Below are 119,139 nucleotides of genomic sequence, written 5' to 3' on the forward strand. Positions count from 1 at the left end.
AGACCCACCATGGTGCAACTTCTTCTCCATATTTGTACAGTTAAAATTGTCTGGTGTAATTGTCATTGTACATGAAGGACAGACCCCTGGGGTCATTTCCATCTAGAAGTTTGAGTTATGGGTTGGCCTCATTCAGAGTCAGAAAACATTATCATAATATTTATGCCACAAGCCTTTCCTTTCTTCACTGCCATTTTCTATTTAAGAAAAGTGGTGCCATTTGCTAGACTGTTCCCCTTGTCCTTGCCATGTGCACCACCAAGGTAAATTATTGAACTTCAATTCATGGATGAATGGCATCTTTTTATGTACTTATCTTTAAGGAATCTTGACTCACTTCAATATACAACAATGATGTGCAGCTGATTTTTATTCATCAGCTTCACCTATTTAATTCCAATAATACATATTTTTTTATTATTCTTAATTACTGATATTGAAATCATTTAATACATGTAATTAACATGGGAACTTGGAAATTCTATGAATACTTTTATTAGTGTTTTGTATCAAAATGTGTTTCTTATGTTATTATCGATGAAAGAAAATGAAGACACATTTGGCTTGATTGTATGAAATGATATGTCAAAAAAGAAATGTATTATTGATTATAGATAGCCTAATAGCACCAATACAATTGGTAATCTGTCTTAATCACAAGTTATTATGAAATAAAAAACCTTCAATATACAATTGAATTATTTGGGCTGATGTTTTTAGTAAATTTTCTCTTTATCTAATCCAAATTTTAATAATTGATGATATTTTAGTCAATAATGAACTCCAATATTTACCCTATCAAGAAATTCAAGAGATTTTAAATTGACTTATGATAAAAGTAAATGAAAGAAAGAAATAGATAGTAAATTTAACATTTTGCTAAAAAAACCTAACTTGTATATTAACCGCGAAGATTAATATGTCTATAAAAATAATATTTATTGATAAAAAAATTTAAAACACAATTTTTTTTACATTGTACCAATAGAAATATTTATAGGTAAGATCTCTTTGCAGTAAACTTCATGACTATGAGTGTATATTAATAATAACCTATGTATCGAGTTCATGTTCATTCCACATGTGGATCTTATATAAGAGTTATGAATGTCTTTTGGAAAACACAAACAATAGGTAGGTAGTGTCATGATCTTTTTGGATGTACTATTTGATTTACTTGCTATTTTCAGTACATTAGGCACCACTTAGCACTAGTATAAAATAATTGTTTTATTATTATCATATAGTGTGAAAAATGAGAGTAATCATAGGATACAATAGCCTTTTCTCTTTGGGGAGATGAATTGAGTGTAAAAATGTCAAAAGGTTTCCCAACAAAAGTAACTTGTCATGATATATTAATTTTACCTTATACCTTTTAAAGATAAAACCGCTAGAACAATCATGATGGAGTTCTTACAATACCTCGAATGTGGTGATTGATCCTGATGATAATTGATCATAGTGATGTCATCTCAATATACTTGATATTAGAATATTTTAGAGTTAGAAGCTTCGTCACAATTTTGTTCTTAAAAGATGTCTTAAAGAGTTAAGAAATAAAGATGTATTTAAATTGTCTTTGACATCGATTCCTAAGCGACGTGAGACTACTAAACATACCGAAACAAACCCCTCAGTCAATGTCTATGGGTATGAGGGTTTGTTTTCAAAATCACTTTGTTTACAATACCTCGAATGTGGTGATTGATCCTACTGATGTCATCTCAATATACTTGAGATCAGAATATTTTAGAGTTAGAAGTTTCTTCACAGTTTTGTTCTTAAAAGAGGTCTCAAAGAGTTAAGGAAAAAATATGCATTTAAATTGTTTTTAACATCGACACCTAAGCAACTTGAGACTATTAAACGTAGCAGAACAAACCCCTCAGTCAATGTCTAAGGGGATAAGGGTTTGTTTTCAAAATCACTTTTTTTACAATACCTAAAATGTGGTGATTGATCCTAGTGATGTCATCTCAATATACTTGAGATCATAATATTTTAGAGTTAGAAGCTTCGTCATAGTTTTATTCTTAAAAGATATCTCAAAGAGTTTAAGAAAGAATATGTATTTAAATTGTCATTGACATCGACTCCTAAGCAGTGTGAGACTATTAAACAACGTACCAGAACAAACCCCCCATCGTGTCTAAGGGGATGATGGTTTGTTTTCAAAATCACTTTTTTATTTTCTTGAGAAAAGGATGTGATGATATTGAACACACCGAAATATATTTAATTCCATTTTTTAATAATATAAATGACTTATGAAGTTAAAATATAGTAAAGGGTGACTAAGAGAAGCACCAGAAGGATAAATAAGTATAAATATTGTATAACAAGTTTCAAGATATTTTATTATTGTTACATCAAATATAAAAAGCAATGAAATATTAAAAATCACTAGGGTATAAATATATCAATTATCTTACAAATAGCATGTGGGTCCATACTAGATTTTTTAAGGAAATAGTAAGTCAATTTTTATTAAGTCATGCAAAAAAGTTTTTTAAACCTAAACACTAGCTTATTCAAATAAACATAAATAAATATTGTTTTTATTATTATAATTAAGCACGTTAATATACAAAAAAAGAAGTCAAGCTTAAACATATAAATTTATCTGTAAATGAAAGCCCCAATCTTAGCTTTACCTTGACAATGGGCCAAGCTCATTTTTGCTGTTTTTTTGCAGTTTTCAAATTTGTTTACTGAAATAGGTTTCCATTAACAAGAATAGAGAATCATTTTGTTTCTGTGAATCTGTTAAAAACGTGTTATCAAAATAATTTTTAAAGAATAAAATGTAGTTTCAACACATAACACTCACATAACTCATGGTTTATTACATTGGCAGGCAATAGTTTTAAGTTTCTTTTTTCATTATTATGTTATATGTATATCAATTAATTTTCCCATAACTAATTTTTATATAAAAAAGAAGATGATTAAACGATATTAGAATAGTATTACTTTACATTAATATGAAATTTAAATTTTATATAAATACGCAATGAACAAAGATAAATATTTAAATGGACCATGTTTAAATCTGTAAACTCAATCTATAATCTATGTATTGGGAAATTTCTTCTTCCACCTCCATATTTTCTTCCTACACCTCCATAAATTTTTTTATTCCAAAATTACTCTCGGAGAAAAGGTGCAAGATTTGTTTTTTTTTTTCATTTCCAAGTTATATAATCTGTAAATCTTTCAAACTCTAAAATTCATAATAAAAAAAACGCATTCCAAATTCTAAAATTTTGAATACAATTGCAGAGTTCAGAATATATTTCAAACCCAAAATATACCTTCCAAATTCTAGAATTCAGAAAAAAAAAATGTATTTCAAATTCTAGAGTTCAGAATGTATTTTTGAACTCTAGAATTTAGAATTTTAGAATCCGAAAAATAAGGAAAGAGAGGTGTTAATGAAAAAAAATGAAGAAAACAACAAAGTTATCATTTCACATCTTTTTATGGATGTGCAGGAAGAAATTTCTCAGTTTTTGCATTAAAGAAGAGGCCCAAAAGAGAAGAATAAACAATAATTTGTCCACACTACCAGAAAGTTCTTTTTTTTTTCTTTTTTCTCCTAATATTTTCTATTACTTCATTAACTACAATGATAACATATAACATTGGGAAGTACTTATAATATTTTTTTTGTAGCATTTTCTTCAACCTATTTCTCAATACTTTAGAGACAACCTTATACACACAACCTAAGATATAACTCATTTCAACCAAACCTATTGGATTTTTTTTCTTAGGTACTAAGGTTATAAATTATGCATTGGGATCTCTAACAATATTTACAAATTGTTGAAAATAGTTAATTGTTTGTATTACATCTCACTTTATTGTCTCTCAATTATTCTTGATAAAGTTAAAGTTAAAACCATGCTGGACCTTTTTGTGCTTTCACACTATCTTACTGCCTCCTTTATTTCTCCCTCTTAATATGACTAGTTTTCTTTATTATAAACTAATTTAAGTTCGCTAAGTAACTTCCTACGTTGTAATCTCATATACTCATCTAAGTTATTATCATCATTCGTATTATCTAACTCCTTAACCTTCCTAATTATTTGTAGTTTATTTGTGTTCGTAAGACATCTTTGTTCCATAATTTTAGGCTGTGTTTCAACTTTTTCATCTTTTCTTTTATTATTACCATGTAGTTTCAAGTTTCTAAATATGTGTTTCACATTCTTTTAACGATGTCATTAAAAGTAAGATTGTATGCCAAATATCCACGACATAAATGGTTATGAACCTCAATCTGTCAATGACGTCTTCAATACTAAAGTATTGGGTATATTATTTACAACATACCCATTGTTCCATCCATTCTTAGAATACTAGGATTTTGTCTATCGTACTCTTAGCTATGTCATTAAGTCTCTACCACGTACTTTTTACCAACTAGTGGCACATCATACAATTAGTTTTTTTTATGAATTCATTAAATCCTCTCATCTCTCTTGTAGTGTTGCCAACATAATTTATCCCCTCTCATTATGTCTCTTAACAACGTTAAAATCTTCTAATATACATCATGTTTTACAAGCTTTTACCAATTTAATTTTTGCTATGTCATCCCACATTAAATACATTCTTGACTATAATTGCCACTTTATCGTGATTATTTCTTCTAGTATACTTACCTACCATAGCAACATACCCTTTACCAATGATCTACCTTTCATGAGTAAATATACCTTTGTGCCACATACTCAAAATTCCCTCGGCATCATTCTTTTACCTCCATATGAATCCAATCTATATTGTTATCCTCTCATAGGTAATAAAACTTTACATTATGCAACACATCAAGTTTCGTTTCCTATATACATAAACATAGTAGCATCATCCTTAAAGATAAGTTTTGTAAGATATATCTATTTTATCCCTCCCCTTAAACCCCTAATATTTATGCTAATGATTTTGATTGAATACTAGTCACCCCCTTTTCTCTCTCTTTCTTCATGTTTCTGTTTCTTTCCTCCATCTCCTCTAGTTTTCTCAAAACATCTTTCTCCTCCCATGAAAACATAACACCTATTTATATGGATAATTTCAAAAGATTAAGAGTTTTTATACTACCATTTTTTAGCCAAAACAATCTATTGCAGAGTTATTTATTTCATCATCAAATAAGGAGTTAATAGTATGAATAACTAACCTCATATTTCTTCTTTTTCTAGATTCTTCTTACTGAATTCGTCCATCCAAAACTTCCTTCGTTCATTTTTTTATCAGTCATAAAGAATCTAATAAATGATATAGATACTCCAATTCGTATACAAAAGATCCAAAATATAGAGTCATGACCTTAAAACTCTCAAAAAAAAAACCCCATAGTTATGCCTAGACTTTCCAACTACAAATCTTCACTAAAATATACACCCCATTCCACGAACAGGGGCTATTTTCTCAACATAAATACATTGACAAAGTAAATAATCTTAAAGCACCTCTTCCACAACATTAACACAATTTACATATAAGAAAATTTCCAGAAAGTATTTTAGCAGTTATCCTCTGCGCGTAGTTGATACATTGGGAATTACAACAACTTGCATAAAACATAGGAACTAAAACATGCATAATTACAACAAAAAATAGTGTTAGTACCGATTCCCTACATATATTCATGTCCAACCTCAATAGGTAACCATGTTACAACACCAAAAATATGCAGGTAAGAGTAGAATGTACATAACCTTTCTAATGACCGATCTTAGACCCCAAGAAACCATAAAATGTACCCTAATAATTTGCACCAAGAATTTACTTAATTGATTTCAGACTTTCAAGAGAATTAAGACATCATTCGGAATATGAGAGTGTTGTATTTGGGTATTTATGATTTATTTACACCCAGACCTTTATTTGTGTCACTTAAAATATTTTTTTTGTGTATCATTAAAGCTCTGAATATCATATTGTTTCTATGATTCCATATCCCTCATATTGTTAAAAAATTTAGATTAAATTCACTTTGTCAATTAGATTAAATCTATTTTGATATGGACACGGGCTAACCTAACTCGACCTGGGCCTAAGCCGACTAGACCTGGACCTGGACCGACTCGGCTAGACTAAGACCCGAGCTGAATCGGGTCAACTTGGGCCTGGGTCGACTCGACTCGACTTGACATGGTCCCAGACCGACTCAACTTTACATGGGCCTGGGCCAACTTGGCTAAACACCAAGTCGGGCCGACTCGGCTCATCATAGGTCCAACCGATCAACTCGACATCGGCCCAGGCCAACTCGACTCAACATCGCCCAACACCGACTCAGCTCAACATAGGTTCGCACCGACTCAGCTCCACATAGGCTCAGGCTGACTCGGCTTGACTTCGACCCGGATTGACTCGGCTCGACAATGGCTCGACATGGACCCGGACTGACCCAACTATACATGGACCTGAGCCGTCTCGGCTCGACATCAGTCCGGGCCAACTCGGCTCGACATCGACCCAGACTGACTTGGCTCGACTTGGGCTCGAGTCTGACTCGGCTCAAAACGGGTCCGAGTTGACTGAACTCGACATGGGTTGGGGTCGACTCGGCTCGACATTGGCCCGGACCTACTTGGATCGACATAGGTCCGAATCGAATCGGCTCGACTTTGGCCCACGCCGAATCAGCTTGACTTTGGCCCAAACCCAATTGGCTCGACTTTGTCTTGGGCCGACTCGGCTCAACATGAAATCGGACTGACTTTGCTCAACCTGGTCCTGGATTGACTATGCCCAACCTAGGCCTGGACCAAGTCAAAATCCAATCAAAAATTCATTTTGATAATACAAAAATGTATCCAATATATATTTAATCTATATCCAATTAAATGAATTGAATAAAAAAATATAAATTTGAATTTAAAATAAATTCATTTAAATGAATTAAAAATAATATAAATTTAAATTATTATAAATTGAATTTAACGATTTAAATTTTTTGCGCACCTTATTTAGTATGAGCTCTTATTTAGCATGAGCTCCAAGGAGCTCTCTCTAATAATGTAACCCCAACAAGTCTCCTCATGAAATAAGGGAGTTTTTTCCACACTAGGCTCTTTTTTTTCTTTTTTACTAAAATAGGGTTAGTTTCAAAAAAATTACAAAAATGGAGCAAGTCGTGTCAACTTGGCACGACTTTGACACGTCAATCTGAATCTGCCACGTCAACCTAAAATCGTGCCAATTTGGCATGACTTTGTCCACATCATTTTTTTTATATCGAGTAGTGAGTTATGTAATATTTAAAATTAATTCGATACATAATTTTTTAATGGTGTTAGTTTTAAGTAATCAAAAAATTAGATAATGGTGTATGGATAATAATTGACGGTAACGTAATATATTTATTTGAGAAGTGTTATTGTATTTGGAAAATAAATAAAGAATTATTTTTGTGGATGATTCAATTCCAAATAAGCTAAAAAGTTGTTCACATTATAGAACTGAATGTCACAATAGAAGCAATTGTCCGCACAGACAGGTTTAATAATAAAATTCAATTCCAAGTTTGATTATTAATTTCCTAATTTTCTTTATCTATGTATTTATTCCTTCATAAAAAAATTATTTATCAATTTAATTTCAAATATTACATAACTTATAATTTTAATTTTAATTAAATAATTATAATATATATTTATTTAAATATATATATATATATGACGTGGACAAAGTCGTGCCAAATTGAAACGATTTCAGGTTGACGTGTCAAAGTCGTACACAATTTTTGCATATGAAATCGTATCAAGTTAACACGACTTGTTCATTTTTGTAATTTTTTTTAAACAGAACATTTTGTTAAAAAAAAAATAGCCCCAATGATAGCCACCAATGATAAAAGAACCGAAATAAGGTTTATAGATTTTCATCACTCGTAGCATGTATTCTGCCCCTTGCTGGTGGACACCGCGAGTGAATGCCACAGCACCCGCGTCACAGTCCCTCATAAAAGGATTCAGAACACTAACCCAGAGGGGCATTCTTTGTACTGCATCACTTCTCAAAAAGAGGAATTATTTAACACCACTGCACCTTTTACGGATACCATCTTCTTATTCTTCTTTGGTTGTGGATTATCAGACACAATTTTTTTTTTTTTTTTAAATTAATTTTAGTTAATCATTTTTTTTATAATGTTAGTTTTATTTTTATGGAAAAATTGTGTGGAAGAGAAAGATCGGATTAGCCACTGCATGGAGACAAAAGTAGGGTAGTTATTACAGTGTGAATTGATGCATAAAAAAATAACATTCAGAATTGATCGATCTACAATATTTTACACGTCTCTTTGTTTCAATATAAACAAGGTTTGTGGTAGATTTAATTAAATTTTTTCTGGTAAAAAGAAATAAGAAGAAAAATAAAAAGTGAATGAGTTCAATTAGTATTTTTATTTTATTAATTTTTTAGTTTTTAATTAAACATTCTTAATTTTTTATTTATTTCAATCCCTTATTTTCTCTTCTCTCCGCAAAACGTGTTCTAACTCAAAAAGTTTTTTCTTATATATTTTGCTCGTACTGAAAGAAGCACATATATATAAAATAAATAAATAAAATTTGACTTTGACTAAGTCTACTAGAGAAGATGCACATTGGTCACGTTCATACCTATAGCTCATCACTACAGTCAAAAGTTCTTTGACAGAAGAAAATTTTGTTAACTAAATTTTACCACTTTTTCACATCTCACTATGCTCCAACTATTTCATAGCAGTGTTTTCTATTACATATGAAATATAAAATATATACAAATGAAGAAACATTACTTGAAACAAAGTTTATTTAATAATAAAATATATTTTTTTGTAGAAATCTAACTAATATTCAACATAATTTAAAAAATAATATTTATTATATTTTAATTTGAAAATATTAAAAAAAAATTAATACTTTTTCCAATATGTCATTTAATTATGATTCAGTTTCCTAATGTAAAATAAAATGGGCAATAATACCTCTTTTGTTTCTTTGTAACTTTTAATGCTATTAAGACCTATCTTTCAATCTCTATTATTACTTATTATATACTAAGATGTTTGCCTAAACTGAATGACAATTGTTCAAAATTAGGTAGCAATGATGTGGATAACCACATAAAAAAAATTCTTAATGAACTTTTTATATAAAATAAATTATCCCAAGTTAAAATAATCAGCCTAACACTTTCTCTTAATCCCTCAACTAAAAATTTCATATTAAAAAGAAATTAAAAAGGTTAAACAACATATAATTTTTTTTTCAAACACCTAATTTAGAGTTTGAGTTAGAGATAATGTTATGATGTCTTACATAATTAACTTATGAATTATTGTATTGAATATTTTCAATATATCTCCTAAAATTATCCCAACACTTTTCTTCGTCTTTTCTACCATATCTCAGGCTTATTTGGTTGTGCCTGTAGCATTCTTCAGAAAATTAGCTGCATCTAATTGCAACACTCAATATATATATATATATATATATATATATATATATATATATATATATATATATATATACACACATTTACATAAAAAAAAGATAATAGAGAGAGGGAGAAGAGAAAAACCATGCCAGAAAACCACGTTTTTTTTTCTGTTATGCATAAGCAGTTGTATATGAAAACAATAAATTCTTTCTAAATATAGGTTGTCCTTTATCTGCCAAACTAATTAATAAGCATTTATGACAAGTAACTAACAAACCACAGCAATGTTCAAGGGCATGGTAAAGGTTAGTATAACAAAGAAAAAAATCACTTTTAAACTACACTTTGTTGAGGTGAATTTATCTAATCAATTACCAGTCGCTTAAAAAGTATTTTTAAATGAAAATAATTACTTTGACAATCAATTTTTTTTAAAAAAAAAAACCTTCGACAACTTCCTTTAAAAGTAAAATATTATATTTATATATAATTATTAAACTGTTGCATAAAATTTGAAAAATGTTAACCTATCATGAACTTTTTTAAATAGAACAAATTGGTATCAAGTGTAGGGAGGGATCTGACACATACAAAATTTCGTTGATTTTTTCATTTACTATAACTCCACACTTTTCTTTTCTCCCTTATGACGTTGCTAATCACATTTATAAACTTTTCTGTCTTCACATGGATAGGTCTTTTTGATGATATACATGGATGGTTGTTCCTTTGCTATACGATCAAGCTTCTTATGCAGATTTTTAGTTGAATTATGCAGATTGATGTATACAATGCAACTTAGCTGTTGGTTTTGATGTAGAAGTGAAGTGGGAAACTACATTCAATGTAAATGAAGCTTGTTATTGTAGGGTGCTTTAATGCTGCATAATTATGCAGTAAATTAGTCTTCATAAGCTCGGTTTTGTTAATTATGTTTCTGGTTTTAGTAGCAAGATGGTTAGGATTGTACAAGATGTTTCAACACCATTAAGTGTTTCCTTTAATTATTATTTTTTTTTTTCTGATAAAAATAAAAAGGTCTTTTTGATGAATTGGAAAAACTGGTTGGGAGAAATTAGCAGTACACCAGTACCAGCAGTAATTGACCAAAGATTCTAGTAACTACTAGAATTAGTATCATTCAATGATCTTTCTTCAAACATACATACAGATCTTTCTTCAAACACAACGAATCAGGTACCTCCATCTGCTTACACTAACAGCACCACCAGTTAAAATGTCCTACCACACTCTCGGTGAAAAGCTAGCACCCCTATATTGAACTAGTTATTCCAGAGAGTAAGGTCTATTTCAGAACCTATATGATCCCAGTCCAGAGCTGTTTTGGTAGAGGGTGGAGTAATTAGTAAACCCTCTGCCATACTATCCAACAGACCTGGCATATTATACAGTGCCTCCTCATCAAAGAACACTGTTTCAGACTCATCATTCTGCATGCTGATGCTCAAACAACTGTCTTCACCATTCCCATTTTCTTCAAAATTAGAATTGCCATGAGAGGAAGAAGAAAAGGCAGTGTTTGGTATTGGTATGAAAGCCTGATCAAGAGTAGCAGCTTTTGCTGCTTCCCTTATATCTGGAGCAGAACAAGACTTTGCAAGGGGGAGAAGGGAAACAGAATCCGGGAAATTGAAGTTAGCAGAGATGCCATTAAGGGCTAAGACAGCCACGTCATGTGCCCTAGCAGCCATTTCAGGAGTGGGGTATGTGCCTACCCAAATCCTTGATTTTTTTATTGGTTCCCTAATTTCACACACCCATTTGTTGCCGTTTCTTTGGCGTACACCCCTATACACAGGGTGCCGCGTCTCCCTAAACTTCTTTCTACCTGCTTTCCTCTTGTGAGATGGATTAGCATTGCTGGGTTGTGGATTAGGGTTTGGTGGAGACAGTGAAGTAGAACAAGGAGATTCGTTGTTCTCAATGTCCATATTAATTATATATATCTATGTGAGTTTTGGAAAAGATGAAGCATAAGAGTGGATAAGGGTTAATGGGGTTTGTATTGTTCGGAAGTGAGAGGGGCAATGAGTGTGTTCTCTTTGTGGAAGTGTGGGGAGTGAGGTTGGTATAAAAGTGTGGTTAGTTGACTAATATATATAAATGGAAAACGCGAATTGGACAGAAAATGAACGCGGAAATGGAACGTAAGTACACGGGCCACACATGTAGACGATGAGTTTGAGTGCTTTGGTTGGTTTTAAGAAACCACGTGGGACGTGAAGGACATATTAAGAATGTCTAGATCCCTGGATTGTGGAAAAAGTTTGATGACGTCAATGGATGTCTTCTCTCCAGCATCACTGAGATCGAAAGTGGTATTCAAATTCAAAGAAGATAAACTGTTAAACCAGGCTACACAGACTGTTGGGGAAAGAAAGTCACAGATAAATATAGAGAGAAAAAGACAAAATGTGGCCTCAAACTAAAAGTAAGAAAGACGATGAAAAGAGAGTGGAACTGGACGATATTATATAATTGTCTACAAACAATATGATGAACTTGAGTTTCTTACCAGATTTAGAACTATAAAGGTATTATTAGAGGTAACAATAGTGTATTTCTAGCGATAAAAAAAAGTATTAAATAAAACTAAATTTAAAGATAAAAAAAATTAATTATTATATTAATTAAATTAAATTTAAAATATAAAATAGTTAGTAGGTAACTAATTATTATTACTATTTTAAAAATAATTTTATAAATTTTTATTAATAATAAAAAGTACTTTAAATATCAATAATTTTTAATTTATAAAGAAAAATTTCAATTTAATCAATATTAACTAATTATTTTGATATTTAAAATTAATTTTAATTTAATCTTTGTACTTTTGTTTTTCAATTCTTTCAATAAATTCTTCTATATATGATTGCATTCCAAACGAAAAAGAAAGTAAAAAAAACGTGAAATTAATTTCTTCTAGATATGGTTAAATTTCACATGAAAAAGAAAAAAGTGTAAATTTAAAGCGCTATTGAAAGCAAATATTTGTTATCCACGGTATTTGTTATCTAAGAGATTCAATAACTATGGAGAAATTCTCAAACAAAACTTAGGGATTATTTGAGGTCATAAGCTTTTCTTAACATATACACAACATATACACCCTAAGATCAGAAACAAAGAGAAATTGTTTATTTACATACCGATTATTACATATGAAATCAGAATTCGTATGTAAAGTGAGTATTACATACGGATATTTACATACGAATTTAATTCAATATGTAAATAGACATTACATACAAATTTGTCCGTATGTAAGAATAAAAGTGATGCATATGAATTTTTTCGTATATAAAAATAAAAGTAACTACATATGAATTTTTCTGTGTGTAAACTAAAAGTGATTAAATATGAATATTTACATACAGATTTAATTTTAGTATGTAAATAAACGATACATACAAATTTTTTCGTATGTAAGTCAAAAGTGATTACATACGGATTTAATCAGTATGTAATTTTAGCGTCATGAAACGGGAATAATTACATATAGAATGTATCCGTATATAAAATATTACATACAAAATATTTTTAATAATTATAATAATAATAATATTGATATTGATATTAATATTTTTATTAATATTAATAATAACAATATTAATACTAATATTAATGAGAAAAAATTTATTAGAATTGTATTCACCACAAAATCATAGTAAATTTGACAAGTTTACAAATATGGTCACGAATTGGATTGGGAAAAAAATTACCCAATAATATTGCATTGCGCTGTAGCAGCTTCCAATAAATAACCAATGTCTAAATACCATGATAACAATGAAACAAAGGATGGATACACATGAAAATAAATATGATTTTTGGTATTAATTCTAAGAAGGAGTGTGAAGATATAAGGCACACCAAATATTTATAAATATGATAATAGTATATATATATATATATATATATATATATATATATATATATATATATTTAGACAAAAGATGGTGAGAAGTTCAAGAAAGTTTATGTCAAAGTTGTTACAAAATAGCTGCATGAATTATTCTAATAGTACGGTGAAAATGAATTTTTTTATTGTTGATTTACATACAGATTATTACCTAGGATTTGGATTAGTATATAAAATAAGTGTTACATACGGATATTACATACGGATTTAATTTTTGTATGTGATTGGGATATTAAATATAAATTTTTCAATAAATTACGTTGTTTGATTGAGATGTGATTGAGAATTTCTGCATCTTAGTATATAATAATTCAATATTATGCATGATTAGATTTTTTACATGTATTTATCATGTATATTTTATTGTCTTGTGTTTCAATTTAAATTAACTCACTCTTTCTTTCATGTATATTTATAAATTACTATAATCATACGTAATAAAGAGTTCCAGGTATAGATCTAGTGTAGCTAGAGAGATATTTTTATTTTCACTCGTGGTTGAGTTTATTTATGTATTACTTAGCTATAGTTTTGATAATTTTATGTTCTAAATATTATGTAAACATATCATATACTAATGTATCTTTATATATTATTATGTAAGGATTAAAATAGGAGTAGTTAAAATAGAATAAAAGAATGCAATTTCTAAATTGGTATGTAATTAGCAACCATGTTTTAACTACCAAGAAACCAATTTTTTGTTTAGTTTATAAAATATTTTCTAATTTAGTTACTATTGCAACTAATTATTTTGGTTTCTAAAAATTGGTTTCTATTTCATGATTATCTTGTAGTGATATTTCTGGTTTTTTTCAATAAACAAAAAAAATGTTATTTGGTGCATTATCTAAATCTGATTTCTAAAAAATATAACTTCGACTTCTAATTTTTTATAAATGCTTATTACTTATTTAATTTTTACTATTACTTATTTTGATATTTTTTTAAATAAAAATATAATACCAACATAATTTTGGTACCAATATTATAATTTATTATAATTTTTTCAGCCAATTTAAATTTTATTATAAAACTATATTTACAAATTTATTAGAATTTATTATCCACAATTCAAATTTATTATAAAAGTGCAAAAATAAAACAATTTTTCATTTATTTTTCTCATAGTACATACAAAATATTTTATTTCATTTTCTTTATATTATTATTATCCTCTATAAATTTAACCACCTGGTTTGCATTTATTTATTTAATCATTATTGTTGATGAAAAAAAAATTCTCTATGAATTTAATATTTTTTAATTTTTTAATTTTCAAATTTTATATTTCCTTCTATTTCAATTTTATAAATATTTAAATTCACTATAAATTTTTTTTAATAACTTAGCCTTACATAATTTAATAATTTTCTCCTCTCATTTAAAATTTATTCTCCCCACTTTTAATTAAAATTTTCAAAATATTTCTTACTTACAAAAAAAGTTTCTAAATCGTTTTATTTTACTTTATTTTTTCTTAAATTTGTTTTATATTATATTTCCTTTCTTCTTTCCATTCACTCTGACAAAGCAAAAAAAAATCCAAAACACCATCCCAAAATTCAGGTTACTGTATAATTAATTCCAATTAAACATTTATACATTAAAATCGAAAACTGAAAATCAAAATTATATTTCTACCCACTGCTAAGAAACAAATGTGAGACCGTGAATAAAAATAGTGTTATCGAATAAATTAAATTTTAAAAAAATGGTGTTATTAAAGAATTAATTTTAAAAAAGGTTCCATTTTAAGAAAAAAAATCCATTTAATCTTAGAATTAATTGAAAAATTAAAAAAGACTCCATTAAAAGTATAAAGATGTTAGTCAAAATAATTAAAAGCTTAATTAGTATTAAAAAAATAATATTATAAAATAGCTGTGTGAACTGGAATTTCCATACCTGTGAATGAATGGGTTTTGAAATTCAATCAAATAACGTTAAGCCCCACTTTTACTTAGTAAAATTGCAATTCATTTTTTTCTTCAGATGCAAACATCACGAGTATGGATAAAGTCCACCATTCATACTCAACCAAACACACCTCTATCTTTTTCGATGATGATAATAATTCATGGTCCCCAATGTTTTCCCATTTTACAAATCACATGTTTTAAGATTTTTTTTTTGCTTAATCGTGATTAAAGCTTAGGTTAATACCTTTTTTTAATAATTTGTGAGTATTATCAATCTAATTACAAATTACCATGCATACTAAATTTATGATTTTATAATAAATGTCAAGAAATGTATAACATCTTACACATTTTACTTAATCAACTAAGCTAGATTGTGTACATTTTTAAATATGCCTATTTATTATTAATTATAATTATAATATAAAATATTTTAAAAGCTTTATATTTATTTATTCAAGATTTCCATTTAATATTGTTATTTATTTTCTACACTTTTATTAAATTATAGTATCTATGTTCTCTTGTTAAATTTTAGAAAAATAATGTATTAAATGACTCTAACATCCTCTTTAATTCTGAAATACATATTTAATATTTATTCTTCTTAAGTTTCAATAAAATGACAATTACAAAAGTCTAATTTTTAACTGACACCAACTTCCTTAATCTTTTTAATTAAATAAAAAAAAAGCTTTCAGTTTTTAAAGATATCAACTTCTCTTATCTTTTTAATAAAATATACTAATCTCCCTTGTTTTTTATTAAAGTAATAATTACGTTCCTTGTTTTTTTATTAAAGTAATATTTACATTTCTTATTTTATTAAATATAATATACTAATCAAACTTAAATAAAAAATATAAACAAATTTAATGTTTTAAAACTTTAATTTTTATAATTATTAATTAAATTTTAGTTAATATGTTATTTTTAAATAAGATAAGGGATATGGGTGATATTTTATTAAAATATAAGAAATATAAATGTTATTTTACTAAAGAAGATAGACGTTTTTAAAAAATAAGAAATATATAACTATCATTGTGCTCTATTTTTTAATAAATTTAATAATTTCAAATTTTTAAGTGATTTAAAAGACATCTGGTCAAAATATGAAGGTTTCTAAGCTCTAGAAATTTTACTTTTAATATTTAATAAATCAGATAATTAAATAGTTTTTTTTAGACATTTATCTCTCTTTTCTTAAATTGATTTTATTATTTATAAATCCTTAGTTTTTATTCTTGAAGAAAATTTAACTATTTGAATGCAGTTTTATTATTAAAAGGGCCTATTTTTTTCCTGAATCAATATACAAGTAATTTTGATTACTTTCACCTTTTCAGAATTTGAAAGCTCGTACAGTTCGGTTATTTTGATTTGTTTTAAAATGAATGACAAATATAAAAAAATAAAATTGAATGATAAAGAAACCTGTTGTGTAACATAAAAACTAAATATTCTTATAACTTGTAACCTTTTGTTTTTCGATATAAAAAATAGCATAATTCTTTTGAATATTAAAACGTGTTAATCTTTATTTTATTAAACCACAAGTTTTTCTAAAATTTTATCACAATCGCACCAAATTTATTAAAATGATCATATTAGAAAGAAAAAAAAATACTTAAATAAATAAGTGGTGTTAAGGTAACATGACTTTATTCTCAAGAAGTCGTTATTTTTAAAGGTGACTTCAATTTAGTGCAATTTTTGTTACAAAAGTCAGTAGAACACATGACTTTGGTTCAATGAAGAAGATTGAAGTTAATTAATGTTATTGAGTTTTTTTTTTAAGAGATGAAATCATTGGAGTATGACAACTTTAGTGGAAAAATAATATACAGAAGTCGTGCATGGAGATAATGACTTTTTTGTATATTATTTTTATACTAAAGTTGTCAAACTTATTACAACTTCAGTTCAAATTTGAATAAAGTTCAACCTCACCAAACGAAGGATGTAATGAACTATCTAGCCTATGAAGTTGAGACACAGATAAAAGATCCAATTTGTGGTTGTGTTGGTGTTGAACCTGAGGTTCAAAGTTCATCTAGTTGACCGTACAGACTAGCTTGAGACTTAGATGCAAGTTTTGTCTAAAAGACCATCTAGACACAAGCTTTATGACATTTGCATAAGTTCTAATTGGTCCTCCTACTAAAGTGTCTTCAGTAGAATACACTTTTCTAAAAAAAATCACTACATTAAAATATATGCTTTGTCATTAGATAGCAAAATAAATTTAAGCCACTTGTATCAACAATTAATTCTTCTTCTGAGAAACATTCTTTGAGTGAGTGGACCTTAGTGTTTGTGTTTACCTATTCACACCCTGATAATATTACATCTCACATTCTAGCGGAAGCTTTGATTCTTATTTGGTCCAAAATGTAGTTGGATATTGCTCTTAATTTCTAGAGTCTAGTGCACTTCATGTTACATGTCCTTGACATTAAGTGTCATACACTATTTTTTTTATTCCTTTTTGCAAAATATATCTAAAACAAGAAAACGTAACACACAGAGAATTTAACCTATATGCTTACTATTAGTGATATAACAATCGTAAAATCAACTTATTTTGTTTCCTCATAACATAATTTCCAACATCTTACCACCCCCACAGTAGTGATAGAATTACTATCCTGAAACTTGTCATGTAATATACTAAAATTAAACTAGTTCCATTACCAAGTAGAGAATTACCAATGTGCAGAACTTCATACTAGATTGAGTTGAAGACTCAAAGTAGATGGTATATTGGAAAATGATATCTCTTATATGAGAAGTGACCCAAAGGTGACATGTTTATGTAAAATCAAGAACGTGCAATAATAAACAATAATTCACATCATCATCTTAAGGATCTTACAAACTATTATTTTCACACATCATATTCAATTATAATAGAGATAGACGCTTACCTTGATCCATGAGAATCCCTATATGAGCAGGACAATTATGTTCTTGTCACACCCTTTATTGATTGTTAACAGTGAGACAACCATCTTTGTAGAAACTGTATTTCTATTCTTTCTCAATCTCCATCGATCAGATTTTCATTAGGTATAATATATATATATATATATATATATATATATAACTTCTCACATTAACCAAATTCAAACCCAAAACCCAAAATCTATTTCATATGAGTCACATTATAAAATTAATTTACATAATTTTTTAACTATTTAAACCAAAATTTGAAATTTTGAACTAAATGTTGCTTTTAATCTCTTCCAAAAAGCCTAAGCTCTAGAGTATGAAAAGGTTTCTCTACAACATATATGACCAAAATTGTGTGATGAACTAATAAAAAAAATGAGATTGAACATTGAAACTGAGTAACCAGACCATTTGAATATGATTGAGGCATGTATACCAACTTTGGCCAAGACAAAAATGCTATATATGATGCAATAGAACATTGTTTTGCTTTTACTATATGTTTATGGTAATGTTGCTCGAGATTCTAGAAATAAAGTCAAATTAAATTTAGATAATAAAAATAAAGTTAAATTAGAGTATATAATAGAGGACAAATCACATTTTACAAGTATCTCAACTATAAGATGTCAATAAGATAAATGCATTAAAAAAAATATATTAAATAAAAGTAAAACTAAATTATAATATATAATTGTTAAGCAAGTCATGACTTGAAATAAGGAGTACGGGCTCACCCACAAATTACACAAGTACTCAATTAACTCAAAACCTATATTTGTAAAATATAATTTTTAAGTTGTTGCAATCGAGGATAATAAAAAGAATTTTAAAACTATAAAATTAAATTTTATATTTAGGAATATTTTTCCTACAAGAAAGATATTTATTTTAGGAGGATTATCTTTATTTAAATAAATAACTTTAAATATTATTTACTTAAATCATAAAAAATATATAAGATTAACTAGAATATTATCTTTATTATTAACTTAATATATTTTTTTTTATTTTGATAAAAACCAAATATTATCGTTATTATTAAAAAAAGAATAAGATAATATCAAACAATCACTTTTTCTTTCCTTATCAATTTTCACTGTTTTTTATTTTTCTTTGGTTGCAAAAGGTCATTGACATCATTTTTTTTCAATTTCTTATTATTAAACACTTGTTTATCATGCCTTATCATTTTGGCAAGACCACACGTTAGGTACATTTAATGTCAAAATCATGTTGGCCCTAATGTGAGATAATCTTTTGTTAGCTAATTTTGAAAATATTTTAATTACTTTTAGGTTCAAATTGGTTAATAAGAAATTAGGATAAGAAGAATTATTATTACTGACCATCGACATTAATACGGAAACCAACAAAAATTAACAAGTTATTATATATAAATTATTAAGAGAAAAACAATTGGTTGGAAATGAACCTTTAAAATATATTTTTGTTCATGAGTATCTCTCATCAATGTTAATACGATAGATGAACGTTTATGTAAAAATTACATAGAAATAGAAAGAATAACAAAAGAAAACTGATTTATTTTAGTTCATTCCAACTTTTGGACTACCTTCATTTATCTTTTAAGAAAATCTTAAATGGTTTAATTATAAGAAGGAGTAGTTTCTTTAATTAATTAGTTTTCCTCTTAAGAAAAAAAACTTATATTTTAGTAGTTGATTCTGCATTAAATAAGATTACTTTTAAAAAAATACTTTATAAAATAAAGTAAACTGTCGTTCTGGATTTAAATGTAAAAAAACACTAGTATGAATAATATTATTCTAAGAAAAAATCATTAATCATGATTCTATTTTTTCATAATATAAAAAAATACATTTTAGAAAAACTATTTTGAGTTGAATTTTAGATCTAACACATTCGTTTAAGGTATCATTAAAAAACCATTTAATTAGTTAAAATGTAAAATATATATAGAAGAAGATTGGACAAAAATATGAATTTTGTAAAAGAAAAAGAAGTACAGAAATACGAAATCTGTTCCTGCATAGTGAGTAAGTCAATATGTTGTGAAGTGTGAGTTATGTTCCGGTTCAAATTTTGCTTCATCATTCTCTTCAACATCACTGTGTCACCTTTTCTTTCTCTTTATGAACCTTAAATTAAATTATTTTCTCGTTTAAAACGCACTTTGCTTGGGGTTTCGTAGCAATGATTGGGGTTGGGCTATATATACTATTCCTTATACACTCTCTCATTATATAGATAACAATTGATTTTGATCTCTCTTCGTTTTATTTTTATTACTATTTTTTTCTGTTCAGTTGTTGCTTTCTCTTCGGTCATCAACTAGAGATTAGAATCTTTCATTTCTATATAAGTGAATGCAAATCTCAACCTCATGAGCCGATTTTATGGAGTTGAGTTAGACTTAAAAGTTCACTTCGTAATATATTTTGTGTTTATTGTTTATATTGTTTAGTAGTGGGTTATCTCGTTTATGGACCATATTTGACACATATTTAATAAAAAAGTGTTAACTTATTTGTCTCATAGTTTTCGAATTGTGGGGGTGTGACTCAGATTTTAGAAGTGTTACCCTGATTTGTAAAATGTTACCATATTTGTCACACATATTCTTTTTGTTCTTTAATGTAGTCAGTCACTCAGTCAATCGGTCACCAATATCAAATAACGTGACTCATTCGATTCGAACCGGTTTAATATATATAAATAAATAATAGCACTCACTAAAGAAGTTGTATGATTCTTTTTCCACAAAAACATGTTTATGTTGGTTGTTTTGATAATGACTTGTGATACATATGTGGTAGTATTTGTGATACATTTACATCTATTTGTGATACATCTATTGAAATAGTTATTTTAAATAGATTATTTGAGTTTGAAATGTTTGTTTCATTCATTAACTTTATATATTTTTTAAATATTGAGAAGTTTAATCAATTAAGAATTAAAAAAAATTATTTTTGTTAAAATATCTTTTTCAATCAATTCTCCCATCATCTTAATCTTAGTATTGTTCAGACTCTTTATTCTTACGATATATGGAGTGTTTATAAAATAATTTTGAAGTAAAGTAGCTAATTTAGGTTTGAATTTACTATTTTTAGGTATCACTTAAATAGATGTGATTAATCGCATATAAATATAATTAATTTTATTTGCCAAGAGGTTATGAAAAAAACGAAAGTTAATATATAATTATTTATATGTCGATTAATTGTGTCGTAATATTATTAAAGTATATAATAAAGATTAATTTTGTTTTACAAATTATTATTAGTGTTATGAAGTGAATCCTCTACCATAAAGAAAATACTCGAAATGGTAATGTGTTAAAAAATCACTTTTCATTTTGCTAAATCTCGTTTTAATTGTAAAAAAATATTGCAATGATAAATTGATTGAAGGGTTAAGATTTTGTGTGATGACGATGTAATTGAAGGGTTATACATGTCTAACTACATGTAAAAATATTATAAATTTAGCTCATAGTTAAAGTTAAATAAATAAGATTATGTAATTAAGTGTTGTAGAAAAAACAAAACAAATAAAAAGTGGTTCCAGTATTACGTGACAAACTAAAAGCACGTTATGCATGTGCTAGTTTTGGATATTGTTACAAGGTATGGACCGATATTGGATCACACGTACACAAGTTTGATGTGGGCCAGTTACATTCTGCACGTCCATATTTTCAAGTTGCACCTCTATATTTTCAAGGGCAGTTTCTTTCTGCACCCCCACAATGTTATGCAAAGATCAAAATGTCCCTATTATTTTTTAAAAACTCTAAAATGCACTTGAACTGTATTTTTTTTTTTGCATTCTGAATTATGGAATCCGAAAAATCGGATAGGCACTTCTGGTAAAATTCCAGATCCACCAATCCATAATTCAAAATATGCATTTCACATTCAAAAATCCATCATTCAAAAAAAGCATTCTGGATCTACCAATCCATAACAAAAGTATACATTCCAGATTCAGAAATTCATAACTAAAAAAAAGCATTCTGGATCCATCAATCCATAATAGAATTAGGCTTCCGGATTCAGCAATCCAAAAATTAATAATTTATGCAAAATTTGCTTCCAGAACACCCCCTCATCCAGAAAAAAAAAATATTTAGTTCCGGATTGACCCGATTTCCAGTAACCACGGTGTCATTCTTCAAATAAAAGATTAAGGCCAGTTTTGGGATTTAGAAAATTGTGGAGTGCAGGAAGAAACACGTAGGGGTGCAGGAAGAAGAAGCCATTTCCAAGTTGTGCTTTCATAAAATTTGAAATTCTAATTTTATTTTTTAAAAACAAATTATCAATTTTGAGAATTTAAATCCAGAATGTGCCATCAGTATTTCATTTATACATGTCGGAATGTTAAAAGTTAAATTTTGTATTTTGAAATGTAGAATTCAAAATATAAATTATAGATTTTGAAATACATTTTTTTTTATTATTGATTCTACATAATTGACGTTATGGGCTGGCCTTGAAAATCATGGACTGGATTGGAAAAAAGGTCCACAAACTAACAGGTTGACTCGAAAAAAAAAATTCTAGTCTTATATATAAATTTGAGTTGGATAAGTGTTATAAGAATTAAGTTTGGAAACAAATAAACTAAAAACAATGACAAATACATTTTTAACTTTTGAGAACACTAAAAACATAAAAGAATAGCCTAAAAAATCTAATATCATTTTACATATTTTTAAAAATAAAAAAAAATAAAGAGTGGATTTGTGAGCCAATCCTTCCATAGCAGTGAGTTAAAGCACTTGTCTCAGGATATTAGATCTAAATTATTTTATTGTTATTACATATTTTTCGTTACAATGTAAAGTTTGATAAACATGTAGATTTATTCACCAATAAATTGAGTTTTGTGATTTACTAATTTTCGTATTAATAAATATAATAGGTTTCAATCATTAAATAAAATCAAACTTGTACCATAAAATTGAAGAGACAACTACAGTTTTGAAAGACTATTTATTTAATTTCAAGAGTTAAAATACCAAAATGAATAGTTTAAAAGATAAAAATATAAAAACAAATTTAATAACAAATTAAGACTACAAACATAGTTTAACTTATAAAAAGTAAAGAAAAATATTATATATGATAACTTACAAATAAGATGATAGTGTAAAAAAAAAGGTGACGATGTCCCGTTTCTATTAATAAATTTATTTTAATGCACCTCGTGTGATCTAGTTATCTAACGTGAATAAATATTTGAAAAAGCTTGAAGGAAATATCACTTTAACTTAAATTCCTTACTTAATTTGTTTTCAGACGAACATGAGATGCCTTCAACAATACCAATATATATTTCATTTCGTAAATCATACGACATGGTCACTGTTCACACTGAGAATATTCCACCTTCTGTTCCACGAAACCAGGAAATTGACCCTTGCTCTTAAGACTTGAAATACGTTTTCGGTGCCCTCGACCTTGTCTGTGTTGTTCCCATTCATGTAATCCTCTAAGAACCCGATCTCCGCACGCCTGCCAAAAGGAAAGTTCATAAGAAAACTTCAACTTTTTATGTAGTATTTCATGCAGAAAAATTCGGCATCCAAATGAAAAAATTTAGAGAAACTTAAATTTGCTATTTTTTTCTGTAGGTGAAAATTGTATGCAGTTTGTGCCACATTATTGCAGTAAGACTGCAAGATCACCACACTCCCTTTCCAGAGTAAAAAGAAGATTCATTTAAGTTATTAACAAAAAACGAAACAAATGTCTCTGGGCAAGTGGATCATAAAACATAACAGACCTTGCATACGTATTGAGTCCAGAGGTCCCTTTGGATTATTTTCATCCGTGTGTCATTTGAAGTCCCAAAGGTGGATGAGAAGCTTCCGTTCCCACTCAAGAAAGATTTAACTATCTTCACAGCAGATTCAACTACTTGGCGTGCCCATACATCTTCTGATTTGCCTGAAACATAAATAACTAAATGAATGTAATCCAGGGTGGATACTAAACGACCTAATTGACGAACATAGAAAATACGCAGGAACAAGATTAAAACAGCTTACTTGATATTGGTGCTGTGGAATCAACAAAGTGTATGTTCCAACCAAACAATGTTTGCAGTCGACTGAGCATCCTCTTCTGTCATGAACAAAGCTTCTATATAAATCTCAGACTTTAAGTTTCCGTACAAACTCCAGTCAATTCATTGTCACCAACGAATACTGAATATTTATGTTATTTTCCTTGAGGTTATCATGTTCCGGACTACTTAGACAATAACACTAATTCTAGGAAGCACTGGAAAACACTAAAAATATTACAAATAAATTATAGCTAAAACAAATAAATAGTGATACTGTACAGCAGAATAGCAGGTGAACTAAATGCTCTACAAAAAGGACAATGTATTTCAAATTTCTAAGTCAAAATTCAGATGAATCATCTCAGTGGTACTGGCAATTTTGCTATTACTTGTGAATACAGAAAAATGACATTTTCAGTTTCCTTGCATGCCCGGCCAAAATAAGAATGCTTGTTGAAGTCATAAAACAAATGACATTAATTTTTTACCTGTCGGCGAACAAGTCTCCTGGTATTGACCTTTACTTTTTCAATTGCTTCTTCCAAAAGAATTGTGGATTCAGTATCAGAGGAAGATCTCACCAACTCCACCAAATTACCATTAAACAACGTCTTGCCCTTTTCTATGCTGGATCCTTCAGTCAAATCCCTCTCTCTTTCATACATGTCTTTGACAACACAAGTTCTAAGAAGAGGCTCAAATTCACGGACACCAATGGCCTGTCGCAAACCTCTAGTATAATCTGCATTCAAATTATAAATGTCATAGACTTCATTGAGTAATCCATCTTCCATCATGCAATCTACCCTCTGCTCTACATATCTGTCCAGTACAGGGAGAGATGCATCCACACATACAAAGCAACAATCATATCTTAAGTTGTCAACTTGACCCCAATTCTGCCCTGCCACAAGTACGACCAATATTATTTAAAAGGGGAAAAAATAATCAACAGACATATTGCAATAAAACATTGGCAATTTAACATCTTTCTTCCATTATTAATCCACTTGATGTCCACCACACCAATTGTCCATCAATAGAACAGAATAAGTAAAGTGCGGCACTGTGATTAGTGGGAAAAGACCACAAATTGGAAAATAATTATAAAAACATACATAGACAAAGAGAAAAGAGATCATATCAAAATTCCAGTAATGGATGATTGCCAAAGAAGAAAACAAACCTCTGCCGCCTTCCCTTGAAAAACTTTACTAGGAGGAACACCAGTGCGAGTGTACAAACTAATATATTGATTTATCTGAAACCCATTAAAAACACAAGTACGCGGGTAATCCCCAGTTAGGCATTTCATGTATATTTAAATTTAAAAAATGAATAGATAGAACAGCTTTTATTTTGATGAACAGAACGCCAAAACTAAAATCATATGACTACAATAATAAGCATACTTATATGTGCTTTGTATATTATATGAATTAAATTTAAAAACATTAATAATGTAGATGTTTGTTTGCAAGCAGGGAGTTTACTTAGACCTAAATTCATTTTGTGAGATGGTAGCAAAGTCTATCTTAACAAAGTTTGTTGGACATATTTGTTACCCACTATCGATCACTGTCCAAACAAATATTTAGTTCCACACTCAATATATTTAGTCTTCAACAAGAGTTGTGTAGGAGATCTCATGACATTGTTATACCATCATAAACGGCCATATATATTAAGATGCTGACTTTTGCAACAACTACTTTAAAAGTCAAATCATGACTGATATTTAACTAGGTGACGATGTAAAAATCTTAACACATACAACGCACTTGAACTCATTATAAACAGAAAAAACATCATGGCATTGTTGCATACGTTACTCCAACTGCATAAATAAGATGGACCTTAGCATTTCTCTAGAAGTATAAACGATAAATAATCAAATTATACCCAACCTTTCTATGGTTATTTGGATGGATTCTATTAGCAGCAACTGGATCAATATCCTTGAGCAGATCATAACCATAGCTTGAACCATCATTTTCGGCAGGGAAACTGTTCTCAGACTGCGTGATGCCTATAAAATTACAAATGCAATAAATGATAAGTATATTTCAATTGAAACAGAGACAAAACATGAAGTAAAAGAAAGCACCAAATACATAACAATATACCAGGTGGGTCACCCAAACAGCTTTCATCCATATCTTCTGCAGAATCATCTAGAAGAAACGGACTCACAAGAGCCTGTAGAGGATAAATTGGCAAAAGTTCAAAATTAATAAGCAGAAATAAGTTTAATAAACAAATAAAATGAAGAACACAAGTTACACAACAAGACACAAAGAACGCATGACTCAAAATCCCAACCTGGATATAGTAATTTGTACCTCCAACTACAACAGGCAAACGATTGCGAGCCAATATGTCATCAATAATCTGAAAATTAAAAAAAAAAAGAGCAAATAATAAATAATAAAAATAAAAGTGGATTCTCTTCGTTCTTCGATTGAGACATACGGGAATAGCGGAATCCCGAAACGCTTTAGCCGTGAATTCCACGTTGGGGCTTACAGTGCCCAAGAGATGATGCGGCACTCCTGCAGCAAATTCGAAACGTGATTTCAGAAACGGAACGAGATTGCGATGGAGAAAAATCAGGTGCGGCAAGGATACTGTGGTACCGTTTTGGTGAGAGAGAGGGAGTTTGTTGGAGAGAACATCGAGGCCGCGGTAGACCTGCATGGAATCAGCGTTGATGACTTCGACAGGGAAGTGAGAAGCTAAATCAACGGCAAGCTTCGACTTTCCGGAAGCTGTGGGTCCCATTATGACAACCACCTTTGGTCGTTCACCATCGGTGGAGTTTGAAGTCACTGTGCTCTCTGACGCCATTGTTAACCTTTCTTTCACTCTACGTTCTTCCCCTAATGTCAGTTTTAGATGTTGGGACAAAATACTCAATTTATTTGGTTTTAGGGTTTCAACAGAAAAATTAGATTTCTCTATTTATTTATTTATTTCATAATAATAATAATAATCTAGACAGCAATTTTGATTTTGTTTTAGTATTTTTTAATCAATTTTTCACTTCCTTCGTTAGTTCTTTATGTTTACTTGTACGTTTTAAAGTTCACGGTTTCTTGATAAATAGTTATTTTTAATGTATAATAAAAATAATAATATAAAAATGTGAGATATTTGGCATTCCAAAAGTAATAATAATAGTTTAGATAATTTAATTTTGATATAATTTTCTTTAAAAATCATAAAGGAATCTTATAAGAGAGTTTTTTTAATTGTATAATTACACTATTATATAAAAAATATATTTAGTAACTTCGGTGTTATTTTGGATAATTTTATCTCTTAACAAATAAAGAAAATATTTATTAAATAAAAAACTATTTGTTTAATAAAATAAATAATTTAATAATTTATTTTTATTTTAAAATAACTAAATAATTTTTCTTTTTAAGAATAATGGTTGTATAATTTTTTTAATACTAACTTTACAAAATTATATATATATATATATATATATATTTGAAATTGTATTATTATTTTTAATTATTTATTGATATGATAAAAAAATAAGAAAAATAAAACTAAACTATATTAACATTCTTTGATATCATGTTTAAATTAGACAATTTTACCTTTTAATAAATAAAAAATAAACTTTATTTATTAAATAAAAATTATTTATTAAATAAATAAAATAATTGAATAATTTGTCTTTATTTAAAAAAAACGAAAAAACTTCTATTTCCAAAAATAATGGTTATATAACTTTTTTTTAATAATGTTTTTACAAAATTATATGTCTTTTTTAAATTATATTTTTTAATTAGTTATTGATAAAAAATAATAAAATTATAAAATTGTATATATTTTAATGTAATACAAACATAATAATCTGTTTACTGCATTTATTTTTTACAAATATCTAATTATAATTTCTTTCTAAAATAACACTAATGTTATCAATGAATTGAAATAGGTTCCCACTCATCAATTGTGACACTCTTGTTTCTTTTTTTTCAAAACATGCTCTATGTAACATGAACACACAGTTCCTTTGAGCATAAAAATAATTTTGGCAAATCATTTGAAGTGCAAAAATTCTGGAAGTGTATGTGCAAAATGTTGAGCAATAGAAGAACTCTCTAAACCTTTAACCAGATCTGTCAATTCACAAAAAGAAAATAGACCTTTCTGATTGTTCAGTTTGAATATCACATCTCAAATCAAATGACAAGAACTTGTGCAATGTTCAGAATTCAGGTGTCTAATGCACATTTCCTAATCAAAATCTCAAAATACAATGAAATCACAAATTATGTCACATACCATACAACCACATGGTTCTAGTTACATCACACTTTTTTCCAGAAGTAAGGTTACTTGCATTAGCATTAATTTCAGTTTAGGGTATCTACGTTTTTGCTTAACTCCTCCAACTTCTTCATTCTCAACTTCTCACTTTCTGTCACCAGCTGAATAAAGACAGAACAAGACAAGTAAGGACACAAATTTAGAAAGTTTTACACACACTCAAATCATCAAACAAATTCTTACCTCCATTAGTTTGGTAACAAGTTGAGCTTTTTCCTTGTTTTTCTCATTGAAAGCGTCAAGGGCTTCCTTATATTCTCTTTCCTATCATCCCATAAAAAAGATAGAAAAATCAAGTTTAAATCATTTATACTGAGAGAATCCTGATATGTTTACAACCAACAGTGAATTGAATTGTTCCATGTTACAACGGTTAAAAGTACCATTTGACATGTATAGTAAATTTGGCTATTTGTGTAACTAGTATTTGGAGTTCCTGTTTAATACTTATTCTCTTTTTATCTGTCAAACTATTTATGAAAGTAAAGTGGTATCAGCAATGGTGAGTTATGATTGCTTTATGGTTCATATCTCCCTTCAACCCTTTTTCTTTATTTTATTTTTCTAGGCATAATGATGCAAAAGAAGCTTGCATGAGGAATTTGAAATCTCCCATTGAACCAAATAGATCATTTTCTAAGGGGACATTTTAAACACAATTATTAATAATGAACAGCTTAACCACTAAATAATCATGTCCACTTTGCCTCCCAGTTGATGAGACAATATGGGGCCAAGCAAGCAAGCATGGTTTATTGATTAAATTCTTTTCAGTGCTCAAGTGTTTGTATCAAAAGCTGTGTAAGTAAACCAGATGGGGATCACTTTGCCACCTTAAGTAAATCCTATGGCTTAAGTTAAGAATAGATTTTAGAAATGTCAAAAGCAAAACAACTGGTAAACAGTTGGAAAACCTCACCTTTCTTTGGCAGGTTTGGCCCAGTGGCTTTAACTCTTTGTTCACACTGTCTATCTTCTTTCGAACCATTGCAACTTCCTTCCTCAATGGATCTGTCAGACCCTCAAGCTCCTACAACATCATATTCAGTTTTTTTGAGCAATTACTACTCAACACTGGTGACATGTGAGTAATTGTTTAAGAACAAGGAAAAATAACCAATACACCACACACCACACAGCAATTGCCTTTGAATTTCTGATCATCCTCAATTCTTGCTCAAAGATTTTATGAGAAAATTAAAAGGAAACAAAGTTTCTAATCAGATTGACCTGCTTGGTTTACAAACACGAATAGATTCTATACTTTTTTCCCATACCTTTTATTGGCGTGTTTGGGAAGACAAGTAAGAAATCAGGTCTCAGAGGTAGAAGTTATAACTATTGGCTGCTTAACATGAAAAGCATATCTGGAATGTGGAACCAAACACGCTATATGTTGATTTATGTGTGAAACATACAAGACCAGAAAACAAATAAAGCATGAAAGCTTAGAGCTAAACCAAACACTTACTTCTCTAATCTCGGCCAAGCGTTTTGTTTCCTCCTCTACTCGACCCAGATAAGCATGAACCTTGTCCCTCACCTCCATTTTCTTCCTCTCAATTTCTTCTTCCTTTGCTCTGAACATTGCCAAAGCTGATCTTGACATCTCCTCTTCCTTGTCATCCCTCATTGGACTCTGGTTGACGTTAATCATCCCCGAATTCCTCACACGCTGCACATTTGTTTGTTGTTGGTGTTGCTCATACGACTGTTTTGGTGTTGCCATTGTTGCACCACAGACGATAACACTCTTTTCCTCTCCAAGGCCAGTTATCTCCCGTTTTCTTTCTCTGTTCTTTTTCTCTTTTTCTTGGAATGATGGCTCTACTTTCCCCTAAGATGCTTATAAACAGGACTGGCTTTAAGGGTGTGAGACTAAGCAGTTTATTTTGTTAACAGACCATAGAATAAGCCCAAATGACAGATATGACTGTTAAAAGCTATGAAGCTAACAGTGGATTTATCTTCTCTAAACAAATACTTAGAGTTTTTCCTGCCAACTTTACTCACAAGCCAACTTGATTATATGGCACTATCAAAGTTCTAGTATTGGATTTGGAAGATGTTATATGTTGAGAGTATAGATGTTAAGTCTTTGACTACACTTCTCCGTTTTATTATTCCCTGAAAACTTAGTGAAGAATCTTTTATGAGAGCGATTTGGTTAGGTAGCAATTTTCTTAAGTTGGTATATTGGCAAATTCAGCTAACTACTGTTCCTCAACGTGGCATCTATAGTCTATGTATGGACCAAAAAATTTACAAAGGCGCGTGCATATATATAGTTATATACCTCCTTCCCCGCGGTAACTTGCAGGATCATATAATCTTTTTACCACTTTTAATAAGGCAAATCTTTTTAGATCTATATAAGGTAACATATATATACAGGTATTTTTCTTAAGAAGTTTCTAAGAAGCGTTGGTAATTATATAAGTGCTTTCTTTAAGATAGAAAGGTGCTTGGACCATAAGTTTTGGTTGAGGAGTGAACAGAAAGGGCCACCTACTGCTATATAAAGCATGAATGTGGGAGAGCCTTAGGAAGCAAGACAGAGTAGGAGAACTAGCAGTACCCAGTTGCCTTTATAAAAAATTATTACCCATATGGATGACCAGACCAAAAATGCATTTTCTGGAGCAGAAAGTCACATACTCACACAGCTTGGCACAGTAAGAAAGGGGCTTCCAACTTATGTTCTAAATAATTGCTCTCACATTACACTGGGCCAAGCACCGTTGAGTTCCACTTGATGAATCTAGGTGAGAAAAGTGAAAACACAAAGCATTATCTTAGAATCTTATTTCATTTTTAAGGTAATATTTTTCCAGGATATGACCACCTTTTTAATTGAGTCTGAGATTGTTTAAAATTTCTTCAACAAACACATATAACGAGAATGCTTTAAGTAGGGACAAGTACAACACGAGTAAATACATGAAAGAGTGGATGGTGAATACTTTCCAGGCTGACTTGTGATCCTTCATTATTAGTTAGTGTTCGTAATAGTTTTTTTTTTTTTGTTACATCATCATGTTAATTTGTGGATTAGCCAATTAGGATATGTGTTCGAGTTAATCATGCACTTGTATGGTTCTTAAAACTCCATCCAGAGAACCCTACTTCCTGATGTATACTCAAAAGTCAGAAAAGCTTAAAAGTCAATCCAACTCTGTCAAGCGTGGTGTATACATTCAAAGATCTGTAAACTTTCTGCTGAACTTATTGGAGGCATTTGAATGTTATATGCCCCACAGTCCACCCACCCAAAAAATTACAGTTTCCAGCTTAGTGGTTAGTTGCTGTGCTCTTGTTTGTGGGTTTTGACCGTCCATGAACTTCCAAGTATCTGAATTTTGATCAACAGCATTGAATATCTGAGTTCTGTAACTGCTGCCTACTGGCTGTAGTACGTCATGTCGAGCTTTGAATTGCATAGGCCCACCAGGGTCAACGTATCACATTTCCACTGAATCTATCCTGCAAAAGATTTTGCTTTGTCTGATTATAATACGAATTTGTTTGCTGCTTGTGTACATGATCAATCAAAACCTCGAGGAAGACAAAGTACGTGCTAGATTTGCACCAGGGGCAAATCTGTGTTTACATTCAAACACTAAAATATGCTTTGATCTCACTGAGAAACAGATTGCTTCCTCCTTTAATAACAAAGTTGCTTGCTTAATAGCATGCATGGACCGAGAAAATTTGCCCTTGGGTTCTGTGCCTAGGATTTGGTAGAGAATACTCGCACCCAACCACATCACAAACTTCGAGTCTTGAAAATTTCCGATTTTCTCAGTGTAGGCTGAATACTACACCAAAAATGGGGATAGTTTGAATCTGAATGGAAGACGCGATGAGCCCATATTTACAAGGGTTACCATTAAAAAGGTGGATTTCCAAATATGTATTCGACAAGAAAGTTAAAGAATAGCTCAGATGACTCCTAGCCCGATGTTGTTACTCTTTTTAATTAATAAATATGTATAAACACTTCAGTTTCATATTAATAGTTTGAAGGATTGAATCAAGCTTCTAATTATATCGTGTTTGATTTTCAGTTAGACATTTCTACTTGGTACGGGAAAAACCTACGGAAAAATTCTTTTACCCAAACCGTGGTTGGAGGTGGAGGCCTCTCCAATATAAAACCAAGATGCATTATAAATACAAATGCTATGGAATTCCAATGTGTTTCACATGTTCCTGCCACCACCTATAGCTTAAGGCTAACTATTCGCCAGGCAATTCCACTGGACTACACACCATGCACACCATAAAGCAAGAGTTGAAATGCTTAACGACAAATGAGGAATACAGTTGAGCTTGTGTAACGCATGCAAAACAAGGACAAAGCATACACCAGAATCTGAAACCAGCAGTCTGAGCCAATTCACCCAATTTGATTATATAAAACATACAATGAACAACTTCCATTATAAAGTTATAAATCCCCAATGGCAGTCAAAATCTGCAACTAAGCAATTTTATTAAGAGAACAAACATAAATTGCAAAGAAAACCAGTAGTCCATATTAAGAAGGCTATAGTTGTTTTGTGAGGCAAATCGCCCACCTCCTCAATTCGAAATTCCCCGGTCATTCTTTCTTTCCAATTCCATGCGACATATTATAGATTCCTCGTCCCTGGACAAAATGCATAAAACAGTGTCTATATAATATGACTCGAGACAAATGGAGCATTGGAGATACACTGATAATGAAGTCAACAGAGACAAGTAAAAAAACCATATTACAATTAACTTACAATCATATAAAGTGATGTAGCAGCCAAAGCCAGAGGTATGGCCACAGATGTAACCTTATCCATGGGTCCCTTCAAGTAGGTATGCCTGTGGATATTCTGGTAATATTTTTGCTTCTCAAAAAGCTTTTCTCGTGGTCTAAATGGTGCTTCTGGCATCCTGCATATCAAAGCCAATGATTATCTTATTTGTTTCCCAACTATATAAAATAAGAAGAAAACATGGCATGAAATGAATTGAAACAAAACAGAACTTCAGCAATGCTATCCCCCGCTTTTGTCACCACCACAAACACAGCAGATAGAGAGAAGTACTTGAAGCCTTTAACTAGTTCCAACTTAAGCATAGAACAAAGCAGGAGAAAAAACAAAAGATAAAGAAGGAAAAAATGCGATAAATATATAACTAAAGCACCATACTACCAAAAAATCGAATCACCCAACTGTGATTTGTCATTTGTATAAAATAAAGTGGAGATTTTCAGGTGAACAAGAATATGCAAAAGCTATATACCAATAATCCAGTGCAGACAGTTCTCAGTTTCACCAGATAATATCTAACATGTCACATTAGAAAAAGCTCTACATGTACAAAAAAAAAAACAATTTTCCAAACTCCAGTAAGCAAGAAAATATCTCTTGCTACATTCTCCTCACAACTCCAAAATCTCTTCACCAAGTACTATTGTATACTATCAAGTCTAGCAGGTGCAACTGTTCATGCCTTTGCACCACGCACACTGTCCCGTATGGATGTGCATAGTGGGTGGTTTTATTTGTAAACAAAAGATTCGTCAATTGTTGTCCAAACAAATATTATTATACTATATGTGCCAAAAGAACAAGAACAGAATTGACATCACCAAATACTTGCAACAACAACCTAGGAACAAAGGTATGCCTAACCCTAATGTTATTTTACACAACTTGAAGTAAACTTCACAGTTTCATAATTCAAAAGAACATTAAATGAATAATCTCCCCCCGTCCGCCACACACACACACGTAACAGATGAAAAACAAGATTGAAGCGTCAATTTCGCTAAAAACGAAAATAGGGAAAACAACAAACTATCGGGATTTAATCGAGAAGACACAATCGAATACAGCAACAAATTGAGAAATGATAAAAACCAGCATCATGGATAAGGCACACTGTATGAAAAGGATCCAAACACGGGAATTCGGTAAAATTTATTTGATTAGATTAAAATAACAAAAAAGGGGAAAACGAGATCTGGGAGAAGAGTGTGGCTAAATCGTGCAGTGAGTGAGTAATAGAGTTGGGGCTTTACAAGCTTACATGGAATAGAGGCGATGAATTTCTCTAACGATTGTGAGATTTGTGATGAAGAAGAACGACGAACTAGCTCTGTGACAATTTAGGATCTTTACGATTGGGGAAGATAAACGAATTTTATAGGGCTCCGTTTACCTATTTATTGACCCGGTCCGAACCAAAGTTCCCGCTCCGTAACAACTATTTTAGGGGTTAAAATAAAGTTAATTATAAAAAATAAAAAATGTTATAAATTTAGAACACATCACTACCTTCAAAAGATCATAATTTATAATATTTTAAAATAACTTCATCTTGTAACTATTATTGTAGAGGTTAAAATAGAATCAATTATAAAAAATACAAAAATGTTATGAAAAAAATAGATATATATATATAAGTCAAAAAAATAAGAAATAAAAAGGTTATTTGTTTATTTATTTATCACTTTAATTTAGTGTTCCTGTTTCGCGGCTTCCGCGCGTGAGATCTTTGTTCCGGCGCGGCGCGGCACAGCTCCACCCGTGCACAGTCACCATGTCCACTTCAATCCTCTCAGGTCTCAAACCCATTTCCGTTATCACCCTCAACCAAGGTATCCTCAAACCCGCTTTTGAATCCTTAACCCTCCTTTCTTCTCACCCACTCACGTCCCCCTCGCGTCTCGAACACGCGCATCCTCTCCTCCTTGACTTCTGCACCACTGAGAAAGCCCTTCCAAAAGGCCAATAGTTGCATGCCTGTTTGCTGAAATCTCACGTTTCGGTGTTTCTAGCCACCAAGCTCGTTCATATGTACGGAAAATGTGGAAAATGTGGCTCTTTGCTCGATGCACTCAAAGTGTTCGATGAGATAACTGAGAGAACTATTTTTACCTGGAATGCCATGATGGGTGCGTTTGTGTCAAGTGGGAAATACCTCGCAGCAATTGAGTTGTACAGAGAGATGAAAGCCCTTGGTGTGGCGCTAGATTCTTGTACTTTTCCCTCTGTGCTTAAAGCGTGTGGTGCTCTTGGTGAAACCCGCTCAGGGGTTGAAATTCATGGTGTGGCTATTAAGAGTGGATATGGTGAAGTTGTGTTTGTGTGTAATGCGCATATAAGTATGTATGCCAAGTGTGGTGATCTTGATGGGGCTAGGGTGCTGTTCGATGGGATTATGATGGAGAAAGAGGACACTGTTTCTTGGAATTTTATTATTTCGGCACATGTAGCAGAAGGAAAATGTTTGGAGGCATTGTCGCTTTTTAGAAAAATGCAGGAGGTTGGTGTCGAGAGTAATACATATACTTTTGTTGCAGCTCTTCAAGGTTGTGAGGATCCCTCGTTTGTTAAACTGGGTATGGAAATTCATGGTTTCGTGGTCGAATGGAGGATTCTGTAAGAGTTTTTGATAGTATGCTTTGCAGGGATTGTGTATCTTGGAATACATTGCTCTCCGGTTTGGTTCAAAATGAGCTCTATAGTGATGCTCTAAATTACTTTCGGGATATGCAGGGTTCTGGCTTGAAGTTTGATCTTGTGTCAGTGTTAAACTTGATTGCCGCATCTGGCCGATTGGGAAATTTATTGAAAGGGAAGTAAGTTCATGCCTATGTAATAAGAAATGGAATGCATTCTAATATGCAGATTGGGAACACATAGATATGTATGCTAAATGTTTCTGTCTGAAATATATGGGTCGTGCTTTTGAATGTATGCCTAAAAAGGATCTGATTTCTTGGACAACTGTTATTGCTGGATATGCACAGAATGAATGCCATCTGGAAGCAATGAATTTGTTCCGGATGGTTCAGGTGGATGAGATGGTTGTTGACCCCATGATGATTGGAAGTGTTTTGCAGGCTTGTACCCAGTTGAAATCTAAAAACTTTGTCAGAGAGATTCATGGTTATGTTTTGAAGAGAGATTTAGCTGATACAGTGCTACAAAATGCCATTGTCAATGTATTCGGAGAGGTTGGACATATAGATTATGCAAGACGTGTATTTGAGTCCATTAAATCCAAAGATATTGTGTCTTGGACAAGTATGATTACCTGCTGTGTTCATAATGAACTTCCAGTTGAAGCTCTTGAACTTTTCTACATTCTAAACCAATTTAAAATTCATCCTGATTCTATAGCTGTCATTAGTGCACTCTCTGCCACTGCTAGTTTATCTTCATTGAAGAAAGGATAGGCGATTCATGGGTTTCTGATCAGGAAAGGTTTCTTCTTGGAGGGACCAATTGCTAGCTCCCTAGTGGAAGTAAGGTCATTGCTTTATTCAAGAAAATGACTGATGAAAATGTTATTCCTGACCATATAACCTTTTTAGCTTTATTAAATGCATGCAGCCATTCAGGGTTAATGGATGAAGGTAAGAGGATTTTCGATATTATGAAATATGAATATCAATTGGAACCATGGCCAGAACATTATGCCTGTATGGTTGATCTCCTCAGCCGTTCCAATTCCCTCGAAGAGGCTCATCGTTTTGTGAGAAACATGCCTATCAAACCTACTTCTGAAGTTTGGTGTGCTCTTGCATTCATTCTAATAAAGAATTGGGAGAGATTGCAGCAAAGAAGCTCTTACAATCGGATACAGAGAATTCAGGAAAATGTGTTGATATCAAACATCTTCGGAGCATATGGAAGATGGAATGATGTTGAAGAAGTGAGGTTGAGAATGAAGGGAAAGAAGAAGACACCAGCAGGATGCAGTTGGATTGAGGTAGAAAATAAGATTCATACCTTCATGGCAAGGGACAAGTCTCATCCAAAGTCTGATGATATTTGTCTAAAACTAGCTCAGTTTACAAAACTTCTGGGAAAAGGAGGGTATAGGGCTCAAACGAAGTTTGTGTTCCACAATGTTAGTGAAGAAGAGAAAACACATATGTTATACAGACATAGTGAAAGGTTGGCCCTTGATTATGGTCTGCTTGTTACACCAAACAGTACTTTCATTCGAATCACAAAAAACCTTCGAATTTGTGATGATTGTCATGCATTCTTTAAGATAGCATCAAAAGTCTCCCAAAGGACCCTTGTTGTAAGGGATGCCAATAGGTTCCATCACTTTGAAAGAGGAATTTGTTCATGTGGAGATTTGTGGTGAATACCTTGATAATATGAAAATAGATGGTTCATATTCTCTGGTTCCTTCCTGTTGCTGGCAGTCACTAAAATTTCTCCTTCAAAGTTTTGCTTCTGAACAACATCATTTTCTGAACCAGAAATTTGTGAGTTTCCTTGGACCATTTGATTTAGTGAACCTAATTGAATGTTTTTAATAAAAAATTAACACTGGAATTTAAATGTGAAAATATATCAATATAAAAAAATAAAAATGTATTTAAGAATCATTCTTTAAGTAAATTGTATTAAAATTAATTAAGTGAATGGATGATTCAAATGGATACATACATACAAATGACTATAATCATATCTCATAAATAACGTTTCAATAAATTTTAATTTAATCATGACTGTTAACAAACAAAAATGCTAATGATATTTTTGTTTGTTTTTGTAAATGATAAAATTATACACCTTAAGAATAATTGTATTCATATGTGTGGGTATATATATATATATATGCATTAACTCATGGCATTTCAATCCTATAACAGAAGAAATGGAGAAAATTATTTTTCTTCATGTATAAATATAGTCTTCCACAAAAAAATTAAATGAAATTGACAGAGATGCAGTAAGAATTCTTAATTTTACCGAGCAACAATAACTATCATTAGATACTCTTTTATATGATGTAAATTTGAATTAAAATATGTATTAATACCATTCTTTAAATTGAATCGGAATAAATGCTTTTTTATTTTAAAATTTAAAATAATAAATATTATACTTAACATATATTTTTTAATTATGCTCTAAATTATATATATCTGGAATTGAATAAGAATATATTTTTGTGCTGTTAATTTGAATAATAAAAATCATAAGATTTATAAAAAAAATTAATTAGAATCATTAATTAGTTTGATTAAGAATGTATATTTGTATTTCCTAACGTTATTACTTTTCTATCATTTTGTCATGTATTAACGAGTGCAATTTTTATTTTACAATATACAATGCCACCTCATTTAAAATGTCACCTAATAATGTTGAAATGGTATGCGTATTGGTGTTGTTTTTGTTAGCATTTGGTCTATCAATGATAATTGTGTGCATTTTCTTCATTTTTTTATTCATGTTGCAGGGTCTTTGAAGGAGGCAAAACTGATTAATGAGCTTAAACTGTAATAGGTTTAGAACACACATATCTCTTTGACGTTTTAATTGGATTTTGTGTATGGTCAAATTTAGGAACAGTTTTGTAAGAAATTGTTGGTTTTTCAAGGTTTGAAGGGAGACTTATATTGTTAATTACTAGGACTGTTTGGTTTAACAACTTAAATAAGTACTTATCATATAAGTGTTTTATGTATAAGTTGTTTCTATTTTTCATATTGAAAAATAAAACAGGGTTAAATAATTTTAATATAAGTTGTAAGTTATTTGGAGAACGTTATAATTAAAATAAAGTGGAAATAACTTGGCGACATGTTACAAACTATGTTTATAAGTTTTTAGTACTACTTTAAAAGAACTATTGTCATAAGATAAGTTTAAATAAGTTATAAACACATTTTTCTATACATAGCCTTAGTTATAATCATATTTCTTTTATAGTATGATCTGATAAGTTTTTATCCTTTTGGAATCGACAATGGCTTCTGTTTAACACAATTACTACAATAACCACTTAGTGAAAATGTCAAACTCTTAGTGATATATTCAATCTCTCTTAATAACAAATATTAAATGGATTAAAGAGCATAATTTGTTAATGTGTAAAGGGTAGAAGCAAGTTTTGTTTAAAAAAATTCATTGTAGTCCATTGTGAATGTTTTCCATGAAAAATATTGTGATAATTATCAAGAACGAATAAAATTTTGTGTTATCATTGAGACAGCATGTCATAACAATAATTATTTATTACCAATTTATTATTATTCCTTGTATATTATTATTATTTTTAATAATACTTTGGTACATTTTTGTTTTGTTTATATTTGTTAATAATTTATTAACAACAATGTCTATGTAGAGATAGTTTGCTTGTTTCATTGGCTTCTAATTTAAATATCTTGATTTTTATTTAATTATTTTCAACAGGTCTAGGTGATCTTAAATTTTTTTTGAAGATAAAAGCATCCAGTTAAGACTATAGAATTATTTGGCAAAGTGACCTTCTTGTAAATACCAAAAATGTATTTTTTTTATTTTCTTTTGCGATTATTAATTTTATTAAGTTTACATAAAAAAAAGATAGTATGATATAGTAAATAGGTGGTTACATATAATTATTTAAATATAGTTTTTTTGTTACCTTCAAAGAATGTCTTTCCAAATTGACATTTTCCATTATCGTGGAATATTTTGTAAATTAAAATATGAATTTCTTTTTGCAAAAAATGTTATTATTTTATATATTTAGATATTAAATATATTAGTTTCCATTTTCTAGCAAACATCTTACACTGTTTTAACTTATTTTTCTATGTTAAGTTCAAGTTAAAAAAAATGAGAGAACTTCGATAACAGAGATTAAAATTGTTTATTGAGATAATACTCTTTTTTTTTTCCAATGTAACAATGCCACCTCATAGATGAGAGATTAACAAAAGAATCGAACCAATTAAAATTTTATTCAACTTGGACCGATCCGGTTCGTCGGGTTGGTTCTTTGCAAGCCAAACTTTACTTTGCAACCGGGCAAAAAGCGCGGGAAAATGTCTTGATAGGATATTTCCCACTCTCAGCAGCTTCTTCCAAACTCTCATAACCTTAATTCAAAAGAGTCTACGCCAGAATCATCTTTGATCTCGTTGAGGCAACAATGGGCGGCGATGGTCGGCGACGTGATCGGAGAGACACCAGAGCACCTAAGAAGCGGAAGCTGAACCGCAGCCCCGAGGATGAGCTCGAAGCTAAATTAGGGTTCGATCTGTTTTCAGAGGGCGAGAAGCGACTCGGATGGCTACTCACTCTTGCATCCGTAAGTACAACAATACTATTGCAATTCACCAGCATTGATTATGTGTGAATTAAACCGTTATCACATAGCTACGCTGAATGAGTGATTGAAATGCAAATGTCTCGTTTTTTGGTTCCTGTTCACAATATACAGTCTCAACTAGTTGGTTTGCTGCAATATATCATTCTGATGAGCTTATTCATGTTTTTACATACTTTTGCAGTCATCTGTTGAGGATGAAAACAGTTACAAAGTATACAGTTGTGTGGATCTTTACTTTGTTACACAGGTACTGTTTGGGGTAAAGCTTGTTTTTGTTAGAAGTTTTTTTCCTCCAAAGAGTGACCTGGTTTAAGGAATGATTTACTGATTGGATCCTGCTTGCAGGATGGCTCTTCATTCAAGTCAAAATTCAGATTTCGGCCGTACTTTTATGTAGCTACAAAGGTAGGTGTGAACATTCAGTTGTATCATATGTGGGGCTGTGGCTATAAGTTTGGTCTAAACTTCGCGTTCATTGCCATTGTGGATGTATTCTGATTCAGTGTTTGTTTGTAGCAACAATCACGATGTTGGTGTTAATTATGATTGTATAAATTTAATTTAATAGGATAAAATGGAGATGGATGTTGAAACATACCTGAGAAGACGCTATGAAGGTCAGATTGCTGATATTGAAATTATAGAGAAAGAAGACCTGAATCTTGTAAGCAATTTATAGATGTCCTGTCTGCTTCACTTTGTCTGATAGATGACAAACATCTTTAAAAATACAACATTCAGCTCCAGTAATATTTTTAATTGGATTTGATTTAGCTATTTTTTTTTTCCAGAGTCTTCAGAAATTAAGTGAATACACTTTGTCTTCATATAGTCTGCCATTAGTTTCTTGCTATTGTTTGTGCATTTGACAATGGCTTTCTGAAAATTAAATCTTGAGGTTGGATTTTCTTTAAAATTTTAATTTTGCTTTGATTCAAATAGGTTATACCTGCTTCCTTTATACTTGCAAATGGATTCTGATGCTTTCATGATTATTGACAGAAAAACCATTTATCTGGGTTAAGAAAATCTTATTTAAAGCTTTCATTTGATACCGTACAACAATTGATGGACGTGAAGAGAGACCTCATGCCTTCAGTTGAAAGAAATAAGGCTAAATCTGATACCACAGAAGCCTTTGTGTCCATGTCAACAGAAAGAAGGTAAATCACTTTTAAAATATTCGCATTCGCATATCACTTCCTTTATGCAATGGCATATTTTTTCATCTCAGATAATTGTAGTTAAATCTTTGTTCTTACCTGATCTTGTTGCTTAGCAGAGAACATAAACCTCAGGATTTTCTAGATTGCTTGACTGATCTTCGAGAATATGATGTTCCTTATCATGTTCGCTTTGCCATTGACAGTGGTACCTTTTGATATTTCTTTTTTTGTGCTTTTAATGTCTATGCTGTTATCCTATTTTCGATTGCTACGCCATTGTATATTTATCATGACACTTACAAAAAAATGTGACCTAGATATACGGTGTGGCCAGTGGTATGATGTTGGAGTGTCTAATAATGGGGTAACACTTGAGAAGAGGACAGATCTTCTACAGCGCGCCGAAGTTCGTGTTTGTGCATTTGACATTGAGACCACGAAACTTCCATTAAAGTTTCCTGATGCTGACTATGATTTAGTTATGATGATTTCATACATGATAGATGGTCAAGGGTATTTAATCATAAATAGAGAGGTAAGTGTCATGATAATTTTCATGCCATCTCTCCTGCATTCTGGCTCTGTTATTTAATTGAAGGAAATCACCATACATCTTGTCAAAAGCCTCTTATCATCAGTATTCTCGTGATCAATATCTTCTGATTTCTTTCTCTTTCTTTTAAAAAATGGTTCATTTTATTCAGATTCTTTACTTGCAAGTGGTTTATATTTCTAAAACATCCCCAATTTTGTATGCACACGAGGTTGATTGATTTGCAATAAAATTGAATATAATGTTGCGATCTTATTTTTTGAATTTTAGATATGCAACCAGAGATAACAGAATCTTTTTCAATAGCAAAGTATGTAGAAATTGAAATATAACAAATTATTCAGTTATTAAGTATCAAATGTGGTTGTTAACTGATCCAGAAATTGCACCATGAGAAACTGTAATGTAGGGCATTAGTCATTGTCATGGACTAATAACTTTAAATAATTTATTTTCTTTGTCCCCAGTGTGTTGGGGATGATATAGAGGATATAGAGTACACTCCAAAACCAGAGTTTGAAGGGTGTTTTAAGGTGACAAATGTTCAAAATGAGGTAAGGGTACTTGTGAATCCACAAGCAACAGGTTTAAAATCTGTCCACTGTGTGGTTTTCCTTATTTGTAGTGATGATGAGTCTAATTTGTTGAGATTTGTTATTTTATTTTTTTCAGATTGAGCTTCTTAGATTGTGGTTTTCTCATATGCAAGAGGTGAAACCTGGTATCTACGTGACTTACAATGGTGATTTTTTTGATTGGCCATTCCTGGAACGAAGGGCAACCCATCTTGGATTAAATATGAGTGATGTATGTTGTTTAAGCTTTTGCTTTTGGCAATTGACTTATGTTAAATAAAATGTGCTTCATTGCTGATAAAAAAAAAATGTGCTTGCTAGCATTTCCTGCAATTTTCCATCTCTTTAGGTTGGATGCATGTATATTTTTTTTATTAAAACCTTTTGAACTTGTAGAATGACAACTGTTCCCATAGTATTTTGAACTTGAGTTTGACTGTTATGTCACAAAGTTTTGGGACAAGTCATGTATGCTTGTTATTCAGGTTTTCGTTTTTATACTTATTGTGAAGCTGTGGAACCCATTAGTTTTCTTTTTAAATTCATTTATTTGGTATTTTTTTTCTTCTTCTATTTTCATCCTTGTTATTTAATATTTCAGGAATTGGGATTCAAATGTGACACAAATCAAGGGGAATGTCGTGCTAGATATGCTTGCCATTTGGATTGTTTTGCTTGGGTTAAACGTGATAGTTATCTCCCTCAGGGGAGTCAAGGTCTGAAGGTACAAAGTTTGATCTCGATTTCTCAGCTGTTTTGCATAATTTCTTTTATTAATCATGAACGTTATTCACTTCATTACGGTTTTCCTACCATGATATTATTTTATTTTATTTTTTAAAATTTTGGTTGATCTATGAATTTCATTGAAGTAGTGGACTAAACCTATGTATAGTAAACTGATAGATAAGTTCCAAACCATTCATATTTTGTTGTATAAAGAAAGAAACTAAATTAACACATAGGATTTTAAAGTAAAGCTGACATCATAGTTTTAACGTGGGGATTAAACGATCACCCCTGGAGTTGCAATTAAGGTAATGCAACTAAGGTGGGCTACGGGTGATTGCAAATAAGGTGGTTTTCTTATATTTTCTTCATGCCTAGGACTTCCAACTCAGTGTGGCAGATGCTAGTGAATCCAACCCAACAATCAATATAGGATGAGTTTTAATACCATCTTAGAATTTGGGTTTAATTTAATCATATCTTTAGTCAATGTGAGACCTTGATGTTGCAATTAAGTAAATGCCACAGAGGCTGCTACTAATGGACTAAGGGTGACAATAGTTAAGGTGACTTTCCCGCTCTTACCTATGAAGCAGTATCTGAGTATTGATAAGAATCATAAGACACAGTAGACCATTTTATTAGATTCATTGTATTTGATATATTTAACTCCTTTCGTCACAATTTATTGGCATAGCAGTCTTCCTGTAAGATTTTAATTCTTTAGCCAAATTCCATTTTGTACATCGTGAAACAACTAATTGCATTACATTCTAAGATTGAAATTTAATGCAACAAACAGAGAGTACTGTTAGTGAACACTTAAAAAAGTGAGCTTCGAGCAAAGAAGAACATTTTCTCTCTTGCCAACAAAAAGCACATCCTAGCTACTATTTGCCTTGAATAGTTTTTCTTTGTGTAGTCAAGAAGTCTTATGAAAGATATGAACCTGCAATGCCCTAATAATGTTCTTATGTAATTCAGAACTGCTAGCATTGAGACTAGAATTATTTTACATGAAAACTGAACTAGCTTATTTTATTTCCAGCCCTAGGCATCAACAATACAATGTAGAAAAGGCAAAATAAGCTACTTGTTCTAACTTCTCTTTCATGAACCATATTAAATATATTTTTGAAAAAAAAATGTTTTTTCCCATTCAGCCAGTTAAAAAATTAGGAAATCAGTTTGAATGACTAGGAATTAAACAAGAAAACAAATCTAACCATTTATATGGCCAATATTTTCATGGGCCCAGCTCACTTTTGGAGCAAACAAGTGATAAAGTGTCATGTTTTTCTGTTGGAGATCCCACATTGACTAGAGATTAGGAAATTTCATAGTATATAAGTGGGTGCAAACCTCACCTCATTAGCCGGTTTTATGGGATTGAGTTAGACTTAAAATTCACTTCTTAATATAGTATCACAGTCATTTTCGAGTTTATCCTAGCGAATGTTTGTTAGGCTTATCAGGCCACCTGCTATTGGATCGTTATCGGACCACCCATAATACGTTATCCCACGCACGAGCTGTCACTCTCGGCGTGAGGGTGTGTGTTGGAGATCCCACATCGACTAGAGATTAGGAAATTTCATAGTATATAAGTGGGTGCAAACCTCACCTCATTAGCTGGTTTTATGGGGTTGAGTTAGGTTTAAAGTTCACAATATTTTTTATGAATTTTTCTCGTGCATATAGTCATTCAGGCTATGTGGCTAAGCTATCATTCTAGCTATTTTCTCGGGCCCTTAATATCATTGTTTGTCTTGAAGAGAAGTTTTATGTTTTATAATTATTTGTTGGGAAATGAATTATTTTCTAGAGATTTAAGAGGAGTATAAGAAATATGAAAAACATTTGATGATACCGACTTAAAATATTTTAGAGTGTCTAAGATTATCTCTAAGGATTTATTCATCTTTATATTTTATGATTTTTTTTTCAATTAGAAACTTTATAGTTAGTAAGGATATATATAAAGGAATAAAATCTCCTATAACTATTACTGTAATCAACTTATATAAAATGGACTCTATCTTATACTACACACAGTTTTAGTCCAATGTCTCTCTTACAAGTTACATTACAATTATAGCCAACTAACCAAATCAGTTACAGCTAATTTATAACTATCTACTACACTAATTGCAACAGTTTTATTTGATACAAAGGAGTTAAACACTCACGCTTAAAAATTTCTTTTTCGGTGTGACACGAATTATCAAGCTGGAAATGTATCATTTATTTTCAACCATAACAGAAATGTAAGCAGTTTTATCCTGGCATCCTGTAACTGCAGGAGGATGTGTTGTGTGCATGAAGACAAACTAATATTTGCTCAAGAAGTTATGGACTTAACTATGCATAATTTATTTACTATATTGGTAAAATCATTTTAGAATTTTATATTTGTTAGTTTAAAAAGAACTTTTTTTTTACATTAAATTGAACAGTTTCCTTGCATGTTATAATAAGTAAAGCAGGAATTAGTTCTCAGCTCATAAATTTCTAATTAACCAAGTTTGTCCTTTCTTCACATGACATTTCTTTGTTTTTCTTTAGGCTGTTATAAAAGCAAAGTTGGGATATGATCCATTGGAGGTGAATCCTGAAGACATGGTTCGATTTGCAAAGGAAAAGCCCCAGGTATGAGTCATTTGAAGTGATGTCTTTATTTTTTATTAAATTGATTTGATATGATGTATTTGGTATGAATAATTTGAACTAGTGAAATAGAGTGTGAATTAGTAGTAAAATTATTTGAATACCTTTTGTCTTGTTAGCCTTGATTGTTGTGATTATGGCAAATATAGAGCTTCTTAGGTTATCGGTGGGGCCTAAATCAATCCCAAAAGCTAGCTCATACGATGAAGGTTGTCTCTCCACTTATGTACATTATCTTGGCACTGTCTCTAGTTGATAATTTAATCTCACAAAATCAACTTGTGAGACGAGGGTTTCCCCACATGTATACATTGTTTTAGTCTTATCACCAGTCGAAGTGAAATTTGGGTTTTTCTCCCAATACCCTGGTCATGCCTAACACTATTATATGTATTGACATGCTTATTACATGGATAATTTGGTCGGTACCCCTTTAATGGATTTATGATAGACTTTGATACATTCTTAGATTTTGAGTTTGGGTTTAATTTAAACCTCAAAAGCTAACTCATAGGTTGAGGGTCACCCTCTACTTACATACATTACTGGTACTAGCTTTAGTCAATTTATGATTGGAGTTTTTCCCAAAACTATTAGGCTTGGTGTACGCGAAATATGGTGAGTGACCCATTAATTGACCTAGACTATGATATCATCTTACATATTGGGTTTGACCCTAACTTGAAACACAAACTAGTTCATTGGGTGAGAATTTCCCCCTACTTATCTACACTAATTTACCCCGAACACCAGTCATGATATGCATCTTAAGGGAAAAAAAAAATTATGAAATTGTTCATAAGACCATGCCTTATGTTGGACAGGAGCATTAATTGTCATCCCTGGACTTTTTCTCAGGGTTAGGATGTGTTCTACTTTGACATTGGAAAATCTGAAAAGTTAGGTTTCCAGGTCATGAGACATCTTAATCATTTTTTTAAATGTATTTGCAGATGATGGCCTCCTATTCTGTTTCTGATGCTGTGTCAACTTATTACTTATATACAACATATGTTCATCCCTTTATTTTCTCTCTTTCAACCATTATACCTATGCCACCAGATGAGGTTTTGCGTAAAGGTAGTGGAACCCTCTGCGAAATGTTGCTTATGGTGCAGGTGGGCTCTTATGTTCATTCCTGGTGGAGTTCTCTGCTTAAAGTTTTTCATCTAACGGCCTCTAGTTTCAGTTTAATTGTTTTTGCATCTTTTACAGGCATACAAGGCCAATGTTATATGCCCTAACAAACACCAATCTGATCCAGAGAAGTTTTATAATAATCGTCTTCTTGAGAGTGAGACTTACATTGGTGGTCATGTGGAATGTCTTGAAAGTGGTGTTTTCAGATCTGATATCCCATCTAGTTTTACACTAGAGCCATCTGCTTATCAGGTTTGTTGTTTCTATCTTAAATTACTTTACTGATGACTAGCTCTCCTTTTTATTATAAACATGCCATACAATCTTTTAACAATTTTCATATGTTTGGTTATCATTTCTTTCAATTATAGCTATTTTCTTTGCAAAATAAGGAAATCTTTTGTGTGTATGGTGGATCACTGGAACAGACATGAAAACCATAATTCTAATAGTTTATATTTTTGTAACTCCATTATGATATTGTTTATCTTTCTTAAAATATGTTTGACTAACCATGAAGTGGCATGGTTCCAGCAACTGATCAACAACCTTGATCGAGATCTACAGTATGCTGTAACAGTGGAGGGTAAGATGGATTTGGAATCTGTTTCTAATTATAATGAAGTAAAGAATGCAATCATGGAAAAGGTACTGATTCTGATTTTTGTTTGGTCAAATTTTTGTGTATTTACTTATGTATTATTATAATCATGTGTAAATCTGTAATTTAATTGTTTGGTTTTATGATTTTAGGATCATTATTTGCTATTCATATGTCATTACATTGACTAAGATATGTACATTTGTTTATTGTGATCTAAATGGCTGAATATTACAATACGCTTGAATAAGACATGACTACTTCTCATTGTGCATGCAGCTTGTACAATTACGAGATGCACCAACACGTGAAGAATGTCCCCTCATTTATCATCTGGATGTAGCTGCTATGTATCCAAACATAATTTTAACAAACCGACTTCAGGTATGATGAGGTTTGTATTTTATATTATTGCTCTTTAGCAGAATATGCAGGCTGATCGAAATAAATACTATCCAACAGAAGGGAGAGTGTATTTTTGATTAAAAAAGACAGCAAAATGCCCCAGCCAAGGAATAAAATCTTTGCCCCCAAGCTATCTGCTGAAAAGAAAAAAAGATACGCATGATCCCTATCACATAAAGATTTCCCCTATTTCTCAGTTTCACATTCTCATACTGTAGCTTTTCTTTCTCATTTTAATCTTTTTCCACAACCATTTCACCCCCCTTCTTTTAATTTCAATTGGACCTTCAATTTAGGCCTTTGTGAACACACTTGGTAGACCTTCCTTTTGCATGGGTCCCTGGTACAGGAGTTTTACTAATTAAAAATAAGTCTTCACCACTACTATAGATTGAAGAATTTAATTATCAAAACAGAGAACGTGTTTATCTATTTGAATTTTTCTGTTCCTGCATTACACTGTGTTACATGATTATTTTGAATATGTCCGTTTTAAAATATCACCAGTGTTCTCCCATTTTTCTTAGATGGTTTTTCAAAATAATGTGAATAAGACTAGTAAAAGTTAAGAGGATGACTATAATATGCAGTTTGAGCCATATTTAATGTGAATACGGCATTTATGTAGTCCCTGACGGTGTACATAAAAATACTCAGCTGGTGGCATGGAGTTTGTTGTGGTCTTACACACTTGTGATTATTGTTGATAGAGGCAATGCATCTCACCACATTATCACAGCAATTTCTTAGCTTTTTATGGCAAACATTTAGTGTGGATAAGTATTTGATAAATGGTTGGAGTTAAGGATATCGTTGTTGTTTTCTGCTTGATATGTCCCACTAGGATTGTCATCCTGAATTTTGAAATTCTGATAAATATGAACCTCTCATTCTTCTCATTCCTGTTTGCAGCCACCATCAATTGTTACTGATGAAGTCTGCACTGCATGTGATTTTAATCGTCCTGGAAAGACTTGCCTACGTAAGCTTGAGTGGGTCTGGCGTGGAGAAACATTCATGGCAAAGAAAAGGTGTAATTTTATTTTCGCTTAATGTTTCCTGTTCTGTAGATCTTTTGAGCACATTTTTGGAAAATTAAGAAATGATTGACACTTTTATTTGAAATCCTTCAGTGACTACTATGCTTTAAAGACACAGATTGAATCAGAGTTTGTTGATGATTCTGAGAACAACAAATCCTTATCCCGTTATTCTGAGAAGAGGTCATCAAAATCTTTTCTTGACCTTCCCAAGACCGAGCAACAATTAAGACTGAAAGATCGTTTAAAGAAATACTGCCAGAAGGTTATGGCTGTTTCATTGAACGTGTTTGATTAAATAATATATGATTACTAAATCTTGATGGATTCCACAGGCGTATAAGCGGGTACTCAACAAACCTGTAACTGAAGTTCGTGAAGCGGGAATCTGCATGCGTGAAAATCCATTTTATGTTGACACTGTTCGCAGGTGAGTGATGATCATTGAATATTAATTTTGAACAATAATGTTAACCTTTGCATATGTAGTTAGAAGCAGAAATTATCTCCTTATATGTTCATAATCTGAGGAACATAGATAGAGCGTGTGTTAACCTTAGAGAATTTCTACTCCGCATTTTTCTTTAGTTTGTTGTGTTGTTCTAAGCCCTTGTTTTGTGCTATCTGATTCAAGTTTCCGGGATAGAAGATACGAATATAAAGGTCTCAATAAGGTTTGGAAGGGAAAATTGTCAGAGGCCAAGGCTAGTGGAAATTCTATGAAGATCCAAGAAGCACAGGTATAAAAGATATTTGTAACTTGTAGGTTCTTCAACAATTTATTCATTTACTATGAACAATACAGTATTATGACAGGATTTAACTTTAATTATTTCATGCAAATCAGGATATGGTTGTGCTCTATGATTCATTGCAACTTGCTCACAAGTGCATACTTAATTCCTTTTATGGATATGTCATGCGCAAGTGAGTAAATTGACCTCCATATTTTATTGAAGTTTCATCATTGGAGTTCATTAGTCACATTTGCTATTTTTTCTTCTGAATCATCCCTTGCATTGATGTTTATCTTACAGGGGTGCAAGATGGTATTCCATGGAAATGGCTGGAGTAGTGACATATACTGGTGCAAAAATAATCCAGAATGCTCGCTTGCTAGTAGAAAAAATAGGAAAACCACTTGAACTAGACACGGATGGTATTTGGTGTGCACTACCGGGATCCTTTCCGGAAAATTTTACTTTTAAAACAGAGTATGCTCTATTCATATATATAATTACACTACATGTTTTGAAGTTTTAATTGATTGTGTTTCTTTTTGTGGCTTAACTAAGACAATCATTGTTTAATTTATTCATATAATGAAGAAATTTAGGAAATTGCTGACTTCCAATATTAAGGGACACTTATTTTGGTGTCTAATTGTTAATAAGGATGATTGGATGTTCTTGTATCATTCCTCGTTCCTTAAGTGTAGTTTGAGGTGTCAGCTGTAGGCAATATATTCTGTTGCTTCCTACTTTTTTACCTGTTTTTTCTTCCAAATTGTCATTTTCTCTATCTAATTATCAATCATTTTGAGTGCTGTTGATAGAATCAATTAATGATTATCATATTTAATGGATTTCAGAGACTCAAAGAAGAAGTTTACAATATCATACCCTTGTGTTATGCTTAATGTTGATGTGGCAATAAATAATACAAATGATCAATATCAGGTCAGCTTGTAATTTTTTTAGCACAATTTGATGCAGATTCTTCTGCTTCAGTGTTTTGCAGTTAGGGCAGTTGCTTTGCTATTGCTTGTTATTAATTCATTCTTTCAATTTTCTGACAGACACTCACAGATCCAATGAGGAAAACTTATACAACTCATAGTGAATGCTCTATTGAATTTGAGGTGGATGGACCATATAAGGTAAAATGTAGCCATATTTTATGATTTACATGTTTTTTTGAGTTTTACTATTGATTGACCAGTGGTAAGACTAAAATAGTATATATAAGTGGGGGACAATTCTCACTCCACAAGTAGATTTGTGGTGTTGGCTTAAGATCTAAGATGATATCTGAGTTTATTGTAGATATATTATTGGGCCACCTATCATATTATTTGCTCACAGAACCCAATTGTTCTAGGGATGAGAGAATGTATTGAGAAAAACTTAAGTCATATTTTGACTTGAGATAAGTCTAAAATAGTGTTGGGAGGCACCCTTAGGTCTCAAACCAATTTTAAGGGGTTAAGTTAGTCTTAAATTCAAATTCTAAGATTTACTATATGTAAATGACTTAAATGGCTTTGCTTTGGTGTAGGCAATGATCCTTCCTGCTTCCAAGGAAGAAGGAATTTTAATTAAAAAGCGATATGCTGTTTTTAATGATGATGGAACCCTTGCAGAACTTAAAGGTTTTGAGATCAAGCGAAGAGGTGAATTGAAGCTAATCAAAGTTTTCCAGGTATATTGAAAAAGAAGTGTAATCATCATCTTCAATTGCAATGCCATACAATATGCTCCAATAATAACAAGGATATATAATTTTATTTTCTCCCTGATGTTTGTGCGTGAGAATGATAAAGCTGTCAGTGTTTTTAATACCAGACTGATAAGTAAGGATTGTAACATTTGTGGATCAAAACTGATTGAAGTGGATGGCTTAATGTTTTTTTACGTAATGGTTGAATTTTTTAACAGAAGTTGGTGACAAAATTATACTTCGTGGGTGTCTATTTTCTGAATTGGTTCATCTAACAGCTTTGATGAAATTTTCTATGTATTTTTTATTTATACATTGTCATCACATTTAAAAGAAAACATTTTGTTCAATGTTGAGGTTGCTTTTCATTGTTATTCTGTTTTCAATTTTGTTTTATGTGAAACACTTTTCTTGTCACAGGCTGAACTTTTTGACAAGTTTCTCCATGGTTCAACATTAGAAGAATGCTATTCAGCTGTTGCTTCAGTGGCAAACCGCTGGCTTGATCTTCTTGATGTATGCTAGTTTATTTCTAGTTTCTATAATAATTTAATGATTATTTAATAGAGTTCATATATGTTTTGCTCAAATTAGTTTTAAGATACTGATGGTCATGACCAGGTACAACTTTTTTGTTTCCTTATTTTCTCAACTCATTATGTCATACAGAACCAGGGAAAGGATATAGCAGACAGTGAGTTGCTTGATTATATATCAGAATCAAGTACCATGAGCAAATCTTTAGCTGATTATGGTGAGCAGAAGTCTTGTGCTGTTACCACTGCTAGACGTCTAGCTGACTTTCTTGGAGATACAATGGTCAAAGATAAAGGTCTTCGATGTCAGTATATAGTTGCAAGTGAACCAAAGGTGTGTTCCATGTATTATATGGAAAATTCATGAATTGCAAATATGTATTTTCCTTTTTCATTCTGTCTACAGTAATCACATCATCTTTATCTCCTAGTTACTTTTATTTTAAAAAGTTATTGCCTTTGCAGGGCACACCAGTTAGCGAGCGTGCTATTCCTGTGGCAATATTTGAAACTGATGCTGGTAACTTGTTATTTTTGGGTTTCTTTAATTCACAGATAATAACAAATTTATTCTTTCATATTCTAAATAGGTGTGTATGCTTAATGTATGCAGAGGTAATGAAGTTCTATATCCGCAAATGGTGCAAGGTCTCGCATGAAGTTGCCATTCGTTCGATAATTGATTGGTCCTATTACAAGCAGCGGCTTAGTTCTGCAATTCAAAAAATTGTCACTATTCCTGCTGCAATGCAAAAGGTGTATTGAATTTTTATCTTCTTGATTTGAAATAATCCATTATTGTTTGTTCTTTTTTCTAAAGGAGTTTAATGCTAGCAGGTTTCAAATCCTGTCCCTAGGGTAGTTCATCCTGATTGGTTGCACAAGAAAGTTCGTGAGAAGGAGGACAGGTTTCGCCAACGGAAATTAGTTGATGTCTTTAAATCAATGAACAGGAATGAGCAGTCAAAAAAGCATAATGACTCAAATTGTGTCCCTCTTGTGATGGATGATGAGATTCTTAATGAGTTAGAGGACTTTGGAAACAAGAGTAGGAGTTCTACGCCCGGACCTAGACCAATTATAAGGCATTATGAAGCTAATAATGAACAAAATTCAAGGAAGCTCAGTGATCAACAAGATATGGAGCAAGAGCATAGTAAAGATAATAGCAGCAAGAAAAATGTACTTTCACCATTACAACAAAGTGAAACATGTGAAAATGTAGACAGAACTGTTGATTATCAGGGATGGCTTCAAGTAAAGAAGCGAATATGGAAAAATATCCTGGAAAGGAGAAAGAAGCAAAGGTAAAGTGCTCACTGCTACTTAAATATTTAGTTCATGCATTGATATTAGGAAGCTCTTTGGGGTGGTTTTTCCCATTTTTGCAGAGAAAGTCCCAAAAGAAAGTCTTGGGTTGTTTGAAAGAGCTAAAACAATGTATAAACCTACATCTTCTGGATCTTCTACTGAAATAATTTTCTTTTCTGCTTTATATGCCTGTAATTTTATTAGCAGACACCAGTTAATATGATAACTAATAGTGTTAGGGCATACAAAAGCTTGAAAGGGGCATTTAGCATTACTATATAAGTATGTTCTTGTAAATTATGAAATTATTTTTGTTTCAGAATTTGTATGACACTAGTCTTTAGTGTTGGACAAAAACCTGACTAGTGAAGAGATATTTGTTTCCCAGATTGGAGAAATCAAAGACATCTAATCGTGTAAATGGTGTTTCTGAACAAATGAGTGGTAAAAGGAATCCTGGCAGAAGTCATGTCAGTTCGTATCTTAAAAGGCTTGAGGTAGACTTAACGAAGTGTCACTGGCAGGTAAGGTTAAATTTTTGCAAGTAGTCAATTTTCAATATGACTGGTATGATTTTTAAAATTCCTTATTCATTTTTGTGTTCAGATAATACAACTAGTTCCCAGTTCACTGATAGGCCAATTTTTTGCTTGGGTTGTTGTTGATGGGAGTATGCATAAGATTCCAGTTTCTGTTCCTAGAGTCTTTTACCTCAATTCAAGATCCCCAATTAATGAAGAATTTATTGGTAAACGTGTTAACAAGACTCTTCCTCATGGAAGGCATAGTTATAACTTATATGAGGTACGGTACTGTGGTGTTATTGCTTCTATTTTTTTTACTTTTAATAGATTTTGTTAACCTTTTCATTTAATATCATTATTACGTTGAAAATTTGCAGGTCTCGATTAATGAAATTCAATATGGGGAAGTAAGCAAAAAACTTGCAACTCTTCTAGCGGATCCTGATGTTGAGGTCAGCATACTTACTAATCATCTTGTATGTGTGTAGGTAGTATGAACGAGGATCAAGTTAGTCCATTCAATAATATTCTTTGTATATATTAAATTTTAATAATCCAATCTTTTTAAAAGATATCACTTCATAGATGAACTTAATATTTATAAAACTTCAGACATAAATTTTGAAAATATAAGTAAACGTCTACTATAAGTATCTAATTATAGATTCCCAATTTTTTGAAAATTTGGTGTGCATAATCATTGAGATCATATCGATATAATCAATGGTTAAATTATTGGAATTTAACATATACAAAAAGTTATTGAACGGAGTAACAATTTTTTGTTTCACCTCTATTTGGTTATTAATGTGATGTAGTGTTAAAGATAGTTTTTTCTGTGTTGCCATCTATTGGTAGTAAGAGTATGCTTATTAAAATATAGTTCTAGTTATTTTTTCTTCAGAGCAAGGCAGTGAATATGCACTCTTCATTCTAAATATTTTCCTGGCATATTATGTGTCTTTCATTTTGAGTAGCAAATGACTAGATTAGTTCATGATAAAGTAGAACTTTTCAACATTGACTGATAAAAGTTGTTGTATGAACTGGTATTTTTAATATAAACTTTTAGCATACATGACTGCGGCAATGTGCAAAAGGTCAAATTGTATTCCAAACTGTCAGGATCTTTTATGTTGGATGAAATATGAGTTCTCTGAAATCTGAATTATTTCTTACAACCCGTGTATAATTCTTGGATTTATGTTACTAAGTTACAATCAAGAGTTTAAATTATATTATCAATATTATATTCATAGTGTAAAAATTATATGATCAGTGTAGTTACATGAATTTAACGGACTCAAGTTTTATGTCAGGGAATATATGAAACTAAGGTGCCACTGGACTTTAATGCAATAGTCCAGCTTGGTTGCGTATGTAAGGTGGACAAAACTGCTAATAAACGTAGTCTACAAGAACCATGGAATTTGAGTGAATTGCACATGAAGACTACGACAGAATGTGTTTATCTTGAACAATCTTTATCCTTCTTTTATTTGTACCACAGGTAAGTGGAGGATCATTATCCAGAAATTATTTTCTTCTATCATTTATGTGTTAAAAACATATAGTTGCATTTGATTTAAAACTTAAATGTTATTTTTTTATTGTTCTTGCAATATTTTTAAAGCTTTAGTTTTACGTTCATTACTCCTTTATGAACTTCAGCATCTCTGAGGGGCGGGCTATATATGTTGGATATTTTCCTGCATCAAAAGCAATATCTGTTGTGGTGGTTAATCCCTATCAAAACAAAGATTTATCTCCGAATTTTCTTGAAAGACAATTTCATGATGCTTGCCAGACGTTGTCTATTGAGCCACCTCTGAGGAATGACATTAATTTTAAGGTACTACTACATTTTTTCTGATTGTTTACTTTGTAGTATAACTTGCTTGAGCATAATTATGTCCTATATACAGGTGGACTATGTCGCACATGTCAAGGATGCTGAAACAGTGATGCAAAGAGCAATAAATGGTCACAGGTTATCTATTCTATCTTGGTTTACAATAACTCTTTTGAACATTCCTGAACTACACTTCTTTATATCTCACTAATTGTTTTAATTTCTCTCTTCACCTTAATTATCTTTCTAGTGTCCCATAAATTTCAGTATGCTGTTATTGGAGAAGTAGAAACATTTTTAGGGACGTGTAGGGTAGAGGAATTAAGCATAATGAAATTGTGGATGAAGGGTAGACTTGGAAAAAATATTTAACGCTTCATACATTTGATAAAGTGACTTTCTCTGTAAAGTAACAAGCATGATGGTTTATAAAGAAGACTAGAGGGACTTTTCTCATACAGTATGAAAGTTCTTAAAATGTGACATAAAAAGAACAGGGGGAGTTTTATCATGCAATTTCTTTTAGGACAGGTTTGTCCCTGTGTAGTGTAACAAGAGTGAAACAAGATTTTGAATCATGAGTAAAGTAGAAAACCTAGTAGCACTTGAGTTTATATTATAATATAAATAAGGTTTGTTCTGTCTGGTCTGGACTTGATTTTAACCAATAAATTCCATATTTTGAATGTCATGTATTGAGGAAGTTAATCTTATGGATCTTATGTGAACATGTTACATTTGTTAATGTTCAAAAGGAGATTACAAGTGATAACAACTTGAAATTTTTACAATGCTCAATCTTTATGATCCTTTAAAGATTTTGCGGCTTTCTGAGCTATTTATTTTATGAAATTCTATAAGCTCTGAAATTCTAAAATGCAATATTCTATTTACATATTTTGGACTGATTTATTTCGTAATTCTCTTGTAATCATAGTCATGGGAGGGAAAATCATGTGCCTGTGGTTGCTGTCATTGAATGCCCAAATGTTCAATTAGTAAAATTGGGCATCCGAGCTCTGGATGATTTTCCATGCCTGAGTATTCCTTATAATGCACGTGATAGTCAGTACCAGGTAAAAATGTTTGAAACAAGTAGTCCTTCTCTACCATGTCTGTTTTTAGATCTCTTTTTTTTTTTTTTTGTTTCTTAATATATTTAATTTTGGCATTGTTTAGATTCTTGGATGGCAACAAACTGCTGGTAAAGTTGGAATGCAACGCTGTGCTGCATCAGTCCAATGGTTAAATCAAAGAATTGCTCTCTCAAGATATGCCCATGTAAGTACTTCAATTTTTATTAGCATATCTGAGGGAAAATTATAAAAGAAATAGAGAAAAATATTTGTTTGTAAAAGAAATTTATAGTTTAGGAAAAGTTCAATTTACAAAGGTGGTTTTTTAGGACAAGTAAAAACAATGTAGCTCTCTTTACGTGCAGTTAATTGTCCCTGGAGTGGAAATATAAGTTGAGAAGTTTTATTTTATAAGTCTAACATTTTGTTTTCTTATGCATGTCTTTTGCAGGTACCGCCGGGGAACTTTGAACTTGACTGGCTCATATATATGACAGATATCTTCTTTTCAAGAGCATTGCATGATAATCAACAGGTTTTAATTTTAATTTGATTGAAGTTATTGTAATATCATTCTTAGAAAGTGGGTTTAGGTATAACTGAATCCTACAAAACCGGCTTGTTGGATCTATTTGGTCGCTATTGGACTGTTAAAAAATATCTCATCCCACTTTCAAGATGATGCAGTTTTCGGTGTGAGAGAATGTGTTGCATGTCCCACTGATTAAAAATATGGTCAACTTATAGTATATAAATGAGTGCAAATTTCACCATGTTAGTTTTGTAGGGTTGAGTAATATTTAAACATACTTCATATTACTTTTAACAAAATGAAAATTAATTGCTCTTTCTTTGTTTTTGACGTTTTACATCTTGTGTCCGCACTAGAGCAAAATAATTTTATCTTTGGTATGTTCAAATGTGGGTTTAGGTTTTTTTGGAGGAGAGGGTTGAATATTTTGTAATTCATTATATGTAGTTCCTAAAAGGATAATTCGTAAAGGAGATTTCCATTTTGCAGGTGCTTTGGATATCTGATGATGGCCTTCCAGATTTAGGTGGGATTAATGACGAACATAGCTGTTTTGTTGACGAGGTATGCCACATAGTTATTTTGGTTCTTTATTACCCCAATTTTTTGCGGACCTTAATATTTACGTCTTATCAATTTTGCAATTACTTAGTGCTCTATTCTCACAATTGTATTATTGTTGGTGTTATTATTATTCTTTGGGAATCAAATTGATTTCTGTATGCTTATGAAAGCTGCGGTTATTGTACTGTACTCAACCACTCTGAGTTTTATTTATTCTTTTACAAATATTAAGCAGTAACAACTCTTTATAACATGACAACCATGCTTAACATGTTCTTATTTTGTAAAAGATGTTATCTGTTAACAGACTAAAAATGAACTAATTCACCACTCTGATATAAAGATAAGATTTTAAACTGTGGGTTCCAATGGTTTTTGGATAAATACTATGGATGCTCAAACTGTGCCACAATTGTCTCCGAAGAATAATTTTCCCTCGTTATTAATTATTATTTGATGATTTAAACTTATATTTGATTGCTCAAATTGACTGCTGTGCTATTTGAAAATAGGTCCAACAACCTGTTCTTACATATCCTGGAGCTTATAGAAACTTAACTGTGGAGTTAAAGGTTCAATGATCTAAAGTTACTTTCTCCGTAGTGAACAATAATTTAAAAATTAACGGTGATTTAACTTTTATTTATTAATTTGTTTGCAGATACACCACCTGGCTGTAAATGCTCTACTCAAATACAGCCTAGTTAATGAAATGGAAGGAGGCACTCTATTAGGATTTGGTCATGAACATGATTCTGGAGCATTTTCAATGAATCATCAGAATGGTTTTGACGAGTCTACCTCTTGTGCACACGCCTTTCGAGTTCTTAAGCAGTTTATCCAGCGGTGCCTAACAGACACAGTGACATCAGGAAATGTTTATGCTGATTCAATTTTGCAGCATCTATATAGATGGCTTTGCAGGTTTTTACTACATTTTTTAGCCATTGTTAAACATCCACACAAAAGGGCTTATGGGTCACACTACCTGAGGTATATTAACAGTCATCCTATTGTTTTGTCTAATTAATTCCTGTTCTGCTTTCCACATTGCAGCCCTAAATCAAAACTTCATGATCCCGCTCTCCACCAGCTACTCCATAAGGTAAACAATTTACATTAAAAGAAGCTCTATAGTGAGCGTAATTAGGGGTGCTTAAAATCAAACTAACCTAATTTGAAAACAGAAAACCTCAAACTGAGATACCAAATTTCAACTAAACCCCACAGTTTGGTTTAGTTGGTAGTGTGGGGTCAAAAACCAAACCAAACCAAACTTCCTAGTGCATTAAATTTATTATTTCCATGTTGTGTTTATTTATTTTAATTGTAAGTAGATTTCATTGATTGAAATTGATTTGTTGATTAAATTTTATTATGCTTTAATTTATATAGGATGTAGATTTTTGCATTTATCAATTAAAATTATTCTTGGTGCTACTTTCTGTTAGAAATCTAGTGTTATGTTATTGTAGTAGACTTTTTAATTAATGTAGTATAGAATTTTTTGACTTTTCATCATGATTATCTAATTGTGTATTTGTGATTGTAATCATGTAATGTTTGACAACAACTAATATGTAATGTTTTGCTTTAAATTCGTTCATTGGTAATACTCTAAAGTTAAAGGGTTGTTCAACAAATAAAATGCTGCAAAATTGTTTTGAACCTGAAAAACTGAACCAACTCAAACTGCAATAGTTTGGTTTGGTTCATATTGCATAATTAATTTCAACAGAAACAAACTGTGCCGCACCTGTTTAGTCCAAAGCTGAACCAAATCGTATCATGAACACTCCTAAATGTAATTAAATTTGTTTCTTATTTTTCCTTTTCTTATCATATTTTTCTGTTCATTGTCATTTGAAAATGTACTCTATTGATAAAGACAAACAATTGTTTTAGTGAATTAGATATTCCTGCTGATGATTTAGTGCTTTCCCACCTTTAAAGTGGGTTTTTTTCCAGGCTTGTGTCCCTTGATTAGTTCATTTCATTGTGATTTAAATATCTTAGCTAAAATATTTTAATTGAATGTCACTCATTTCTTTTGATTGCATTGATATTTTTAGGTCATGCAAAAGGTCTTCGCGTTGTTGTTGGCAGAGTTCCGCAAGTTAGGTGCTACAATTGTATTTGCAAACTTCACAAAGATTATTATAGACACAGGGAAATATGATCTGTCTAGAGCCAAAGCTTACTGTGACAGTTTGTTAAGAACTATCCAATCTAGGTCAGTATTGCAAAAGCCATAGAATTAATTTTCTTTGATTATATATATATATATATATATATATATATATATATTTTGCAATCTTAGGGATCATTCAACCGAATTACATAAAGTTGTGATGAAAGAATTACTCATTCGAGTCTTTCTTTTTCTGTTAAATTCAACTTAATTGACATTAAACTGAGGCTTCTTGTTTTATGTAACCCTGTATTGCTTATTTTTGTAGAGATCTATTTGAATGGATTGAGCTTGAACCACTGCAGTTCTGGTGCTCGTTGCTATTCATGGATCAGGTATGGTCTTGTCATGATCTTTTGTTGTTCATTGTTTATACCTCACTGTTTTAGTTACTGCTGCAAGGTAATATCTAAATTTTTTCTTCAAATTATTTCAGAAGCAATTGTGAATGCCTGGGAATTGTTTTGCCACTAAGATTAATAATTAATTAGTACAGGTCTCCCAAGCATATTTGATAATTGAACTTTGGATGTTTACAAAGGCATGGGAAATAAAAAAATTCTTATAATTAATGAGAAAGTTGTTTGATATAATGTTGAGTTGTTGACCATATGTGAAATAGCATCTTTGCGGGAGAGAGGTTTTAATTCTGATGCCAAAATGAGTGTTTGAGTTTCTTCATTTATCTTTTAATCAAGGAAAATGGAAATATGCTTGATTGATGAAGCTAGTATATGATTTGGTAATGGTGTGATAGTAGTTCTTGCAAATAAATATTACAAATCCCTAGCAGTACTTGTTTCCAGTTGGCTTATCCTGTTTTGACATCAAATGCATAATGATGGTGGCCAAGTGTTGAATGATCTAATTACTAGTGAAGATATTAGTTTTTACTGTACAACTATGAAAATTTAATGTATTTTTAACGTTTGTTGAAGTGGATATAGTCGTGTAGTCTTGCAATCATTTCATTTGTCTGTTATTCACTCCAACATCATGTAATCATATATTGCTGTCATTGTGATTTTCTGCGTGTAGTATAACTATGGTGGTATACCAGCAAAATCTGATGAAGCCATGAATGATAAATCCCAAGTAGACATTATATCTAGCTGGAATATTGCTGAATACTTGCCAAAAAAAGTCCAAGTAAGTTACCTTGTAATTTTTTACCTGGAATACGGATGTGGTGAAGGGAAGGAGCCTTTACATTTGAAGATTAATTTACTGTATTGAATATTAATTTACTGTTTTTAAAGTTAAATGGCCAGTAATTTAATACAGGAGCTGTTCTGCGTACTTCATGTCTAAGTTGTTCATATTATGGCTATCTACAGGACCATTTTGTTTACATCGTTTCCGAATTCATGTATATTCCATGGAATTATGCACAAAACCAAGCTCAAATCAGGGCCTCATTGCAGGATGGTGACACATGTACTCCATCAATAAGCATTGGAACTGCAGTGGCTTTTGAATCAGAAATAACAGAATATATCAAAGGACAGGTATAACAGCAGAAGTAACTGAAATTGCATGTTTTCTTCTTTTGAAGGATTAATTTGTTCTTATTTTGTTTTTGCATATTCTATTCCACAGATTAGCTCTTACTTCGCCGACAAACTGCTAGGAATTGTTCACCATATTGGTCTTCATATGAAGCGAGTGAGCAGATCAGAAAACAACCAGAGTATTTCACCAGGCCCTGAATTACACAGAGGGGATGCTGCCTTGGAATTTATCAAGCATGTCTGTGCTGTCCTGGCCCTTGACCAAAGTGTGCAGCATGAAGTTTTGGTAATAATTGTTTAAGTAATGCTAGCTAAATTCGTTTAACAGTTATTCATTTATTCGTCTCCTAATAAAGGATGTCTTGAAGAGGGAGTTGCTATATTTTTTCTACTTGTTTTCCTTAAATGACTTATTGCTGCCTTATTATCATACTATCATATATATTATATTCTTGTGGCACTTCTGCAGTATGATGGTCTCACTTAGGAATACTTTTAATATATTTCAGAGACCGTGTCCTTGTTAAATGAATATAATTCCATAGCAGATTCATATATTTCCTTTCTTGAGTAATTTAAGTTGAATGACTTCTTTCTTCTACTGTTGATTTTCTTGTCTCTACACTTTGGTGAGCAAAGCAATAGTTCTGATTGGTTCGTTCACTTGCAGGTCTTGAGAAGGAATTTGCTCAAATATGTTGATGTCAAAGAGTTTGCTCCAGAAGCCGATTTTCACGATCCTTGTCATTCCTTCGTCTTATCCAATGTCATATGCAGGTAAAAAGTTAATATAAACAGACAAAAAAAGTGCATTAAGATTCCTGTATTCACATGTATTAATTTTGTTTTTTTGGGTACAGCTATTGTAATGACTGCAGAGACTTGAACTTGTGCCCGGATTCCGTTTCATTAACTGAGGAGTGGCGTTGTGCAGTGCCACAGTGTGGCCAGCCTTATGACCGTGAGGTGATGGAAAATGCTCTTCTTCAGATTGTAAGACAAAGAGAACGACTATACCACCTGCAAGATCTGGTGTGTATCAGGTGCCATCAGGTGAAAGCTGCACATTTGGCAGAGCAATGTGCATGTGCAGGCTCGTTTAGGTGCAAAGAAAGTGCAAATGAATTTCGTGAAAAGATGCAGCTTTTTTTTAACATAGCATCTCGTCAGAAATTCCAGCTTCTCGAAGAATGTACCTCTTGGATTTTAGAACACAGTTTAAATTGAGTACCTAGGATCAGAGTAATAGTATCATTGTATACAACGGGTCCCTGCAACTGAGATTATTGAACATTGCTCAAATTAATTCTTTTATTCCATTTATCATCTCCATGATGCAAATTACGTGTATATGAAATGTTTACCATGATCAATGAAATACTTCTGCTGTCATACAATTCAAGTTCCGAAGACCATAAGCTACTAAATTGATCATCTATTGAGCTTTCAAGAATGAATGGTATCTGCTTAAAAAGTTGTTAATGATATTTGTTTTATTTTAGTTAGTATTATCGTGAAATTTACCAAAATGAATTTACTGAAACGCATTGATAAGCGGCTGCAGTTAAGATTCTACATAGTTTTTGTGTTATACAAGGTTTAATGTAAACTATAAAATTTTCAAATATACCTTTATCTCAAGATCACTAAAAATCAGAAGAAAAATATAGTTTTAAATCTCTTGGCCAAAATTGGTTTTACAGTCATTCAAAACCAAGTTTATAAATGTATCAATTTACAGAATGAAACTCGTTAAAAATCATGTTTACCAATTCTTATACTAATACACTATAATTATCACAACTCTAAAGAATAAAAACTTAAATATGATCTCTCACTCTCATGTTTTCGTAGGAAAGCATAAACATATGATTACAATTTCTGTACAGTAGCCCATTACGCATTGTCAGTATTGTAGAAAACAATCACTTTTAAAAAAAATTTATCACTTAAGAAAACAGACAAATTAATTATTTTTCTAAAATAATGTGAACCAAAAAGCTCAATTTTTTATCATTTATTTGGAATTGACTCCACTGAAGTGTGCAATGCAACCCACTTTAGAGGGTAAGATAAATCTTAATCATTGTTGAGAAAATCAAAGATAAATCTTAATCATTACATCAAATTAGATAATGGATAACTTAAACTAGTGACAATTAATTCAATTGATAGCATAGAATGCTTTTAGTCAAAAGAAAAAAATGAAATCTCCCATCCACTAGTACATGAGACTTCAAATGCAGCAGACACAAGGACGGCCAAGTCTAGTGATAAAACTCTTGGTTTAAATAGGAGCCGTGTAGGGTTTAACAGGTATTCTCACCTTTTATAGCTTTACTAAAGAAAACTATCAGAAAACAACTGTCCTACAAACTTAAAAATTCCCATTTGTACAATACTATTGCAACATGGAATTTTTTGCATGCCAAAATGAATAGAGTTCAACATCAACTGGCTTCCAGATACTTTATTACAGAATATAATTTACCCTAATAGAATTTTTTAATAGAAAACTCTCTAAAATTTTTCTATGTTATTGTGGATTAGCTTTTCTTCTTCTGACAGTCTTCCTCGCACTTACAGTAACCTTGCTTTCACCTTCATTTTTCTGCACTTTCTCATTGTTAACAGCAACTTTTGAAGAGTTGACCTTGTTTTCACCTCCATCTTTCTGCACTTGTCCATTGTTAACAGCAACTTTAGAAGAACTGATTTTACTCTTTAAGCGCAATATCTCACCCTTGGCAGAAGCCAAATCCTCCTCCAATTTCTTCCCTTTTCTCTCTAAATTCTCTCTATCATTGCCAAGTTTCATGATGAGGTTATGAGCATCTTCAATGTTGTCCTTGGCCTCTTTGCTTGCATTTCTTTGGTCTGTTAGGGACTTAATAAGCATCTCTTTCTCTTTTTCAAGGCTAGAAACAAGGGAGTTAGTTTTCTGTAGTTCACCAGAAAGGATCATCGCATTTCGGTTCATTTCATCAAGTGATTCGATAGCCTCCTTCAGGTCCATCTCAAGAGATTTTCGGGACTCCTTGTCTTCTGAGATTTGCTTCTCTAAAGCTTGTATGTCTTTGTTCAAAGAATTAACTAACTGTTTTTCTTCCTTCAAATCCTCTGCTGTGGTCTCAGCCTTTTTGTATATGTCAATTAATTCTTTCTGTAGGCTATCACGCTTTTCAAGAGCAATTGTCAATTCATGGGACTTACCTTGTAGCTCTGCTTCTGCTTTCTTCAAATGTTCCTTTGCAGTTGTAAGCTCACTTGCTAGCATTTCTGCCTCATGTTTTGCATTATCAAGACTTCTCTGTAGTGATCCTTTAACTTCAGTGAGCTCAGATGAAAGCTTAGACACCTCAACCTCAAGCTCATTGCGCAGTTTGTTCGACTCATTTATAAGGTTTTCCAATTCAGCAGACTCATTTCTTGATTTTTCAAGATTTCCCTGGGTGACTTGAAGTTCATGCTTTAAATGATTAATTTTACCAGATTGATTCTCAAGGGCCTCCTTCAAAAAATCTCTTTCTCGTGATAAATCAGCATTGATGATCAGGTTTTTGTTTGATTCACGCAGGGCAAGATCAAATTGATGCTTTAGCTGGCGAAGCTCCTCTTCTTTTTCAGTTAAAACCCTAGAGTCCAAAGCAGCCTTCCTTTCAGTAGTGAGCTTTAGGTCATTGTATTCCTTCTCCATGACATCATATTTACTCCTAAAGTCATCCTTCTCAAGAGTTAAGGAACTCACTCTTGAATTTAGTTCCATCACCAAGGAATCTTTAGCTTCTAGTTCCTCTTGGCTTTTATGTAGTTCATCTTTCAACCCTTGAATCTGCAACTGTACATTGGATAAGTCATCCTTGATTTTCTCATAGGTAGAATTCAAACTCTTCAATTCCAACTCCTTTACTTCTAAGGACGAATTGAGACTCTTAACAACATCTTCTTTGTCCTTGAGGTCCACACTGAGCGCACTGATTCTTTGCTGTAAAACTTCAATGGAATCTATCTTTTCTTTCAGATTGCTTTCGAGATCTTTCTTATCTGAATCAGTCTTTGAAAGCTCAGTCTCAAGTCTGTCAATTTGAAGTTTCAGGTCCTCAATCAAACTTCTCTCATGTTTAAGCTCCTGCCGCAAGGTGTTGATAGTACTGTTCGCAGAATTTAGTTGTTCTATCAATGCTTGCTTCTCTTCCTTTGCCTTTTCAAGTAGGTTGGCTTGTTTCTCCTGCTCATTCAGTAACTTCAGCTCATAGTCCTTCTTTAAGGAAACAATCAGTTCTTCCTTTTCCTTCAGTTTCCTGCTCATCTGTGCACATTGACCAGTAAAAATACTGCTTAAACTTTAATGCATAAATAAACCAAAACTATTTTTAGAAAAAAAAAACATTTAAATCAAATTAAATGGAAAGTGACCAGACATTTTTGTTCCCTTAGTAGCAGAAGAAGAATATTTCCTCATTTTCCTTTTTCACTGTATGACTTTGTTAGGAAGAGAGACATTCCTCAAAGGCTAACACACATCTAAGAAACATAAGAGTGCAAATAACCTTACTGTTTCTATTGTTGCATCAGCAGTGGACTTTTCTTTCTGAGAAAGTGAATAGAGAGCACCCAGCACACCGGAAGAAAATATCCCAATTCCATTCAGGAGAGACAGAAAGGAAGTTGATGATTTGTCCTCTTCAGGTACTGTCTGTCGATAGAAGCTACAAGGTTTAGATCAACTAAAAACATTCAAGGCACAAACAAATACGGTAGGTAAGAATAAATTTACTATTCAATATTGGTATCTGATCTTAACCCCTCACAAACCTCGGCTTCCTGGTTATCCTCTTGTGTCTTCACCTCATTTGCTTCTGCTGCAAGGAGAATGAACAATTACCCCCAAATTACTACAAAAAAGAAGACTAACGCTGATCCACATCCCAAACTTAAGACAGGGTCATGGAAAATAAAACCCAGCACAACACCTGAGGTCCTAAAAACACAATTTTCTCTAGAGGAGTAGATGGCAGACCTCATGAGACATCAATATACAACTAATAGAGCAAGGGTCAAACAGTGCATGCATGTACATAAGGGGGTCCAAAAAGGGGGAAATGGAGACCTTTTTGACATATGTATGAATCTCTAGTAGTACATTGTAAGGGTTGTAATGTAAAATAATCAACCATTCCTTTTAAAATCAGTCTGATAATATCGAACATGTCACAAGCAAAAAAGCAGCAAATCAATAAGAATTTACTCAAGGAAGTTTCTAAGTATCCATTTTATTTTACATCCTAGAGAAAAAGAATTGAAAATTCAAGAGTTTATACATAGTATCCTAGAACCAAAAATAGGGAACATGCATTTTCACAACTTGAAACTTGAAAACGAGTTCTAATTTTCTTTCTGAATTTAGGTAGAAAAGAAGAGAACATCCACAACACATCCTCCTCATTTCTTTCTCTTCTGTCACTCTTCTGACCAATTATATCACTGTTCTATTAAAACTCCGGGAGTTCCAAATCCATATCTCTTCAATTTCGAAAACATCGCATTGCATTCAACCAAAAAAGCGTTCAAGACTTGAATCTTAGCTCCTAACTAGAATGCAAGTGAACTCTGAAGGGCGAATCTTCCTAAATAACTGCTACACACGTTTAGCATTGCGCTGTTTTAAATTCTCTACTAATCGAATACATTACAAGTAAACCCATATCAGAAAATTTTCCGGTTATGCAATAAACCAATCCAAGAACTCATTTTTCGGGATACTACTTGCTAATTCAGCGGCCCAAACGCAATTACGTTGTTATGAATTAGAAATGTAAATTGAAGAAACTTACTTGGAGTTGGGGGTGGTGGTTCGAGAGCGGGGGCCCTCTTCAAACGGCGAAATGGAAAAAGGGCTATGCTCGTTAAAATAATGGTTCTTTTGCTGCAGATTGGGTCTTGCTGGCCCATGCACGAAGATGTGGGAGGTCGCAACTTGGTCTTCGTTCTGTAGCCAGATGAAGCTGAAGCTGAAGATGAAGAGGATGAAACAGATGAAGATGGGAATTTGCAGAGGGGTGAGTGGAGCAAGCAGAAGGTGGTACTCGCCATCTTGCAGTGGTGAGTTACTTGCTTGGTTGCTGAGTGCTAAAGTGCGCCCCACATAGAAAAGAGTAGAATAGTGTGCTTAGCATGTGAATATCATCGGATGGTGATGCCAAATCTTGCACTTTTGTTGAGGATAATATATGGTTGGGAAAGAATCACCATGGAAATCCAATGCACCTTAAAATGCTTTATGTTGTTTTTCTTTTTCTCTCATTTTCATGGAATAGTTTTTCTTACTTTTTGTATAAACCCTACATTTTGAAATATACTTCTTTATTGAACTATAATGTTTAAACCCTAAATCGATATAAACATGAAAATATATAATTTTTAAAATATATGACACCGGTAGTAACATGAAATATATATTTTTAAAATATATTACAATGTGATACAAATCTATATATTATATAGTTATGAATTATATAAATTGATAATAAAGATTTATATACCTGTTTTAGATTTTTTTTTAATAAAAAAATATTTTTTTTATTATCGATTCAAAATAATTTGTTTCTTATTTTTGTAATCGTAATAAAAATTTATACAATAAGTTTGAATTTTAAAAAAATTAATATATTTTTTTAAAAATTGTGTTAAAATCATGCTAGAATTGTCAGAAATTCAATAAATATTTTTTAAATTGAATACTTCATCGAATCCTACAAATATCGTATGAGTGTCAGTGTCCATTATGGGACACACTATTTAAGAGAAGTGTCCGAGCCAAATCTTATATTGCAATGTATTTTTAACATAAAATTATAAAATTTGATTTGTGTTTTTTTATACTTGGGTTAATTTAAATTTTTCATTTTTCCAAGAATTAAATTGTCATTGGATTGCCCTTTCAACGTCAAAATTATCATTCACCCTAATTTTTTTGTAATATATACTTAGTGTAATTTCACACCCATAGTTAAATTAAAATGAACTTGCGTAAGTTAATATATATTATTTAATGATTTTGGTGTTTTTTAATATAAAAATGGGATAAGTTTATTATTTTGGTATTTTCCATATTTGGTCATTTTCTTTGGAGACGAAATTTAAATGATCGACAAATTCTTTTTTCTTATTTTTTACTCATTTAAACTATAAAAATATTTTTTTTCTTACCCCAAATAAGCTAAGAATTTTGTGGTTGGTTTGTTATATTTTGTCTAACATTTTATTAAGTTACTTATTTTTATTTATTTATTTATTTATTTATTTTATTTTATTTTATTTTTTAAAAAATTTCATGTTAAACATCACTTAGTTATTTAATTTAATCAGTGATTTCTTTGTTATCTTAACTGCTCTCACTTGGTCTTTGTCTAACCACGAATGGTAGGATAACAATCCTTAAAATATGTCATTAAAAAAATTATATTATTTTATATAATAGTTGAAAATTATAATATTATCTTTCCTTTGGATGAAATTGGCTTGAGGAATTCATGGATTTATTAGGCAAATATTTTTTATATTTGTTTTTTAATACAAAAACATATTTTAAACTGAGTAACTTAAAATACGTTATCTTTTTTTAATTACATAATCTATAATATATTTTGGATTTTCCAATAATACATATTGAATTTTCAAATTATATAATATAATATATAATACATTTCTAGATTCATATTACCTACATTCTTAAATTTCTTAATTCATAATATATTTATAGAATATCAACATTTTAAATTATACTTGTGCATTTCCAAATATATTTGGAAGTTCTAAATAACATATAATACAAAATAATAATTTTTTAGATTATACGATCCAAAACATTTTTAATTGAAATATAATTTGTATTTTTTCTGTTAATCATGGTGTGTAAGAAGAAAGTACGTGATCGGTTAAATTGTTTTGGTAATCGATTTATAATTTTACTACATTGTGATGTGCCATTTCGGGAGACCTATAAAAAAAGTCTAGTATAGCCGTTTTCTAAAAATGGGTCTAAATTTTAGGTTTTTGGGTAGATAGGTGTTATCCTATTTAGGTGAGATGACTAAGTAAACTACACTTGAGGAAAATTATGGACGAATCTATAAGAACTCCATGAAATTAGGGATTGAACAACAAAAGGGGACTTTTTTTTTTTTAAGATTGTGTTTAGATTGAGAAGTGTTAAAGATATTTGTTTTTTTATAAAGTTGTTTTGTTTTATGTTATTAGTCAATAATCCTATTGTTAAGGAATGATCTGTTTCTTTGCCATTTTTACTATAGTCTGTTGCAACTACTATATAGGTGGCAAACTTTTTTTTCGTATTTCTAGTTGTCCTAAGGCTATTTAAAGCCAACCTATCATTCAATAAAATATATCATTTTCATTTTTTCTCTGTTTTATGTTAATACATTACCCCTTTACATTTTGTATCAGAGCTCTTTTATTGGGGCCTGATGAAAACCTTGAAAAGCATTTGTCCTTTCAAGTAGATGGGCAGCGTCTAAGGAATATTGGCATTTAATGGAAGCTTGGATCACTGAAGAGCAAAAGAAAGCAATTGAAGATCAGACACTCAAGGATTTAAAGGTAAAAAATTATCTTTTTCAAGCAATTGACAAATTTATCTTGGAGACTATATTGAAGAAAGATACGGCTAAGGAAATTTCGGACTAAATGAAACAACAGTATCCAGGGACAACAAAGGTGAAACGAGTACATCTGCAAGCACTCCGAAAGGAATTTCAAATTCTTCAAATGAAAGCAAGAGAATCAGTGAATGAATATTTTGCTCGATCACTCATCATAGCTAACAAGATGAGAATTCATGGTGAAGTTATGCAAGAAGTCACTATTATTGAGAAGATCTTGCCATCAATTACTCACAATTCAACTATGTTGTCTCCTCTATTGAGGATTCAAATGACGTTGATACGCTATGTATTGACCAACTTTATGACGCATCTGGAGGACACACAAGCGCAGAAGGAAGATGCATGGTTCCTTGACTTAGGGTGTAGCAGTCACATGTGTGGCAAAAAGGAACTGTTCTCTGATTTGTTCTCTGATTTAAATGAAAATTTCATAGAAGTTGGGAAACAATTCTACTATGGTTATGAAGGGGAAAGGCAATGTGAGATTTCAGTTAAATGGAATCTCCAATATCATTACCGATGCATTCTATGTACCAGAGCTAAAAAACAACTTATTGAGTATTGGGTAGTTGCAAGAGAAGGGATTAAAAATCATGTTCCAACATGGAAGATGTAAGGTCTATCATTCAGAGAAAGGCTTAATCATGAAAGCAAGAATGTCCTCAAACAGAATGTTCATTTTATCTTTTGAGCCTCAATCAAATGAGATAGCTTGTTTTAACATAATAACAAAAGATTCAACCCATTTATGGCATTGCAGATATGGACATTTGGGCTTTAAAGTCCTGAACACTCTTGAGCAACAAAAAATGGTGAAGGGCATGCCACCACTCAAGTCCCCCTCCAAAATTTGTAAAGATTGTCTAGCGAGAAAACAACAAAGAGATCCATTTCCAAAAGAGAGCACATGGAGAGCTTCCCAAAACATACAGTTGGTACATGCTGACATATGCGGCCCTATTACACCCAACTCCAACAGTAAAAAAAGGTACCTAATTACTTTCATTGATGATTATAGTCGTAAAACTTGGGTATATTTCTTAGTAGAAAAGTCAGATGCTTTTGATACTTTCAGAAGCTTTAAAAGCCGTGTAGAGAAAGAAATAGGTACATTCATAAAATATCTGCGTACTCACAGGGGTGGTGAATTTACATCACAATTGACAACTGCGTATACGCCATAACAAAATGGGGTACTAGAAAGGAAAAACAAAACTATCATGAACATGGTTCGCAACATGCTTTATGGGAAAAATATTCCAAGGACTTTTTGGCTTAAGGCAGTTAATTGTAGGGGTGACAAAGCTGGCCGACCCGCCCCGCATACAAAATGCGGGCTGGTTTTCATGACCCGCCCCACATGCAGGTTGACTCGCTTTTTTTTTAACTTAGATGAGGAGTGGATGCAGTAGTGCGCAACAGTTACAGGCGAAGCCACGCGGAGTCGCAAGCAGAGCGAGCGGTGGCGCTGCAAAGGAGAGTGCGTCGTGTGTTGTGTGCATTTTTTAGAACAATGTAACTACGTTGTTATTTGAGTGAAAACCTAATTTTCTTTCACTCAAAGTTGTCACTCCTCTACTGGACCATTGTTATCAAGTTAATTAATTTTTAATTCTTTTTTGGCGGGCCAACCAGCCCCGCCCCACTGTTGACCTGCGCGGGCCGCGGTTATGCGGAGCAGGCTAATGCGGGTCAGCGGGTTGAAAATGTTAGCTTGCCCCGCGTTTTTTACTGTGGGACGGGCCCCACTTTGCCACCCCTAGTTAATTGGGTTGTTCACATATTGAATTGATGCCCAACAGTTGCAGTTCAAAATAAAACTCTAGAAGAAGCTTGGAGTGGACTAAAGCCATCAGTTGAGTATTTTAGAAGTTTTGGGTGTCTGGCTCATGTTCACATACCTGACAGGAAAAAAACAAAGCTAGACAAAGTGCAGTAAAACAGAGAAAAAATGGAAAGGATCTATTTTATTGAATGAAAGGGATGGCTTTTAAATAGCCTTACAACAACTAGAAATATGAAAAAAGTGCAACCTATGCAGCAATTGCAATAGACTACAATAAAAGTGGCAAAGGAATAGGTCATCCCTTAACACTAGGATTATTGACTAACCACATAAAACAAAACAGCTTTATAAAAAACAAATATGTTTAACATCTTCTCTTAAACTGAATGTTTCTAGCAATCAGTTTACTTTTGGTGACGAACACACTTCTAGCAGGTTGCGCAGCTTCACAAAAATGTCAAGTTTTAAAGGCTTTGTCATCACATCTGTGATTTGTTCTTGAGTGTTGCAGTGAACCAGTTGTACATCAATATGTTTACTACATCAATGCATCACAGGATTCTTGGCGAGCTTAATTATTGAGTTGTTGCGCAATAAACAATTGTAGAATTGTTTTGTACATGTCCAAGCTTCTCTAAAATCCTTCTCAACCAAACTACTTGACAAGCATATGCAGTTGCAATAATAAATTTTGCTTTTGTGGTAGACAATGATACTATGAGTTGTTTTGTACCAGAACTCAATAAAAATAGATACCCTGAAGTACTCTTCCTATCATCCAAGTCTTCTGCATAGTTACTATTTATGTAGGCCACTAGTTCTTCATTTCCTCCCTTCTTGTAGAAGACTGCATGGTCAACTGTCCCTTTTAAGTATCTTAAAATCTTCTTAGTTGCTTGTAAATGTAACTTAGTGGGATGCTCCATGTACCTACTGATGAGACTAACGACAAACATAACATCTGGTCGTGTAGCAGTTATGTACACGAGACTTCCCATAATCTGCTTGTAGTAAGTGCTATCAATTTTCATGCCATTTTCATCCTTTTGAAGATTTTCTCCAAGAATGACTGGATTATATACCAGACTACTTTTCTCCATTATGAATTTCTCCAACACATTCATCGCATACCTTTTCTACTAATGAATATACCATCAGTTTTTTGCATCACTTCAACACCAAGAAAAATACTTCATCTTTCCCAAATCAGTCATATTAAACTCAACCATCATAGACTTTTTGTATTCAGCAAATATTGACTCATCATTGCCAATAAATATAAGATCATCAACATACAAACTTATAACTAGAAATGTATCGTTAGAACTTGTCTTGACAAACAGTGTGTTCATGAAGGAACCTTTCAAAGTCTTCTTTACAAAATATGACTCTATGCGACTGTACCAAGCCCGTGGAGCTTGTTTCAATCCATAAAGAGCTTTCATCAACTTATACACCCTATGCTCATTGCCCTTGATTTTATATCCACAAGGTTGTTCAATAAACATTTTTCATTGAGGAAACCATGTAAGAAAGCCGACTTCACATCCAATTGATAAATGGTCCATCCCTTTTAAGTTGCAAGTGCAAGCATTAGTTGAATTGTATCCGATCTTTCCACATGTGCAAAAACTTCATTGTAATTCACTCCGTGTTTTTTGAGCATACCTTTTTGCCACCAACCTTGCCTTGTGTCTATTTGTCCATTCTCATTAAGCTTTGATTTGTATACCCATTTCAATCCAATTTTCTTTCCTCCAACTGGTAAGTCTGTCAATTCCCATGTGTCATTCTTCTCTATTGATTCCATTTCCAAATTCATGGCATTTCTCCATTTTTCACTTTTCACAGCTTCTGCAAATGAAATTGGAGTAGAAGTTGCGAACATGGTCAGGTTGATCATGTCTTTTTCTTCAGAAAGTCATGCTCCACTTTCATAGTGCCTCATCCAAATCTGTTGTTGTCTAATTTTTTCTAGTTGAATCATGTGATCTCTCATCAGTTAACTCATCTGAAGTAGAGTTCACTGATTTTCCTTCTATTTCTTCATTGATGTTCGCTTCATCATTGACAACTTCATTTTGTTCATCTTCCCACTCTAGATTTTAATTATTTTCTCATGCATTTGATCCCAATCGCAGCTTCTATCTTCTTCAAATAGAACATCTCTACTCACGATGATCTTCTGTGAAACTGGATCATGCAACTTGTATGCCTTTGATTCGTCACTGATACCAAGCAGAACACAACTCATACTTTTGTTATCTAGCCTTGTTCTTTTGTTGTCAGGTATGTGAACATGAGCCAGACACCCAAAAGTTCTAAAATACCTAACTGATGGTTTTAGTCCACTCCAACCTTCTTCTCGAGTCTTATTTTTAACTACAATTGTTGGACATCGATTCAGTATGTGAATAGCCCAGTGAACTGCCTCAGACCAAAAAGTCCTTGGAATATTTTTCCCATAAAGCATGTTGCAAACCATGTTCATGATAGTTTTGTTTTTCCTCTCTGTTACCCCATTTTTGTTGTGGCGTATACACAACTGTCAATTGTCTACTTATACCATTCTCCTTACAAAAATCAGTAAATTCTTGTGATGTAAATTCACCAACCCTGTTAGTATGTATACATTTTATAAATGTACTTGTTTCTTTCTTTACACGACTTTTAAAGCTTCTGAAAGTATCAAAAGCATCTGACTTTTTTGCTAAGAAATATACCCAAGTTTTACGACTACAATCATCAATGAAAGTAATTAGGTACCTTTTTTTACTGTTGGAGATGGGTGTAATAGGGACGCATATTTCAGCATGTACCAACTGTAGGTTTTCAGAAGCTCTTCATGTGCTCTCTTTTGGAAATGGATCCCTTTGTTGTTTTCTCGCTAGACAATCTTTACAAATTTTGGAGGGCGACTTGAGTGGTGGCATGGCATTCACCATTTTTTGTTGCTCAAGATTCTTCAGGCCTTTAAAGCCCAAATTTCCATATTTGTAGTGTCATAACTGGGTTGAATCTTCTGTAATTGTGTTAAAACAAGTTGTCACATTTGATTGGGGCTCAACAGATAAAATGAACATTCTGTTTGAGGACATTCTTGCTTCCATGATTAAGCTTTTCTCTGAATGATAGACCTTACATCTTCCATGTTCGAATAGGATTGTTAATCCCTTACAATTGCCCAATACTCAATAAGTTGTTCTTTTGCTCAGGTACATCAAATACTTAAGTAATGATATGGGAGATTCCATTTAACTGAAATCTAATTATGTCTTTCCCCTTCACAACCATAGTAGAATTGTTTCCCAACTTCACTGTTTCTCTTTTTCATTTAAATTAGAGAACAGTTCCTTTTTGCCACACATGTGACTTTACACCCTGAGTCAAGGCACCATGAATCTTTCTTTTGCGTTTGTGTGTCCTCCAAATGCGTCATCAAAAGCATTTCTTCTTGTGATACTACAAAATTTGTTGTACTCTCCTTGCTTGGACATTCATATTGAAAAGTTCCAAGTTTATGGCAATGATAACACTCCACAGTGGATTTGTCAAAACTTGACATGCCTCTTCCTCTTCCTCTTCCACGAAATCCTCCACTGCCTTGTCCTCTTGCTCTATTTTCAGAAGTTGCCTTTAAGGCTTGTTCTTCAATCATAGGACTACTCATGTGTTGCTCTTGCACTAAGAGAGTAGTCGGTCAATAGATAGCGTATCAACGTCATTTGACTCTTCAATAAAGCAGACAACATAGTTAAATTATGGAGTCATTGATGGCAAGATCTTCTCAATAATAGTGACATCTTGCATGGCTTCACCATGAATCCTCATCTTATTAGCTATGGTGAGTGTTCGAGCAAAATATTTATTCATTGATTCTCCTGCTTTCATTTGAAGAATTTCAAATTCCTTTCGGAGTGCTTGCAGATGTGCTCGTTTCACCTTTTGTTGTTCCTTTATACATTTGATTCATTGAGTCCCAAATGTCCTTAGTCGTATTTTTCTTCAACATAGTCTCCAAGATAGATCTGTCAATTGCTTGAAAAAGATAATTTTTTACCTTTAAATCCTTGAGTTTCTGATCTTCAATTGCTTTCTTTTGCTCCTCAGTAAGATCAGTAGCCCGAGCTACTTTAGGGATTCCAACTTCCACTAAATGCCAATATTCCTTAGATTGTAGGAAATTCTCCTTGAGCATTGCACAATGGTAATAGTAACCATCGAACTTTGGAATTGTTGGTCGAACAAAACTATTTACTGCCATCTGCGTGAAAGGACAACTTCTTTTAGAGGTTCTAATCAAGCCCCAATAAAGGAGCTTTAATACCAAATGTAAAGGTGTATTGTATTAATGTAAAACAGAGAAAAAATGGAAAGGGTCTAATTTACTTAATGAATGGATTGGCTTTTAAATAACCTTAGAACAACTAGAAATACGAAAAAAGTGCAACCTATGCAACAGTTGCAACAGACTACAATAAAAGTGGCAAAGGAATAAGTCATCCCTTAACACTAGGATTATTGACTAACTACATTAAACAAAACAACTTTATAAAAAGTTAAATATACTGATGAGAGATCATCTGATTCAACTAGAAGAATTAGACAGCAACCGGTTTGGATGAGGGACTATGAAAGTGAAACAGGACTGTCTGAAGAACAAGACATGATCAACCTGACCATGTTCACAACTACTGATCCAATTTCATTTGCAGAAGCTGTGAATAGTGAAAAATGGAGAAATGCCATGAATTTGGAAATGGAATCAATAGAGAAGAATGACACATGGGAATTGACAGACTTACCAGCTGGAGGAAAGAAAATTGGATTGAAATGGGTATACAAAACAAAGCTTAATGAGAATGGACAAATAGACAAATACAAGGCAATGTTGGTGGAAAAAGGGTATGCTCAACAATATGAAACGGGTTACAATGAAGTCTTTGCACCTATGGCAAGATTGGATACAATTCGACTAATGCTTGCACTTGTAGCTCAAAAGGGATAGACCATTTATCAATTGGATAAGAAGTCGGCTTTCTTACATGGTGTCCTCAATGAAGAAGTTTTTGTTGAACAACCTTGAGGATATGAAATCAAGGGCAATGAGCATAATGTGTATTAGTTGAAGAAAGCTCTTTATGGATTGAAACAAGCTCCATGGGCTTGGTACAGTCGCATAGAGTCATATTTTTTTAAAGAAGGCTTTGAAAAGTGTCCTCATGAACACACTTTGTTTGTCAAGACAAGTTCTAACGGTAAATTTCTAATTATAACTTTGTATGTTGATGATCTTATATTTACTGGCAATGATGAGTCAATGTTTGCTGAATTCAAAAAGTTTATGATGGTTGAGTTTGATATGCTGATTTGGAAAAGATGAAGTATTTTCTTGGTGTTGAAGTGATGCAAAGAACTAATGGTATATTCATTAGTCAAAAAAGGTATACGATGAATGTGTTGTAGAAATTCGGAATGGAGATAAGTAATTCGGTATATAATCCAATCATTCCTAGAGAAAAGCTTCAAAAGGATGAATATGGCATGAAATTTTATAGCACTTACTACAAGCAGATGTGGGAAGTCTCATGTACTTAACTTCTACACAACCAGATGTTATGTTTGTCGTTAGTCTCATCAGTAGGTACATGGAGCATCCTACTAAGTTACATTTACAAGCAACTAAGAAGATTTTAAGATACTTAATAGGGACAGTTGACTATGGAGTGTTCTACAAGAAGGGAGGAAATGAAGAACTAGTGGCCTACACAGATAACGACTATGTTGAAGACTTGGATGATACGAAAAGTACTTTAGTGTATGTGTTTCTATTGAGTTCTGGTGCAATATCTTGGTTATCCAAAAAAAAACCCATAATATCATTGTCTACTACAAAAGCAGAATTTATAGTTGCAACTGCATGTGCTTGTCAAGCAATTTGGATGAGAAAGATTTTGGAGAAGCTTGGACATGTACAAAACAATTCTACAATTGTTTATTGCAACAACAACTCAACAATTAAGTTCGCTAAGAACCCTGTGATGCATGGACGAAGTAAACATATTGATGTATGGTTCCATTTTCTTCGTGAACTCACAAAAGAAGGAATTGTGCAACTAATTCACTGCAACACTCAAGCACAAATCTCTTGTAATGACAAAGCATTTAAAACTTGACGTTTTTGTGAAGCTGCGCAACCTGCTAGGAGTATGTTCATCACCATAAGTAAACTGATTGTTAGAAACATTCAGTTTAAAGGAGGATGTTAAGGATATTTGTTTTTTATAAAGTTGTTTTGTTTTATGTAGTTAGTTAATAATCCTAGTGTTAAGGGATGACATATTCCTTTGCCACTTTTATTGTAGTATGTTGCAACTGCTACATAGGTTGCACTTTTTTTGTATTTCTAGTTGCTATAAGGCTATTTAAAAGGCAACCCTTTCATTCAATAATATAGATCCTTCCCATTTTTTCCTCTGTTTTACCTTAATACAATACCCCTTTACAGGGAGAAGATTTGAGAGAGTGGATTTGAAGTGATTTGAGAGGAAAATATAAAGAAAGTGGGGTTGTCTGGATAAAGGTATGTTAAAGTGAATTTGTGAGAAAAACTGATTGAGATTGGTGAGTAATATGATGGTTGTGAGGAAATTTTTAATTTTTTTAAAAAAATGTATAAAATATAAGTTTACAAATTTATCCTTATCTTTAAAAATATTTGAATAATAAAATATGAGATACTTTTGTATAGATTTAAGTTAATTAAAATATTTGACGTAAAAAATATTTATTTTTATTGGAAAATTTTATTTTTATTATAAATACATTAAAAAAATATTTTCATCAAATCAAATTAAAATTAATTTTATATTATTATTAATATTATTATTTAATAAATTTATTTTAATTATTATTAAATATGTAATTTATATTTATATTTATGATTATTTTTTATAATTTATTACAACAATAATAATTACATTATAAATTACATAATTATTCAATAAAAATAAATATTTTTTATATCAAATATTTTAATTAACTTAAATCTATACAAACATATATCATATTTTATTATTCAAATATTTTTAAAGATAAGGGTAAATTTGTAAACTTATATTTTACACATTTAAAAAAAAAAAAAAATCTCCTCACAATCATCATATCATTCACAAATCTTAATAAAATTTCTTCACAAATCCATTATAACATACCTTAATCCAAATAACTCCACTTTCTTTACATTTTTCTCTCATATTACTTTAAATTCACTCCATCAAATCTTCTTCCCAATCCAAACACAACCTTAGAGAAAAAACAAACACAAAGGAAAGATACAATAAAGTTAAGGAAAATACTTTAATGCTTTTGTGACTACATCATCGTGTAAAGAAAATTTGTCTAAGCATTTTATCAAAGGTTTGGCCAGAACAATAATAAAAGAAGTATCCATATTCAGGACACCTATGAAATTGCTTTGACCCTTAAATGTTAGGCTATTTATAAGAATTAAAGATATTTAACCCTATAAAAATTTATTAGTAGTGAATAAAATATTGTATAATACGTATAATAGAGATTTATAACATCATATTGCTCCTTAAATAAGTTAATATTATAAATTTAAAAACTCTACACACTAATTCACGTCAAAATTAAAATTCTTAGAGTATGTTATCTGGTTTAAAATCTTTTTTTTAACATTGATTATATATATAAGGATACATAATTTGATTTGTTTGAAAAAATCATCCTAAACATGGTTATAAATTTTGACATCGACCCTTCAAATTCAAGAGTCATCTATCATCATATGAAATATAATATAAAAAAAGAGTAAAGGAATGAATCACAAAACACTATAGATCAAACCAAAACTTGTGTAAAGAGAAAGGAACACAATCAAAATAAAAAAAAAATGGTATTAAAACAATCATTTAATCTTTTGTTTGGCGTAAAAATAGTTAAACAATATTATATAATATTAAAGACTAAAATAATAATTTTCAATTTTATAATAGTAAAAGAAAGATAAAAAAAATATAACAACCAAAATTATAACTCACCTTCGAACATGTAGAAGCCAAGCTTAAAAGATGATTAAGTGTATATTTAAAAAATTTAGGGTGTACTTCGTAAAATTGCGTGTGCATTTAACAATAATCTGTACCATTAATTTTGTATGTAAACCTGATGCGGGCCATTGCTTGCCGCACCTCCGCGATTTCAGTATACATCTCCACGGGGTGGTGAAATAACCAATTCACCCTTAATGAAATATTTTAAATCTAAATTCTCTTATTCTCCACTTCATTATTTTCTTCTTCGTATGGGAATCGTGCACCCCCTATCCGTTCGTCCTCTTTGAATTGTTGTCATAAAATTATAATTCAAAATGCAATTTTAAATTCAATAATACAAATTTACTTTTTAATTTAAAATATATTATCTTATTAAAAAATATATTTGAAATTGTATAATTTAAATAAAAAGTATTCAATACTTAAAAGAATGAACGATATCCAAATAATTATATCGAAGTTAAGTCGTATAACTTCTCACTATGGTTAAAACTTTTTATTATATATATTGGTACACAAACTCTTTTTTCTATATTTTCATAGAAAGAGAGTTCATATATTTGAAATACAATTTTTAGTCTTTAAATTAAAATTTGAATTTATATTTATATATTTTAAAATTAAAAAAAATACATTTTAGATTCTCTAGAAGAATCTGAAATGAAAATCCAATAAAAAAAAAGTGAAGCACGACTCATCAACTACAACCAAACACACAACAACTTCCAGAAATATATACAAACACTCCCACAGTGACAAAATCCATACTTACCGTAATTAATTTAATTCCACAAAGATAAATTTTTAAATTATAAGAGTGTAGGAAGAAATGACATAGCTAAGAAGTATATTTTACATATAGGCTAAGCCAAAATTTCTTTAACGTTAATAAAAATAATAATAACAAAATTACAGAAAAATAAAAAGTCATACATCACAAATATAAAAATGACATAAAATAAAATATTTGATTTAAATAAAAAATTAAAGTTACTAAGATATAAATGGTGAGAATCCAATTTAATATGTTTCAATTTCTTTTCATAGTTGAGATAAACAAAATTATATGATTATCTTTACTCCATTTATTTTTAGCTTACATTAATCACCGTATTAAGGAAACGGAAATAATTTATAAAACGGACATTAATGAAGATGGAGAGGAAGAAAGCGATTCAAAAGCTTACAAACTTATAGCGAAGAGTACGAAAGAGATGAACTTCTTATGCCAGCGCAAACGAGAAGCTAACGAAAAAAAGATGAACAGTGCAAACGAGAGGCAATAACAGAAAAAAACTACGAAAGAGGTGAGGCGCGCTAAAAAAATTTAGGGTAAAAAGGATTTACAAATGCGGTTTTTAAGTTTAGCCGCATTTGTAAATCAGATTAATTTCAAAAATGTCACTGCGTTTTTTACGAATGCGTTTAAACGCAAAACCCATTAAATAAAGAACATTTTTTTCTTCATTTTGCACTAGTGATTTACTGTTTAAGGTTGGAAATAATAATGGAACAAGTTATACATGAATAAAAAAATATAAATATTAAAATGAAGTAACCAGTGAGATTTCATCTAATTATTTCTTAATTGGGGATTATCTTTTTTTCTCCATTCAATTAGTATAAAAGTTCTAAAACAATGAGTAAAGCATGCATTTGAGTATTGTTTAACATATACCTAACTCCCCAGTGCTAGCTTTTTCATTGATTCCCTCATCCATAGACTAATAAAATAAAATAAACTTTGGCTATACACATTGGTGTTCTGGATCAAACGTGAAAGCAACATTTCTGTGCAGTCTCACGCTGAATACCAAACAGAACTTAAAGAATAAAATCTACCTTTAATTTTAGTCATAAAAACAAGATGAAACATGCATTCCATTTTAAATACAAATCATTTAAAAATAAGCACACACAGTTTTTAGGTTAAAAATTAACACATGTTAAAGACTCCTTTTATTATGCCTTCAACATATATATTTTAACAGAAGTTCATATCTCATTTACCATATGTCTTGTTATTTTAATTATTAATGTGATTGTTAGACCATAGTATGAAAGGAAAATCACTGTTGCGATGGTGAACACTCTATAAAAACGTGTTTTTTCTGATTTATTTATTTATTTACTGAGACCCAATGATAAACTTTAACAGTGTATTCTTAGTTATCTCTTGCATTTTTTTGACATTTGACATAAATCATGGTCAAAGACTCGTGATGTATATGAAAATCGATAAAAAAAAGAAGAAGAAGCGAAAGCAATATTGTTTGCTTCTGCGTTTTATTGACATTTGGCATAAACACTGTCAAAGACTGATCATGGTGTGTTTGACAAGTGTTAAAAAGGTAAGAATTCTCTCTAAATAGGTAAGTCAATAACTACTAGTGCAAAGTTGATATATTATGTCACTAAGTTTATGCCAGATACAATAAATAAGATGCAACATTTTTATAAACAAATGAAATTTGTTTATATTGGATTCCAAAACTGTTAAACAATTTAAATTAAAACAAAATGTTATTTTCTTATTTACATTTTGTATGCGTGTTAGATTTTCTTTCCTTTTTCTTCTTCGGCGAAACGTTATAGCATTAATATGTAGCTTCTGGAGATCGTCTTATTAGTTTGAATCATTTTGTATTGGTGACTTTTCTCTTTGATTTCATTACAGCATTTATGGGTTTAAGTACACTATTAAAGTAAGTATTCTATATCTTCACTGTATTATTAAAATTGAACCGCAATAATTTTTCACTGTATTATTAAATTGAACCGCAATAAAAAGAAAAATTATGAAATAAAAACTAATTTTTAAAAAATAAAATAATTAATTATAATAGTAAATTAGATACTATTTTATAAATTAAAAAAAAATTGTTTCTAAATTAGTTTCTATTATTGTTAAATAGTTTTTAAATTGGTATCTAATTAACAACCAATGTTTTAATTACCAATTATTTAGTTTCTAAATTTGGTAGCAAAAACCTTAGTTGCTAATTAGATATCAATTTAGAAACTATTTAACAATAATATAAACTAATTTAGAAACCAAATTTTTTTTAGTTTCTAAAATGGTCTCTAATTTAGTTACTATTACAACTAATTATTTTGATCTCTAAAAATTGGTTTCTATTTCATGATTTTCTTGTAGTGTTGAGTGATCCCAATCACCACAATGCATGTATGTGTCAATTGAATTTGTTTGTAAGTGTATTTTTTATTTAATTTAAAATATTTGATTTAGTCATTAAGTTTGAAATTTGAATATTAAAATTAAATTTTTTATAGGAGTTAATATTATAAGATGATTAACATTATAATTTTGAATTAGGAATAATAAAAATTATAGGGACTAATTAATAATTTTAGTCTTTAGGAGTGATCTAAAATGATAGAGTTTAAATTATAGGAAATTTATAAAATGCAATTTGGATTAATTGTAGAAGTAAGATGTATTCTAAAATGTTTGGGTGGAATCATTCATTTTTGTTGTACTAATTGCATTTAAATTAAGTATTATTTTTATGTCCACATTGAGTGAATCTTAATTTCCATTTGAGATTTTGTACAAATGGTTAAACATTAATCATTTATATTAATCTTGAATTGTCCAAATTGAAAAAGTTATATTTTATAATTTGTTAATATGTATACATTATAAGTCTAATCTTAAATTTGATCAAAATTTCATTGAAACTATTTATTGTTGTTCTCCATATACATACTTGACTATAGTGTTTTTTTTTACCATTTTGCATGCTTTGGAAATCAATATAAAATATTGTCTAAATTTTATCAAATTTCAGATAATAGACTTTGTTTGTACGTGTCAGCGAATTATTGAAAAAAAAAATTCGAATGGATTGGACATCACCTTCAATTACACAAAACAAAAGCACATATTGCATAAATAATGATGAAGTTTGTAACCTACATATTTATGAACTAAAGTTGGATAAATGCATGTCACATTAGTTAAGAATATGATAAAAAAGTTTATGAGTAAAGCCAATTTTCTTAGAAAAATAGAACATATAATTAATTTTTAATCATTTATACTAAATTTCAAACAAAAATTAAGAATAGTTCCATGTATAGCGAAAATGCAATATGTGGTTGTGTAATTGAAAGTTTCTAAGTTTTGGATTTAAGGCAAAACCAAACAAATTAATAAAAACATTCAAAATTAACCTTGAAATATTCACTAACTAATATAAAATTTGGATTTTCTTTTCTTTTCTTATCTTATACTATTTGTTCTTACAAGATCGAATATTTTTCACCAAAGATTTAAGGTCAGTCTTCAATTTCTTCTCGTCCTTGATTCTCTTAGGCTTACCGGTCTCAATTGTTCTCTCTCAATTCAGTACCCGCAAAAACACTCTAACGATCAAGTCAAACATGGTTGTATGTTATAATTTTGTGTTTAGAATCAAACATTCATTACCTTTCATATTAGGAGCATTCACATATTTGTTTTTAACTTAGATCAAAAATTAATTAATCATGATCAAAATTCACTTAATAGGATTTAGGTGTCGTGACACTTAAAAATTAAAAATAATCAAAATTTCATAAAATCAAAATTTCATAAAATATAGATGTAATCGTTAAGTAAGTAATACACTATTCATATGGTAAATTTATATTTTTATATTAAACAACATAATTTTACGTTTTATAATCTATGTTGAACTATTTCTAAATGTAATTAATGTCAAATATCTAATATAAAAAAAAAAATGTTACATGCGACGACTTTTTCTTTTCTTTATCATCAAACTTTTCTCTAGTTAGGCAGTAAGAGCTTATTTTATATCTACTTTATCTTTCCAAATTTACTTTGAATTTATAAAATTGTTATTTGAAATAAATTTAAAAGTAAAATGTTTTGAAAACGTGTGTTAAACTAATGTTTGTGGATCTTGTTCATATGAGGAATCCATATCGCATTCACTCATGAGATAAGATATCACGCTTGACATAACCGACTTATCAACGTTGTCCATTCGACATTAAGAAACATGTTCAACACCAAGCATGACACTGCGAATTTCGAGAAAGACAAGGAAACGGTTGTCGTTGAAGAAACAAAGCATGAGTTCAATTTGACTATCATGTCCTTATGCTGACATTAATATAAAGCTCATGCTTTCGGCCACGGCTTGCTTTAGTTTAAGGTTTGATAAAAAAACCTATGACTTTTGTAGGTTTTTTATGCATAAATATAGGGCATAAGTGAAAAACAAGGCAACAGAGAGAACCTGTATAAGAACAAACCACGTATACATGTTGTTTTTTTTTATGCAGCAAACGTAGACATTGTGTTGGATTATTGGGTTATTCCCCTACAAAGTTAGGTCTTCCTTTGAGTGGCATTAGATTGTAGGGAAGTGGAATGACGACATGTGATTAATTAGTGAAGAGATTCTTCTAGTGTCATCATCATCACTGCAGGTCTCTAATATCTTATTCTTTTGCCCAACACATATAGTTTTAAATTAGAGAGCACAAACCAAACACTAATGCACACTATTAAAATCTATTTTAATCATTATTGATTATGTCTCGAATTATTTGGTAGAATCTAGTAAATTAAAAACTGAGTATTATTTTATTAATAAATTTTACAATGAATTAATTATGATGTTTAGTTTATTTTAGGCTTTTAGTTAGAAACTTTTTTTCTCTTTCTATACGTTCCTTTTTTATTTTAAAAAACTTCTGACTGTTAGAGTAGGACTTTGAAAGACTAGAAAGTTATTTTGAACTAAACTTGGTCCTAATAAATAGTTTTATTTTACTTGTGTTTGAAGTTGCTTTCTTTTTCTCATCTTCAATGGATAACTAAGAGATATTATCGGTGTAAGATGATCTTAAATATAGATTCTTCATTTATACGTGTATATATATATATATATATATATATATATATATATATATATTATAAGAAAAATTTATTAAATAGTAATTAAATTTAGAGACATAAAATATTAATTACAATTAAATTAGATACTCTTTCAAATATTAAAAAAAAAATAGTATCTAAAATATTTCTATTAAATGGTGTGTTACTACTTCTTTAGTAAATATTGGAGGATTATCTGATGGTACTAGTTTTTGGATACAGTCTCTCAGTTTTGGACAGGTGGTGATTGGAATATTTCATTGTCTTTACAGCAAATGCCTCATCTTTTTTACTCATATCATGGTTAGGGCAGTACAGGATATTCCTAATTGGATTTTAGATGAGTCTGGTCGTCTCACTCTTAAATCAGCTAGGACTTTTTTCTTGGATCCAGGGGTTTCCTGTGGTTGCGGTAAATTTATTTGGTCTTCATATATTTCGTCTTCCAAAACTCTTGTCTTTTGGAAAGTTTTTCATGGGCGGCTTCCTACAGATCAACATATTCAAAATATAAAGGTTTGCATATTTGTTCTATGTGTACGCTTTGTGAAAAGCACGAGGAATCTATTCAACATTTATTTTTTGAATGTGCTAATGCTTTGCGTATTTGGAGTTGGGTTCGACACATTTTTCCTACTTATCATTTCTCTAATAAGGATGATCTTCTTTCTTTTATTAAGAGTGATGGTAGTCCGTTAGTTAAATTGATTAAGCTAGCTGTGATAACTTTTTCTATTTGGATGATATGGCGTATGAGAAATTATGCTCGTTTTCAGGATAAGATTGAGGTTTTTAGGGCTATTTGGTTATTAAAGATTTAACTTGTCTAGTGGGTAATTCATCTAAAGCTTCAATGAAGAATGATATGTTCGATTTCAATGTGCTCAAGTTTTTTGGTATTAACACTCGTACTGGTAAAGTTATAAGTCCTCTTCTTGTTAGATGAGAGTTTCCTTCACCAGGCTGGGTTAAAATTAACATTGATGGGGCTGTTAAGGGATATCTTGGTCTTGCTACTTGCAGAAGTATTTTTCGTGGGAGTATGGGGGAATTTATTGGAGCTTTTTCTGCGTTTCTTGAAGTTCAGATTGCTCTGGTTGCTGAGTTTTATGGGGTTATATATGCTATGGAGGAAGCTCAAAAGATGAGGCTTACTAACGTCTGGTTGGAATGTGATTCTGCTTTGGTTTGTGATGCGTTTACTGTTAGGACAAATGTTCCTTGGATGTTTTGTAATCGATGGAATGATTGTCTTAATTACTGTGGGAAAATTAGGTTTACGGTTACTCATATTTTTCGTGAAGGAAATGCGTGTGCTGATAAGTTGGCTAATTTAGGTTTTTTTTCATAGAGAATCTTTTCTTTGGTATAATAGGTTTCCACCCTGTCTGTTCTTAGAATTCTTTATGAATAGGTATAGTCTACCTATGTATCGTTTTTGTTAACATATGGGTTTTTGTCTAGTCCCCCCGTATTTTTGTATTTTCTTTCTTTTTTCTTTTGTTTAATAATATTTTTTTGCATGTGATGGTAAATGATTGTTGTTACTTGAGGTGTCAGCCTAACTGAGATCTTAAGTTGCATAGTGATGCCTAACATGAAAGTTTTTATTTAAAAAAAATGATTTCTATTATTAATAAAAATTTATAGAATAATTTTAAATTGGTACCTAAATTAGCTAGTAGGATTTTAGTTACTAATTATATTTTAAATTAATTTTTAAAAGATTAATAGAGACTAATTTAAAATAAAATAAAAAATAGTAAGTAAATAAAACTTTGGTAACTAATGATTAAATATTAATTTAAAAATTATTTTATAACTAAAAGGAACGAAAGTTTAACAAGATATATCTCGGGATACTAAGCTAAATTCTTTCTATAACTATCTGATCATAATCTATGTGTATGAAAAAAAAATTTACTATTAAAATTAACTCAGTAATTTGTGTCAAATCAAACTATCAGAAACCTTTTTAATCTTATAATTACATATTTCAAAACAAGATAAATATATACATTTAATAATATTTATTTAATACCATCACCAAATATTAAATACTAACTTATTATGGATCACTTCCATTATGACAAAGACTGATAACAACATAGATATATTAGGCATGTTAGTCAAAAAAGTTAAAAAAATGTGAACGTGAAAAATGAGACTTTCCCAAAAAAATCATAGTTATCAAAATAATAAATCTAATATTGAAGTAGTATGATAAAAAAAAAAACATAGTTATCAAAATAATAAATATAATATTGAAGTAGTATAGTAATTTGGAGAGGTGTTACACTATATACGCTGATAAAAAAATGTGAGAATATGTGTAGAGATTCTAATTAAATCGATAATTAAATCAAATTTACTATATAAGTGAGAGATTGCCATGGCTTTATAAGTTAATTGTGTAAATTAAGTTAACCAAAACATTTAAAAATCTAAGAAGAATTACTGATATTTACTTAAATTATTTTAAAGTCTATACCCAGTAAATATTTGTTATGGTAATGATTATAGACAAGAGTTGTGGTTTATTGGTATTTTTGAAAGCTTTAAAAAATAATAATCAGAATTATTAATAAATATTGTAATAACAAATGTTATGAAAAACAAATTTTCTAAAATACAATTTAAATTGTATTTTTTTTATTTAAAAGGTTAACAGTTGTCTTACATTTAAAGAAACTACTTATATTTAAACGTAATTCCAGAAAAAAAAAATTTGTATACGTAAAATAGAATTATATTATATATATATATATATATGTGTGTGTGATAATTTGATTGGTGTTTATCTCTCGTGTAAATACTCATGTGTTTTAATATTTGAAAATAAATAAAATTAACGTTTTTAAAGAAAATTACATGTTTCTATAATTTAAAAATTCTTTTTCAAAAAGTAAACATGTATTATAATTTACATGTAATTTAAATTTTAAGATAAGTATCTCTCTATGTATATTTTTCAAATTGGTTACGTTCTTACTTAGTTTCAATTTCTTATATATCCACTCAAGTAAATGCCGATAAAAAAAATCCTCTCAAGTAAATTAGATATGTTTAAATGTACTTCTTTTTATAAATTTCTCTTTAAGGAAAAAATAAAATTAAAATCAACTTTCATATAAATTAAAATTAACTTATACATAAGTTATATTAAAATTTTCTCATTCATTCTTTTTTTTAAATTATGAGATAAGCCTACATGCAAAATATTGTGGTGCTAGTTTACCCATTGAAAACACATTACATATGTTACCAATAGATGTCCTCGGATATAGTAAAAGATTCCATTACACTTTGACTTTAGGCATAAGATTCCACATTATAGTATCTTAATTTCTACCCAATCCCAATTTTGAATACTTTGAATAAATTAAAGTGTTCAAAAGTAAATGTACAGTGTAAATATAATGGGACACACAAATTAAGAAAAATAATAAATATATGTCTTTTTTATACAATGTTATTAAAGTAGCCTCGTATTTTCAATAAATACATTAAATGAAGAGTGAGGTAGTGTTTGTAGAATTAACATGTTAAATTATGTGAAGATAAATTAGGGGGAAAATAATATTTAATATATATTACAGTCTAAAATAAGAACATCACTTATTTTGGGACAAATTGAAATGGCCAAAAAAAGTAGATAATTTGGTAGGAAGATGGTACAAGCTACGTATCAAAAGAAATAAAGTAGTGAGAGTTCGATTGCCCATTTACTATACATGTTCACTAAATATTTTCATGTTTACTTTTTCTTTTATAAGATTAGAGTATCACTAAAATAATTCTTTTTATTTTATTTATTTTTTATTGATAAAAAATGTTTTTAAAGTAACGTGAGATGATATTTGTCTATTTTGCTGAAAAAATGTTTTTGGATCAGTCTCTTGATGGGACGAGGGAAAAGATATTGTGAAAAAAAATGGAAAAAAAATCAATTTTTTTATCCAAATGAAATAAAATAGAATGAGAGTGGAACTGTTTTTTTTTTTTTTTAAGATACATATGTTTGTTTTAAAAGAAAAAAAAAGTAAAGGAAAATGGTTTGTGGGAATTTGCTTATTTATTCATAGTACTTTTTTAATTTTAATTTTATTTGATTGCAATGACTCTAGACATAGACACTTGGAAGAAGACTATCGTCGACCCTATTTGTATAAAGTGATCGATAAATATAATTTAGAAAAGGTAACACTTAACAAATGACTTAAGTTTATGATTACTATTATGTATCCTAGGTGCCTAATGCTAATAAAGTTCACTTTTGACATTATTTATTTAGAACCAAATATGCTAATAATATTTTTTAATCAATTATTGATGTTCTATGTACAACTATTACTTTTTTCACAGATATTTTCGAACAAAATTTAAAAATGTAAGTTGCATTATTACAAAAAGACAGTTTTTTTACATTAGTTATTATTTAAGTAATGTAAAAATTGCTTTGTAATATCACACATATATTAAAACAAGTACTTGACATTAATTATTTATTAATCAATGTAAAAATGATTTTTTTCAATTTGAATCCTAAACTAATATTACGTTGTGTTGTAACTTTCAATTTCTCCGATGAATATTTGGTTTATAATTTAATTGTTCTACATAATCGAACTTAATCACATTGATAAAAAAAAATATTAGTAAATAAATCACTGTAAAATATAAAATGTAGCTCAACAAACACTCACTAGGATATGATCGAAATGACTCTGATACCATATTACAAAGTAAACTTTAAGTCTAACTCAACCCCATAAAACTAGCTCATAAGGTTGAGGTTTACACTCACTTATATACAATGAAATGTTCTCATCTCTAAGAGATGTGAGATCTCCAGATCTCCAACAATTTTTCATCCTTAACTCTTTCATATTGTATATTCATGAGTTTTTATCTAATATTAAAAAAAGGATTTATATTAAAGGAGATTTGCAAAAATACATTTTCACAATTAATTTATCAACAAAATTTGCATTTGATAACATTTGTTTGTGTGAATTAAAAAAATTTAGTACACAATTTAACCATGAACTCTTTTGTATTTGATTTGTTTTCGTATATGGTGATTATCTATATGTTACCATAACCCTCAAGTGATTGACACTCAGGTGACTAGATGATCGTCGCTCAAGTGAGATAGATGTTTCTTTATATATGTTGTTGAAGAGATAGTTTGTTTCAGTGAGAGAAGCTAAGTGAAGAGGTGTAAAATTCTAGTGATAATGTTGTATTTTAAATATGTTCTTTTATACATGTTGTGCTTGTATGATGTATAAAAGGTGATATTAATTGTATATATTATGGAATGTTATATGATTAATGATGAGATGCATTACTTAATATATCCATAACATATGTCATTTTTGGATGACAATTTATGAGTGATGAATCTTGTTGGGTAGCTTATCACATGTATGAATTGAGTATATATATATATATATATATATATATATATATATATATATATATATATTCAAATGAGGTTTCCAATACCTAAATAATCATAGATTAGGGTGATTGATATTTTAGTATGTATATTTATACACCTTTAGTTTTTTAAATTTTTTTCAAAATATATGTCCCCATTGACTTTAAAAGGGTAAATTTAATTGTATTTTATCATTTAATCTTTTTTTTTTCAAATAGATTTCCTAAAATAAAATTATATCCAGAATCCATTTATTTGGTTTGATTTATTGCATTTAAACTACTTCTTACAAATATATTTCTATAATTTACTTAGTTTTAAGAAGATTATAAAACATAAGGAATTTTGTAGTTACATTTATATTTTATAAAAACTTAATTAATATTTTATACTATTAAAATAAACATAATTAATTGATCGTTCTGTATTAATTTTCTTAAACTTTCCTTACCGATGTACCTTAAATCCTTACCTACCAAATAATTGTTTTAATTATATTCGTGGTTGGTGTAGCAAGCAACGGAAATTATAATGCTTTTAACTGAAAAAAAATATATATGAAGAGGAGGAGACAAAATTCAGTAACGTGTTCTTTTACTCTTATTTGAAAAGGTCTCATAATTAAAGATAAAACACTACGAATCAATAATTCTGTTTTTATATATTTTTAGATAATTTATTTATATAAATTTGATATTTTATACTCGAATTGAATTATCTATACCTATATATAAAAAGGATTCCCTCTTAACTGCTTTTATTTTTATTTTTTTTTATTTTATCTTTATATTAATATTTAATTTTATTATTATATTATGGTCATTGTGTCATTTCTTATTCTCCTATTAACTGCTCTTAATTTTTTCATTTTATCTTTACTTAATCATTTATTGTATTAATTTATTTTGGTTATTTGGACATTTTATAATTTCAAAAATTAATAAAATAATTTTTTAATTTTAAAATTTCATTATTTAACTGGAGAGTTGAGAGATTGATTAGTTACTTTTCTGTTTTAAAGATCTTCTTCTCTATTGAATAAAAAATTAAAGATATTTGTAATATTTTGTATACCACATTAACAGGAGAGTGGAGATTACGTTACTTTTCTGATTTAAACTGATATTTTTCTTTTTATTAAAATTGTAGAATTTTAAAATTGATTTAAGAAACAAATTTTATGATTCTCCACTACACATAACTCACTTATCATACTACTCACTTTAAAATTGTAGAATTTTAAAATTGATTTAAGAAACAAATTTTATGATTCTCCACTACACATAACCCACTTATCATACTTCTCACTTTCTCTCTCCTATAGGTACCTACTTCCCACTTTCTCTCTCCTATATAGGTACCTACTTCCCACTTTCTCTCTCCACTACACATAACACATTTTTTTTTACCATACTTCTCACTTTCTTTTCTCTTTCCTTTTCACTTTCATGTAAAATTATACTTTCATTTCTTTGATTAATCTTTCTGAAACCCTAATTTGACATTTGTTTCATGAAATTGTAATTGAAGTTTGTGACTAGGGGGAACGAAAAGACTCAAAAGTTGCGCGCTTCATCACAATAATAGGTAATTCTCTTTATATGCATTTCAATTTGTAAAACACTAATTTGAAGAATAAAAAAAATACTAAAGAAAGAGAAATAAAAAATGCGGATACACACTACTCTTTAATTGTATACTCTTTAACTTCTCATTTTAATGTTATTAAGAGAAATTATTTTTGAAAAATAAAAAAATACTAAAGAAATAGAAATAAAAAATGCGGATACAGAGGCACGTTAGTGCCTGTGTTCCCGCTAGTAAATAGAATGATTTTGGGATTAAAAGATATATAACTTCCATCTAGATTATTGTTTTCCCTAACATGTTCAATCTGAACTCACTTTTCCTTTATTTTCTGATTTTGAATGTCATAACAAGGTTATATTGATATAATTATTTTTGAAATGTTAAAAATTTCTACTCTTACAAATTTTATACTTAATTTAGTTACTACAAATTTATTTTTCAATCCATTTGAATTCCAATTATTTAAAACTGTAAAGACTAAATCAAATAAAAAAAATGCATGGAGACTAAAATAGATAAATTAGAGAGCTTAGTCAGGAAAATTTACAAAAATGGTGTAAGTTTTTTATAATTTACTGAAATTGGTAAATTTTTAAAAAAAATTATATAAATAAGTTATACTTTGAAAGTACGACTTCACGATAAAAAAAAAAAAGTTTTAACTTTTTAACTGAGTTGAAGTTTGCTGAAATTTACCATAGTTTCAGTGAAAGTTTGTTTGCAAGTATGACTCACTTTTTTCACTTAAACCATGGTTGCAAGCAATTTTAGTAAAAGAAAAATGAAAATTGTGCTAAAAAATATAACTTTGGTCTAGTTAAAAAAATAATGCATGATTATGAATAGTTTTTTTCAAAATTTACAATTATTACAAAATAAACTTTAAATCTAATTTAATTTTATAAAAATGATTTATAAAATAAAATTTATAGTTATTATAAAATATTATTATTTATCATTAGTTGATAAGAGATGTCTAATAATAATAACAAAAACTATACAATTTTCCATATAAGAGTAAAAAGACTATACTTTGTAGATGTTGTATAAAAAAAAATGAATAGTTAAAGTTTGGAATTAAAATATGAATGTTATAAAAGAAAAGAGTGCACATGGAGATTATAGAATCCTTGTATATACAATATTATTTTGATGAGAGAGCTAATTAAAGTTTAAATTTGCTAGGTTGCATGTTCTGGCTTAATTTGACATTATTGAAGGAGGCGGAGTTTGACTTTCTCGTTGAAGACGAACATGCTTTCTATTTTTCTATAACTCTTTAGGGTTCCAACGCTAAATTTATACGTGCCATTTTTTAAAACTTTGTCAATTATGAAGCTACGTGAAATGCTAAAAGTAAACCTAAATTTAATGAATGGATTCAGACATGGTGACGAACTTTAAATTGGGCAAAAGCCATAGTTTGAATATGACAGGGTTTTGAAATTTGAGAAAAAATCAAAGATTCGTGTAACAAAGACACGTTTCTTAATTTTGAAGTATCCTTGAGTGGTTGAATGTCCATGCATTCTCTATATTATAGGTCACGGGAACAACCAAACATGGTTTCAGCTAACTTCGTGCCACACTCATACATTGAATCTAAACATCTTCTTCATTAAAATATACTCTTAACTTCCCTACAAAATTTAGAGGTACACTTCTTTATAGAGTTTTTTTTTTTTTTAAGAAGTATGTTCTTAGAAGGGCATATATCCTTACATAAAATATCGTTTAAGTTCTATATATATTTTTTCCAATCACTAGGTGTTTGTCTTTGGTCGTGTGTCTTCAGTTAAGAGTGAAAGTACCTGTAACGAATACCACAACGCTTAAGTTAGATATGGTCGAGTTAAGATGATAAGAAATTCATTACCTTTCAACTCACGGGTGTTCAAGTGTTCATCTATTTATACTTGTTGTCATGGACCCCTGCTTATGGATAGGTTAGTATAGATCCATGTATGCTCATGTCTTCCTAATCGTGTTACTTTTTAATTGAATTTCTTTTAGCAGTGTACTTTAAGTTTAATTCAAGCTTACAAAGAAACTTATGAATGGTGTGATAGTGATTCTATAGCATATGGCATATGCTTAATAAACTCTCACTAAGATAGTCTAAATAACTTTTATATCGTTTTAAGAAGTAAATTTTAAGTCTAATTCAATCTTAAAAACTGACTTCTAAAATAAAGTTTGCATGTACTTGTATATAATTAATTGATTTTATCTATAATCGATGTGAAATCTCTAATATTTCTTAATTTTTTGAATTAAAATAAAGTTTGTGTATTGAAAAACTTTCATATGAATTTGTGATTTTAGAATATCCGAAAAGTCATTTTATTTTTGTTAAAAATTGGTTTACATAAGATATGATTCATGACTAAATAAAATGAAAATAATAATAAAAATAAATACGAAGAAGAAAATTTTGCAAATATAACTAATAATCTAATAAATTAATAATTCTAACTTAACAATTTCAATTTAACAATTTATGTTTATATTATTTAATTATTAGTATTTATCAAGTTAAATTATATTATGAAATTATTTGTATTATGATTTAATTATATTATGAAGTTTAATTATATTATGAAATTAAATTGTGTTATGAAGTTTAATTATAATATAAAATTTAATTATATTATGAAATTAAATTATAAAAATATAATTTAATACAATATTAAAAGTTATAAAATTAAAATGAAATATTTAATGTTCAAATTACAACTATGGTAAGTAACATGAAATAATTCACCATTTAATATAATAATGATTATTACAAACGACATACTATATTGCATAGTGACGTTTAAAAATCATCGTTATTTATGTTGAAATTGTTTTACTTTATTAGAGAACTATATTATACAAGGTTAAAATTGACACAAATTAAACACTTAAAACTATCACTTTATATAAGGTGTACAAGGTGTACCGGTCGGTTCCGAACGAGACAGCTTCAACCTTGGTGATCGACCCGTCCGAGTCAAATAGCACATCAAGTTACACAATAAATAACAAACAACAATAGTTATGATGATATTGAATGAGTCAATTTGTATCCCAAAATATATGGGAAATATCCCTGACACACCAGCTAAAACTGATTAACTGAAAGGTACACATCCTTAGTAATAAGAGACCACGATGCATGTCAGTTAATAACTAATATTCAGCCCATTAGAGTCGGGGCTCATAAACCAATGCTATAAATAAAACCTTTTGTGGAGGAGTAAGGTACATTTTTCCATTTACCATAATACACTCTTAAACTAAAGTACTTACTTAAGCGTCGGAGTACCTTTTGCAGATAATCCCCGACCGACCGAGCATTAATATTTGAGGAAGGAGGCTTGAAGCAACTAGGAGATTAGTGACACGTTAGCAATTGTGCATCAAGTCACAGGTACTATCTAGACTCTCTTGCCTATACAGGTACACAAGGTATTATATGGCGCGTGCTACAACGGTTCGCAATAGACTGACACATTATACTTTATGACAATCAGATTTGTCACGGCACGTGGAGTCGCCACACGCGTATATTATGATGGTTATAAATGCCTCTTTTTACAAAAAATAATCTCCACCACATATATATTTTTTTAGTAACTATACTTATAATTTAAAATATAATAACCTCGTAAAAATAATAATTTTACATCAAATCCAATATAAATTAATAATAACTATAAAAACATATAATTAATAAAACATTTATTGTCAGTGGGATTAAAATAAACAGCAGTTTTAGTTAATAACCCTGTGTTCAAAATTTGAATAGTAAACTATGTTTTGTCCAAAAGTGTAGTTTATATCAAGTTTTCAGTTCACATAAACAACCATAATGTATGTCCAAAATTAAATAATAGACTGCAATTTTACTTTGAATAATTGTCTATATAATTATTTAATTTCAAAATTATCACTTTAATTTATTAGACAACGCTTTAAAGTGGTGTTTGTAGATATCGTTAACATTTTTTTCTACATTATTGGGTGGTTAGTCTAACATAAAGTGTAGGTGCAAATTTCACTATTATTTATTTATACCGGTAAAAATTATTATCAACTTTTCCTCCCACAACAAAAAAAAACACGAGTCTTGGATAATGTCTTACGCTCCTTTTAAGATATTTTACTGAATTTGTTTTTGTTAACTAATTATCAAATTACGAGTGAGGTTAACTACATAAAAAACGAGACTCGCATATTATATAATTTAAAAAATTGGACAATAATCAAATGTATAAAAACGTTAAAAATATATATATATATGACTGTTGTTTTCAAAAAGAAAATGTTGGGAGTCTACCATTGTTGAATGGTATGATTTTTCTTTTTATAAAATATATTGTTTATGCTATTTCTCTACATCATTATATTATTAAAAATATTAATTTTAAATAACTACTTTGTAAGTAATTTTATTAATTTTAAAATATTATCAATTTAAAACCATATAATACATATATATATATATATACCAACCTTCTGATTTATTAGAGGGAATATATGAAAAAATCAAAATTATTAATTCGTGAGCAAAACTACTTAATGATTTTCGATCCAAAATTTTAAGATAACGAATTTATAAAATATTTTATATTATTTCTATTATCAAACTTTCTCTGTCCTATTCTATGTCATAAACTCATAAATTTTCCTGACTTATATGGCACTTAATTATTATTAAGGTTTTGTGATTTTAAATATAAAATATTATAATTTGATATCCCTTATAGTTATATATACATATATAATAAATTTATAATTAAATTATATAAAAATTTATTTAAATAATATTATTATTAATTGTTAAGTGTACGTAGAGAAAATGTTGGATATCAAAGATTCATCAACCTTTAAATATACAAATAAATACGGATCAGTCTCTCTCTGTATGTGGTATCTACAATTATATATATATATATATATATATATATATATATATATAAAAGTATATAGAGAAAAGTATTGTGTGGCACCGACCGTAGACAAATGGCGATGATAGATGGTTACACGTAGTCATGTGATTAGAAATATACTTCTTCCATAATTGAAGTTTAAACAATTCTTATGTTGAATCATGTAGGTAATGATTCTAATTATAATGCTTTTTAACATAATACTTAAAGATAAAGTTCAAATATGTATAGTTTGACATTTTTGCATATTTTTTAACATCAAAATGGTACGAAACAACCGCAAAATGAATAGGATATAAAATTGAAAATTAATTAAAAATATTAAACCAAAAAGTGGCTTATAAAGTTCTCACTGGGCTGAAAAGCTACTAATTTTATATTTGCTTTGTGTATTTAAAGAAAAAATATACATCATACATGACATCATCAACGATGTTGCCGTACCAACGTTGTTTAATTTAATATTTTACTGCATTATCCGATTACATATTTGCATTGATAAAGAAACTTCAATTGTCAATTTTTATAAAAGAAACTTAATTTTGACTACAAGAGTCCAACCCCCAAAAATATTCCATTATCGTTTAAACCATAATTTATAATTTATATTCAATGTTCATTATCTATTTATAGAATTTGTGTAATTCATTTATTTATAAATGAAATTCAGGTTTCATTAACATAAAAAATATCAAATATCAATACATTCTTATGAGATTCTTTAAATTATCTCTTAAATTAGTAGTGTTTTGTTAAATATGTAATTATTACATAGTTTATTGAGTTTTAACTTTTGTTGATCAATTTGTGATTTTTTTTCTAATGTCTTAATTAATCAATAAAATAAACATAATAATTGTGTAATCCCATAAATGATAAAATCAAAGACAAAATACCTAAATAAAATTAAAAAAATATATTAAATAGAACACAAAATTTAATAAAAATTGAATTAAAAATATCTAAATTTATAAGATATTTAAAAATGAATTAAAACATTTATAAATAGTAACTAGCATGGATATTTTTTGTATTATAATTTTTGAAAGATGAAAAATTCGATATTATTTAAAAGTATAACAATTTTAAAATGTTTTATTTAAATTGAGAAATATTGAAAAATTGGAAAGTTGAAAAAAATATAAGTAGTAACACTAAAGAGACTTTGAAAGGAGAGCCATGAAAGTAGAAAAATATATTAACGTGGAGAGTGGAAGATACGTCGTGGCGAAAAGAGGACCGTAGAAAAAATGTAGGTGGAAGATCCTTGGGTGGGAGATGAAGAAACGTGCAATAAACACGTGTCCACTTTGCATGCTTCAACAAAGTCAAAGTTATAAGCACTCAAATCAAAGCAGCCACAGTAACCGAAAGGAAGTAAATAACAAAATTCATTAAAGTCTATCTCTCTTCTGAATTCATGTTTAAACACTATCTGTGAACATTCATGTTTATCTATCTTCATTTATGTCCTTTTTTTTTAATTTAATTGGAAAAATAGTAAATAGAAAAATAAATGAAGAAAAAGAGGTTAAAAAGCAAGCTTTTTAAAATTTGAAATATATATATATATATATCAAAATGTAAAAAGAAATAAAAGAAAAGTTGATATTATATATGATATTATAGAAAAAATAATTAATTAAAAGGTGACAATGCGGACTGACTGTCTCAAATAAGTTCGTCTAGCGTTTGACTCGTTTGCATAAGAGGTAACTTGCGGTCAGTCCACATAAGAAAAATATTTTTTTTTCAAAAATTAAAATTTCATTAATTATAAAAAATGTATTCCTACTACTGAAAAATTAAAATTTTATCTCATTTACAATTCATTCAATTAAAATATAAATTCAAGTATGACGGTTGTTAAAAAGTTTGATTAAAAAATAATTAAAAATTTGTTTTGTGTATATTTTTCTTATATATGTATGTAAATATATAGGAATAAACAAAATATTTTAATGAAGATGACTAATTTCTTAACTGTCCTATTGAAATCTCTTTTTTATATTATTTTTTTATTAACAAATTTTAAAAAGAAAATTTTACTTAAAACTAAATTCAGTGTCACTCTTCATACTAACTTCATGACTGAACTAAAAGTCTGATCATGGGAAAACTTTAAAGTTCATTCTGCTTGTTTTTCCTTTTTTTTTTTGGTGTTTGAAATTCCTAGTTTGTACATTAAACATAAATGATTTATTTAGGTTGGTCATATTGTATTTGTTCTGGTATGAAGTTAGTGACAAACTTTTAGGAGGATGATTGTTCATTTTTGTGCGATTTTTTCCATGAGTTGGATCACCTCCAAATTGATTCTTATTTTTTCTTTTATTGATAATAAAAAAACTAACTCCTTTAAATAATTAAAATAAAAAATTATTCTTTTAGTACATTCAATTCAATTTTTTAAAATAAAATAAAACAAATGTCATGATACAATAATTGATGAATGAGATATTATTTTTTTTACAAAATAAAAAAATATTATTTTTTATTTATGCGGGTCAATATGTCTAGTCATTTGTTTTTAATAAACAGTCGCTACCTCTGGTATGTGTCGTTGACCCGCGCAGACTATTAATTATGTGAGACGGATCTAAATGGGTCAGCCAGTTAGATTAATGAACCCATCCACATTTTTTGGTAGCGGACTACAAGCTCATCGTCCCATATTTTCATTCTTAAATGAAATAATGGTTAAAAACATAATCATGAACTAAATTATTAAATACTAAATATATTTGATGAGAAAGTAATATATAAGTCTCAAACATTAAAAAATAATACTTTTAACATAAGATTTTAAATCACATTACATAAAAACTTATAAAATCATTTAAGTGGCTCGAGTCTACTTAATAATTTTAAGTATTTATTCTCTTTTACTTTATATTAAAAATTTTAAACTAATTTTAATGTATTTCTTCAGATACTTCATCAATATTGTTTTATTATGCACGTACAAAAAATATACCATGAACAAAGACAAAGTTATAAATTCGTCACCTCATACTACTATTTTCACGTTTTTCTTCTCATCTCTTCTTTTCGTAGGTCAATCCAAACTTAATATGCATCATTTCTCCGCTTGCAATTACACTTCAACAATAAATAAAGTGATATAAAAGACATCTTATAAAGTTACAAAATCCTAATTATCTTTTTTTCTTCTTAATTCTTGTTTTTCAACAAAAACAATGGTGTTTTTTATATATGTTTTTTAATTTTGAAACAATATAATACTCTTAGTTAATAGTGAAGAAAAATAATTATAATACCAAGGTAAAAACACCAAGGTAACCACACATAAAAAGATATAATAATAATTAAAATTGTATTAAAAAAGTTAGATTTTTGTTAATTTTTTTTTATGAAAAAGACTATATTATAAAACAATGAAGTATATTTTTTAATACATGTATCAACATAGTATCACTTTCATTGAATAGAGAAAATTTTTCACATAAAGATAGCAATAAATAAATGTCATCTGCTTAAACAAAGTTACTAAAACAAACAATCTATCTGTCTCACTAAAATAAAAAACATTAATATTTGATACATAATTATCAGTTAATCTATCATATGTAATTAATTATTATTACTAATGCTTTTAACATAAGATTTTAAATAATATTATATAAGAATTTATAAAAGGATATAACGGCTGGAGGCTACTGAATAATTTTAATGTATTTCTTCTCTTGATATTTAAAAAAAACATATTTTAAATTAATTATCTTTTAATAAATCAATAAGTAATTAAATATTCTTTTAAGAATGATTGTATTAAGGTTTTGTTTGGATTAAAGTGAGTGTGGAAATATAAGAAAATGAGAAAAAAAATGAAAAGTAAGTAAAATATTATTAAATAAAACTTAGTTATAAAAAATAAAAAAATTAATTATTTAGTTAAATCAAATAATTTTTTATAGATTAAAAAATTATTAGTATTTAATGTAATTTATATTATTAATAAAAATATATATAATAATTTTTAAACTTTTATAAGTTTTTAATTATTAATTATTTAAAATTTAAAGATGGTAGTTAAAATATTTTTTAATAAAAAAATTTGATTTTTGATTTATGCTTTCAATTTTAAAATAATATAATTCTCTTAATTAGATAAGAATTTTTTTAAATTATAATAACAAGATAAAAAAAGTAACCACACATAAAGAGATATATTGTATTAAAAAAATTAGATAACTGTTTAAAATTTGGATAAAAAACTATTATAAAGCAATGAAAACATATAGTCACTTCCATTGAATAGAGGAAATATTTCTCATAAACTAAAAAATAACAATAAATAAATGTCATCTGCTGAAACAAAGTTATTAAAACAAATAATCTATCTTTCTACAGTATAAATAAAAACATTAGTATAATTTATTTAATAACTATTAGGAAGAAAAAATTAATACTTTTTTTCACAACATGTTTGCATGTTTCGATATTTTTATAGAAATTTAAAAAATCAAAACCTGTTCAAAAAAAATAAAGTGTTAGTTCCTTTTTATTAAATACCGTTTCCTGACTTAACTCTTTTCTCTGCAACTCATCACCAAGCCCGAGAAAAACTTACAGATAAGAAACTTTTCTGTCATCGGCTATCGGTTACTTATCAATGCAAGTTCCAAGACACCACCGTTTTAATAATTACCTCACCGCCAAAAATATATTAAACAAATCAAAATAATAAATACAGAGAATAAAATAAACTCAATTTTGGAATTTGAAAAAAAAAAAGTTCAATTCAACTGCAACTTTATTTACATGACATCACTTTTTTCATTTTTCAAACTTCTATTTCACTCTTTCAAAAACCCGAACCGGTAACCCGCCTCTTAAAGTGGCAGTTAGACCGGGTGCGAACCGGAGCTCCTGATCCGGTTCAACGACCCGAATGTCAAACCGCCGAATCAATGCAACAACAACAGACTTCATCTCCGTCAAAGCCAAATCCTTCCCCAAACACACCCTTACACCAGCCTGAAACACCGGATACTTGAAAGGACACGGTGGTACGAACACTCCGTCGCGCAACCACCTTTCGGGCCTGAATTGGAGGCAATCGGGCCCCCAAATGTTTTCCATCCGGCCCATGGCGTAAGGGTGGTAGGTGACCCGACTCCCCTTCCGTACAAAAGTGCCATCTGGCAACACGTCATCCTCCTTGGCGAACTTCGAATCGAACTGAATGGGCGGAAACAGCCTCATGCTCTCGTGAACAGCACCGTTCAGGTAATGCATTTCGCGAATCTGTTCAAACGTCGGCGGTTCCGGGCCCGGGCCCACCTCCTCGCGGATCCGCGCCTCCACTTCGGGGCTTTTCGACAGCAGTGAAAAAAAGCCCGTCAACGCCGAGGCGATCGTGTCGCGGCCCGCCAAAAGAAAGCTCACCACGATATCTCTCAAGTAAGCGTCGTCGTCAACGGATCCCATGAACCGCGAGAGAAGGTCGTTACGCGAGTTGAACCCCATTTCCCTCCTCTGCTTTATCATCCCGTCTGCGACGTCGTTCACGACCTTGATCGCCTCTTTCAGTCTCTTCTCCGAACCGATACCGAGAAGCCGCTTCGCTTGCCAAACACACGGCGACGAGGTCATGGCGCGTTCCGCGGAGAGTTTGGAGGCCAGGTCAAACGCGTCGGCGAGGTCCGAAACGGGAAGACTCGGAAGAAGACAACCCGGGTCAAGACCGAACGATATTTTGCATATGTTGTCGAAGGAGAATCTTCTCAGTATGTCCTGCAAATCCAAGACCTTTTCCTTGTTCATTTCGCCACGCGCGGTTGAGACCGCAATAGGGAGCAAGCGCGAGTGGATCTCCTCGTTGACCAACTCCATCGCGTAGGAGCGAATCGCGACGCTTCCGAGTTCAAGACTGGCCATTTTGCGTTGAAAGCGCCAGGAATCGCCGTCGACGTTGAAAATTCCCTTGCCGAGAAGGTCGCCGAGGATGGCGGAGAAGGGTTTCCCTTTGGGGTAGTTGTGGAAATTGGTCTTGAGAATGTACTCGACGTTGTCAGGGTTGGAGGTAATGGTGTTCCCCAAGACATGCATATGGATGGTGCCGGATGGGGACTTTCGGAGAAGGTGCGTGTACCAGTCGCAGAGGTTGGTAAACTTTCTGGCCCAGCTGAGGGTCAAGTAACTCTTGCAGAGGAGGCAGTTACACCAGGGCTTCATCCTGGTGATGAAAAGCAGGAAGGAGAAGAAAGAGAAGAAAAGGGTGAAGGAGAAGAAGACGAAGGCGCAGGTAGCAGACATTGATGGAAGAGAAAGAGAACCTTGGAAACTCATCTCTCTCCGAATGAAGTTTTTTTAATGTGATGTGTATGCAATTAATAGAAGCGTGAAGAGGGAGGTGGGAGGCTCTGATATATATACATATACAATGGGTTCGGTCCACTGTAGTACTACTGCTTATAGTAGCAATACAATGGGCAGGTATAATAATCCAAAATTGGTGTGTGGTTTTTTGTTTTGGGTTATTATTATTTAATTGGAAAAATAATATTGATAAATAAATGGAGAAAAGAAATAGAGTGGTGGAAGGAGAGAGTTGACAAAAGAACACGTAGAAGCCGTAAGCGTCAACTGGCATGAGTAACGCGTGCGTAAAATAACGCGACAGGACAGGAGGAGTTGCTGGAACATACGTCGTTGTTGTTGGCTCTTTATTTCTCCCACGTGAGTAAATTGTGTTTGGGTTGTGTGGGCCAAAGCTTTTCTAGATTTCGGCTTTGTCTTTGGACTCTCAACACTCGTAACCAGCCGTCACTAGAATAACTGGTGCCAGTTGCGTTAACTACTAGTACAAGAGGTTTCGTTTTTTCAACTAACCTTAGATTTTGTTTTTTTATTATTATTTATCTCATGTCGGCATTTTGTTTTGGGCCAGGTAAGTAGTGTGTGTTTCCGGCTGTGACTGCTGAGCTCATAGTACAACCACACCATTCCAATCCAAGTATCACTTTCGTTTGTGAACACTTCATTCTCCTCCTCAATGTTTTCCCACGTTTTCCTTTGTTTTACTTCATTTTAACCAAAAAAAAACCACTACTGTTTCATGGCCTAGTCGGCAAGGGTTATTTCTCAAAAATTTACGACACTTATGGAGCGACAGTATCCCAGTGCCCCCAATAGAGGAATGAGATGGATTTTAGCATAATTCTTGTATTGTACTATCATACTTCACAATATAATTTACTGTTTTTTAGATTTTATTACTCTTCAATGTTTCCTAGTAAATTTATTTATGTATCTAAATTTAATATTTTCTAACTATTTTAAAAGTATAAATTCATGTGTGATTGAATGGTATGTTGACAAGTGAAATGACCAATAAATAATAATAATGTGGAATGTAATCGAGACATGATATGTTCAAGAAATGAAATATTGTGTTTTTTTTTTTAATAATTTAGTTTTTTTTTTTTTATCTTCACTATGTTTTAACTTTTCTTTTGTAGTATTTTCCATGGTGAATTTTGTATTGAAATTTTAAAATATTAACAAAGAAAATAAAATATAATCATTTGTATAAACAAATGATATATGTACCGACCAGGTAGTCGGGAGTGATGACGTGGCAGCAAGTGATAATATAGGCGCGTTGAGCGGAACACCTGACTGACAGAAGGGAAGTACATCGGGAAGTCTGAAGTCTGTGTAGTCGTCAATCGTTAAGTTGGCGTTCTCCGATCTCTAGCATATCTAACCGCGCGGTCACCAAGCTTGTATCATAGTCGCCATATGTGGGTTTAGGCGACCAAGTGGTTAGAGATCGCCGAAAAAAGGACATTGCCAAAGGATCAGGAAGGCTTGCTTAGGGCCTTCAGAGGGTACGAGTACGAAGGACGAAGTTATCAGATGATCATTCCCCAGCCAGAGGTTGGGGCAAGGGAACAGCTTACCAGAACATACACGATAAGCAAGTAAAGCATATCGTGATAGCGGCAGGCGAGACCACAGAGAAGGTGTGCATGGTGACACCCCGTGCTCGCCACTAGAAGAGATCGCGCTCCAAGGCAGCTATGCACCGAGTTACTCCTTGCATGGGTAACTTAGTCGAACAGCCTGAAGAGTAGAGGACGCTCCAGATGGTGACACGTGTACAGCTGGATGCGAGCCACGTGTCCGGAGGTGTAACCGTCAGGAGAGAGAAAATGCTCAGGTATATAAGGGACTCTTAACAGATTCTAAGGTACGCGCTTTTAGAACACTTCTTTACGCTTTGAGAACACTTGAGTACGCGGAGAGAGATTTTGCACGGTTCCTTGAGTTTTAGCTTTTCTCTCTTAGAGTTTTTGGTGATTCCGTCACTGACTTGAGCGTCGGAGCCCGATCGGCCGCAGCGGCGCCACTCTGTCTTTTTCAGGTTCTTGAGGAGAATCGAGGTGTGAAGGACGGAAGCTAGCGTGGTGCAAAGCCGATCCAGAGGGAGATACCTTTGACGTAGCAGGACTCTTGCGCTCTGATCAACCGGCAGGATCAAAATATATATATATATATATATATATATATATATAATTCGTTAATTTTTTATTCCTATATACAAATCAACATCTAACCCGTAGATTTATTGTTTTTCAGGTGTTATATGTGCCTCAAATTCTTCGCATTAGTCATTTTCGTTCAACTCATTTTGTTAAATCATGACATTTAAATAAATCTTTTGATAATGTATATTTTGAAAATTGTTAATGATTACAAATTTCTGATATCTATATTTAATTAAATTCATGCAACTATTTAAAACAATTAAATCTAATATTTATCAAAATATAAAGAAAACACTAGTTATAAATTCATCTGATTGTGAAATTTTAAATGTTATGTGATTAATGTTGATATTTTTTAACTATTTTAAGAGTATAGATTTATGTATGATTATAATGTTGAATGTGATCGAGAGAGATGGTATCTTCAATAAAAGTATAATACTGTTTTTTAAATTTTATTATTGTTCAGTGTTTCCTAATAAATTTATGTATCTAAAATTAATGAATAATTTATTATTTTCTAATAGTTTTAATCGACAATGTAATGTCTATTTATTAAGGCGACTTGCTGACATTTTCTTCGGAGGATAAGTAAACTAGACTTTGAAAGTTTCAAGGTAACATTTAATACTATTAATGCTTAACTCGTAAATTTATATATACATTTAATTTGATTCATTTTGTATGGATAACACGTGGTAACCATTTTCAAAATATTTGAATTCATCTCCTGCGTGTGAAGTTATTAAAGAAATGAATTAATTTTGTTGAGATAAGAAGTAATAATTATTAATTTCCTTCAAGCCATTCTCATCTCTACATCCTTTTCAATCTCCTTTATTTCAAGCTGTATTAAATTCATTTATGTGTCAGTTCCGTTAAAGTTTATCTAGATTAGTCAATGTCCGTTGCATGCAATTATTATATTAAAATAAAATAATTAAATGAAAATTAATTATAAAATTAAAAATAATTAATTACTTTGATTAATATTTTATAAAATAAAAAATTATTGATATTTAGAGTACTTTTTAACTTGATAATTATTTAAATATCAATTTAAAAATTATTTATTAATAATAGAAATTATTTTATATACTAATAATTTTTTTAATCTCTAAAATAATATCTTATTTAATCAATATAATAATTAATTATTTTTTATCTATAAAATTAATTTTTGATTAATGATTTTGTAGTTGGTAGTTAAAACATTGATAACTAATTAAGTATTAATTTAAAAATTATTTATTAATAATATAAACTACTTTATATACTAATAATTTTTTTAGTTTCTAAAATAATAACTAATCTAGTCAATATATTAATTAATTATTTTATTATAAAAATAGTTTATATTTAATGAATTTCTTGTATTGTTATGGATGACAATGCACACGAGTTCATCTTGTATTTGGTTTGTAAAATATAAGTTGGATTGATCCAACTACATAAGAAATGTGGGTTAATTTTATTGGTCCGCTCTGCATATGGATTGACCTGCGTTCCAACCCACATAAGAAAAACTTTTTGAAAAAATTTTTAGATACAAATGTATTTTAATAAAATTTCATTAATCATAAACAAAATAAAATAATTGGTATAGAAACTAAATTAGAGATCATTTTAGAGACTAACAAATTTTTGATTTCTAAATTATTTTTTATTATTGTTAAATGATTTCTAAATTGGTATCTAATTAGCAACCAAGGTTTTTGCTACCAAATTTATAAACTAAATAATTGGTAGTTAAAACCTTGGTAGCTAATGGGATACCAATTTAAAAACCATTTGACAATAATAGAAACTAATTTAGAAACCGATTTTTATTTTATTTTCTAAAATGGTCTCTAATTTAGTTACTATAGCAACTAATTATTTTTTGTCTCTAAAATTGGTTTCTATTTCATGTTTTTCTTGTAATGATAGGAGGAGGCATGACATTTAGGCTCTGTTTGCTTATATGAATGTACTGTTCACAAGGAAAAAAAAGTGAGAGAATATCAGTTGTTTGGATCCAGGGTTTTGTAAGGAGGAGGGGGAGAGAATATAGTAAATATCTTCTTCCCTCAAAATGAAGAGATGTAGAGGGAAAGTCACATTAGCATATGTTATTTTCGAGTTTACCCTCATTCATCTAAAGGGTTTTTAATATTAAAAAATAGTATTTTTTATTTATTTATATACGATGTGATTTATTTTCTAATTTTATAATATATTTAATATGTTGAGAAATTATTTAAAATTCTCTTTTTATTTAATTTATTGTTGCGTTTATATTAATATATTTTTTTATAACTATTATGTATATGAGTTAGTATTTATTTTTATAATAGTTTTTTATGAAATTATTTTTTTGTTGTTAATTACGTTATATTTTTTTAGTATTTTTATTTTTATTTTTCATTACTATAGGGTTTTTAACAATAAAAAATATTATTTTTTATTTATATAAGATATGATTTATTTTCTAATTTTATAATGCATGTTTCATATTTAGAAATTAGAAATTACTTTATGTTTTGTTTTTATTTAATTTGTTGAATACTTTTTTTTCTAATTATAATTGTAAAATTATATCTATTTATATTTAATATATATTTATTTTCTAATTTTATGTGAAAGTTGTTTATTTTTAAACAAAAATAACTCATTTCATTGTTATAAATTTTTAATAGACAATGATAAATTTGTAAAGTAACATTTATCAATTTTTAAAAAAAAATTTCTCACAATCATCATATCACACACAAACTCCCATAAACTCTCCTCACACATTCACTCTAACATACCTCAATCTAAACACTCTCATTTTCTTCACACTTTTCTCTCACATCTCCACACATCCACTCCCTCAAATCCTAACACATCCCCTCTCCAATCCAAACACACCCTTAGGCTCTATTTGTTTCTATGGATGTACTCTTCACAAGGGAAAAAAATGAGAGGATATAAATGGTTTGGATCCAGGGTTTTGCAGGGAAGAGGTGGAGAGGATATACCTTTGAACATTAAATATTCTCTCCCTTCAAAATGAAGAGATGTAGAGGGAAAACCACATCATAATGTGTTATTTCCAAATTTACCCTCATTCCTATACAAGGTTTTAATATTAAAAAATAGTATTTTTTTATTTATATAAATTTTATTTATTTTCTAATTTTATAGTATATATTTAATATTTTAAGAAATTATTTGAATTTCTCTTTAAATTTAATTTGTTGATGCGTTTATATTAATATATTTTTTTATAATTATTATGTTTATGAGTTAGTAATTTATTTGATAATAGTTTTTATGAAATTATTTTTTATTGTTAATTACGTTATATTTTTTTAGTATTTTTTATTTTATTTTTCATTATTATAGGATTTTTAATAATAAAAAATATTATCTTTTATTTATATAAGATTTGATTTATTTTCTGATTTATTTTCTAATTTTATAATCTGTTTAATATTTTAAGAAATTATTTGAAGTTTTGTTTTTATTTAATTTGTTGAATGATTTTTTTTTTCTAATTATAATTTTTAAATCTATGAAATATGTGAAAGTTATTTATTTTTAAACAAAAATACTCATTTCATTATTAAAAAAATTTAATAGACAAGGATAAATTTGTAAAGTAACATTTAACAATTTTTTTAAAAAAATAAAACTCTCTCACAACCATCATATCACTCACAAACTTCCATAAACTTTCCTCACACCTCAATTCTAGCATACCTCAATCCAAACAACCTCACTTTTTGCACACTTTCTTCTCACATCCTCACACATCCACTCCCTCAAATCCTCACACATCCACTCCCCAATCCAAACACACACTTAGGGTTGGCTGGCTTGACTGTGTGAAACTTTTAGGGATTAAAATTAAATTTTAAAGTCTGCTGGTTATGCGAGCTAGTCAACCTCATCCTATACTTGGCCCGTCCGAACTGGGTTATGCAGGACGAGCCTAAACGAGCCTACGGGCTAAAATAGCCAACCCCACCCTGCATTTTTTTCTTCAATTGAGCTATGGACTAACCTGCACAACCCATCTTGTATTGTCATCCCTACTCTTTATCACTGAAGATGTTAGATATCATTCAATTTCTCCTTAATTGACCCTAAGTCCACTTTGTACTCAAAAAACAAAACTTATGATATTTGATTGCTTTCAACATTTTTCATGTTAATATTACCTTAAAAAAAATGTAAATTTAAAAAACTGATAAAAATCATCTTAAAAAAACTAAAATAAAGTAAGAAGAGTGGAGAAAAAAAATAGAAAGATATAGTAAATTTTAGAAATAAAAAATTTAATAGTTAGAATATACTCTTAAAATTTATTTTTATAGGATTAAACATTTCAAACATTTTCCACTTATACATAGGATGTAGGTAATTTTAAAAAAAAAATTAAGAGGTAATCTCTTTCAACCATCTTGTTAGTTTTTGTTTTGTTTTTTTTTTTCTTCATTGTGTTTTAAATTTTCTTTTGTAGTATCTTTCATGGGGAATTTTGTATTGGAATTTTAAAATATTAACAAAGAAAATAAAATATAATCATTTGTATAAACAAATGGTATATATATATATATATATATATATATATATATATATATAATTCGTTAATGTTTTATTGATATATACAAGTCAACATCTAACTCATAGACTTATTGTTTTTGGGGTGTTATGTGCCTCAAATTCGCTCAGTACCAGTTCTTTATTCTAAACACATTTCTTTGGACTTAAGCTCTCCCTGAGCTCGAGTCAAATTCTTAGCATTAGTCATTTTCGTTCAGCTACATATTGTTTTTCTTCTATAAGTCATGAAATTTAATTAAATCTTATGATAATGTATCATTTTGAAAATTGTAAATGATTACAAATTTATAATAACTATATTTAATTAAATTCATGCAACTTCTTAAGTGTTTAAAACAACTAAATCTAATATTTATCAAAATATAAAGAAAATACTAGTTATAAATTCATCTGATTTGTGAAATTTTAAATGTTATGTGATTAATATTGATATTTTCTAACTATTTTAAAAGTATAAATTTATGTGTGATTGAATGGTATGTTGACAAGTGACATGATAATGTGGAATCTTATCGAGACATGGTATCTTCAAGAAATAAAACATTGTGTTGAGATTCTTATGATGTGCATTGATTAGGCATTAGTTTAGAAGGAAATATTTTATTATGTTGGTATATTGAAATCATATAGATGAAAATTATCACGTGGTGAGAGTCAAATAAGGTTCATATGACCGAGTCTACGATGTTAAAATAAATGACCTGACAGGTCATATGATATGATTAAGATATCCATATGCACATATAGATGTCTGGAGAGATATCATAGTGGGGGTAGTATGACACGTGCAAATCTCAGAGTCTAAATTAATAAACGAGTCTTCCAAAAGTAGAGTTAATTGTTTTTATATATATATATATATATATATATATATATATGAAGAACTATTGTTTGTCTAACCCTTCTATTTAATTTCCTTATAACTATTGACACCTCATGTTATTTTAAAACTGAACCACTGTACATGTGTTTGGTTTGTATGAGAATGTCCTCAGTGAAAAGTTGTAAGAAAATTATTTTTTGTCTTGTACTTAAAAACTCGAAGTTGACAATTATTGTTTAACGTGTGTTCACTTGAAGCCACGGAACAATGTTCACTTGTGCTTCAACTGTGTACATGTACTTCTGTAATCTGTCGATGGAACTCAATGTTTCACCTCTAGTTGTCACCAGCCTTCTTAATCATCTTGAAGACTTTGTTGAAACTCCCCTGAGTTTCAACACGTTCGTCATGACTGAAACTGCCATTGACCCGTCCTCTGTTCCTACCAACTCCCACTTACATAAACTGTCGAATTCTAGAATAGCCTAAGAAGAAACATACTCCATACTCAACAAGAAATTTTTTGGAGATGTTTCAATAGTTGGAATACTAGTTCTCTTAACCCACTGTCCTCTAGGAACCTCAACTGAAGCACGACCCGTGCTCCCACTACTATAAGCACCTCTGACTGGTCTACTTGAACCTTTCCATGCTCGTTCATCCTGAATTTGACTTGTGGCTCTGGGTTTCTCTCTTGTAAAGACAACCCTCTTTTGCCCACGAGATTTTGTGAACCAGACTTTGTTTATCTTCTGAACTGGGACGGTCACTCCCTCAGACAGTAATCCGACCATATACAACGAACCTCTCTTTCTTCCGCAGGCCATGACAAGATTTCCCTTGACGATCTTCCATTGTTGATTTCCAAACTTCACATCATGTCCTTATTCGTCCAACTGCCTAATAGAAATCAAATTTTTCGTTAAGCTTGGAACAACTCTGACATCCTTCAAGGTCCACAAACCGACTGGCGTCTTCAACACTATGTCACCCATGCCGTAACATCAAGATTTATGCTGTCTGCTAGTCTTACCTTTCCAAAGTCTTCAATAACTAGATTCTGCAATGCTTCACTGTTGTGGGTAGCATGAAATGAAGCACCAGAATCCATGACCCAGGAATCCACATTGTTATTCAGGAAATAGACTAAGAGGTCCTCGTCCACGAAGTCTTCTGCAATGTTGACTTGTTTATAATTTGGGCATTGATTCCTGAAATGCCCCACCTCCTTACAGTTCCAACATGTTACACTTGAGCAATCCCGAGTCTTTGACTGACTTCTTTTTTTCGTTCTTGCTCCCACTATCTCTGATATTTTTCTTACCTCTGATGACATATAGCGATTCACTAGATAATTCCTCAGAAGTCCTTCTTCGGACATCCTCACCAAGAATGATATCACGAATCTTCTCAAAAGTGAATCCATCGGTCACGCTGAACTGATAACTGTTGTAATCATTTCGGACCAACTGTCAGACAAAGACAATAATAGTAGTAAAACTTGAACTTCATCATCGAACTTAATGCCCACTGACGTAAGTTTGGCTAAGATCGAAGTCGTTTTATTGATGTGCTCAGTAACTGAATTGTCTTCCTTCATCCTTGTGTTTACCAATTCTCTAATCGGAAACACCTTATTTGCAACAGATGGTTTCTCATACATGTTAGACAATGCTTCCATGATACTTATCGTTGTCTTCTCCTTTAGAATGTTGAACGCAACATTCTTGGTCAAAGAGAGTCGAATAACGGACATAGCCTTTCGATCCAAACCTGCCCATTCTGCATCAGACATCTTTTCTGACTTGTCACCTAAAACCACGTCTAAAACTTTCTGAATTAGCAAATCCTCAATTTGCATTTTCCACCAACTGAGATCTGTACCATCGAATTTTTCAATTTGAAACCTCCCGTCTTCTGCCATCTCAAGCGACTAGTCGAGATACTCGATACAACTAATTTCAGATCTTGACAATTTTTTTTTTTAAATAAAGACCACAAAAACTGCACCACCCAAAATCACTCACCAATAGACCTGGTCGTGGTCCCCATTGCACTAGCGCTTCGCACCACCACCGTCGCTGGTCACCTCCGTTGCACTGCACTCTGTGTCGTCTTAGACTAGCACACCTGCAGAACACACACACAACCCTAGCTTTGGAACGCTGTTGCCGCCCCTACGAAACCCTAGCTTTGGGATGTCGTTGTCGCCCCTACGAAACCCTAACTGTAGGACGTCACTGTCGCCCTTGCAAAACCCTAGCTTTAGGACACCGTTGTAGCCGCAATTTTCACGTCTCGTCGATTAATTTCTGTTGATCGGATCTCTAGTGTGTAAACGAACTAAATTCTGATGCCACTTGACGGAAAAAAACATATGCGGAAGCAACACACATAATCACGAATCAACTGCAGAAAATAAACAACATAATATTTAACGTGATCCACACAAACAACTATTAAGTTTTATTTATATCCTGTTGTACCCAATTACAAGTACAATAATCTCTTTAAATAGAAATTACAAAGGGAACACAATGATTAAGGTCACTCACTAAACATGAGTTCAACCCAATTGGTACTGGCTTCATATCCAATAACAATAACTATGTGGCGTAATATAAAAAAAAACATTTTTTTCAATCTTACATTTTTTGAAAATTTTATATATATATTTTTCAAAGCCGGAGTTAAAAAATGTTTGTAGTATTTCTCCTATTCTTTTATTCTATTAAAAAACTAAAAATCAATTATCAGTTCTTACTTACATTTTTTTTCGTGAATGTTTTTCTTTTCAAAATGAAACATGGGCACCAAAGTTATGCAGAAAATAAAATGAAGATGATTGTTATGGTTCTTTCTACGTTATGGAAAAGGAGATAATTGATAAATTGAACGCAAAAACTGAAATTGCGGAAAAAAAAATGTAGTGAACCTTGTTAAAACGTGGAATGCGAACATTGAATTGAGATAAAACTAAAGCACGTGGAAGAGAAATGGCAGAAACAAGAGAAATGAGTCGGAGATCGAAACGACGGTGTTTTACGACTAGAAAATTGAATCAATAAAAAAATTAATTAAAAATATAAGATTGATTTTTTTTTTATTTAGTAATAATTGAAATACTTTATCAACACAAAAAATTAAAATTTAATAATTTTAAATTGTCTTACCAGAATAAAATATTTAAAAAACTGAAATAATTTGAAATAAAAATAAATAAATTTAGTATATTTAAATTTATTAAAAGTTGTGAAATTTTTTATGCAAAAAGATATTATAAAATTCTTGTGTTGTATGTGAGTATTATTGTATATTAAATTTGTACTACTAGAAAAATCATTAATTAGAAACTAATTTTAGAAAAAATAAATTATTAGTTTATATATTGACTAAATTATATATTATTTTAGAAACTAAAAAAATTATTAATTTTTAAATTAGTTTTTATTATTGTCTAAATTGATATCTAATTAATTATCTAAGTTTTAGCTACCAATTATTTAGATTCTAAAGTTGGTATCTAAAACATTGATATCTAATTAGATATCAATATAAATATCATTTATCAATAATAGAAACTAAATTAGATACAAAAAAAAAATTAGTCTTTAAAATAGTATCTAATTAATAATTTTTTATCTTTAAAAATATTTTTTAACTAATTATTTTTTGTCACTAAAAAATGATTTTTATTTAATCATTTTCTTGTAATGCTGGTTAATCAACACGCATTTTTTTTATCAGTAAAAAAAGATAAATAAATATGAATCACTCCAGGAGTGGTTCAACCCTTATCATAAAAATAAATCTTAGTCTCCCCCAAAACAGGACATCAACAAAACCTCAAAAAACACCTAAAGAGCTACCAACAAAGTAATTCATCAATTACTCATCCTTATACAAACCAAAGGGTCAATACACAAGTTAGAATAAGAGAAAAAAAAACCAGAGTGTGATTTGGAAGTAATCTATAACCATACATTTAATTGAATCGTAGCGAACATTTTTACATTGTCAACTACACCCCCTTTCAAAATGACAATTTCATGTGCTTCAAAATTTCACTAACTTCTGCAATCCAAACCGTGTGCGTTACACAACTTAAACTGAAAAAAAATTTAACATTGATTCATTGTGGAACACCAACAAAATTCTTAAAACGTGCATCTAACTTAGGTTATACTTTTTAAAATAGTGCTTATAAAATACTTATTTAATTATCTGTTACTATATTTTATAGAGTAAAAGTACCACAAAAATAAATACAAACTCAAGCTATAGCTTCCCAATTTAAAATAAAAAATATATCATAAAATTTTGTTTGATAGTTATCGGCATATTAATAAATAGTTATATATATTTTTTCATATGTCGGCAAATAAAACCTTTATACATTTGAGTGACCTTTTAGTTTGGAAGTTCGGATAATATTTCTTTTATAAAGTCAAATGAAGAATAACACTGTTAATCTAAGACAAAACAACAAATTATATATATATTAACTGGTTGGAAATTAAGATAACATAATTAGGAATAATTTTTATATGAGTTTTCCTATCTTATAATGAGTTTTCCTATCTTATCTTATAATGGGTAGATACAATTAACAAATTTAAATTTAAATATTTTTTTAATTTTATTTTCAAAAAATAATTTTATAGATTAAAAATAATTTATTTATTAATTTCAACTCCCAATAAGTAAAATTTAAATATATTAAAAATAAACACATAAAAAATGAGATATAATAAGAGAAACTTCAAATCTTTATTTTTATTATGAGACAACAGCACTAATGTTCCAATCCAACTGTAAATATGTTATGTTAATATTCGAAACTCGCATTTAATTATAAAAAAAATGAATTAAGAGAAAATAATGTGTATAAATTATAATTATTAATCTTGACTCCTAAAGTATATCTCTCTTCTAGAAGTACTCGAATATAAAGAAACAATAAAAAAAAACAAATATTGTGAAATTAATATTGGAAATTTGATATTCTATATACTATTTTGACTTCATAAAATTCTCATTCAAAATTTGCTGCACATAAAGATTTGGTTGGGTTGATTTAGTCTTTATCCAAATCACAAGTTAATTGATTTTTCAAAAGTAGTGGGAATTTTGCTTACTTTCAGTACCCATGTGCCTTTGATTAGAGGGGATAAAACTTCAGATTAATTAAAACATATTTAATTTTAGAAGAATTTGAGGGTGATTAATGATCAATTAGAGACCTTAACTTGTGACGTAGTTGATATTTTCCAATTCAAAATCTTTCATTTTAACTTAGAACTCCAGTTAAATGGTACCTTTGACTATAAGAAAAGAAAATAATGGATAAAAATAAAATAGAGAAATTAGGAAAATATAACAAAATTTAAGTTGTTTTGTTTTCCTTTTAAAAAATATGATAAATTTGTTGTAAAATAAGAGAGAAATTATGTTATTATTTTTTAATATAGTATATATATGTTTGAATAATTTTTTCTATATAGATACTTACAAGAAAGAAAAAAATTTAAAAAATTGAAATTATTTTCTATATAAACTAAAACTACCTTATACAAAAACTGTAAAAAAAAGTTATATACATTTATATTTTTAACTTAAGTATGAACTAATTTTATCTTATTATTTTCTTCCTAAAAATACTTGTAAATAAACGTGTTCAAAAAGTACATAATCATTGATTAAAAAAATAACTTACCATTTATCAAATTTTCATATTTTGTTTAGCATGTATATATAGTTCAGAAATTTTCTACACAGCAGAGATCCAACATATTTTTTCTTAAATAGATTATCGTCAAATCAAAATTTATTAACACACACTACAATAATAAATTAGATCATCACCATATTAGTTAAGTAATCAAAATTATCTTCGTTACTTAGTAATAGTGTAAAACATGAATCACACCAAACATCATGTTTTTTTTTATCCTATGATATTATTGATAATAATATTAAGAAGTGAATTTTAAGTCTAATTCAATTTTATGAAACTAATTTATAAATTGAGATTTTCACTCATTTGTATACTATGAAATATTTTTGTCTTTAATTAATGTGAATCATTTACACACACTCTTCAAGTCGAAGTTATTAACTCATGCGTGAGATTAAATAATTGGTGGTCCAATAGAGAGTAGTCTTATCGGTCTAACAAACTTTAGTTATGATAGATTCTAAATGACTCAAATATCATATTAAAAAGTAAAACTCTATCTCAATATTTTAAAACCGATTATAAAGTAAAATTTACATTTACTTATATATTATAAATATTTTTATCTCAGATCTCCAACCGATATAAAATAAGCAAAATCAAATATATAATATGAATTGATGTTATGAAAATTGTTAATTTGTATACTAGATATTTATGAATAGTTTAATAATAAATAATATAATATATCTAATAAATTTTTGTTAGAATAAATTTTAATACCATATAAAATTATAACTTTTAAACTTAATTCAGTCTTACTTCAATTATATATTCAAAATTCTTTATTTACGTTGATCTTCAACCA

The 119,139-nt window shown here is 30.3% G+C and overlaps 8 protein-coding genes and 1 pseudogene across 17 annotated transcripts; 2 read left to right on the forward strand and 7 right to left on the reverse strand.

Annotated features, from left to right (window-relative positions):
- Positions 1–10,555: 10,555 nt before the first annotated feature.
- On the reverse strand, positions 10,556–11,524 carry LOC137825217 (dehydration-responsive element-binding protein 1B). Its single transcript, XM_068630891.2, has one exon. The coding sequence runs from the start codon at positions 11,403–11,405 to the stop codon at positions 10,737–10,739; it is 669 nt and encodes a 222-aa protein (XP_068486992.1). The 5' UTR covers positions 11,406–11,524; the 3' UTR covers positions 10,556–10,736.
- Positions 11,525–23,517: 11,993 nt separating this feature from the next.
- Positions 23,518–27,241, reverse strand: IPT2 (tRNAisopentenyltransferase 2). 3 transcript variants are annotated; one of them, XR_016517488.1, is made up of 10 exons: positions 26,976–27,241; positions 26,812–26,891; positions 26,662–26,730; positions 26,466–26,538; positions 26,247–26,368; positions 25,526–25,600; positions 24,828–25,243; positions 24,320–24,395; positions 24,055–24,218; positions 23,518–23,783 (listed from the first exon to the last, which is right to left on the reverse strand). XR_016517488.1 is itself a non-coding variant. In XM_068632817.2 (10 exons), exons 1-10 carry the CDS (start codon positions 27,184–27,186, stop codon positions 23,631–23,633), a joined length of 1,434 nt encoding a protein of 477 aa, XP_068488918.2. In that variant the 5' UTR covers positions 27,187–27,239; the 3' UTR covers positions 23,518–23,630. The 3 variants fall into 3 exon arrangements, 2 of the variants coding, with proteins under 2 accessions (XP_068488918.2, XP_090153584.1); XM_068632817.2 differs by having other exon boundaries at positions 24,828–25,238; positions 26,976–27,239; XM_090297458.1 differs by lacking the exon at positions 26,976–27,241 and having other exon boundaries at positions 24,828–25,238; positions 26,682–26,730.
- Positions 27,242–28,485: 1,244 nt separating this feature from the next.
- On the reverse strand, positions 28,486–30,729 carry LOC137818166 (RAB6-interacting golgin (DUF662)). The gene is made up of 4 exons (XM_068621429.2): positions 30,161–30,729; positions 29,609–29,719; positions 28,873–28,953; positions 28,486–28,790 (listed from the first exon to the last, which is right to left on the reverse strand). Exons 1-4 carry the CDS (start codon positions 30,416–30,418, stop codon positions 28,716–28,718), a joined length of 525 nt encoding a protein of 174 aa, XP_068477530.1. The 5' UTR covers positions 30,419–30,729; the 3' UTR covers positions 28,486–28,715.
- Positions 30,730–33,079: 2,350 nt separating this feature from the next.
- LOC137818176 (cytochrome-c oxidase/ electron carrier) lies at positions 33,080–34,926 on the reverse strand. Of its 2 annotated transcripts, none has more exons than XM_068621441.2 (3): positions 34,762–34,926; positions 33,462–33,618; positions 33,080–33,340 (listed from the first exon to the last, which is right to left on the reverse strand). In XM_068621441.2, coding segments are annotated over exons 1-3 (207 nt in total). In that variant the 5' UTR covers positions 34,764–34,926; the 3' UTR covers positions 33,080–33,292. The 2 variants fall into 2 exon arrangements, with proteins under 2 accessions (XP_068477542.1, XP_090153255.1); XM_090297129.1 differs by having other exon boundaries at positions 34,754–34,881.
- Positions 34,927–35,185: 259 nt separating this feature from the next.
- Positions 35,186–39,085, forward strand: LOC137818159 (pentatricopeptide repeat-containing protein At3g63370, chloroplastic pseudogene; annotated as a pseudogene). The gene is made up of 2 exons (XR_016517260.1): positions 35,186–37,963; positions 38,947–39,085. The product of XR_016517260.1 is annotated as a pentatricopeptide repeat-containing protein At3g63370, chloroplastic pseudogene (transcript).
- Positions 39,086–40,465: 1,380 nt separating this feature from the next.
- Positions 40,466–63,618, forward strand: LOC137819547 (DNA polymerase epsilon catalytic subunit A). Of its 5 annotated transcripts, none has more exons than XM_068623432.2 (49): positions 40,466–40,788; positions 40,991–41,056; positions 41,155–41,214; positions 41,378–41,473; positions 41,812–41,972; positions 42,092–42,180; positions 42,293–42,510; positions 42,996–43,082; positions 43,201–43,335; positions 43,705–43,827; positions 46,398–46,481; positions 47,453–47,617; positions 47,715–47,891; positions 48,174–48,287; positions 48,520–48,624; positions 49,558–49,676; positions 49,779–49,950; positions 50,021–50,115; positions 50,320–50,425; positions 50,533–50,612; positions 50,723–50,899; positions 51,277–51,364; positions 51,484–51,564; positions 51,963–52,106; positions 52,545–52,640; positions 52,794–52,994; positions 53,126–53,180; positions 53,274–53,416; positions 53,498–53,967; positions 54,360–54,495; positions 54,578–54,775; positions 54,873–54,947; positions 55,815–56,005; positions 56,167–56,347; positions 56,421–56,485; positions 57,285–57,423; positions 57,527–57,628; positions 57,875–57,958; positions 58,445–58,519; positions 59,032–59,091; positions 59,181–59,443; positions 59,576–59,624; positions 60,592–60,752; positions 60,979–61,045; positions 61,749–61,859; positions 62,048–62,218; positions 62,310–62,507; positions 62,892–62,998; positions 63,082–63,618. In XM_068623432.2, exons 1-49 carry the CDS (start codon positions 40,630–40,632, stop codon positions 63,446–63,448), a joined length of 6,666 nt encoding a protein of 2,221 aa, XP_068479533.2. In that variant the 5' UTR covers positions 40,466–40,629; the 3' UTR covers positions 63,449–63,618. The 5 variants fall into 5 exon arrangements, with proteins under 5 accessions (XP_068479533.2, XP_090153502.1, XP_090153503.1 ...); XM_090297376.1 differs by having other exon boundaries at positions 40,529–40,788; positions 42,089–42,180; XM_090297377.1 differs by having other exon boundaries at positions 40,564–40,788; positions 42,310–42,510.
- Positions 63,619–64,489: 871 nt separating this feature from the next.
- MFP1 (MAR binding filament-like protein 1) lies at positions 64,490–68,435 on the reverse strand. Of its 2 annotated transcripts, none has more exons than XM_068623019.2 (4): positions 68,056–68,435; positions 67,037–67,080; positions 66,777–66,917; positions 64,490–66,530 (listed from the first exon to the last, which is right to left on the reverse strand). In XM_068623019.2, exons 1-4 carry the CDS (start codon positions 68,312–68,314, stop codon positions 64,758–64,760), a joined length of 2,217 nt encoding a protein of 738 aa, XP_068479120.2. In that variant the 5' UTR covers positions 68,315–68,435; the 3' UTR covers positions 64,490–64,757. The 2 variants fall into 2 exon arrangements, with proteins under 2 accessions (XP_068479120.2, XP_068479114.2); XM_068623013.2 differs by having other exon boundaries at positions 67,037–67,083.
- Positions 68,436–73,266: 4,831 nt separating this feature from the next.
- Positions 73,267–73,815, reverse strand: LOC137833645 (secreted RxLR effector protein 161-like). Its single transcript, XM_068641944.2, has one exon. The coding sequence runs from the start codon at positions 73,813–73,815 to the stop codon at positions 73,267–73,269; it is 549 nt and encodes a 182-aa protein (XP_068498045.2).
- A 29,579-nt stretch (positions 73,816–103,394) lies between these two features.
- CYP94C1 (cytochrome P450, family 94, subfamily C, polypeptide 1) lies at positions 103,395–105,156 on the reverse strand. The gene has a single exon (XM_068627317.2). The coding sequence runs from the start codon at positions 104,972–104,974 to the stop codon at positions 103,475–103,477; it is 1,500 nt and encodes a 499-aa protein (XP_068483418.1). The 5' UTR covers positions 104,975–105,156; the 3' UTR covers positions 103,395–103,474.
- Between the last annotated feature and the right edge of the window lie 13,983 nt (positions 105,157–119,139).

This window comes from Phaseolus vulgaris, chromosome 11, assembly GCF_051622355.1.
Source record: "Phaseolus vulgaris cultivar YP4 chromosome 11, ASM5162235v1, whole genome shotgun sequence".
Lineage (NCBI taxonomy): Eukaryota > Viridiplantae > Streptophyta > Magnoliopsida > Fabales > Fabaceae > Phaseolus > Phaseolus vulgaris.

Bases quoted from the DNA above. Each gene is read 5' to 3' on its own strand.
- LOC137825217 (XM_068630891.2), bottom strand. From the start codon at position 11,405: ATGGACATTGAGAACAACGAATCTCCTTGTTCTACTTCACTGTCTCCA.
- IPT2 (XM_068632817.2), bottom strand. From the start codon at position 27,186: ATGGCGTCAGAGAGCACAGTGACTTCAAACTCCACCGATGGTGAACGA. The intron at 26,892-26,975 runs GTACCACAGTAT...AATTTGCTGCAG, and splicing joins CCCTCTCTCTCACCAAAACG to GAGTGCCGCATCATCTCTTG. The intron at 25,239-25,525 runs GTTTGTTTTCTT...GTGGCAGGGCAG, and splicing joins TTCAAGGGAAGGCGGCAGAG to AATTGGGGTCAAGTTGACAA.
- LOC137818166 (XM_068621429.2), bottom strand. From the start codon at position 30,418: ATGGCAACACCAAAACAGTCGTATGAGCAACACCAACAACAAACAAAT. The intron at 29,720-30,160 runs GTAAGTGTTTGG...ATGATGTTGTAG, and splicing joins GCTTGGCCGAGATTAGAGAA to GAGCTTGAGGGTCTGACAGA. The intron at 28,791-28,872 runs GTAAGAATTTGT...GTCTTTATTCAG, and splicing joins TTGTTACCAAACTAATGGAG to CTGGTGACAGAAAGTGAGAA.
- LOC137818176 (XM_068621441.2), bottom strand. The intron at 33,341-33,461 runs GTAAGTTAATTG...CATTTTGTCCAG, and splicing joins CTACATCACTTTATATGATT to GGACGAGGAATCTATAATAT.
- LOC137819547 (XM_090297376.1), top strand. From the start codon at position 40,630: ATGGGCGGCGATGGTCGGCGACGTGATCGGAGAGACACCAGAGCACCT. The intron at 43,828-46,397 runs GTACAAAGTTTG...GTTTTTCTTTAG, and splicing joins AGGGGAGTCAAGGTCTGAAG to GCTGTTATAAAAGCAAAGTT. The intron at 54,948-55,814 runs GTCAGCATACTT...GTTTTATGTCAG, and splicing joins TAGCGGATCCTGATGTTGAG to GGAATATATGAAACTAAGGT.
- MFP1 (XM_068623013.2), bottom strand. From the start codon at position 68,314: ATGGCGAGTACCACCTTCTGCTTGCTCCACTCACCCCTCTGCAAATTC. The intron at 66,918-67,036 runs GTTTGTGAGGGG...TTCTATCGACAG, and splicing joins AGGATAACCAGGAAGCCGAG to ACAGTACCTGAAGAGGACAA. The intron at 66,531-66,776 runs GTAAGGTTATTT...CAATGTGCACAG, and splicing joins CTGATGCAACAATAGAAACA to ATGAGCAGGAAACTGAAGGA.
- LOC137833645 (XM_068641944.2), bottom strand. From the start codon at position 73,815: ATGAATGTGTTGGAGAAATTCATAATGGAGAAAAGTAGTCTGGTATAT.
- CYP94C1 (XM_068627317.2), bottom strand. From the start codon at position 104,974: ATGAGTTTCCAAGGTTCTCTTTCTCTTCCATCAATGTCTGCTACCTGC.